Raw genomic sequence first — 144,179 nt, forward strand, 5'->3', positions numbered from 1 at the left:
GGGATTGGGAGCTGTCCAGGACGTGCACCAATTATCATCATGCTACACTACCATAAGAAATCTGTAGGAGGCACTGCTTTCTCAGTAAAAACTGCCAAGCTCTGATACTCACTACCAGCCAGCATTGGAAGTATCCAGGTGCATCTAAACTTCAGAAGACAGTTGAAAACATGGCTATTTCCAAAACAACTACAGCACCACACATCCCGGCAACCTGGAAAGATAGTTTCACCCTCAAGCTAAATCTTTATTTTACAATGCAAAAGATTGGAAACAACCCAACCAGTACACTACTTTTGATAAGCACATACGTTAAGGAGGGCTGACATATACTTCACTGGTGTTCTATATAGGTATGCAAGTTCATACATAACATTTCTGGTCCACTCTAATACTAATACTATAGCACTCAGTGTTTGACAGCCAGTTGTAACTTACGCTTCTTACATTCAATTAAGGCATGTTTGTTATGAAGGTTGTTCATCAGAGTACTGTGCAGTCAATAAATTAGCCGTCACTAAATGAACAGGCATGGAATAACTGAAGAGATCCGCCACACATTTTGGGTCAGTCAGAGAACTTTAATCTAGTCTATGACCAGTGGTGGCTGGTGACATTTGAAAGAAGTGAGACGTAAAAGTCATGGGCAGCGCAATGTGGCGAGCGAGCGTAGCGAGCGAGCTCGACCCTATGAAGGGAGGTTCGGGGGTTCTCGCCCTGTGAAAATTTTGAAAAAAGAGCAAGCAAATGGTACATTTTCAAGCACATTTCAGGAAGCAAGGATGTTAATAAACCATTCTATATAGTCGCACCTTTCATCGTCTCCCTCATTAGCTTTCATTCTTTCTGTCACCACTGCACTTAATCCTACTTACGCTTAATCACATTTCACATCTCTATTTACTCTTAGTCCTACAGTTACTTCTACTTACTCATACTTACACAAATTTGCACCTACTCAGTCCTATTTACACCAAATCATACTTCTAATTAGTCCTTCACTTCTTAATCCTTTTCTTGCTTATTCCTCTTCTACTACTATGCTGACGCTTCACCGCAAATACATAATGTAATAGCAGTGAAGGCTTGCAAATGAAAGGTGGGTCGTCTAACAATTAACAAAGTTCGTAAAATGTACACAGACCAAGAACAACGTTACTTTGCTGTACATTAAAGCCAGGCATATTTTTCCAGGGTGTGGGAGACAAGTGTTAAGTGAAAAAATGTACAAACAAGGGATTGCTCGAAATAATGTTTTTGTGTTGACGTTAAAAGCTAAATAGAGAGTAGGCCCCATAACGCCACTTAAGCAAGGTAACAAATGCTAGACGTCTACACACTGAGAAAAATAAATAAGTAAGCCCCTTACAACAGTAATAATAAAACAGTCTGGAAAAGGTACAGGCAAACACTGATGTATGAAACATGTTACCTTTTTGGTCAGAACATTTCAAGCCCCAGCTTCTACAAATGTTATATAGTTTGACCAACAAGAGGAACGCAATTGAGGCTATGTACCATCGCAGCAGAAAACACAGACTCTCCACATCCCCCAAGCTGTCAACATCCGGTCAGTATCCCACCCAAGTACAGTCACAGCCGGGTGTATAGGCTGCACAGGCGAGGCTTAAGTCTGCTGTTAGTGATGAGGTGTGTAGGAGGGTGGAATGTGTTTGGCTTGGCAGGTGGGTGACAGTGGCGGGTCGGATTGTCATGTTTTCTGGCCATGTATTTGGGGAATGGGCAATTTTGGCACTGGTCCTTATGTGGGCACCTGGCGACAGAAGGGACTTTATTTGAGTGTCTCTGCTTCTGGGTTTTGTGTGGGGTCTGATGGTAGTAGGACTGAATGTAATATTCCATGACCATGGGATCTGATGGTACGGTTATGGAAAATATGGATATTTCTTCGTTTTTATTTGTGATAGCCTGAGGAAACGTAGGGGCAGTGCAATGGGCTGTCTTTTTTTTGGTCTTCGCCTACTGAAGAAAAGAAATATGCACTCTGTCAATGCCGCAACCTAGACAAGCGACAGAAGTTACAGGTGTTTGACATGAAAAAAAGTCACAGCACCACTAAATGTATATCTCGCTCTGCACAAGAAGCATTTTGTGTACTTGTGAATTCCAAAAAGGAATTTGTCCATAAGCAAAATGTGCTGTATGTAGGCCTTATGCTCTGACATCAATGGGTACCAGGAAAGCCCAGTGCTAAGATTATTCTGACAGCAGCAGGACCCATTACCAAACCTATGAGGATCATGGGAGCCAATTCTTACCACTGTTTTATGTATATTGGGCCAGGGGGAAATCGTGGAAATGGTATCTGTGCTCATAATCACAGGACGTCCTCCATGCTCGCTTCCGCTGGGCGCAAATTCCAATTGTGAATGTGGACCTACAGGCTCAGAATATATGCAGCACATTTGCATGGGAACATTTTGGCCCTTGCAAATATATGTCCGAAATGTTGTTAATGAGTCGGATATACGCATAAATTATGTACTTGTAACTGCAACATGTATGTGCTGGAGGGGGCGTTCCCAGGGGAATCGCTACATGTCTATGGACATGCATATTAAATTAGATGAAAACCTGCAAAGAAGTAACATGGATGCTATGGACGTAACTTCTGGCATGCATTTCCTATGCTTATCTGAGCCCCTACCGCGATGTACTCCCAATGAAATACACATTAATCTTATAGAAGACGCAGTACACCCTTCTCAACTGGTTTTGACATACGTGTGTAGGACGTTGCTGAATGTATATAAAATCATTTGGAAGGAAATATTGGCAGTCGCGGCTCGTGGGGAAGGGGGTGACGCGGGGGGTTGGGGGGAGGGGAGGTCACGGGGGGATTGCGGGGGGAAGGTGTCACGGGTGGGGTGAAGCAGAGGGAGAGGTTTAAAATAAATTTAAAATCCTACCTACCTGACGAGGCCCGTGCCGCCTCAGGTCCACTCCACTGGTTGGCGCCTACATTCAGGAACAGCCGCATCACTGCTGGTAAGTGGGCGGCAACCCCCTCTCAGCCAATCCTGGCACTGCCAGCAGCGCCAGGATTGACATAGAGCAGCGTTCCTCTCCACCCGCCTGCCCATTAGGAGACCGAGGTTTGAGCCTTTGCTCAACCCTCGCTCTCCTAATGGGCATGCGCCAGCCACAGGAGACACAAGTGCGCATGACTGGGCACGGCGGAAAAATTTGCCTACCTTCCCCAGTCATGCGCACTTGTGCATTGTGCTGCCGCATGCCCCTGGTGACGGTCTGACAATCATGTCAGTCAACATGATGCCGGACCGCCCACCCCCTTCAGACTCTGTGAAGGGGGTGGGCGGTCCGACGTCATGCTGACTGACATGATTGTCAGTTTTTCCTCGGACTCTCTGAACTTAAGTAAACTCAGAGTTTACTTAAGTTCAGAGACACCGAGGGAGCTGCGGGTGCGGGCCGGGGGGAAACGCCCCAACGCCCCCAATGGACGCACCGCCACTGTCTATGACTGCAGGTACCAAATATCTATACACTATGGCCTCTTTTCTAAATTTCACAATGACTTTCAGTTGTGAGATGATAATAACAATGTACATCCCAATAGATCTCTCCACTTCTTTCTTCCTCTAACAATGTCAGCTCTGGCCTAGAGCTATACAAAAGGGGGCAGATTCACTAGGATTTTGCATCAAGGTTGAGTCACTTTGTGGTGCATCTCAGAAACAAAATCAGTTTTGGTATTTTCAAAGCCATGCAAAGCCACCTTGTTTGGCTTTGCATGGTTTAGTATCAAATCAAATCAAATCAAATCAAGCTTTATTCGGTTAGAAGAAAATGCAACCATAAAAGCATCCTAAGAGTAATTACATCTTCACATTTTATCACAAAAGTCTACAGTAAAGTGCATTTGAATTTTTAAAAATTCCAACAGCGAGCCGGATAAAACCATTGTAAATAATGTGTTGCGTGCAAAATATACAATCAAGAGCAAAACTCAGACCCTGATCGTCAGTTGTCAGTGTGCAACCTATCTTCTTCATATATAAGGGCCTCAAGATGTGAATTATTTTTCCTTATTCTAATTGCCTTCTGAATATAGACCGCCACTGCATTACAGACTCTATTGTTTACTAGATTACAGATATACTCGAAGGCAATTTTATATGTAAAAAGTCTCTCCTTTAAAAATAGCGGCCATAAAATGCTGTACCTTAAATCTCTATAAAAATCACAGAATAAAATAAAATGCAAGGTTGTCTGATCTGATTTTCAATCGCAGGGACACTTCGGGAGATTTTGTTTCCACATGCCCATCATTAGAAAAGCTATTAAAAGGTTGGCTATTCCCATTCTTAGCCTAGTAAGATAAAATCTGTGTCTGGTATTTGTGACCTGAATTAAATAATATTGAATCCCTATCCCCATGGTCCTATCGCAGTATGCCTTAGTCAGCTGTTTCGAGTTTGTCTCGACTTGCCTTAGCCAGCTCCGAGATTCTATGAGGGCAGTTTTTAAGTGCTTTTTATTATACTCAAGTATTCGGAGGGGATTGTTATAATCAATATTTTCAGCACATTCATTTAAAAGATTATTAATATACATCAGCCATGGGATCTTTTTCCCGTGGTCGAGTGCTAGGCAATCCTTAATAATCTCCTGAGTAAATTTTGTACCCTCCCTGCTCCATATTCCATACCAGGCATTTAAAACTTACTATACTAATAAAATCATTAATATAAGAGGCATCCAGCTCTTTGTGCATGCTATATGTGGGGGTAGAATTCGGGACGGCTAGCAATCTCCGTAAAAATATATTTTCTTGAGTCTGGAATGATTTGCCGCTCCCCAAAGCACAGCGCCATAGCAGGTTCCAGTAAGGCGCTTGCTCTTGTATAGTGTCAGAATTTCCCTCATAGGTTTATTACCCATTTTCTTTGAGAATCAAAAAATTGTCTCTATTAGCCAGGTAAATTTAAATTTACAGTGTTCAATGTGGGCTCCCCAATGTCCATTTGCTGTAAATATTAGTCTTAAATATATAAATGAATTTGTTACTGCAATAGGGACCCTATTTACGTGAAGGGTCCTAGACTTTATTTTTCCTCTCCCACACACCATCGTAAAATGTCTTTTTCAAGTTAAGTATCAAATCCTTTTCCTGCATATATTCTGCAAATTTCTCAATTAAGGACTGGAGACCATTTGTAGTTCTAGATAAAAGAACTGCATTGTCCGCATAGAGTAGAGTGGGGATAGCACGTTTACCAACTCTAGGGACATCAGCATTTAACTTTTGCAAAGTTTCGTCTGCTCCATTTATATATAAGAAAAAAAGGATTGGAGCAAGTACACAACCCTGACTGATTCCTAGTAGTACATTCTCCTTCAGTCCCATATCGAACTCTAGTGCTGTCGGCTGTATTTTTGTGAAAGATATGCAATAATGTCATTCAGTGCGCTCATGTGAGTCAAAGTTTGCCATAGCTTCGCATGGTTTACTAAGTCGAAGGCACTAGTGAGGTCAACAAAACAAAGATGTATGTGGCCCTTTTTTACAATTGTATATTTGCTGGTTATGAGGTGCAAATTAATGCACTGTTCAATTGTCCCTATCTCTCTTCTAAAACTATACTGTGATTCAGTAAGGACTTTATTTTCATCTGCCCATATTTGCAACCTCTCCAAAAGAATTCAGCCCATCAGTTTTGAGGTTGTGTCGAGGAGGGAAATGGGGCGATAACATTTAGCATTACTTCTATCGCCCTTTCTAAAAATCGGAACATTAATACTCTCAGTCCACGTTCTTGGAACCAGGCCGCCCGATACGGTGTTGAACACTCTTTGTAAAAATGGTTTAGTAAATACAAAGTAACGCAAGGCAATGCATAGTGATGCCTTGTGTTAACTTGCGTTGAGAAGGTGTGGGTGGAGCATAGGCGTTCCCATGCATGCACCCATGTATTTTGGCACATTCTCAGATTCACTAAAGCTAGTAAACCTTGGAATGTGTCAACATTTTTATGCCTTTCCCAGTGAGGCATAACACAGAAAAATATCTTTATGTACCCTTGTTACTTTCTCTTTCTATGTGTGTTGCATTTTACGCACACCTAAAGGAGGAATGTGCCTCTAAGGGTTGTTTTTGTGCAAGAAGGGACACCTTCCTGCACATAAAGCAATCATGCATAGCGCAGGCATCCTTCACCATGGCACAATGGTCCTGCTTTGGTGCTAGACAGCACACAGTGTCTCAGCGCTAGGAGAAATGAGAAATGTGCTATATCTTTGTAAACATGCACATTTGTATAGCCTCCCTGTCACACAAAGCAGCCAAGTAAGTTCCCTTGCTGCATTGTGTTGTGTGAAATGTAAGTAAATGGGCCCCAGAAATTCTGACTGGAAAACCCTGTGCAGTAACCAGCTAAGCAGAATATATTCATAAGAAATAACATGAAGGGACCTGCAGTGCTGTTTAAAGCTGTCAGCAAACTGAACATTCATAAACTGTATGTCGGTGTGTCTCACACCTCATCATCCAACACACTGCTACATGCTGCATCTCATACCACGATAACCGCACCTGAATGGTCAACTTGCACGATATGGACATACCTACTACATAGGATCATAAAACAAAGACAACACCCTTCCAACCAAGCATCACCCTATACAGCGTAGCTTGCCGTCCATGTAGTCAAGTGCTTCAGTGCCACTCATAGTGTTAGTAAGCACATTACAAATATGCAATACAATACAGTACTGTAAAATATTTGTCATTCGTGCTTCACCAAGATTTATTTTGACCCTACCAAAATCTTTGTTTCTATTACACTTCAGAATGATAACAAAATGTGCTTCATGTGTGCTTTCATAACTGCTGGTATATGTTGAAATATTTGTACAGTTCATTTACAGGTATTTATATTTTTGTGTGAATTAGAAACAAATTGATATCCTATTTTATTTCACCGTCTCTGTATGCAAGGCCGCTGTAATTATGCAATTCTGCGGATGATGCGTTTTCTGCATATTTAGGAATTTGCCCCATGATCCGTTATCTTCTGTATGATCTACAGATTTTAACAAGTCAAAGTTTGTTTCTAGCTCAAACAGACAAAAGTTACTAAAAACGCTACAACATGTGCTGCCGCGCAGTGGAAGGTCCTTTGCAAAGGATGGCTGGTCAACTTTCAGTAACTTATAGCTCTTTTTCAATGTGGAACTGATACTAATGAAGTGAAACCTTTGCACACACAGTACTAACGTGTACCAATTACAAATAAATGAAGTGATACTATCACAAAATATTATGCATTAAGCCATCTAATTGGTTTTTATGCTGCAAAATGTACTCAACATTGTGCATAATTAGGTCTCCCCAGGCACGTAATTTCAGTGGCCCTGTCTGTACTCCTGTGAGATTGTCACATAGTTCGGTTTACAAAATCCTCTCACGTTGTAGTCAAAGAAAGAAAAGTGTTGGAAATGGCCCTTTCTGCATGGTCACCCCCAAACCTTTTTGCTAAATCAGTTTTTGTTGGCTTTAGAACTCTGGGCACTTTGCCACGGCTACCTAGTGCTAACGTGCATGTGCTCTCTTCAATTCGTTTTTCACTGCTACAAGGCCTATATCTCCCAGAGGATAACAGTGGGATTACCTTATTACATTTTATAAATGTAATTTCCAAATGGGAAGATATAATTGCAGCCGCGGCCCGTGGAGAGAGTTCCGTGGGGCGGTAAGGCGGGGCGGGGGAGGTGCAGGGTGGTCGGTTCTAAAAACCGGAATATGGATAATTACAGGTAAGTAAACAATTAAATAAATAAAACGAATTTCGTAGCGCGCGCTGCATCGCATTTTGCGAAGCAGTGCGCGCTACGAAATTCATTTTATTTATTTAATTGTTTACTTACCTGTAATTATCCATATTCCGGTTTTTAGAACCCCCCACCCTGCCCCTCCCCCGCCCCGCCTTACCGCCCCACGGAACTCCCTCCACGGGCCGCGGCTGTATAATTGATTCAAGTTTGGTTTCTCTAGAATCCTATCTTAAGGTGAAGCTGGATTTTAAATTACAATTGTGAAAATGCCACTATTCAAAAGTTGGTATTTTCTGGCTATAGCCATTGGGTGTCTGCAGTCTTTCTCTGGTTACCTGACTGGGTGAAGTTTGCAGTTGGGCTCTGTGCGTTCCTGCTAGACAGCCATACACATTGGGATCTTAGGTGTGACTGAGTGGGCCATCAATGGCAGGATGGGAGGAAGGGGCTTGGCCCAGCCTCATTTACACCTGAATCGGCTGTGTTCTGTCCCCATACAAAGGGCTGCATACCCCCTTTAGTTAGTCTGGAGGCAGGGCATTTATGCACATCAAAGACATGACTCCAGAGGCATCTCCCTTCTTCAAAGGCAGAACTGTGTATAAAAAGACCTCAGACACCAGCACTTCTGTACAGTTCTGGACCTGTGAATACTCTGCCTAGAAAAAGGACTGCTGTGCCGCTGAAGGACTGCCACTCTGATGGACTGCACTCTGCTGGCCTCCAGCTTTGCTGTTCTGATCTATTGCCTTCTGCTGTCATGCCTGGGTGGGAAGGACTAGACCTGTATCTCTTGAATACAGAACCCAGACTGACACCAAGGGCTAGTTGGGTGGCCTCCTGATCTGAAGCCTCAGAGACATAACAGGCTTTCAACCTCCTACACATGGTCTCTGCCAGCTGCCAATTGATAAAAGCAAACACAAGGAGATGATGGACGGAGCGCTGAAACCTTTCAGACACTCACCCCAGTCACCGATCTTGGTTGAATCCATCATCATTCTTTAGCTCACTTCTCCACCTCAGTTCAGACCCAGCTATATACAAATCAGTCTTGACCCTGTGCCTCATTGGAACAGTCCAGCCCGAACTGCCAAGCCAGGTATTTCCTGAACCAGAAAGAAGCATCCTGGGACCGGTTTCTGGGTAACACCCTTCATCAGCCAGGCTAGCTTGAATCCAGTGGCAAAGTGAGCAAGAGACCCATGTCTGGGCATACCCTGCCAACTTAGGGCGAACAAAGCAAACACAAGAAGATGATGGACGGAGCGCTGAAAACTGCCAATTGATGCCACCCGAGTCCTTGGAAGTAGGGCTAAGGTGCTTGCCAGCAGATTTGACTTGTGTTTTCTGCTGAGCGGCGCATCCCAGAGCAGAACCGACACATCTTCTTGGCTGAGTGGTGCATCCCCAATCAGAACCAACATATTGCCGCTGCTGCGTGAATTGAACCCTTCTCATGAGATCTGTATGTCCTCGGAAGTGACACATCACCCCAATGGGGTGGCACATCCACAGACCAGGTCCTCGCATCTCTCATGGATGGCCGCCTTGAGGTTATTGAAGGAGTCCGCATCGCAGTCTCACAGCTCCTCAGAACCGAGGCATTGGCAGCTGCACACCACATCCCCAAAACCAGACTTTGCATCGCAAGCCCTCTCGGCGGGATCCTCTATGACGATGCATCAGGACCTCTCAGCACAGCCTTGCGGCATCTCAGGACAGATGGATTGCTTCCACTGTGTAGCGCATCTTCGACGCAGATCCACGCAAGGTACTCTGTTCAATGGGCCTAAGTGGGTCCCTGTAGCCAGGTCGCACTCCATCGGGTTGGCCTGAACTTGTTACTTTGTCGCCGTCCGGCACGGCAAGATATCCCCAGTAGCGCTTTGTACTTTTATGTGCTATCTTCACTATAGATTTTAAAATTCAATACCTCCAGTTGTACAAATTTTTCGTTTTGGTCTTGTTTTATGAATTAAAATTTGCTCTGTTTTTCTAAACCTATTGTGGTGTATTTACACTGTTTTACTGTTTGAAGTGTTGCACAAATACGTTACATATTGACTTTAAGTTAAGCCTGACTGCTACCAAGGGAGTGAGCACAGATTAATTTGGGGTTTGTTTGTGCCTTACCCTGACAAGGAATGTGGTTGCTGCTTGACTAGGGCTTCCACCCCAGTCAACCAACAACCCAATTTCTTACATTGCCCCTTTCTACCTATTCATCTTAGGGCCATACACCAAATAACCAATTCACTATGTTTCGATAGCAACACCTGATGATCTGTGGTGTAGTATATTGCAGAAGGACTAAAGCTACAGTACCTCCAACATCTGCTTGCTGTCTGAGCCCAGAGGTGGAAGCTGCACTGGCTGCCTCTGTACTAGCCAGGGAGAGAACAGTTTGCATTGTGCTTAGAAACGTACTTGAATCCATGAAGTATGTAAAGTTGTAAAGCTGATTGCAGACACCCTTCTCCCAACATATTTAATAGCTAGGGCAAATGGGAGATAGGCCGGTATTTACTCAGATACACAAGATGAGTGGTCAGTTTCTTCAACACTTGAACCATATTGGCAGTTTTAAATAGAAACTAGATTTTAATGATGTTTTGAGGAAGACATTTATTTTAGTAATAAGAATAGACATAAGATGCTTAAAAATCTTGTTCAAATGTGATCCCTCCAGACCATTGGCCCTGCTAGATGCAACCAACCTTTCAACGTCTTGCTTATTCAATAGCTTAAAATGTTCCAGATTAGTCACTTTGTGGGGGAAATCTCATCTTTCATCAAACTCTAAATGAACCCCTGAGCCTTAATAAAGTGACACTGCTTGAGAATATAAAATGGCTGGACCAGTGAGGCCCTTCAATTAAAGGAAGCCTTCAAACCATTGAGGCTAAAAACAACACTTGTCAATACCAATGAAGTTAGTATTTTCCATGTGAGATGAAAAAGGGCAGCAGGGTCTGGTGGGAAACCAATACGAAGAAAATGAGGTCACAGGGGACACAATACAATTAATTTAACTGTTTTCATTGTGCAACCAACCACAAAGTTATTAGAACACCCTCTACAGAAACAAGAGAGTTACATTAAACAGTGAACAGCAAGTAAATGTACACTGGGACATTGGCAAACAGAGAAAGCTAAATGCAGCTTTAATTAATATGAAGATGGCAGAGGTAGGTTTTTAGAAATATACTCAAGGGAAAATAGGTTTCATTGGGCCCTAAGGGGTAGAAGGAGGGATTCCAGAGGTTGGCCGCGGCACAATTGAAGAATTGTTTGAGAGCTAAGGAACTTTTGAGTTTAGGATTTCCAGATGAAGCAAATATGTAATCTTAAGGCCTCACCACCTGCTGGAGGTGTCCAATTGCTTGGCTAGATTATGTGGATTATACATGTTAAGAGCCTTATTCATTAGGAAACAATTTACATTTGTTCCAGTCCTCTATTGCAAGCCAGAGAAGTGCCCTTACTAGCATCAAAGATACAGCATTGGAGGGAGGCAAAGCAACACCGGCCCAAAACAATAGTTTGCAAAGTAATATAAAAACATCAATGATTTTCATGATTTATGATTTTACATCAATGTTTTTATTTAGAAACCACAAGAGATGTTTTCAAGTTCGTATACTCAAAAACATAAGGGCTGCTTCATCTCACCTGCAATTCAAAATGAGAATAATCTCATCAAGAAACACGTGATTTAGAATCAATATGAAGCCTCATGCCCATAAAGACCCCCATGAACCAACTCAAGAAGAGACTCCTGAAAACTTTTTTTCCACTTCACGGAACAACAGTGCTCCACTGCTCACTGGCTAGGTTTGTGATACCCACATGGCATTGGCATATGGCACATCCATTCTGCGTTGCCAGGAGGGTCAGGAATGCCACAGTGACCTGCGGTATGTTACCAGAATATCATTCTTAGGGTATTGTCTGAAGTGAAATGTGTATCCTAAATTTTGTTTACAAAATATCACCGACTGAAATTAACATTAGAAAATCTAAATATTGAGTGATTACATTTTTGTAAACAATATTTAGGGCACAATATTTATGTCAGACATTACTTTGGAGATGAGATTCCGACATTCAAACGTGACCTCTAGCTTAGGAGATGTCCACTACATTTTTAGACCTGAGTGCCATCTTGCTCTTCGCACCCTAACAGTTTGTTTCCCCACAAGTCCCCCATCGCTCCTCCCACTCATTGTTAACCTCCTTAAAGGACATGATAAACCAGCAACTCAGTCCTCTCCCTCATATCTTGCACAGCTTTTTTAGACACCAGAAGAGGTAGTTACAGAGATGATCACACAGACCTCTACAGGTCCTCGTAGACGCAAAGAGACTTCAGATATTCTAAGCTCACATTGCATGGTGGAGTGGTTTGCACTCTGGGCCTGATGGAAATTGCAGATGACGCTTTAAAACTAGTGTCTCTAGATCAAGTTGGAGCATATTGGTTTTGGGATATTTGGATATTTAGCTGTAAGGTTCTCAATACCAGTAGAAAGTGATCCCTCAGTGGCGCTCTGGATTTATTCCGGAGCTATTGGGCCTGAGTACTGTGCTAAGGGGGCCCCCTGCAACTTGGGCCCCCCCTGCATCGCGGGGGTTGCGGGGGCCTGTGTTACGCCCCTGATCCCATTTTAAGTGCTGTTTCAGCGGCGTTGCCAGACCTTTGGCTGCCCGTGGCGGTCCCTGCGTTTGCCACCCTGTGGCAGCCAAATGTAAGAGGGGAGGTGCTGGCGATTCCTGCATTTCCACGGCGGCCACAGGTACGAGAGGGGAGGGTCCACCCCCAAAACTCGTGTCGCCCCCTCCCCCCCTTGCTACGCCACTGGGCTGTTTGTTCGCTCTCCTTTGTTTGCCGTATAGATGCTCATTAGCTAAAATACGGCAACAAATATTGTAAGCAAACAGTGAGATTTGCACTTTGCACAGCACAAAACTGGGAAACGTGCAGAATTTGCCCGTTATGACCAATTGCAAGTTTCAAAATTATGACTGGTGCTCAAAATTGTGCATTTGCTCATTACCATACCCCATGTTTTCGGTATTTAGCGGACGTAGAAATCGCACCCTTGATGTCGCCCTACATAAATGAGGCTCTAAGCAGAAATGGCAACGGAATTTCTGCAGATTAAATAAAACTACCAATTGAAACCAAAAGTAACAACGAAGTAGTTCCAGTATTATACTGGATTCAACGGAATCTGTTTTTTCGTACCATTTCAACTGTCAAATATCCCATAATGTTAGTTACTGGATACAGTGTAAACCATTTGTAGCTGTGAACTGGAGTTTCCACCAAACAAACTGTTTCTCTCAAGCTAATAGCACATTTATCAAAATAATATCTTTGCCCGAAATATATCCAGGAGGCAGAGCAAACTCACCTATATATTCGTGAGCAGGGTTAAATATGAGCTTTGTCAAATAAATAACCACTTCAATACTTCTAGCTTCTCGTCTGGGAGGAAAGAATGAGAAGGGCCAAGGAGATGATAACAAAGGTAGCCATTTCCAGCTGCACTGCATACTGGCAGCCATCATGGGTTAATTTTCAAGAAAAATGCATGCCAAAACAAAATGGCAGCTTCTGCTTTGGAAAACGACTCATTTTATTTATATCAACAGTCAAGAAAAGCTTGATCAAACAGTTGTAACAACCACAAACGCTCCTGGAGGCCGTGTGGAAGCCTGCTATAAAATGGAAGCAGTGCGGCATGTTAAATCTGCAGGAGTCATCCTACCTTCGGTGTTTGAAGTGAGAGACATGAAAGTAGTTTCTCCAGTTAAAAGCAACTCTTTATTTAAATTCGTGCTGAGTTTATTCTCACACAATGGCTTTATAAAGTAAAGGGATAAACTTTGCCAAAATGCATAGTAAAAAGAAAAGCTCTGTCGTTCATGAAGACAACAAATTATAGCCTTTAGTGGGACAGAAAACCTAGCGAAACTGAGAGACAGCACAGGAAATGAGAGAGTATATACGTGTGAGAGGGCCAGGGAAGTAGGGAGAGGGGGAGAGCGAGAGAGAGCGGGAAAGAAGATGCCGAGAGAAAGAAAGACTAGGAGAGGGCAAAATAAAGAAAATGAAACATTTAAAGACAGGTAAAGAGCATAATGAAGCGGGAAAGAATCAGAGGAAGAGTAAACGGAGGAGATAGACTGAGGGATATGATAGAAAGAGCGAAACCGAGGGGAAAACGGGGCTAATGAGATAACAAGATGGGAAATCTTGGATTAAGGGGCAAATACATCAGTTTAAAGGGCAATACCTGCATCACAAAGGCTCTCCTGACCCCTCTGATGGCCAGTAAGAAGACATGCAATTAGCAATTGTGTCTCGGGTTACCACTACCTGACGCAGAGTTAGGAATCCATTCTATGATCCCTGAAATATATGCTTCCAATCTGAGACTCTCTGTGAAATGTCTTCCCTTGAAAGTGAGGAACCACAGAGAGTGAGAGAGAGAAGGCAGTGGCGGCTTGTCCGCTAAGGCGGAGGAGCATCGCCCCAAACAAAAATTAAAATTATCATTACTGAAGCTATTATCATTCGACTCTAAAGTCCGCATGGCGCTTTGGCCAGCCGTCTCGGGCTCTACAAAGCATCATGCGCACTTTGCATGTTCTCCACCTAGACTGCATTACAGCCTGGGTGGAGAACATGCCAAAGCACGCAGTCCTTGTCTGAGCACCAAACCACGGCACTCAGACCAATCCCAACGCTGCTTACCAATCACAACACTGCATTGCAGCATTGTGATTGCCTGTGGGGAGCCTGGGTGTTTCCTGGAAGAGACACGGCGTGGGAGAGACGCGGTGAGATCAGGTAAGTGATTTATTTTTTCAACTCCCTGCAGCCCCCAGCCACCGTCCCACCACTTCACCCCCACCCCTGCACTGTACCGGCCGCCACTGAGGGACGGAGTGAAAGAGAGAGAAAGATGGAGAGAGAAAAAAAGAGTGAATGTGAGCGAGAGCAACTGACAAAGATATGCTTGTGTGCGTTCAAGAGGAGCCTCATCTGTAAATGTCCTGCCCCTCCCACACCGTGCCTCACCAATAGCAACAGCCACGACCGGCATCTGTGTTTGGATGAAATATTGAGTTGCAGATATGGGAAGTCACAAATATCGTCTAAAAATATTTTGTGACCCAAAACTGTTTTTGTCCAGAATATAATTTTTAGGTAAGTGATATTGTTTTAAAGAAAATTATAGTTTTAATATCGTTTTCAAATATATAGTTGTAAAAAATATTGTTTTTTAAATTAATTTAATTACATTTTATGTGTTGCTATTGTTTGCATAGTCGTTATTAATTTTTGTAAATATATTTTGTAATTTTCAGTGATTTAGAATTTTTAATTTAATTAGTAATAGTGTTGTAGCAGGTGGTTGGGTTGGTAGGGGTATATGGTGGGAAGTTATTTGAGGAATAACTAATTACTAATAAATTAATCATTTTTAAATAGCTATGCTATTGATACAAATTATGTAAATTATGTAACATTGATTTATTTTAGTTATAATTTAGATGCAGGTTGCTTGGTTTGTAAGGGTATAGAGTGGGAAGTTAATCAAGTCATAATTAACAATCAACTATTATTCTAATAATAATTATTGAATTGATTGTCAATTATGTAAATTGTGTAATAATTATATATTTGATTTATGGTTTAGGTGTGGGCTGCTGGGTTTGTAGGAGTTTATGGTGGGAAGTTAATTAAGTAATAATTAATCATACTTATGATACTTCTGGACTTTTCAAGATATAAATATATCAGGTTGAGTTTTGCACCTATAAAAAGCTGTTGTTTAACTTCCCTTAAAATGCACTTTTACTACATGCACTTTCAGCATAGAGCACTTTATTTAATTGACAGTAATGGTTTGAACATATAATCTACAGAAGTGAGACCATTTCATGCATATGTATTAGGTTTTGTGGCCATGGCTGGATGAATAATATTCAAAGTTGCGGCACATATCTGTGGTAAAAATACATTTTGTGGTACTGTTTTCATAAGTTTGTAAGACATATGCGCACATGATAATCAGGAAAAGACATTCAGTTTAGATGAGATCTCCTGTAATCTAATACTGACCTAGGAAAAATTACTAAACTCACTTTGGGCTCGATTGTGACATGTTCTTACTGGGTTTGGCTTCCTTTTGAAGTCATCAATAGCCATTTTGTTTAGAATTTGCAATTTAGAATCTTATATCAAACATAAAAAATAATTGTAACAATATATCTGTTCATATGTGGTACAGTACTTCAAGGATGAGTTATTATTTTTTAAATCAAACATGAGTATTTATTTTCAGTTGCCACTCTGAAACGAAATGGTTCTGAAAAAAACAGTAGTCTTTTGTCACCTACCATTGACAAGGTATGCCGAATCATGTGGGGATAGTATAAAGGAAGTGTTTAATTTCGAAGCACGTATGTGAGCAAGGCCACTGTTGGTGGCGGAAACGCGTCATGGGCATGTGTTAACACATTCAATAAAGAATTTGCACCGGTATAAACTGTGCCGGTTTTGACTGGTGGTTCAGTTCAGGATTTGTCATAAAAAATAATATATAAACAAAAATGTAAATATATACATATATATATATATATTACCTACTGGCGGTCGCCAGTAGGTAGTTATAGTTAGGACCCTGTTTCCATAGGAAATCCGCAACATTCTATTTGGAATAACTTTGGCGCCGGTCGACAAATCCTCGCGAAATTTTCAAAATAGGTGGGGCGCTCCGCTCCGCTCCTACCCTGAAAGTCTCGGGGGGATTCGTCAAGCAGGGGCCGAGAAAAAAGGGGGGTCCCAAAACGCGTTTTCCCCATGCATTTTTCCATAGGACCTTTAGACACAGCTACAGCCCGAACGGCTGAACAGAATTACTTGAAATTTGGCAGAGAGGTAGCCATAAGGTCAAGGAAGTGCCTTTTGCAGGTCTGGTGTAAATCTGTTCAGTATTTCCTGAGAAAATACCATTTAAACGCATATATATATGTGGGCGGAGCCTAACCACACATCTCATCCTGAGATCTGATTGGCTGTCAGCACTTCATCCAAGAAGTGTTGGCAGCCATCTTGGGACCAATATACATGATAGCACCTCATTAAAAAGCATTGCAGTTAATAGAAGGTTTTAAGACTTTAGTTACATTATAAATCATTTGTTGATGGTACCATACTCATTTTAGGAATTGTGGTATGTTCTAAGGTGATTTCACCATGTGAAAAAGCCTTCTGCTGGGATATCATGATTGAGAGAAAAATATTTTCTCATGCTTTTACCACAGAGGTTTGGAAGGTGATCTATAGGCTAAACTGAGAGCTTATTTTCTGTAAATTCACATTATCTTTCTCAGTCATGTGAGAATGAAGTCTGACATTCTCAGTAAAACATGTACATCCAACAAGGGCAGGGACTGTCAGTTGATTCCTTTGTGTTCTACTGCAGCTTCCCAGAGTGTTCCAAAGAACTACTAGAGCGCTAACAGTCCTACTTATGATAAACGTATGGCACACCTGAAGCCATCTTGCTTGGATTAAAGTGGTAACTCTTAAAACATTTAATTTAAAAAGGAACAAAATGAGGGGGTTCATTTTTCCATAAAAAGTATGATTAGTGCTGCAGAAAGAAAAATTAGGGCACATTTTGAGTGACTTCTCAAATCCTCTTCTATTTCATTAAAAAATTCTGACATGCAGACTGAAACATGCACTTTCAATACCAGCAGCAGTTTTCCCTGGTGAGCAGTAGCTTTACTACAGTGATCTAATGAGCAAAAAGAGTGCTAACATTCTGAATTTATGGCAAATGTGTGACACATCTGAATGCCTTCTTGATGGAATCAAAGTAAAAAACTGAAAGTATTTCCTACTGAGGAGACTGCAGTAAATGAGGAAATTAGAAACTTCATAACAAATAAGTCTCCCAAGATGGCCACCAGAGACAAAAGAGCCCAAATGTAGCCCAAATATCACCCAGATGTAGCCCAAGTATAGCCCAATAACAGAATGTCCCAGAATGTTCTTAAAAACAACTAGAGCGCTTACTGTCTTCATTATGACAAAAGTATGGCACACCTGAAGCCATCTTGATTGGAATAAACTGGTAACACTTCAAACATTTAATTTAAAAAGGAACACAATGAGGAGGTTCATTTTGCCATAGAAATTATGATTAATGCTGAAGAAAGAAAATGAGGGCACATTTTGAGTGACTTCTCAAATCCTCTTCTATTTCATTAAAAAATTCTGACATGCAGACTGAAACATGCACTTTTAATACCAGGAGCAGACTTCCATGGTGCAGTAGTTTTACTACAGTGATCTAATGAGCAACTAGAGTGCTAACATTCAGAATTTATGGCAAATGTGTGACATATCTGAATACCTTCATGATGGAATCAAAGTAAAAAACTGAAAGTGTTTCCTACTGAGGAGACTGCAGTACATGAGGAAATTAGGAAACTTCATAACAAATAAATCTCCCAAGATGGCCACCGGAGACAAAAGAGCCCAAATGTAGCCCAAAATCACCCAGATGTAGCCCAAATATAGCCCAATGACAGAAGTGTGCAAAACACTTATTATTTTGTGTTTTTGCAGTGTTATATAGTGCAGACTTGTCAGGTATTGGAGTGCTTTACATGAGCATTGGTTACATCACACAAGAACAAATTCATTTTGGTTGTAGACATGGGGAGACTAAGTGATTTGACCAGAATCACAGAATGTCGAGCTGAAGCAGAAACTTCAACCTGGTTCCCCAGTTGCAAAGTCTGCAGTTCTGGAAGTAACACCACATCCTCTCCCCTAAGTGCAACATTTAATCAAGTGGTCAACTGGATAAAAAAACATAAAGATAACAAATAATTTAAAAGTGCTTTGTCGCTATTTGAAAACTCAGAAAATATGTCCTTATTTTAGTCTTTTAGAGCACTAACCATAATTTTGATGCCAATAAGACCCTCTCAGATATGTAATTTCTAAAGGAAATGCTCTAGGTATTACAGTTTTGATTACATCAAGATGATGTCAGGCGTTCCACACTTTTGTAATAAATATAGAATGTTAGCAATCTAGTTGTTCATTAGGATACTGTTGAGAGGCAGAGGCCAGGGGCACGGACTCTGAAAATTGAAGGCAGGTAGGAGGGTGCAAAGGCAACAATTTAACCACACTGAGCAGGCAGGAAGGGCCGTGGAAGCACAACAGACTATGGAGGGCAGTGGAAAGGGGGGCAGGGGCAACAAACCAACAATACAGGACTTGCAAGAGAGGCTGTTGGAGGGAAGATCTATTACGGGTCAAGGAAGCTAGGGGCGGTCCCCAGATCCCCGGGAGCCACCACAGAACTGAGCAGGAGAGTGAGTCAGGGACAAAAGGGGCACCTTAATTTGAGCCGGGGTGCCTAGGAACGCTTGCTCCAAAAATGAAGAAAACAGACATATGAGACATGGAATTGGAGGCAGAATACAATGGCAGTTTAATGAGAAGATGCAACTTCAAAGAAACCGCAGAATAGAGACATAAAGTACAAAATACAGAATCCAGATAATCATACAGCTGTCATAATATTCTCTGTATCTCAATTAATGTACTGACAGAGAGAGAGAGAAAACACATCTATAAATGCATCATGAGAAACAAGTTACACCAAGGAAAATGTTACCTAGGAACACTCACGTTTACTCTTAGAGCAAGCATTCCTGCAATTACAATACAAAATCTTTTAAATGCAAAAGTAAAGAGAACAATGGTTAAACATAACATGACATTTCATATAGGTAAAATAGAATAAGATACTTCAAGCAAAGCAGAGCAAGACATTTTAAGCAAAGGAAGACAAGAGCTCCCAGCTCTTGGGGAAAACCTGCACTGCCTGTTAACCTACATACAGACGGCGAGGTAGTCCGTCGATATCTGTGGGTGCTCCCTTTTTATATCATTTTGTGGGCTCCTTTGCACGCTACATCTACCTACGTATGCTACCCAAAAGCTTCGTCTGCAGATTTTACCAGACATTTCGTCATTTACCCACTTAATGCTGACAATGGACTGGGTGAAAAGGTCAGTCTCTCAGGCCAATCGCTTATCGTAAGTTCCATAGAGCAAGCAGAAAATAATGGGTATTGTACGGGAATTCAATATATTCATGTATAAAATCTCCTCAGTTCTCCTAACTTGACGCTCTGCGGTTGCCACTTCCTTAAAAGCGGGAAACCTGCCCAGGAAGCAAGTACCAGTCCAGGATGCAGCCTACTGTATGTCGACAGCTTCAGGGGGATGTTGAACTTTGATACCGAGCACGGAGCACTCGGGTAGGGTGGGGGCTACTAGTTTGGATCAGAAGGCCTCGCAGACCTCCCTTCAGACTGCTATACACTAAAATTGCAGAGCTATGGTCAATTTAACAATGAGGCCTACATATTGAACAGAAGGGCCTACACAGGGGTTTTATGCAGGCTGAGTGGTAAGGATGTCTCAGGATAATTATATAGCAACACAGGACCCGCTGGTCAATTTAATACGGCCTACAAATGCAGCTGGCAGGGCAAGGACAAGGGTCTCATACTTCAGGTGTGGACAGAACGGGTCAGGGGCCCCCTGTGATACAAAATCTACCCTCCTTCAAGGCTGTGGCAATGTAATAGACCATTGTGGGCAGAAGGAAGAGGCAATGGTAGTACAACCATACATGCCAACAGACCCGATTCAGCCAGGAAACGTCCAATGTTTTTAAGCTCAAATGGGCTTTATTTGATCTGTCTCCTGTCTACAATATCCTCTTTTTCAATGTAACTCAAAGGGGAAAATCAATACCCCAGTTTTTTTTCAAAATCTCCCTCTTACCAAGTTCAAAATGTTCGCAAGTATGGTACATTGGATCATGGAAGGAAATGGGATAGGGACATGGACTTGGATAACAGAGGACAGGAGGGACATGGAGAGGTGCACCAAACTGACCCTGCAGGGCAGGCATCAGGGTTTGCAGCAGCACAATACACCACACAGGGCATGCAGGACGGGAGTGCAGCACAACAATCCATAGAAAGCAAGAGGGAGGGGACAGGACCATGCACATGGACAACAGAGAACAGAGGGGCAAGAGGCAATGGTAGCTAGCTGACCATAATGGACAGACAGGAGAGAAAGCTGCAGCATAACAGACCATAAAGGGCAGGAGGGACGGATCAGGGGCATTACAATGGAACAGACAAGCCAGGAGGGAGGGAGTAGGGCTGGGGGCAAGGGGGCAGGGCAGGAGCAGCAAGATAGCCATGGAGGTCAGGCAGGATGGGCACTAGAAGCAAGACACACCATGAAGAGCAACAGTGAGACTGTGATGGCATACACACAGACCATGGAGGGAAGGTGGTAGGGGGTCAGGGGCAGCTAACTGACCACACAGGGAAGGTGGGAGGGGCCATGGCAGCACAGAAGACCATGCATGGCAAGTGGGAGGGTTAGTGGCAGCACAATGGCTATGATGGGCAAGAAGGAGGGTGGAGGGGCATGCACAAAGGACGATGGAGGATAGAAGGGAGGGTCAGGACCTGTGCACAGACAAGAAAGTTCAGGGGAAGGGACCTCACAACAGACCACACGGGGCAGGCAGGAGGAGCAGTTGCAGCACAACAGACCAGGGAGGGCAGAAGGGTGTGGCAGTACAATGGACCATGTAGGACAGGAGGAAGAGGATATGGGCATGGCATGTGGACAGGCAGGGTGGAGGTGGCAGGGACAGGTTACAGTCATCTGACAATGCTAGGCAGGTGGGAGGGGAGTGGCAGCTCAACAGAACACTCAGAGTAGATAGGAGAGGCAGGTCCATGGGACATGGTGGGCAAAAAGGATGGAGCAGGGGCATGCACAAAGACATCGGAGGGCAGGGGGAAGGAGAATAGGGGCAGCAAGCTAAGCACAGAGTTTAAGCAGGAGGTCAATGATGGGGCATAGAATTGGGCAATGGAGGGCAGGAGGAGTGGACTGGTACATCATACTAAATTGAGGGCAGTGGCAGCACATCAGACCATGCATGGCAGGAGGGAGGAGGCTAGTCCATGGATTCACACAACAGAGGATAGGGAGGAAGGGGATGGGGCAGCAAGCTAACTGTTCAGAGAAGGCGGGTATTAGGAACTTTATTGTTTTTAAAACATTGTGTCTGTGCGAACTACTTAAAATATGAACAAGTATGCAGCATAATCTCACTTTTATTCAGGAAGAAGAGGACGTTTGTGACTGTGACTCCGGGCTCACTTGGCAGAAACACCCCCTGACCCTCCACCCCCTATCGCAAAATGTAATGCCCGTGAAAAGGGTAGGTGAACACAGTGTTATATAGAACATAGTCCTGAGAGCACGATTGAAAATGAAAACTAGATATAGTGTATGGTATAAACTATGCACCAAAAAGTGTGATATAAGATGAACCGGGCGTGAAATATAATATGCAATACATTGTGCGCAATGACAGATTCATTGGAGAGCGCGAGATAGCACAGGCACTAGCGCGTGCTATGCGATATGCGCCTTGGAGTGTAATATGCACAGGGCAGTGTTGTGTAACCTAACTAGTCTCTAAAGTTGTAATATAAAATATGTGCTGGGGAGTGTAACGTTGCATATGCACTGTGACAAAGATATGGATCCCAGATTGTAATATGTATGGCATAGCACTGTGCGTTATAACATAGGCATCGAGAAAGGCACGTTAGATGGGGCAATATAACCCGTGCGAAGACAAGTGTGGCATGACATATTCACGGGGTGGTGTTACAGTGCACATGGGCTAGAGAGTGTCATAGCATATGCACTAGCTAGTGGAATACAACACAGAGGTGTGTGGCACTCGGCAGGCAATGGTGGGTGTAACACAGCATTGGGCTCTGTCAGGAGCACGCTGTGACTCTCAAGTGATGTTCGTCCCCTTTCCAGAGAGTAAAATAAAAAGTATTACACATCCGGCAGTGGATGTGTGTTTTATTAACCGTGAGGGGGGTTTCTTGCATAGTTTTGGTCGAATTTTTGTCGAATCCCCTTTGAATGGCTTAGTGTGCATGTGTATTAAATGTGCCCGTCAATAGCTACCCATGTTTGTATAAATAAACGACAAGGGTGTCTACCAGGATTAGGCACGGTAGGGCATCAGACATGTCAGAGCTTCACTAGTGGTGTAAATACATTCCACGTGGATTCATTGCATGCATAGTCGCCTTTTAATGAATATCACGCAAATCGTCATGGTGATAGGTACGTACGGTTTGTCCAGCATGTCCTAGGTGTGTCTATAAATATATATTTTTTAAAAATAATAAAAAACAGTGGCCGGCCCTGGGGATTGGGGTCAAAAAAATATAATTAGGAGACTGGCCCTGGGGGATGGGGTCATCAGGGCCAATAAATTAGAATAAGAAGGGGAACCAAACAGCCCCCCTTCTTAAAAAACTAAAATAAATAAAAGACTGGCATCGTGCCGGAGGCCATGCCCCCTCCGTGCAGCACTCTGCAAACGCGCCCCCAACAGGCATCTCCAGTATGCGCCAGGGAGCTGCGCTGCAGCCAGGTGTTCTGAGGCCAAGCCCCTTTTTACACCTCTCTGCAACGCAGCTCTGTGGCGCTTACTGGAGGTACCTAGTGGTCTAGTTTGACCCTAGGGACCCTTAGGATTCAGGGGGACTTAATCTCTCAACTTAGAACAGCCACAGGGCGCGTTTACACAGTGGTGAAGGGAGGGGACGGGGCCTGAGGTGACGTGTGCAAACACGCACTATGGCACGTTTTAAATTGGGGATATAATTTCCCTTCAATACTGAGGGCCCCTGGGGGCTAACTAGCCCACCAAGTGCTTCCAGTAAGCGCCACTGAGCTGCATTGCAGAGAGGTGGTCCAGGCCGTGCCACTTTTTACACCTCTCTGCAACGCATCTCTGTGGCACTTACTGGAGGTACCTAGTGGGCTAGTTGGACCCTAGGGATCCTCAGGATTCAAATGAACTTAATCTCCCAACTAAAAATGGACACAGGGCGTGTTTACACAGTGGTGAAGGGAGGGGACGGGGCCTGAGTTAACGTGTGCAAAAACGCCCTGTGGCCTGTTTTAAGAGGTAGTTTTAATCCCCATGCCCTATTATACACTAGGGGCTTACAGAGGAGGTCATGCTAATCACAGGGGGACCCCAACGCATAATGTTCCCTAGTGTATGTAGGTGTTTTCACTGTATTCTAAGTGTCTTTTAACATAGCACTGGCTCTAGGACTGGTTAGTCAGACTCAGTTACCACCAGTATCCGTCTGAAAAAGTTGAGGGTACAGGATGATTTTGCAACAAGGCTTCTTTCTGCTCTTCTTTTTGTTCTTTCTGCACGTTATCCTTCTTCCTGCACTTATCTTCGTATCTGAGGACTTCTGTTGCTTCTTTCTGCACTTCTTTTGTTTCTTTCTGTGCATTTTTTCTTCTTTCTTCACATGTCCTATCTCTGTAGGCATAGTTAGAAATTAGCATTTAAAAAACCTTTGAAATTCACAGAAAAAACCATAGGTTTCAGGCACGTTATAGTTAGGAATTAGCATTTAAAAAACCTCAGAAATTCACTGAAAAAACCATAGGTTTCAGGGGTGTTATAGTTAGCTGGACTTTTCACTTGTACAAAACCATTGAAATTCCCCCGTTATAGTTAGTTCAGCTAACTATAACTCGCGCGCCCGCAATGCACTGCTGATGACGTCACATATTACATCACTCATGACATGGTCAGTGACATCACTCATGACATCACTGATGACATCTCAAATGACATCACTGATGACATCACTGATGACATCATCCTTGTGATAGAGTGGCAGACCTCCTCTCACCCTAATATAACCTTTGATACACACATTCAAAAATAGAGAATAAAATTTTCAAAACAATGGACATACCAATACCAGTTACAACAACCTCTTCAGTAATTCTAAGATCCACATACACATCCACTCATTCACCAACAGTCCTATACAGTCACTCATACATGTACTCACTCATCATATGTACTCATACACCTATACATCCTGTTACACAATGCCACTCATCCATAGAGTTACTCACACACATAGTCACTCATGCTAATAAAGAATCAAACATACATTTACTTGCATATACAGTTATACACACACCACCATACTTACTTCTACGGAAACTTACACATACTTAGTCTTTTAAACAATCACTTATAGAAACACATACTTATTCATACAGGAACTCTTTCAATCTCTCACTCTCACATATACTCACATATATACACCAATAGTCACATATACTAGTTTAAAACATAGGTAGTTACTCATAAAGACACTATTGAGACAGTCATTCACTCACTAACACACCCATACACACACTCATCCACCCATACAGTCCTGCACACATGCTGTGTTCAACACATACAAACAGTGAGTCACTCATTCATGCACCTATGCACTACGTAATACCCCCCACCGAACCATGCAGACACTCAGACTGATACTCAAAAAACCAACTAATAACCTATATAGACACCCATGTAGCTACTCACCAACCCATGCAGCCACTTATACACAAAGTGAGAGACTGATACAGATATTTACATATTTAAACACTAAGCCATGTATTCACTATGATACACTTAATCAGTCAGTTACACAATCAATTTTTCAAAAACAAATCATCCATTTAGACACTTATATACCCATTTATTCTTCCATCGACCTTGAGATATACATATATAAAACATATTTAATTTTCAGAAAAACACACATTCACTGGATGATGTCATCAGTGATGTCATCAGTGATGTCATTTGAGATGTCATCAGTGATGTCATGAGTGATGTCACTGACCATGTCATGAGTGATGTAATATGTGACGTCATCAGCAGTGCATTGCGGGCGCGCGAGTTATAGTTAGCTGAACTAACTATAACGGGGGAATTTCAATGGTTTTGTACAAGTGAAAAGTCCAGCTAACTATAACACCCCTGAAACCTATGGTTTTTTCAGTGAATTTCTGAGGTTTTTTAAATGCTAATTCCTAACTATAACGTGCCTGAAACCTATGGTTTTTTCTGTGAATATATATATATATATATATATATATATATATAACATTTTGTATTAAGAGTCTATTATTTTTTCCTTTCATGGGGCTACTCATCTATGTAATATGTTTGGAATGAAGTATTTTCACTACTCTCTTAGACTGCAGTAGGAATACTGAAATTAAAGGCTTCACAGTTCAACACTTTCCCTACTTTTACACTGTTGCAATGCTTTCCCTACTGTTGCAGAGACTGGAGTAGGCATAGTAAATGTTATCCCTTTAGAGTCCAACACTTTCCCTACTATTGCACTGTTTGGAGTGGGAATCGTAAAATGTACCCCTCTGAAATCCAATGCTTTCCCAACTGTTGAATTCATTGGAGGGGGAATAGTAAATGTAACACCTCTAAAGTCCAACACTTTCCCTACTGTTATGTAGACTGGACTGGGAATAGTAAATTCCACTACTCCATAATCCAGTACTTTCCAGACTGTTGCTTAGACTGTTGTGGTAATAGTACATTTCACCCATTCGAAGTCCAACACTTTCCCTATTGTTAAACTGACTGGAGTAGGAATAGTAAATGTAACCCCTCTGAAGTCCAACATTTTCCCTGCTGTTGCATAAACTAGATTGAGAATAGTATATTTACTATGCTTAGACTCCAATCATTTTCATAATATTAGTTGAATAGATTTTCTACCATTAACCTTTTAATTTTATTTATATTATTATATTATTTGTTTTTATTTTTACATTTATTTGAATGTTTATAGTTTTTTGGTAAACGTGTTTTCTGGATTTTTCAGTTTGTAATACTTTATTTATTGTCTTTATTAATTGGTATATTTTTTCTCATTCAATTCTGTATATTTGTTATTGCTTTATAGTGGGTTATATTATATATATGTATATATATATTCACTGAAAAAAACATAGGTTTTCTCAGTGAATTTCAAAGGTTTTTTAAATGCTAATTCCTAACTATATCAGGCCTGAAACCTATGGTTTTTTTAGTGAATTTCAAAGGTTTTTTAAATGCTAATTCCTAACTATATCAGGCTTGAAACCTATGGTTTTTTCAGTGAATTTCAAAGGTTTTGTAAATGACAATTTTTAATGTATTAATTGTTATACTGATTTTTTTTATACTGATTTACTACATTGTTTAAACTGTTTATTTTTAGATATTTTATTTTTTTAATTACATTATACATTACAATACAAAATATACTTTCTCAGAATGAATTACTTTAGTTTAAATACTTTGCAAATAGGCAATAGACTTTTAAGTACAGTAGTTACAGTTGTTGCAATGGGCAACACAATTTCAAACACAAAGCAACATTGAGCTCAATGTGAATTTCTAGTCAAATGCAATTAGTTACTTTATGGATTACTTTTCTAACCACAGGACTGGATGCTAGATTCAGTCCTTGGACATCTCCTGTAAACAGTTGAGTAAAAGCGTTTTGGTTACAGTAGTGCTTTTTAAGGATTATTATTGTATTTTGAAAGTTGACACTTCAAAACTTTTTCCCATAGAATCACCAATGTTATCCTATGGCAGAAAATTCACTCAGCAGGTAAGTAGTGTTATTGTTACTTTTTCTTACTTAGTGGTGGATCCTGGATCCAGCACAGGCGAATCTCCTGTAAACAGTTGAAAGAATATGTTTAAGTCATACAGACGATTTTTTAGGAATATTTTTAGTTTGTGAAAATAGACACCTAGAAACTTTTCTACTTAAAAGCAGACAATGGATTCCTATGGAAGGAAATACAAGTTACTGTTAAGTATGCTTACAATTACTTTTCAGGGTCAGTGCTGGGCTAAAAGATGCAGCCCTGGGTTCTCTCCTGATAACAGGTGAGTAAATCGTAATTCGTAGTTCGGTTGATTTTAGAGGAATTTTTGTACGTTTCAAAAATGGACACTGAAACTTTTCTGCTGAAAACCACACAATGGATTCCTATGGAAAGAAATACAAGTGACTGGTAAGTACGCTTAGAATTACTTTTCAGGGTCAGTGCTGGTCTAAAAGATGCAGCACTGGGTTCTCTCCTGATAACAGGTGAGTAAATCGGAATTCGTAGTTCGGCTGATTTTAGAGGAATATTTGTAAGTTTCAAAAATGGACACTTAGAAACTTTTCTGCTGAAAACCACACAATGGATTCCTAAGGAAGGAAATACAAGTTACTGGTAAGTACGCTTAGAATTATTTTTCAGGGTCAGTGCTGGACTAAAAGATGCAGCCCTGGGTTCTCTCCTGATAACAGGTGAGTAAATCGTAATTCGTAGTTCGGCTGATTTTAGAGGAATATTTGTACGTTTCAAAAATGGACATTGAAACTTTTCTGCTGAAAACCACACAATGGATTCCTATGGAAAGAAATACAAGTTACTGGTAAGTACGCTTAGAATTACTTTTCTATGGCCAGGGAATTACTTTTCTACGGACAGGGAGCTGCATTGCAGAGAGGTGTTCAGAGGCCACGCCCCTTTGTACAACACTCTGCAACGCAGCTCCGTGGCGCTTACTGGAGGTACCTGGTGGGCTAGTTGGTCCCCAGGGACCCTCAGGATTGAAGAGGAATGAATTCCCCAACTTAAAACATGCCACAGGGCGTGTTTGCACAGTATCACCTCAGGCCCCACCCCCTACCTTCACCACTGTGCAAACGCGCCCCGCGGCACGTTTTAAGTTGGGAGATTAAATCCCCTTGAATCCTGAGGTCCCCTGGCGGCCAACTAGCCCACCAGGTACCTCCAGTAAGCGCCACGGAGCTGCGTTGCAGAGAGGTGTAGAAAGGGGCGTGAACCCCCAGTATTCAAGGGGAATTAGATCCCCCTCTGCAATATATTGGCCCTGGGGACCCCATCCCCCAGGGCCTGCCCCCAATTATTTGTTTTATAAAAAAAATAAAAATCGGGAAGGGGGCCCCCCTCCCGAGGCCATAATTTGCCCCGGGGACGCCATCCCCCGGGGCATGGCCCTTTTTTTTTCTTTTTTGTTTTTTGTTGGAGGGGGGCTGCTTTGCCCCCCACCTGTGGCCCATTTTGGCCCCGGGGCCGTTTAAAAAAAATTTTTTTTAGGAGAGCCCCCTCCCGGGCCACTACTAGCCCCGGGGCCCGGCCACCACGTTGGGGACCGTGACCCCACGGTCCCAGCCGGCTCCCGCTTCCTGCAGTGTCCCGGAGTGGGCACCCCGGGACACTGCAGGAGCCGGCCCTGGGGGGTGGTGGTCCCCAGGGCCATCATTGGCTCCAGGGGGGGCCCCCTTCCCACTTAATTTAAAGCCCCGGGGGGTGGTCCCCGGGGCTTGGGGGTCCGTAACGGACCCCCTATTTTAAATATTTAGTGCCCCAGGGAGGTGGCGGTCCCCGGAGAGTGTGGGGGTCTCGAGCCCCCCCACACAGGGTTTTTTAATAAAAAAAAAAACAAGCCCCGGGGGGTGGCAGTCCCCGGGGCTGCAGGGGGGCCATGAGCCCCTCGCATACATTGAAATAATGGGGGGATTGGGACCCCCCCACACTTTTTTTTAAAATTATGCACCCGGGATTTGGCCCCCGGGGCAAATTAGAATATTCAGCGTGGGAGCCCGCGCTAAATTTTTTTTGTTTCCGGCCGAAATTCACGCTGGGTGCGCAAATCTCGCTCGACCCCCTGAGCCGGCCCAGGGGATCAGGGTGTTTCTACCGTGCACCCTTGTCGCGTTTTTCACGTTTGTTTTTCAGGTTTCTTGTGCCTCGGTTCAACCGAGGCACAAGATGGCTGCCAACACTTCCTGATCTGGAGTGTTGACAGCCAATTAGAATACAGCTCGTGCACGGCAGGGTGCGCGCTGGGTGCTGGGAGGGTGCGCGGATCCTCCGAGGCCATAGATATATCTATGTTTTTAACTCTAATTTTCTCAGGAACTACTGAACGGATTTACACCATTTAAGCAAAAGGCACGAGTCTGAACTGAGGACTACCTCTTTGCCAAATTTGGTGTAATCCCGTTCAGCAGTTCGGGCTGTAGCTGCGTCAACAGGTCCTATGGGAAAATGCATGGGGGAAAAAGCGTTTTTGGACCCCCCTTTTGTCTCGGCCACCGCTTGACGAATCACCGTGAAATTTTCAGGATAGGAGCGGACCGGAGCTGGCCAAAAATGTTGGAAAATTTTGCAAAGATTCGTCAATCGGCGCCAATGTTATTCCAAATAGAATGTTGCGGATTTCCTATGGAAAATAGGTCCTAACTATATCTACCTACTGGCGACCACCAGTAGGTAATATATATATATATAGGTTGGGGGCCCCCTTTCATGGAGTGTTTTGTTGAAATATGGTGACATATCTATGGGGGCATGACCTGCAGTTTAATTAAATATCGCACCATATATTTGGACTATTATTACAACACTGGTGCATCTTGGGATCTGTAGTAGTGTGACATCAAACCACGTGGGTTAATGGACACAAGCACCTCCCTGTGTTGCAATTCAATTCACCTGTGATCAAGGCTTTATTAAGCTGAAACGCGTAAGGAAATGAGTTTGCAGTCACTTTTCATTATGAAAATAAACGCATGGTTTTTCATCCGGAATCAGGCTCTGCACTTCTTTTGTTGGATTAATGTCACAGGATCTCCATTCCTGTTCGCAGCAGCCGCCCTGCAAGGTTGGGGGCCCCCTTTCATGGAGTGTTTTGTTGAAATATGGTGACATATCTATGGGGGCATGACCTGCTTGCTTTGTGCCAGACCTAAATGGATTTGCCGAGGTATTTCTGGACACAAGGTGAGAAAGGGAGAAGAGAGAGGCAACAAGCTCTCTTGGACAATTTCGGATTTCATCATCATGACCATGTGCTTTTGCCATTTTATCAACATGCACGTGAGCACTTTATTTAAAGCAGACAAGATGCACTGATAACATTACAAACCTAAATATGGTGTTTTGGACGCTATGCAGTTTAATTGAATATCGCACCATATATTTGGACTATTATTACAACACTGGTGCATCTTGGGATCTGTAGTAGTGTGACATCAAACCACGTGGGTTAATGGACACAAGCACCTCCCTGTGTTGCAATTCAACTCACCTGAGATCAAGGCTTTATTAAGCTGAAACGCGTAAGGAAATTAGTTTGCAGTCACTTTTCATTATGAAAATAAACGCATGGTTTTTCATCCGGAATCAGGCTCTGCACTTCTTTTGTTGGATATATCTATATATATAGATATATATATCAATAAAGTCCTTCCAAAATGAAGTGCACTCTCAGGCGTCTAGCTGATCAAGAGATATTTAATTGGCTCCGTAACGCGTTTCAACTGTTTGCACAGTCTTGTTCACACACATTTATATATTCATATACATATATATATATATTGTATATATGTATACATATATATATATATTCACTGAAAAAAACATAGGTTTCAGGCACGTTATAGTTAGGAATTAGCATTTAAAAAACCTTAGAAATTCACTGAAAAAACCATAGGTTTCAGGGGCGTTATAGTTAGCTGGACTTTTCACTCGTACAAAACCATTGAAATTCCCCGTTATAGTTAGTTCAGCTAACTATAACTTGCGCGCCCGCAATGCACTGCTGATGATGTCACATATTACATCACTCATGACATGGTCAGTGACATCACTCATGATATCACTGATGACATCTCAAATGACATCACTGATGACATCATCCAGTGAATGTGTGTTTTTCTGAAAATTACATATGTATATCTCAAGGTCGATGGAAGAACAAATGGGTATATAAGTGTCTAAATGGATGATTTGTTTTTGAAAAATTGATTGTATAACTGACTGATTAAGTGTATCTTAGTGAATACATGACTTAGTGAGTAATGTTTAAATATGTAAATATCTGTATCAGTCTCTCACTTTGTGTATAAGTGGCTGCATGGGTTGGTGAGTAGCTACATGAGTGTCTATATAGGTTATTAGTTGGTTTTATGAGTATCAGTATGAGTGTCAGAGTGTCTGTATGGTTCGGTGGGGGTATTACGTAGTGCATAGGAGCATGAATGAGTGACTTACTATTTGTATGTGTTGAAGACAGCATGTGTGCAGGACTGTATGGGTGGATGAGTGTGTGCATGGGTGTGTTAGTGAGTGAATGACTGTCTCAATAGTGTCTTTATGAGTAACTACATATGTTTTAAACTAGTATATGTGACTATTGGTGTATATAAGTGAGTATATGTGAGAGTGAGAGATTGAAAGAGTTCCTGTATGAATAAGTATGTGTTTCTATAAGTGATTGTTTAAAAGACTAAGTATGTGTTAGTTTCTGTAGAAGTAAGTGTGGTGGTGTGTGTATAACTGTATATGCAAGTAAATGGATGTTTGATTCTTTATTAGCATGAGTGACTATGTGTGTGAGTAACTCTATGGATGAGTGGCGTTGTGTAATGTATGATGTATGAGTACATATGATGAGTGAGTACATGTATGAGTGACTGTACAGGACTGTTGGTGAATGAGTGGATGTGTATGTGGATCTTAGAATTACTGAATAGGTTGTTGTAACTGATATTGGTATGTCCATTGTTTTGAAAATTTTAGTTTCTATTTTTGAATGTGTGTATCAAAGGTAGGGGTGGGCGGAATTCGCGCAATTGCGTTACGCAAATCTCCGCGAAACGGTAAAAAATCTCCGCGAACACGCAGAAATTCCGCGAACATGCGGAATTGCTTGTTCGCGATGCTTTTTTCCTGTTCACAATTGCTGTTTGCGTGCTCGGGGAGAAATATCTCACGAACACGCATTTTGAGAACGCGAACAAGCCAAAATTTCACGAAATCGCGGAAAGCAGACTTTTGAGCAATTTCGCGTTCCCCGCGGAACGCGAAATTACGCGAATTCCGCAAATTCCGCGAGCGGAACGGAATTTACCGCCCAGGCCTAATCAAAGGTTATATTAGGGGGAGAGGAGGTCTGCCACTCTATCACAAGGATGATGTCATGAGTGATGTCATTTGAGATGTCATCAGTGATGTCATGAGTGATGTCACTGACCATGTCATGAGTGATGTAATATGTGACATCATCAGCAGTGCATTGCGGGCGCGCGAGTTATAGTTAGCTGAACTAACTATAATGGGGGAATTTCAATGGTTTTGTACGAGTAAAAAGTCCAGCTCACTATATCGCCCCTGAAACCTATGGTTTTTTCAGTGAATTCCAAAGGTTTTTTAAATGCTAATTTCTAACTATGCCTACAGAGACAGGACATGTGAAGAAAGAAGAAAAAACGCACAGAAAGAAAAAAAAGAAATGCAGAAAGAAGCAACAGAAGTCCTCAAAGACGAAGCAAAGTGCAGGAAGAAGGATAACGTGCAGAAAGAACAAACAGAAGAGCAGAAAGAAATCATCCTGTACCCTCAACTTTTTCAGACGGATACTGGTGGTAACTGAGTCTGACTAACCAGCCCTAGAGCCAGTGCTATGTTAAAAGACACTCAGAATACAGTGAAAACACTTACATACACTAGGGAACACTATGCGTTGGTGTCCCCCTGTGATCAGCATGACCTCCTCTGTAAGCCCCTAGTATATAATAGGGCAGAGGATTAAAACTGTGGCCGTTTTAAGTTGGGAGATTAAGTCCCCTTGAATCCTGAGGGTCCCTAGGGTCGAACGAGACCACTAGGTACCTCCAATAAGCGCCACAGAGCTGCGTTGCAGAGAGATGTAAAAAGGGGCACGGCTTAGACCACTTCTCTGCCACGCAGCGCAGTGGCGCTTACTGGAAGCACCTGGTGGGCTAGTTGGGCCCCAGCGTTCCTCAGGATTGAAGGGGAATTATTTCCCCAACTTAAAACGCGCCATAGGGCGTGTTTGCACACGTCACCTCAGGCCCCGTCACCTCCCTTCCCCACTGTGTAAACACGCCCTGTGGCCGTTTTTTAAGTTGGGAGATTAAGTCCCCTTGAATCCTGAGGATCCCTAGGGGCAAAATAGCCCACTAGGTACGAACAGTAAGCGCCATTGCAGAGAGGTGTAAAAAGGGGCACGGCCTGCACCACCTCTCTAAAACGCAGAGCAGTGGCGCTTACTGGAAGCACCTGGTGGGCTAGTTGGCCCCCAGGGTCCCTCAGGATCGAAAGGGAATTATTTCCCCAACTTAAAATGCGCCACAGGGCGTGTTTGCACACGTCACCTCAGGCCCCGTCCCCTCCCTTCACCACTGTGTAAACGCGCCCTGTGGCCGTTCTAAGTTGAGAGATTAAGTCCCCTTGAATCCTAAGGGTCCCTAGGAACAAACTAGCCCACTAGGTACCTCCAGTAAGCGCCACAGAGCTGCGTTGCATAGAGGTGTAAAAAGGGGCGTGGCCCCAGAACACCTGTCTGCAACGCAGCTCCCTGGCGCATACTGGAGATACCTGTTGGGCTAGTTGGCCCTCAGGGACCCTCAGTATTGAAGGGGAATTAATTCCCCAACTTACAACTGGCCAGGGGGCACGTTTGCAGAGTGCTGCAAGGAGGGGGCGTGGCCTCCGGCGCAATGGCGGTCTTTTATTTATTTAATTTTTTTAAGAAGGAGGGCTGTGTGGCCCCCCTTCTTTTTCTAATTTACTGGCCCTGGGGACCCCATCCCCCAGGGCCTGCACCCTAATTTTTTTTGTTGAAAAAAATAAATGTGGCCCTCCCAAGGCTTTAATCGGCCCCGGGGACCCCAATCCCCGGGTAATGTTTTTTTTTGTTTATTCTTTAGGAGGGGGCTGCGTTGCCCCCCTCCTCAGGCCACTTATGGCCCGGGGACCCCATCCCCCGGGGCCGGCCTTTGTTTTTTATTATTTTTAAAAAATATATATTTATAGAAAAACCTAGGACATGCTGGACAAAACGTATGTACCTATCACCATGAAGATTTGCGTGATATTCATTAAAAGGTGACTATGCATAGAATGAATCCACATGGAATGTATTTACACCGCTAGTGAAGCTCTGACGTGTCTGACGCCCTACCGTGCCTAATCCCGGCGCCCCCGCCGGTGGGTACTCTCCAAGTAGACACCCTTGTCGTTTATTTATACAAACATGGGTAGCTATTGACGAGCACATTTAATATAAATGCACACCAAGCCATTAAAAGGGGATTTGACAAACATTCGACCCAACTATGCAAGAAACCCCCCTCACGGTTAATAAAACACACATCCACCGCCGGATGTTTAATACTTTTTATTTTACTCTCTGGAAAGGAGACTAACCTCACTTGAGAGTCACAGCGTGCTCCTGGCTGAGCCCAATGCTGTGTTACACCCACCAGTGCCCGCCGAGGGCCTCACACCTCTGTGTTGTATTCCACCAGCTAGTGCGTATGCTATGACACTCTCTAGCCCATGTGCACTGTCACACCACCCCGTGAATATGTCATGCCACACTTGCCTTCGCACGGGTTATATTGCCCCATCTAACGTGCCTTCCTCGATGCCTATGTTATAACGCACAGCGCTATGCCATACATATCACAATCTGGGATCCATATCTTTGTCACAGTGCATATGTAACGTTACACTCCCCAGCACATATTTTATATTACAACTTTAGAGACTAGTTAGGTTACACAACACTGCCCTGTGCATATTACACTCCAAGGCGCATATCGCATAGCACGTGCTAGTGCCTGTGCTATCTCGCTCTCTCCAATGAATCTGTCATTGCGCAAAATGTATTGCATATTATATTTCACGCCCGGTTCATCTTATATCACACTTTTTTGTGCATAGTTTATACCATATACTATCTCTAGTTTTCATTTTCAATCGTGCTCTCAGGACTATGTTCTATATAACACTGCGTCCACCTACCCTTTTCACGGGCATTACATTTTGCGATGGGGGGTGGAGGGTCAGGGGGTGTTTCTGCCAAGTGAGCCCGGAGTCACAGTCACAAACGTCCTCTTCTTCCTGAATAAAAGTGAGATTATGCTGCATACTTGTTCATATTTTAAGTAGTTCGCACAGACACACATTTGAAAAACAAGAAAGTTCCTAATACCCACCTTCTCTGAACAGTTAGCTTGCTGCCCCATCCACCTCCTCCCTCTCCTCTGTTGTCTGCATCCATGGACTAGCCTCCTCCCTCCTGCCATGCATGGTCTGATGTGCTGCCACTGCCCTCCATTTAGCATGATGTACCAGTCCACTCCTCCTGCCCTCCATTGCCCAATTCTATGGCCCATCGTTGACCTCCTGCTTAGCCTCTGTGCTTAGCTTGCTGCCCCTATTCTCTTTCCTCCTGCCCTCCGATGTCTTTGTGCATGCCCCTGCTCCATCCTTTTTGCCCACCAGGTTCCATGGACCTGCCACTCCTATCTACTCTGAGTGTTCTGTTGAGCTGCCACTCCCCTCCCACCTGCCTAGCATTGTCAGATGACTGTAACCTGTCCCTGCCACCTCCACCCTGCCTGTCCACATGCCATGCCCCTATCCCTTCCTCCTGTCCTCCATGGTCCATTTTACTGCCACAGCATTCTGCCCTCCCTGGTCTGTTGTGCTGCAACTGCTCCTCCTGCCTGCCCCGCACGGTCTGTTGTGAGGCCCCTTCCCCTGAACTCTCTTGTCTGTGCCCAGGTCCTGACCCTCCCTTCTATCCTCCATGGTCCTTTGTGCATGCCCCTGCACCCTCCTTCTAGCCCATCATAGCCATTGTGCTGTCACTAACCCTCCCGCTTGCCATGCATGGTCTTCTGTGCTGCCATGGCCCCTCCCACCTTCCCTGTGTGGTCAGCTAGCTGCCCCTGACCCCCTCCCACCTTCCCTCCATGGTCTGTGTGTATGCCATCATAGTCTCATTGTTGCGCTCTATGGTGTGTCTTGTTTCTAGTGCCTATCCTGCCTGACCTCCATGGTCATCTTGCTGCTCCTGCCCTGCCCCCTTGCCCCCAGCCCTCTGTTTCCATGTGCAGACCCCTATTCCCTTTCTCCTGGCTTGTCTGTTCCATTATAATGCCTCTGATCCGTCCCTCCTGCCCTTTATGGTCTGTTATGCTGCTGCTTTCTCTCCTGTCTGTCCATTATGGTCAGCTAGCTACCATTGCCTCTTTCCCCTCTGTTCTCTGTTGTCCATGTGCATGGTCCTGTCCCCTCCCTATTGCTTTCTATGGATTGTTGTGCTGCACTCCCATCGCGCATGCGCTGTGTGGTGTATTGTGCTGCTGCAAACCCTGATGCCTGCCCTGTAGGGTCAGTTTGGTGCACCTCTCCATGTCCCTCCTGTCCTCTGTTATATGAGTCCATGTCCCTACCCCAATTCCTCCTGCCTACCATGATCCAATGTACCATACGTGCAACATTTTGAACTTGGTAAGAGGGAGATTTTGAAAAAAAAAACTGGGGTATTGATTTTCCCCTTTGAGTTACATTGAAAAAAAGGAGATTGTAGATAGGAGACAGATCAAATAAAGCCCATTTGAGCTTAAAAACATTGGACGTTTCCTGGCTGAAACGGGTCTGTTGGCATGTATGGTTGTACTACCACTGCCTCTTCCTTCTGCCCACAATGGTCTAATATATTGCCACAGCCTCTCTTGCCAGTCCTGTATTGTTGGTTTGTTGCCCCTGCCCCCTTTCCACTCCCCTCCATAGTCTGTTGTGCTGCCACTGCCCTTCCTGCCTGCCCAGTGTGGTCAGGGCCTTCCTTTCATCCTTGTGCCTATACGTGGTGTGCCTTGCGGTCTCCCTGTGTTGTTGCACTGAGCTGTCTGTGGTTTGAGTTCACTGACTGTGCCAGCCATGTGTGCTTTGATGGTGTGAGGGTGTTGTGCTCTGCTCCTTGTGTTGATGTGATGTACACATGCTTGTTGTGTGTCTCCATGGCCTTCCATTTATGTGCAGTCCACCTTGGTTTCCATATTTGTTGTGCTCCATTGCTGTTGGCATGTGGTGTGTGTATGTGTATGTGTCAGTCTGTGGTATGTATGTGTGACTGTGCAAGCTGTGTGTCCATTTGGATGTTAATTCCTTGTATGTGTTTATTTGTTGCTTGTCCTCATTTATATTTCCCTGAGTGTGGTGTTGTGGTGGTGTGTGTGTTTCCCTGGCCCTGTGCTACTGTGCTGTGTGTTGTGTGTTCCTGTGCAGCCACTCCTTTAGTGTGTGTCTCCATGAGTGTTTGTTGTGTGGTGCAGGGTGTGTATTGACCTGGCTTGTTGTTGTGCATGGGGTGCACAGGAGGGGCACATGGCATGTGCCTTTATGGGGTGTGCTAGTGTGTGGCGGGAGGGGGTGTGGCCCTGTGGTCTTTGTGGCCTGCCCATGCCTGGCACTGGCCCTGCCTTCTGCATTGTGCGCCTGTATGTGCTTGTGTTCGCCTCTGCGGTGACGTGACCGGGACATTGCTGCATGGTGGCGGTAGCTGTGTGTCCAGGATGCAGCGGGGTGACTTTGTGGCAGGTGGGTGATGTGTGGGTGCCCTTTTGGATGTGTCCCTGTCCCCCCTAGGGTGTCTGATGTAGATTTGGACCCTGTGTCATCCTGTGTGTTGTGTTTGTGTTTGTGTTGTTGCGTACCTGCGGCGGAGTCCGCGTTGGTCCATAAGTTCCTGGTGATGTAGCAGGTACTATCAACACAATAAGGTGCTGGAAGAGATCCAGGCACCTAGAGGGTAAGAGAGGTAATTATAACTGGAGTATATCCTCCCTACAAAATATCATAATCACACAAAAAACTCCAATATACCACACAGTGGTCGGTAGTGCTAGTGAACTAGCTGTACCCGAGGTTGGGGACCAAAGAAATGAGGGGAAAGAAAGGGATGGGGACTCTCTAGTGAAAGGTTGTACCTAACCCAACCATGAATGTGGGGAAAAGCCTGTTTTTCTTTTAATTACCCTCACACACCCTACTGGTGTCATGCTTCATCATTGGGTCACCGAGAACCCTAAAAATCAGGGTGGGCTCAACCACAGTGTTGGGAGCTCTTTTGATATATTACAGACGAGGGGGTTTATAAATAAAATACCTCAGGCAGATCCCCGGTTTCCCTTTATTCTTGGATCTGTCTGGGTGATTAAAAAATCTAAAATTGGGTCTTTATTGGAGTGTTATGGTCCTAAGACCCTAGTGGCGACATGTTTCAGTCTGTAGTGGCCGTAAAGGTCCAGGACTTTCTTCAGGGCAAGGCTGTATGTGAGTGAAATAAACAGGGCGGGAGGTCCCTATCCTGTCAGTAAAGTGGGGGCTGAGTAGCTGCTCTCGTGAATTGTTAATAGTGTGTCTCATCTGCCAGACTCCATCCAATTCGGGGAGGTTGACAGTTTCACACAGGACCAGAATGACAATGAGGGCGATCTTCAATTTGAGCAATAACCCAGCATGCAAACCTATTCAGGGACCTGAATAGCAGGTACAGCACCGGAAAGAAGTGTAGCGCCGGGTCCATGGCGGTTGTGACCGGGACTCTGGTTTGGCACTCCGCTGTCGAGCTTCCGCCATCTCTGGTTGGGCGGTGTCTCCGCTGCGGTGCGTCTGCTTGCTTGAGTCATCTGAATTTGTGGAGCGGGGCGGACGTCATGCTGCACGGCGGTGAGTCTCCATTGGCTCCCACCGCCGCGGTGGCGGGCGTACTTTGATGGCACTGCGAGGGGTGTAGAGAGAGAGAGGTAGAGAGAGAGACAGAGAGGTAGAGAGAGAGGTAGAGAGGTAGAGAGAGGTAGGGAGAGAGAGGTAGAGAAAGAGCAGTAGAGAGAGGTAGAGAGAGAGGTAGAGATAGAGGTAGAGAGCCAATAGGTCTTGCCTTTGGGACCTTATAAGTATTTAGGTATGCAGCACAATATCCTTACTGCAACAACATTAACTGTTGCATGTCTAAACACTTATAAGGTCCCAAAGGCGAGACCTATTGGCTATGCCAATGCTTGTTTATAATGTGGTGGCACCTTATAAGCGAGATCCAATAAGAGTGGTTGTTCAATGCAACGCCTCCGACACGAACTCCAGTCAATTCTGTGATGACTGTTGGAAGATGAGCCACGGCAACAACCCATCGAACCACCTGCAGCACCCAGTGCTCGACATGGACGTCATTTAGGGGCCACTAGGGGCCGCTACTGCACCCTTACCATTCCCCTTGTGACCCCTTGCACTGTCTTTGCGACCCCTAGCGTCAGCAGTGGCAAAATCAGTGGCAGGAACAGAAGCAGCTCATCCTTATGGATGTGAGTGGGGGCTTCACTCACCTCGTTTTTTTGTCAATTTCTTATTATATTAGTAGTGAATAACATTACATTATTTGTAAATAGCGGGAATATGACTTTCCCTGGCAGCTGAGGTAAGTAAAAAATAAAATGCTTTTAAATGTATGTATGTTGTGTGCGTGCTTGCCGTTTGAGTGCGTTTATGTAAGACAGAGTGTGTGTATGTGTGTGCATGTGTAGGCAGAGTGTATGTGTATGTGTGAATGTGAGTGTATGTACAAGCATCGTATGTGTGAGTGAAAGTGAAGGTCAAGGGGCATGTGAAATACCTTCCACTACCTCTGGCATTTTGGTGAATTGACGTCCAACGTGGTGGATGCCTGCTGATGACAGGGAAAGCATCATGGTACCCCAAATTTTGGGGGTCACTTCCCTTTGGATTGACGGCAGCTTGTAATCTTTACACACCCCTGGCTGATTCCTTCAATCTGGAGCTCCAACAGATTGCAAAACAATTTACCACTGTAGTAAGAGAATCCTCTTTGAGCACTGGAGTGTGCCCAAAATTCTAACACGGGCTTCCCTTTTCAGATTGTCAATGGATTTAGTTTGCTGTTCTATCTTAACCATGCCCACAACTGCACAGGATAAACAGAGTTTTATCTGACAAGACAAACTTCTCTCAGAGATGTTCAGGGTTCAGCCATGTTTGCTTTGTGACCCATTTGGAGCTTGTTAGTGCGATAGGTTGCAAGCTGCGATGATGTCATAGCTGGTGAGCTGGTACAATCAAAACTAGGCTACTCAATGGCAAAATACAGAGTTTCCTGCCAGTGTATCTTTAAAATGTTCAATGGAAACGTGTGATTGCCCACTTCTTGGACAATCTTTGAATTCAAGAATTTTCCCAGTGCCTCCACAACCTGGCCACGTGTTTGAGCCCAACTAGACAGCAGAAACATGCTGGCATAAACATTAACTCTATCAATGCCCCACTAATGGAGCAAGCTGGCAGCAACTTTAGCCCTGAAACCCTCCTTTTCAACAAGGGTGGCAGAACATGAACATGCCACGCAGATCTTGGGGTCAAACCCCTCAAATAACAAGTGTCATCCTAAAACCCACCGCATTGGCAGCATGCACATCAATAGAAGGCTTCTCTCTAATGCGGACCAAGCAGATAGACCACCCTCCACAGTGCCCCTGCATCTCCCAACACTGAGACGTGCTCCGACCAAACATTGGTGAAGACACTATTTCCATCTGCACTCAGTCCGATGACCTAAGTAGTGCTGTGAAGTGGCATTTTCTGGCACCAGGCTACAATTGAATAAATACTGATAAAGCACCAATGCACCAAATCAGTGATGCAGAGATCTTAAGAAAATGTACTCAGTAACCCGAAGTGTACTGCTGGAGGTCAAAAAATCAGGTTTGGCTAAATGACTCTAGGTTGCAATGTGCCAAAAAACGCGAACAACTGTGTACCCACCTTCTATCCATGTCGCCGTCGGCCTCCATGACAAAACAACGTCTTCAACAAAGAAGAGAAAAACTCGCCCAACTGGATAAAGTGAGTGGGCTCAGACAGTAAATCAGAGTACAAATTGTGTGGTGGGCGCCTTTTATCATTGCACATGTAAATAACGTTTTACCCAAAGTGCTCTCCGTCCATTAATGGAATCTTTCACACCTAATTGCATGCATGAAAGCGGTGCAGACGAGCGGCTGTTTACAAGGAGTGGGCGGGCAGATCATGAGAGGCCGCAGGTGCGTTTTAAGAGGAGTTATGACATGAAAAAAATATGAAAGACTGATGTGGAGAGGAAGACAAAAGGGTTTCTTAGGGCAGGAGGAGGGAAAGGAAAATATTCACAAGCAACACAGGCAAGAGTTGGCAGAAGTGGTGACAGAAGTCCAGGAGATGAGTGGGTTGTTGAAGAGAGAAAGTAATATTTGTATAGAGCACCTTGGACTGCAACACAAAAAATACGGGGGTGGAGTAGAGGAAAAGGCGGAGAAACAGAAGTGGGGGGAGAAAAAGGAGAGACAACAGGGAGAGACAAACAGAAGTGGGGGCAGAAACAGCAAGCGGGAGAGCAACAGAAAGGAGAGAGAAAAACGAGATGGACAGATGCACCTATTACCTTAGTGAGGTAATAGCGGGGAAGAGCAACAGTGTAGGACGAGAGAAACCAGCAGTGAAAGAGACGCAAGGTGAGAGGGAGAAGCAGTAAGGGAAGAGAAGTACGGGGAATGGTAGGAAAGAGAAAACAAGAGCTGACGCTGAAGCCGGAATTAAAGGAAGAACGGTGGGGGAAGAAACGCAAGAGAAGCCCGGGAGTTGTGTGCGAAAGTGATAGCGATCGCGATGCACTTAATGAGGCCAGCAGAGTGACGAGATGAGTGGTGGGGGAGGGAACTGAAGCACGGAGAGAGGCACACAAAGCGTGCGCCCATGCACATGCACTCAAGCTCTAGGCCGGCCATGGCAGCATCTGGGAGCACTTTTTTTACCCCTTTACTAAAAGTCGAACAAGCAGCACATGCGCTGCTCTAGGCTCGACCTAAAAACAGGACTGGCACCGCCAGGATACTGAAACCAATGGAAAGAATTATAGGCACAAAAAGAAGACTTGTGAGAAGGGAGAAAGGATAAACAAGCTACAGAAGTATAAATAGGAATGACACCACCAGGATTCTGAAACCATTGTAAATAAATATAGAATAATTAATTAAATAAGTGAGGTAAGATCAACATTACCATATAATTAATTATATAAATAAATAATTAAGTAAAATTATCGACCACTACCAGAAAATGAATTATATTATTAACTATTTAATTACAATTAACCATCATTCCCAGAATAATTAATTGTATAATTAATTAATTAAATAGTTAGGTACCCTCCATTTCCAGAATAAATAAAACAATTGATAAGCACATTATTAATTAATTATTTAAGGAATGACAATCATCAACAGTATAAACAGAAAGGAGGTCTAATAAATTAAGTGAACACTTAGATCACAAAAAAACAGAGAAGGCTCCTCAAGAGGAGTTATTTGCACCATTTACATTTTGTAAATCTGATTCTCACAGGTAACAAAGCCCGAGCAATAGCCTACCCCTCCAATCTCTCTAAAAATGCTTCCAAAACCTTTAAATACAACCTGCTCAGGAAAAACCCTGAAACACTTATCTTAGACCCCTCCTCTAACTCTAAAAACGGAGTCATTATTAACGATTTAGGGCCATATGTATCATGCAAAATTGCGATCGCAAACGCCGATATACGCAGAATTTCGGCATTTGCAATCGCAATTAGGCTTAATGGTATGTATAAAAGAAAAACTGCCTCGCAAAATTTGTAATTCTTTATTTTGCGAATGCATTTAAGGAATCGCAAATTGCGATTCCTTAAATGGAATGTATGAGGCACCCAAGTTGTGCAAATATGGCATAAGGAATCGCAAATTACCACCAACTACAGGTTGGTGGTAATTTGCGATTTCTTTCAAAAATGCACATTTTGCATTTTTCAAAGTGGCATGTGGCGCACACACATGCCCTTAGGGCATGTATGTGTGCCACATGTGCACCAATGCTCATTTCAGGGGTGCAACATGGTGTCCTTTTGACACTCTGGCACACTTTAAATTGCATTCTCAATTTGCGATTCTCTAATTGAGAATGGCAAATTGAGAATGTCTTCCCATTCATTCCTATAGGCCTCTAGGCCCAAAGGAATGAATGGGGAGGTATTCCTTAATTGCGAATTGCAATTTGCAATTTGCAATTCCCAATTAAGGAATATGTAGGATTCGCAAAATTTATTGCAAATCCTACATACTTAGCGTTTTGCGATTTTCAAATAGCGATTCCCCAAAATTCGCTACTTGAGAATCGCAAAACCTAACATTGATGCATATGGCCCTTAATTTTCTACACTATATCTCTAGCTAAATAGCGCACCGCATCATCGAAATTTCTGAACATCAAAGAATCAAGAAACAACCCTTATGGAACAAAGTTGATTTTAAAACCCTCGAAAAATGTAAAGGCCACACTAAATATGACTTTCTACAAAAATGGCATGGTACTCATCCAAGCAGCTAACAAGGATCTTGAGTTATTTGATGATTACTTTATCACGCTAAAAGATCAGGTCCATAACATCCCTATTTCAGCTCACCTACAAGATGACAGCTTAGACACCTCCATCCATACTCCTCTGAGGGTAATTGAAAAGAGAGACAGCAGAACAGACCAGGAGAGTCGACGCTCTAGATGCCCTAGTACTAGACAATACACAAAGACACACGTTACAGTAAACAACCCAAAAGTATACATGCGCAAAACAATCAGCAATAATCCCACAGAAGCAATCCAAGTAAAATCTAACAAGCCACCCAATCGGAACACATCAGATGCTAATACCTCCACACCCTTACAAATCACTGATCTATCGGACACAGCACCCAACAATCAGTGCCCTGGGACGACAAATCACACGACCGATATTGATACAGGACCTGCCCTTCAGAGCAAACAAATAATACTGGAAGAACGATAGATATAAACAAACTACCAGAAGATAAACCTTCCATCTTAACGATCCACACGGCAGCAGTCCTGTTACAAAAACACCAACTCTCACCATCAGGAAAGGAATTAGAAATGCTCATGGCCCAGACAGATAGGATAGCTACAGACATGCTAAACGCTATTAGGAACATGAAGAATACTCTACTGCTCTCAGAAAGTTATCTCTCCAAAATTATCCAGAGTCAAAAATTGGCACACAATCTCCACAAAAAGCTCAACACAACCCCACTGCCTCTTTCCAATAGGATCTACCACCCACGTATCTTCCTCAGATGTTTGTCGGACATAGAAATCCAAAACCTACTACTTTCTTACGATACAACTTCCAACCTCCCCGTTAATATAAGCGACCAGAAGATTCAGGTGGTCCCAATTAATGTCAACAGAATATCACATACAAACTAAAGAGAACCAAACTCTAATAACCTGAAAGAAATAAGGCTAAGCCCAGAGGGGCCCGACTCCAATTCTGACCTAGAAAACCCTACAAAGAAGATCTCATGCCTACTTATCAACTGCCGCTCAGCAATGAAACATGCCGCTGACATTGCAGACCTAATCATGAATCAAGATACTGACGTGGCTATTCTAACTGAAACATGGCTATCTGAATCATCCTCCCCATGCCTAGACCTGATGGTGCCACCTAACTATAACATTGTAAGGCTCGATAGGCTAAACAAAACGGGAGGAGGGGTGGCCTGTATCCACAGATCAAACATCACCATCTCTAAAGTTCTCTCAGACCCTATCGACTCATGTGAATACCTAGGGCTCACAGCATGATTCACAGACAACCAAGTGTACAAATTACATGCATTCTATCACCCCCCACGCAAAAACCTAACTTTCATAGACCATCTAATGGAAATGATTACAACTAACTCAGAACCTCACTCCAATTATATTTTCCTAGGAGACTTCAATCCTCACTGGAACGACATCCAAGATAATCAGGTCAACATTCTTAAAGAATTCCTAGCCTACCACTCACTAGTACAAGCATGTGCCCTACCAACACACTCCAAAGGAGCCACATTAGATTGGATCATCTCCAAGGAAAATACGACCCAAGCAATCTCAATCGTTCCTTGTGACTGGTCCGATCACCACGTCATTACTTTCCAAATACCTGCCCAAAAAAAAGAGAACAATCTCGCAACCTGTCAAACCCAAACATTGGGTGAGAGACACTAGAGACCTGAACTCAGAGACTCTAACAATGCAAGGCGAGAAAGAACTTTAACCCCCTTCTGAACTAACGGACATCAGCGAGCTTACTGACCACTACAATTGTACGATATCTAAAATAATTGACGACATTGCCCCCCCTAAAACTAAAAGAATACAGATCAAAGATAAAAACCCATGGTTCAACGGATCACTTAATGAAGAAAGACGTAAACTCAGAATAACAGAACAAATTTGGAGACAAACTCCGTCAACCCCCCACTTAACCCCTTCTGTGCTACGCCCTTTCCCCCTCCTGTGCCGGGCGTTTTATTAGTGCGTGGGGTTCATGACGAGATAGTCTCGTCATGGGCACAGCGCGACCGTGCTCCATGACGAGACTATCTCGTCATGGGCACTGAAGAGGTTAAAACAACTAAGAATGACCAAAAAAACCTACAATAAAAGCATACTTAAATCAAAAAAAGAATTTCTTAGAAATTAATTTGAAAACGTAAAGAACAGACCGAGGAAATTCTTCGATCTAATAAAAGAATAATCAAACAAATTAGCCAAATCCTCCCTATTAACATCTAAATCAGATCTGAACTGTGTAGATTTTTCAACATTCTTTACTGATAAAGCCAGCTCATTGGAGAGAGAACTCAAGAATAATGCTTAAAAAGCATCAATCCTAAGAAGTGAACAAGGGAGGAACCCTGCCCTACCGACACAAGTAAAGCCCAAAAATATTGACCATTGGTCAAACTTCAAACTATATGATCAGCGTGACATTACCAAAATATTACTATCTCTGAAACCAAATAATCATTACAATGACCCTCTGCCATCAAAATGTTGGCCCTCCTGCAACCACATGGTCATCCCTTCTGGACTAAGCTAATTAATGAATCGCTTGCCCAAGGATCAATTCCGAACTGCCTAAAAACAGGTCAGGTCATCCCTCTCCTAAAGAAACCTACGGAGAACCCATCAGACCCAAACAACTTTCGTCCAGTAACAACTATTCCCCTACTAGCCAAAGTACTAGAAAAATGTGCGCACAATCAATTAAGTCAACACATTACTGAATTTGAACTACTAAATGACTGCCATTCAGGGTTCAGACCAAACCACTGTATGGAGACAGCAATCCTACACATAGTAGATGACGCTCTGCTAGCCCTCGACCATAATGAAACCTGTCTCCTGATCCTTCTGGACCTATCCACAGTAAACCATCCCAAATTATTAGAACGCCTGGAAAATAGGATGGGCTTATCTGGTACTGTACGGAAATGGTTCTACTCCTTCCTAGAGAACAGATCGCAAAGATTCCTGGTGGACAACAAGCCATCACCACCGTCTCCAATTCAAATTGGGGTTCCACAAGGATCAACCCTATTCCCATCCCTATTTAACCTATACATTGAACCATTAACTGAAGTACTGCAGAAGGCTAACATTTATTTTCACATGTATGCTGACGACACCCAGCTGTATATGAAGATATCATCTCCGGAACAGATCAACACTATGAACCAAGCACTCAAAAAAACAGTTGAATGGCTAGCTGACAATCATCTTAAGCTCAACTCACAAAAAAACAAATTCCTTCTGATCTCCCCTCCTAAAAGTTCAGCCAAGATTTAAGAATGGACCAAGATGATCACAGCACTAAACGATACCCCAACGATACTTGACTCAACCAAATCACTTGGTATCACACTGGATAAAGATCTAAACATGCAAGCATACATCAACACAAAGGCAAAAAACACTTGTTTTCATCTGAATTACCTCAGAATAATTAAGCCACTCAACGATGCCGGGGATCTGAAAATGGCAGTACAGGCATTGGTCATATAAAGAATTGAATGTGGATGCGCAACTCTATCAGAACTCCCTAAGATCTCAACAGCTCCCCTAAAAGCTTGTCTCAATGCAGCAACTAGACTTATAACGGGAACAAAAAAATACGACCACATCACTCCACATCTGAAAGCGCTCAACTGGCTACCATACGAGACAAGAATAGAGCTAAACAATACACCACAAAACTCCACATTACCTAGCCCATACAATTGCGCTGGCTGGAGGCACTAGACCGTCGAGGAGATAGGAGGATTTTCTACTGAAACCAGCATTCTTCCGTAAGAAAAAAACTTACAATAGAGCATTCACGGGAGCTGCACCAAGGATTTGGAATTCGCTCCCACCGAATATCAGAAGATTCACCTATGCTCCACGATTTAAAAAGGAGACTATGTCCTTTTTGATGAGTACATTTCTCCCATAACAAACAATGTGTTGAACATAACAATACTATAAACAGCTTGGATAGAGAAGAACTGAGAAATGGTCTTATCTTAAATTTAAGTACGACACGACAATCTTGATTGTAATCTAATGATTTATATTACTCCTCATTATATTTGTTTTGTGTATGGATAAATGTCAATGTTAGTGGAATACATAGACATGTTCTTGACGTGAAAGAATTGGATATCTGCTGATATTGAAGGTGGTTGAAATGTAAAGCGCTCTGACAACCACACTCTGGTTCTGGTTCGCGCTATAGAAAATATTGAATAAATAAATAAATAAAACCCCATGTTTCATTGCTGGTAATGTATGTATAAAGGTCCTATATGTAATCAAAAGACTGGAAAATTACAAAAATGGCAAGAAGAGAGACACATCCTTATGTAGCAGCCAGGTATCAGTACAGATATTTGCCTTGAATAGACTAAAGACAGGTTTGCAAGTCCTCACTCGAATTAAGCCCATTGGGAGTCTTGCTATCAAGGTTGAGGATATATCTTGTTTAAATTTTTTTGAGGCAGCTTTGCCGTTGCCTCCTCACCTTAAACTAGGTATGGTACCCAGAACATAATATTTAAGATGCTTAAATTATTGTCATGATTTTTTTAGAAATCGGCGGGCACTGAATATGCTGGATCAGAGTTTGTTCTTGCACATATGTGTTGGAGTATCCGTTTGTGTGCTTGTAGCTTCATGCTACCAACATATCGTAGCCTACATGTGCACTCCAACACATAGACTGCACACATAGACTGCATATTCTGTTTTACAGGTGTGGAACTTGTGATTTTATTGGGTCTATCATGAAATGGGGCCAGGAACGATGAGGTGTTAACGCCAAATTGGCAAGCCCAGCATGTGTCGCATTTAAAAAATCCCTTTCTTGATGTGACCCATGTGCCCCCCTCGGAGATTTCTGGACTGCTCTTTACAAGGGCATTGCTCATAGAGGTAGCTCTTCTGAACCTTATAGTGGCTGATTTTGATAGAAAAGGGCCAAAGATGGGATCACTGAGTATTAAGGGCCAATTCTTTCTAATGATGATTCTTAACAGGCGCTCTTGTTTATTGTTAGTCAGAATCAACCTTACCTCACACTATCGCTCTTATTTGTTATCCATCTTGTTTGACCAACTATCACTTTTGCCAAATAGTAGGCTTGCTCTGCCTCAAACCAGTGATTTCCCTATGGCTGAGTCTATAACCTGCACTGAGTAACCCCTCGCCAAGAATCTTGTTCTGCTCTCATTTTGGGCTAGTGTCAAGTCTGAGTCATTTCTACAGATTCTTTTAAGCCTTAACATTTCCCTGTATGGGATACTGCAAATTAAGTGACTAGGATGGAAACTGGTAGCATGGAATGATGAATTCCCAGCTGTTCCTTTACTGTGCATCTTCATTTCAATCCTATTATTGGAAATTAAAACATGCACATCCAAAAAGTTAACTGACTCAGGGCTTAAAAGCTGATGTAAAACTAAGATTGATGTTACTGCTATTGATTACGGACACAAACTTAAGAGCACTTTCTCTTGAGCCTTTCCATTTGACAAATAAATCAATATACAGCAACCATGAGATCACGTGCTTGTCCAATATTTCATTATAGTTTGCCATGAGGACCCTTCCCTCCCACCAGCCCATGTGAAGACATGCATAGCTAGGGAGAATCTGCCCCCCATGGAGACTCCCCAGATCTACTGGAAGATCTCATTGTTAAACATGAATAAGTTGTTTCCCAAACAAAATTGCTTCATATTCAATAGCATCTTGTTATGCTCATATAGCCAGATAGGTCTGCCACAAAAATATTTTTGGATTGCTCCAATACCATCTTTGTGGTTGATACTAGTATACAGAGTTGTAACGTCCAATGTCATTAGCAGATGATCTTGGTGCCATGGGATGCCATAGATTTGTCTGAGAAAGTCTCCCGTGTACTGGACATAGGATGGCATGCCATGAACATATTCCTGCAGGAAGTAGTCGATATAAAAAGATATATTTTCTAAAAGACTGTTTCAAGCTGAGATAATTGGCCTTCCTGGTGGTCTTGTAGGATTTATGTGGATTTTAGGAATTAAATAAATAACTGGCATTACTGGAAAGTCATCCCTTAGAAATATATATTCATCGGAGCTTAGCAGGCCGACACTTTTCCATGCTGAGAGTTTAGAGTAGTACTCATTGTATGTTGCTCTGGTTGCTTGAATACTAGTTCTCTTATAGCAATCTTTGTCATTAAGATGTTTAAACGCTTCTTTTATGTATTCTGATTTGGGCCAAATAACAATGTTGCCACCCTTGACAGCGTTTCAGATCACTATCTGCATGCTGTTTAGTAGTTTCTCAACTAAATCTTAATATTTCCTATCAAAACTGTTGTATTTTATACGTGATCTCTGAATATGATGATTTCATTTTTTTATTTCGGTTGTTAGGTTTTCATTGAAAATATCAATAGAAACACGTGGTATGATTGGTAGGAAAGTGGATTTAGGCTTAAAGGCCATTGGGGCCGTGCCATATGTATTTAATTCCTGTTGCACAATTGTTACTTGTGTAGATAGCTCAGTCCTCGTATCAGGATCATCATTTTGCATTTCTTGTAGTTCCTGAAGAGGATGTAAGTCAGAGGTTTGCAAGTTAATTGAACTGTGAGATGGAACACTGGCAGACGGCAACCTATTGTTTGTACTGTTGCCTCTCAAGAGATGCTACTTCTTTATATATTTATATATATATGTAATATTCCTGGAGTGGTGAAAGGCTTTTGTAATATTTCAGCTCAATGTTGATGGTGTATACCTACTGCTGATCATCCCTCTTCCCCATTAGTAAATGGCCGGGCCCTGGAGGATGGGGTACCCCGGCCAATATCAGCCCTAAGAGGAGGGCCGTACAGCCTCACTCCCCCTTTAGTGATCGGTCTGGCCCTGGGTGATGGGGTCCCCAGTGCTAAAATTGGCCTAGGTTAGGGAATGGTGTGCCCCATCACCACGTGAACTGTGGTTGGACCCCGGGGATGAGGCCTTGGGGCCATAGATGGGCTGGGGAGGAGATTTGCATGCCCTCCTACACCATAATTATAATAATGGGCCCCGAGTTGGGGTCTCCGGAGCCAAAACTGGACCATGGAGCGGGACAAATGCCCCCCTGGAGGATTGGGTGCATTGGGCTAAAAGAGGTCCAGGGTGGGGCCCATGTGTTGGCTGCCTTTGATAGATTAGTCACAGGGACTGCCCACAGGCTGAACACCATGTGCGGTATGGGGTTGACTGCATGTGGGGGGTTGGCTGCAGGGACTGGCCATAGGCAGTTGGTTTAACAGATGGTAATTAAATATTACTTTACGTTTAAAAAAACATAGAAATTCACTGAAAAAAACAAAGGTTGCAGGAACAGTATAGTTAGGAAATAGATATTTTTTTTTAAAAACCTTAGAAATTCACTACCAAAACCAAAGATCACAGGGACATTATAGTTAGGTCCAGATTTCACAGATATAAAACCATAGAAATTCAGCAGATATAGTTTTAGTTATCTGAACTCATGCCCTAAGGTAACCATAACACGTGCCATCGGTATGAACTGCTAATTACCTTACATATTACATCAGTTATGTCATCTTCTATGACAATATCACCGCAACACTTGAAATAAAATTATTGATGGCGAAAGTGCGCATTGCGAGGGTCCAAAATATAGCTACCTTAGGGCACAAGTTATTGTTTCTTTAGATAACTATAACTGCTGAAGTTCTATGGTTTTGTGTGTGTAAAATCGGAACCTAACTATAACGTCCCAATAATCTTTGTTTTTTGTGTGACTATACATATATATACATATATAAATATATATATATACACACACACATATATATATATATATATACACACATATATATTACCTACTGTCGGGCTCCAGAAGGTAGTTATTGTTAGGACCTATTATCCATAGGAAATCCACAACATTCTATTTGGAATAACTTTGGCGCCGGATGACGAATCTTCGCGAAATTTTCAAAACTGGTGGGGTGCTCCGGTCCGCTCCTATCCTGAAATGCAATTTTGCATAGGAACTTTTAATCGTAGCTACAGCCCGAACTGCTGAACGGAATTACACCAAATTTGGCTATATCTGGGCGGAGCCTAACCACACATCTCATCGTGAGATCTGATTGGCTGTCAGTACTTCATCCAAGAAGTGTTGGCAGCCATCTTGGGACCAATATACATGATAGCACCTCATTAAAAAGCATTGCAGTTAATAGAAGGTTTTAAGACTTTAGTTACATTATAAATCATTTGTTGATGGTACCATACTCATTTTAGGAATTGTGGTGTGTTATAAGGTGATTTTACCATGAGAAAATGCCTTCTGCTGGGATATCATAAATCATGTTTGAGAGAAAACTATTTTCTCATGCTTATTTTCTGTAAATTCACATTATCTTTCTCAGTCATGTGAGAATGAAGTCTGACATTCTCAGTAAAACATGTAAAACATGTACATCCAACAAGGGCAGAGACTGTCTGCTGATTCCTCTGTGTTCTACTGCAGCTTCCCAGAGTGTTCTAAAGAAAAACTAGAGCACTGACAATCCTACTTATGACAAACGTATGGCACACCTGAAGCCATCTTGATTGGAATAAAGTGGTAACTCTTAAAAAATTAAGGCATATTTTGAGTGACTTCTCAAATCCTCTTCTATTTCATTAAAAAATTCTTACATGCAGACTGAAACATGCACTTTCAATACCAGCAGCAGACTTCCCTGGTGAGCAGTAGCTTTACTACAGTGATCTAATGAGCAACTAGATTGCTAACATTCTGAATTTATGGCAAATGTGTGACACACCTGAAAGCTTTCTTAATGGAATCAAAGTAAAAAACAGAAAGTATTCCTACTGAGGAGACTGTAGTAAATGAGGAAATTAAGAAACTTCATAACAAATAAGTCTCCCAAGATGGCCACCAGAAACAAAAGAGCCCAAATGTAGCACAAATATCGCCCAGATGTAGCCCAAGTATAGCCCAATGACAGACTGTCCCAGAGTGTTCTAAAGAACAACTAGAGCGCTAACAGTCTTACTTATGACAAAAGTATGGCACACCTGAAGACATCTTTATTGGAATAAAGTGGTATCACTTAAAACATTTAATTTGCAAAGGAACAAAATGAGGGGGTTCATTTTACCATAGAAATTATGATTAGTGCTGTAGAAAGAAAAAATAGGGCACATTTTGACTTCTCAAATCCTCTTCTATTTCATTAAAAAATTCTGACATGCAGACTGAAACATGCACTTTGAATACCAGCAGCAGACTTCCCTGGTGAGCAGTAGCTTTACTACAGTGATCTAATGAGCAACTAGAGTGCTAACATTCAGAATTTATGGCAAATGTGTGACACATCTGAATGCCTTCTTGATGGAACCAAAGTAAACAAGCATTGAAAATGCAATAGGTCTCGCCCTCGTTTAAGTTAAAGTAATTCTGTTTGTAATTAGGTGGCTTTTTAGCTTTGCTTTTATTAGTGTTTTTCAAACTTTCATGTACATAACATGCATATGTATGCATATATGTATATGTATGCATGCATTTATATTTGTATGTATATAGATATGCAGATTATATATTTATGTATATATATATATTCACTGAAAAAACCATAGGTTTCACACATGTTATAGTTAGCGGAAATTTTACTGATAAAAAACCAATGAAATTCCCCCATTATAGTTAGTGCAGGCAACTATAACTCACGCGACCGCAATCCTCTGCTGATGCTAATACTGTATTTAGACACTTATTTGCCCATGTCTTCTTCCATACATTTTTAGCTATACATATATTACAAATATTTTTTTTTCATAAAGACACATATGTCATCAGCAGAAGATTGCGGTCGCGTGAGTTATAGTTGCCTGCACTAACTATAACGGGGGAATTTCATTGGTTTTTTATCAGTAAAATTTCCGCTAACTATAACGTGTGAAACCTATGGTTTTTTCAGTGAATTTGCAAGGTTTTTTAAATGCTAATTCCTAACTATAACGTGTGTGAAACCTATGGTTTTTTCAGTGAATTTGTACGGTTTTTTAAATGCTAAGTTACTTTACGCCATTCGTGGCGCGCGCGCCCACTTAACGCAGTTCGTTCCGTGCGCGCACGGTGCGCTTCGCGCACCGCGCGCCCACTTTACGCAGTTAGTGCCGTGCACGCACGGTGGGCACGCGGTGCGCTACGTGCACCGCGTGCCCACGTTACGCTACATGGGCCATGTACGCACGATGCGCTTCGCGCACCGTGCGCACATGGAGGACATATGATGCCCTTCGTTTTGAAAGGTAATATTTTAATTTTTCGTATATTTTATAAGCCTTGCACAAATGGTGCCCTTCGGGCACCATTTGCACACGGGGTGGAGAAAGTGTGGATAATTTTTTTTTTAATTATTTTTTTTTTTAATATTTTAGTTTATCTCATCTCTATTAAGCCATGCATAATTGGTGCCCTGCGGGCACCTATTGCACACGGGGTGGAGAGAGTGTGGATAATTATTTTTTTATAACATTTTTTGCCGTACTCGTACGGTAAGCGTAATCGGCGAAATTACCGAAAAAATAAAAATTGCGTTTTTGGCCTTGGGGGATCTTTGGTGACTCCCTCACCATGGCTATGTGTGTGGGAGCTGTCTAAACAGCCCCTTTACATGTTTTTGGGATTTATATTTTAAAAATCACTCTCAGTGCGAGAGATAAAATGGCGGCCGCCGCTTCCTGGTTTCGGCCGATTCAAATGTTTACTAAGATCTAAGAGCCAATCAGAATCGCGCTCGCGCACGCCACCGTACGCGTACGGTAAGCGTACCGTAAGCGCACCATAAGCTGGCTCAGATATATATATTGATTTAAAGGCTATTTTCTCAAAATCTACTGAACAGATTTACACCAAACCTACAAAAGGCACTTCCTTGACCTGAGGACTACCTCTCTGCCAAATTTCTAGTAATTCTGTTCAGCCGTTCGGGCTGTAGCCCTGTCTAAAGGTCCTATGGAAAAATGCATGGGAAAAACGCGTTTTGGGACCCCCCTTTTATGTCAGCCCCCGCTTGACGAATCCCCCCGAGACTTTCAGGGTAGGAGCGGAGCATAGCGCCCCACCTATTTTGAAAAATTCGCGAGGATTCGTCGACCGGCGCCAAAGTTATTCAAAATAGAATGTTGCGGATTTCCTATGGAAACGTGGTCCTAACTATAACTACCTACTGGCGACCGCCAGTAGGTAATATACACATATATATAAATGCAGATGCATATATATGCATATATATATATGTGCATATGTGTGCGTGTAGAGAGAGGTAGAGAGAGGTAGAGAGAGGTAGAGAGGTAGAGGTGTAGAGGTAGAGAGGTAGAGGTTGAGAGGTAGAGAGGTAGAGTAGTAGAGAGAGAGGTAGAGAGAGGTAGAGAGGTAGAGAGTAGAGGATGAGTAATAGAGAGTAGAGAGTGAGTAGTAGAGAGAATAGCAGGTAGAGAGTAGTAGAGTGAGTAGTAGAGAGTGAGTAGTAGACAGTAGTAGAGCGTGAGTAGTAGAGAGTGAGTAGTAGAGAGTAGTCGAGAGTGGGTAATAGAGAGTGAGTAGTAGAGAGCAGTAGAGAGCAGTAGAGAGTGAGTAGTAGAGAGTAGTAGAGAGTGAGTAGTAGAGAGTGAGTAGTAGAGAGTGGTAGAGAGTGAGTAGTAGAGAGTGAGTAGTGGAGAGAGAGTAGTAGAGAGTGAGTAGTAGAGTGTGAGTAGTAGAGAGTAGAAGAGAGTGAGTAGTAGAGAGTGAGTAGTAGAGAGTAGTAGAGAGTGAGTAGTAGAGTAGTAGAGAGTAGTCACTCAGTGTCAGTGTCAGTCAATCAGTGTCAGTCAGTGTCAGTCATGTCAGTCAATCAGTGTCTGTCAGTGTCAGTCAGTCAATCAGTGTCAGTCAGTCAGTGTCAGTCAATCAGTGTCAGTCAGTGTCAATCAGTCAGTGTCAGTCAGTCAGTGTCAGCTAGAGCAGCTCTGCTGGCCTGGTTCTCTGGCTCTAAAGCAACTCTGCTGACCTGGTTCTCTCCCTCTAAAGCAGCTCTGCTGATCTGGTTTCTCTGGTATACAGCAGGTCTGCTGACCTGGTTCTCTGGCTCTAGAGCAGCTCTGCTGACCTAGTTCTTAGGCTACAGAGCAGCTCTGCTGACCTGGTTCTCTGGTTCTACAACAGCTCTGCTGACCTGGTTCTCTGGCTCTAAAGCAGCTCTGCTGACCCGGTTCTATGGCTCTAAAGCAGTTCTGCTGACATGGTTCTCTGGCTCTAGAGCAGCTCTGCTGACCTGGTTCTCTCCCTCTAAAGCAGCTCTGCTGACCTGGTTCTCTCCCTCTAAAGCAGCTCTACTGACCTGGTTCCTCTGGCTCTACAGCAGCTCTGCTGACCTGGTTCTCTGGCTCTAAAGCAGCTCTGCTGGCCTGGTTCTCTGGCTCTAAAGCAGCTCTGCTGACCTGGTTCTCTCCCTCTAAAGCAGCTCTGCTGACCTGGTTTCTCTGGCTCTAGAGCAGCTCTGCTGACCTGGTTCTCTCCCTCTAAAGCAGCTCTGCTGACCTGGTTTCTCTGGCTCTAGAGCAGCTCTGCTGACCTAGTTTTTAGGCTCTAGAGCAGCTCTGCTGACCTGGTTCTCTGGCTCTAAACAGCTCTGCCGACCTGGTTCTCTGGCTCTAAAGCAGCTCTGCTGACCCGGTTCTATGGCTCTAAAGCAGTTCTGCTGACCTGGTTCTCTGGCTCTAGGACAGCTCTGCTGACCTGGTCCCTTGGCTCTAAAGCAGCTCTGCTGACCTGGTTCTCGCCCTCTAAAGCAGCTCTGCTGACCTGGTTCTCTCACTCCAAAGCAGTTCTACTGACCTGGTTTCTCTGGCTCTACAGCAGCTCTGCTGACCTGGTTCTCTGGCTCTAAAGCAGCTCTACTGACCTGGTTTTCTCCCTCTAAAGCAGCTCTGCTGACCTGGTTTCTCTGGCTCTAAAGCAGCTCTGCTGACCTGGTTCTCTGGCTCTAAAGCAGCTCTGCTGACCTGGTTCTCTCCCTCTAAAGCATCTCTGCTGACCTGGTTCTCTGCCTCTAGAGCAGCTCTGCTGACCTGGTTCTCTGGCTCTAAAGCAGCTCTGCTGGCCTGGTTCTCTGGCTCTAAAGCAGCTCTGCTGACCTGGTTCTCTCCCTCTAAAGCAGCTCTGCTGACCTGGTTTCTCTGGCTCTAGAGCAGCTCTGCTGACCTGGTTCTCTCCCTCTAAAGCAGCTCTGCTGACCTGGTTTCTCTGGCTCTAGAGCAGCTCTGCTGACCTAGTTTTTAGGCTCTAGAGCAGCTCTGCTGACCTGGTTCTCTGGCTCTAAACAGCTCTGCTGACCTGGTTCTCTGGCTCTAAAGCAGCTCTGCTGACCCGGTTCTATGGCTCTAAAGCAGTTCTGCTGACCTGGTTCTCTGGCTCTAGGACAGCTCTGCTGACCTGGTCCCTTGGCTCTAAAGCAGCTCTGCTGACCTGGTTCTCGCCCTCTAAAGCAGCTCTGCTGACCTGGTTCTCTCACTCCAAAGCAGTTCTACTGACCTGGTTTCTCTGGCTCTACAGCAGCTCTGCTGACCTGGTTCTCTGGCTCTAAAGCAGCTCTACTGACCTGGTTTTCTCCCTCTAAAGCAGCTCTGCTGACCTGGTTTCTCTGGCTCTAAAGCAGCTCTGCTGACCTGGTTCTCTGGCTCTAAAGCAGCTCTGCTGACCTGTTTCTCTCCCTCTAAAGCATCTCTGCTGACCTGGTTCTCTGCCTCTAGAGCAGCTCTGCTGACCTAGTTCTCTGGCTCTAAAGCAGCTCTGCTGACCTGGTTCTCTGGCTCTAAAGCAGCTCTGCTGACCTGGTTCTCTCCCTCTAAAGAGCTCTGCTGACCGGGTTCTCTGGCTCTAAAGCAGTTCTGCTGACTTGGTTCTCTGCCTCTAGAGCAGCTCTACTGACCTGGATCTATGGCTCTAGAGCAGCTCTGCTGACCTGGCTCTAAAGCAGTTCTGCTGACCTGGTTCTCTCCCTCTAAAGCAGCTCTGCTGACCTGGTTTCTCTGGCTCTACAGCAGCTCGTCTGGACTGGTTCTCGGCCTCTAGAGCAGCTCTGCTGACCTGGGTCTCTGGCTCTAGAGCAGCTCTGCTGACCTGGGTCTCTGGTTATAGAGCAGCTCTGCTGACCGGTTTCTTAGGCTCTAGAGCAGCTCTGCTGACCTGGTTCTCTGCACTCATGATGCATGCACCCGACTTCGCGAAAATATATTAAATAATAATATAAGTTTATTATAAATACAAATATATTATCTTTATAATATCTTCGATAATCTCTTGCCCTAATATGTATATTAAAGACACATACATATCATTTTGTAACAGAATTTTCTTTTGCGGGAGTCGCGGGGAGTCACGCACCCACAGCGCCCCAGCACGTATATGACGTCACGCGGGACCCGCCACCGCGCAAGCATCTCGTACTGTAATGTGCATGTGTCACAAATGCACAGGAGCAGGAGTCGCGGAGTGGTCGCATACCAATCGCGCACATCACGTAATATTAAATGTATATGATGTAACTGAAAAACACGCAGCCCTCGCACACCGTACACGGATCCTTCACGACTTTTCTAAAATGTCGGCTAGAATCCGCGCACCCACCATGATGTGTACGCTTTCAGTGCGCGGCTCCGAAAAAAATGTGAACTTTTTTTTTATAAGAAAATAATATAAAATTAAAATAAAAAAATGAAAACAAAAAAGTATCAATATTTCAGTTTGAATTTTGTAAAAAAACAATTTGGGCAATTTTCAGAAAAATATATAATGTTATTTAATGGATAAAATATTTATAAATAAACAGTTAACAACTGTAGAAAATCAGTACAATAAAATAGGTATAACTACTATCACACTTAGAAATTAGCATTTAAAAAACCTTTGAAATTCACTGAAAAAAACATAGGTTTCAGAGACATTATAGTTAGTAATTAGCTTTTAAAAATGCTTTGAAATTCACTGAAAGATCCATAGGTTTCAGAGACGTTATGGTTAGAAATTAGCATTTAAAAAACCTTAGAAATTCACAGAAAAAAACATAGATTTCAGGGGTATTATAATTAGCTGGCCATTTCACTCGTACAAAACCATAGAATTTCCTCCGTTATAGTTAGTTCTGCTAACTATAACTTGCGCGCCCACAATGCACTGCTGATGATGTCACATATTGCATCATTCATGACAAGGTCAGTGACATCACCGATGACAACACTGATGACATCTCAAATGACATCACTGATGACATCATCAACGTGATAATCTGATACACCTCATCGTACACTAGTACAACCTTTCATCACTCACTGTAAAATACAGAGAACCATATTTGAAACCATTGATACACCAATACCAGTTACTACATACCAACTCACTGATTCCTAAGTCTACACACACAACTCCCCATTCAACAACAGAATCATTTATACATGCAGTCACTCATTAATAGAACACTATCAAATGCACTTATACACATATATAGACATTGACACATCAGCAGTCATCTCAGTTGATTATGCAGTCATCCTACTCACTCATGAAAAAAATTAATCACACTTACATGTACTCACTTACACAATTATCCAAGAACACCTCATTTATTCAAACACATAGTAACTCATAGTTAATATGTTAAGAAATCACCATTACAATTATACACTCATTCATACTCTCACAATCACTGACTCTTACACATACTTATTTATAGACACCAACTCTCACATACAATGCCTTTTATTTTTTTACTTTGTTGAAGATGTACAACTAAAACATATATTCGCTCACCAACACACAAATAGATACACTCAGTCACCCAAACAACTGTTTCCACATGCACTCTTAAACCTAGTCAATCAACCATTCACACATCTATGCATAGAGTTACACACACCCCATCCAACCACACACAAACTCAGTGTCCCATACAAATACTCACCCAACGAATCAATAACTAATATGCACACTCATGGAGTTAGTGACCAACTGATGCAGCATGTTATAAAACAACAGAGACAGTGATGCACACATTCACATAGTTTAGTTACTAATCCATGTATTAAGTGAGACACTTTTAATTACTCACTTAAACAGACAGTCAGACAGCTACTAGATCCTCCATCCAGACAGTTATATATCCACTCAATCTTCAATACAGATTGGTATATATATAATACATATTTAAATTTCAAACTAAACCACATTCACTGGATGATGTCATGAGTGATGTCATTTGAGATGTCATCAGTGATGTCATCAGTGATGTCACTGACCATGTCATGAATGATGCAATATGTGACATCATCAGCAGTGCATTGTGGGCTTGCGAGTTATAGTTAGCAGAACTAACTATAACGGAGGAATTTCTATGGTTTTGTACGAGTGAAATGGCCAGCTAACTATAACACCCCTGAAACCTATGTCCTATGTTTTTTTCTGTGAATATATATATATATATTTATCAAACTTTCCAAATCTTCTACCTCAGTTCCATCCTGGAAAGTTTTGGGGTGATCAATCAAGTGGGAGCACAAAAAAATGCGCCCCCCAAAATATGTTTTCCCATTCATTTTTCCTTAGGACAATTTGACCAAAAATGGCTAAACAGAATTACACCACATTGCCTAAAAAACAAGATCTTGGCCCAGAAAGTGTGCATTTTGTGACTTACTGTAATTCTGTTTAGTAGTGGTTGAGTAGTTAAGGTTAAAAGACATATGTATTTTACTCTGCTGCGGATCCGTGATGGATCCATAGATCTACAAGCTTGACCACACACTGTGATTGACTGGTCGCAACCTGAAGGAAAATTTGTGGCTGCCATGTTAGAACTTGAGGACTCGGTCCCAAAGTCCTATAAAGATAAAACAAAATAAGATATAAGTAGGCAGGGTAGGGGCACCCTGACCACCTGGGCCTTGTTAGGAAGTCCCAGAGAGACCCCTTCTAGTGTCAAACGTTTTAAAAAGTTAGATTTTGGGGGATCCAGTAGGTCCTTTAATCTACTGTGACTCCCAGCACATCACTCCTGGGGCTTCTCACTGAATCCTCAAATCTGGAGCGGATCCCTAGAGGATTTGTGCTGGGTGTTATGGAGGGAACCCCCAAAAATATTCAAAAGGGGGTTGTGTTCGCACTGGGAGTTGAGTGCAGGGCCACCGCCACATGTGAAGTGGGGTTGGGCGCAGGGCCTGGCACCACGCCAGGTTCTGCGTTCAAACCCACACCACTTATGGTGATGAACATCTTACTTTACATTAAAAAATATTAGAAATTCACTGAAAAAAACAAAGGTTAAAGGAACGTTATAGTTAGGTGAAAATGCCAATGAAAACATACTATTGTAAATTAATAAAACCACTGAAATTCACCCGTTCTAGTTATCTCAAGTAACTTTAACTCATACCCTAAACTAACTATAGCTCACACCCTCACCACGCAGTGCTAAATTTCTCACATATTACATCACTCATGACATGTTCTGTATCATCATTGATAACATGACTGTAACATCTGAAATTACATCATTCAAGACATCACTTCCTCTGGACAACAATATTTGTCCTTTTGGGTGCTTGACTTTCCTAAGGTATCAATGTTTAACAGTCACAGTTTATTCTCTACAATGGTGTGGCTTAGAATTTCAGGAACCACAGGATTTAATAAAGTGCACACCATCAACTGAATATCCAGTCAGTGCTGTAAAGTAAAAGAATTGACCTTCATTAATAGATACGTAAAGCAGGGCAATTAAATCTAAGTTACATGCATAACATCAGAACCGTTGGGTCTTTCAGTGGTTGAGATGCTCAACCAAACATCAATTAGAGAGTTTACGCGCTCAGCGATAGATTTCTGGCTCATGCCAAGCCTTATAGCCAATGTTATCTTACGGGGCAGTTTGTGAGTGGTTTTATCTATATTCGCACTCTTCGGATTTCGGTGTTTTTAAATATAGTCTTCTCCTTTTGAGATAGAATGCCAGACCCAAGGTTACTTTTCTCACACAATTACTATATGTCTGTTGTACTCTCAGTAGCTTCATCTCTGCATACAAACTGGACAACTTATTCGTTTGAAACTTCAACTGTTGAAATTTGAGTTAAAAGTTTTTTTTTTTTAAATCCTAAATAGACCTGGGGTGGCTGACACACGTTAACTTTGTAAAAGTATTACGATATGTCTGGCCTTCTAGTTCTAGAAAGTCAGCTCAGCAAGCATGATGGACAATTTAGTCAGCTGAAACCCAATTGTAAAGTTACCTGTGAGATATGTTTTCAGGCTGTTCATATGTACATGCAGACTGCTTGTGCCTAGAGCTTCTCCAAGCATATACAAGCAGAAAGAGACATTGCATCCACTTTTTAAAAAAGATGTACAGTACAAAAAGTTAGTCCTTCTCTTGAATACAATATTGCAATAGCAATGCTAAGTGACTGTAAGTGCAACTGACAACTGAAGAAAGTAAAATTCAAACCAATTAAAAAAATATAAAATTAAAAATGTTCACAAATAGCTACAAATGAATTTCTTTAAAAAAAATTACAGATGGAAAGGTGGAAAAGTATTCCTAGGACACAAAAAAGTAACTTTTCCAGTTGGAACGGAGGTAATTATAAAACAAAAATGTCCCAAAGTAAACAACAGAAAATGTCTGTTGTGGTGAAAAATTATCTAGCCACTTACTCTGCAGTTTAAAATAGGAAGAACTGAAAAATGTAGCTTAAAAAATAGTCTCTTATCAAAGAGCTCACTGGAGGTTAGCATCACGTCGTGAATGGTGGACGATAGGTTTCTTAATGCAACCAAATTGTCCACACAAGCTGTTAGAGATGATTTGAAGTCAGTTAGAAGTAAGCTATTTCTCAGTAATAGCATTGCGTCTTTCCTGTATGGATTTTGGCACTAGACCAGTGTTGGACTGGGCACTGCCAGATCGGCCAGTTTGAATAGGCTAGTGTGTAGGCTGCTTTTTTTGGTCCCGCCAAGGTCGGAAAGAAAAAACGACCCACACACTGGACCATTAAAGTTGGCCCATCTGGCAGTGGAAAACTGTCAGTAAGCCAGATCCTTCATTGCACTAGAACTGTGCAACATTGCTACATTTCTTTTTGGGAAATATCATGAAAAGTATGCAAAGTTATAGAAACTTTAGTGAAACAAACATTTTGGGTATCTTGCGTGAAAAGTGAATATAGGGTTATACCTTGTGTTCGAAAGTCATGCAAGAAACTGGCCAGTGTCTTGAGCCAGACGTTTTCTGCTCCTAAAATACATTTCAACCAAGTCTCAGTAGAGTTAAACTGGAAAACATTTGCGGACTCAAAATCATGAGAATTTCATGTATGTTGCAAACTTTCTTTTGCAACCATAAAACACATTTCTCACAGGCCTACTTCACACCTCAGTCTAGGGAGCGAGTAACACTAGATTTTCAAATGAGATTCACTTTCCTCTGACCTCATATGATTGCACTTGTATGCCTAGTCAAATCAGATTTTGGCTAATGTCTGGACGGTGTCCAGCATGTACTTGCTGCTCACTAAGGCCCTACCATGAGTCATTCCTTATCAGGCCCAGACAAAGAGAGCTCGAGGAGGCAAGGCCTAGCTGCTTCAACAGTTATGAGTAAACATCACTGATCAAATTCTATCTCTAGTGGGTAGAGGTTTGGAATCAATCAGTCAGTGAAGAGTGAAACTGATGGGGGAACGCTTCTAAATATGCTGTCAATAGCTGACGGATACAACATTCTCTCAATCCCTCTCTTACTTGAAAAGAGAGAAAACTGCTTAATAGGTTTTGGGGCCTGGGATTCTTCTGTGTTCTATAGCCAGTGGATTGACCAACTGGCTGGTGAGGTTTGTCACTTTGAGTACAGTAAACCTAGGAAATCCGAGGTTAGTAGTTTTTCACAAGATGTTCACTAAAGTATTAAAGAGTTTCTCAGAGTTATTCAACAGGCAATAACAGAACATTCAATCTAAAGTAAGAGCAGGCCACAGCAGCTGAATATGTCCCTATTCTGTTCAAGTGGCACAAGCACAAAGCTGAGATGCGCAGTGATGTCCAGTCATGTTTATGTGGCAATATAATGCACTGAGTTGCATGCATTTTTACAATCCAGTGGTGCCTTGAACAAGGTTAGAGTTTCAGGAGCTTGATAACTAATATGTGGAGACGTGGTTGAATGCCCAGCACCCATTCAAGAAGCAGGCGGGCTCAGTGCAAGTCCAAGGGACGAGAGACATGGGTCTGTAGGAGTACAAAGGAGCTTAGCCACGAGTGCCCCGGTTTCAGATGTCAGGCAGAGAGACAAGTACCAACTAGTTAATCCCTATATATTAAGCTTGGTTGAGTTGCATACCTTGAACGTCTGGGGCTCAAGAAAGGGCTCTCACTGTTTGACTGCTGCAGTTGACTGACAAAGCAGTAATAGTGCGTTCCCCCTAAATGGTAAGGGGCTGCCCATGAAGTCTCCGACACTCCATAATACCAAGAATCAGCCCCACAATTTGTAGTTTGTTCAAACCCCATTGTGTCAGAAACATTTACTTACCATTCATAGCTTCCAAAAATGACACAACCACAAATGACAGATTGCATGTGATCACCCACATACCTGTTTATGAACTTACCTCAGGGACGTTTCTAGGCCCTTGATTTACCCAGATTGCTCTGCTGAAGAGTATGTACAGTCCTGATACCGCACAGGTGCAGTGGGTACCTAGGAAAGTCTTTCACTCCTCCTATCAACAATTGTGACATAGGAACGAAAGGCATAGCCAAGCATCTTCACGTTCAGGAGTATTCTGCCACAGTTTCAAATTTCTCAGCAATTTATTAGGAGTTGGGCCCAGAGGGACTAGTGAGAAATGCGTAATTTCCCCGGTATATGTCTTGCTGTGGGCCACGACTGTAGGCGATGCCCCCCAACACCCTCTGACGGGCATCGTCTGCAGTCAACTTGTCGTTAGAAGGAGTGGGGGCAGGAGAAGATGAGGTGCCCCACATTCAATATGGGCTGTACATGTGGGATTGTTTTCCAAGTTAGATTGTGCACCAATAATAACATATAATATGTCATTTTACACATAATCCTACATGCTTAGCCTGTATTGATATAATTGAAATTAAACAAATTTTATATGATGTATAGAAGCGCAGTTAATAATGTGTTTTAGTTAGGCCACATGCCCGTATAAATCTCCATTTTGAACAAGATGGATGCCACCCCTGTCTTTCACTCTTGCCTCCTCCCCCACACATCTTCTCCCCAGAGGCTTCGCAGAGCACAAAGTTAAGCTAGTGACATAATGGTTTTTTACACAGCAATAGTTGTCTTGCTAGTATTGACCTTGTTATGGTACAAATGTAAGTTTGCAAAAAGTATCTGGTCCTACTTGATCTATCAGCTGCTTTTGACACCATCTCCCACAGGACTCTAGTGCATCGACTCTGGGAGAACAGAATCAGGGGAACTGCCTTAAACTGGCTTAGGAGCTACTTAACTGATCGTACTTTGACGGTACTAATTGGCACCCTCGTCTCTCGTAGCCAGATGGCTGACAAGGGAGTCCCCCCGGGATCCATTCTAAGTCCCATGCTTTTCACTCTTTATGTGGCACCCCTGGCAAAAGTGATTAGATCGCATGAGTTCTACACTAAGTCGTATGCAGACGACACACAATTGATTACTGTTGGCGCAGACCCAACTGACATCAAACTCAGATTCATAAATTGCATGACAGATATCAACGCCTGGATGCAAAACAACCACCTGCAACTCAACGCCAGGAAGATTGAGATTATTTTCTTTGGGAAGGCCAAAGAACTATGGTCCAGTGACTGGTGGCCTCCTAATCTTGGCCCTTGTTCTTCCCCTAAACCTGTGGTCCGTAACCTTGAAGTGAAGATCGATAACAAATTGTCCATGGAATTCCATGTTAACCATATGACTGGCATTTGCTATGGACTATGCGAAGCCTACGCAAGATATTCCAATGGATTCCAGTTGAATCCAGGAAGCTGCTGGTCCAGGGTCTAGTCATCAGTCAACTTGGTTACGGAAACACCCTGAAGGCTTCCATCAATGAAGAGCTTCTTACCAAACTCCAAATGCTTCAGACCACTGCCGCCAGACTTGTATTAAATTCACGGTCCCCGTCGGCACCAAGTCTGGGAGCTCTCCACTGGCTCCCTATCAGGAGAAACAAATCCATTTCAAGATCATCTGTCTGGTACATAAAACCATATACGGGAACGGGCCAAGATATCTCGCCAATAAACTCATCAGGTACCAAACTAGTAGAACCCTTAGGTCCGCAATCAAACATCTTCTCACCCCTCTCAAGATCCGCAACTCCAGGAATGGCGGCAGATCCTTTTCATATCTCACCCCCACTTTGTGGAACTCGCTTCCACTGAAGCTGCGTATGGTTACCAACCATAGTCAGTTTCGGAGAAGGCTAAAAACCTGGCTATTCTGATCATCCTCTTTTGCTGCCACTGTCGTCTTTCCTTCCCTCTTCGGGTTTTGGCTAGCGCTTTGAGTCCCTCGGGTGAAATGTGTGCTTAATAACATCCTATGACTATCTCATTCGGTTTCTTCACTGGGTCCCTTCACTGGGAGAAAGACTTATTGTCTAAATGCTTCATATTAGCTTGAGCAGCTCCGGATGGCATTCGCATAGAGGATGTTGAATAAGCTGTTTAGAATTGGGATGGTGCTTATTTGTTAAGGTAATGACGTGTATTATTCTTGTGTTCTGAGTTTGTTAAAGAACTGATACTTTTTCTCACACTATGATGATTTTGCAGTTTTTCGAATTTGCTATGCAATAAACCCCTCGATTTGGGAGTGAGCCAGAAGACTTTCCCATCCAACTAGGGATGCTGCCTACATTTCTCATGATGTTGCTGCTCATTGAGACTTAGAATAATGTTTGATTTTATATACTCAATTAACGTTGCATCTGAGAGCATTCATGGCATTGACTCTCTACCACTTATTTGAATTTTTATGGTAAAACCCTTAAACTTTTAATTTCTGCAACTCAATTACTGAGTAGGCCCCATTACTTGATAAACTATATAATCAGCTAATTGATGTTCTGGGAGGTGCCTTAATACGGAGACAAATTGCATTATAAAGTTGAGATTTAACCTGTCTCCGATTCAGTATACTGTGGGAGAACTGAATGCGGTAAATATTAGGGTGCACAAATTTTGGGTTAATTTTTTGCTTCCACTCAGTTCAGATCTGGCATATGTCTTGCTGCGGGCCACGTCTGTAGATGATGTCAACCAACATCCTCAGACAGACATTGTCTGCAGTCTACTTGTCAATAGAAGTAGCAGGCAGGAGAAGAGCAGGTGCCCAAATTCAAAATGGACCGTACATGCCCTGCATTTGGTGGTGTTTCTTGCAGTCCACTTTTATTTATTTTATCCTTTGCCAGAGTATTATGCTGTCTGTAAAAGATTTTGGCAGGGAGGAAGGCCAAAATGGGGCACAACCACACACTCCGCTGATATTGTGGATGCTATGAATTTTCTGCTCCGGTACATGGCACCACTGAGAATCCCAAGACCACAGTGGTCCTGGTACATCCTTCCCCACAGACATCAGGAAGGATAAAGGAGTCTTCCTTTCTCTCACTGGTGCGCACCTCAAGTATCTGCTATAATTGGGATTTTTCCCAGCCTCAGTATTTTTTGGGTGATCCTCAGTTGGGTCCACCCTCAAATCTGACCTTGTGCCTCATCGTTCCCAACCTGTTCATACCTCTCTCTCTGCTCGAGCAACTTTGTTAGCAGGTCGACATAGTTAATGGCATGATAAGCCAGCAGGCTCCCCAACTGAGGTCTTCCACTTTACAGTTACCTGCACGCTTGTCATCCTAGTGTCTCTTCTGCAATCTGTTGTTTAAGTGAGGCTTTTCTTTTTATGCTGCCTTGGGGCGGGAGGTGCCTATCATCATACGTTGGTTTTTCTCATTAGGATCTTTGCAGTCAAAAATATTTCTTCCCTGTGGTGCACAGCACAATCTATTGCAGTCAAGACTGGTGAAATTAGAAGATGTTTTCTGTGACATAATATTACCAGAACATAGGGAAGGAAGAAAGTTAGCTGTGCTCACTAATATTGGCTGCAGGCCAGCAGGACTGAATCAGTTTTTTATGGAGGGCTGTCCAGAGCTAGGTGTATTTGTGCTGCGTTCCTACTTCCCTCACTAGAGCTCACTGGTGGTCATTGCCCTGTGATGCAACATGGGTTATTTAAGAGGAAAGGTGGTGAATAATGAGGAGTAGTGTGTTATAAAGCAGTACTGTGTCCAAAATGCTATGCCTGCTGCACGTTACTGGTTGTCGGCTAGGTCTGCTCTGGCCACACGTCACAACTACTGGTGACAAGGACAGGGCCTCACATCCTGCTCACGGAAGAGGTCATCCGTGCTGCCATCAAAGGAGGCAGAGTGTCTTTGTATGGAAAGTCAAGACCACGTGACAGATCAAGAGGGTGCCCACTCAGGCGAGTGCTGCAGGCGTCAAAGGAAGAAGCCACCTGCTCACCTGCTCACTTGTACACCGGTAGGCAGGAGCCAGAAGCATCACCCCCACCAGCAGTTGGAAAAACTCCCAGCACCTGACTCTGCCATCAAGGGAGTAGAGTAACGCAGGCCGAGGTCACATGCTGGCAGTGAGGAGCACAGTGAACCCCGAACAACCACCAGTGGGCGCTCATCAAAGAAGAGGAAGTAACAGAGGCGTAACAAAACTTGAGGGGCGCCCCCTGCAAGGTACGTGGAGGGCCCCCACCGGTCTCAATGTGGAGCTGTCTGGCTAGAGTACTGTGCTGAGGGGGGCTCTGGAGCTTGGGGCCCCCTTTCCGCACCGCAGGGCATAAAAGGACCGAAATAAAGGCAGCTCCCACGTCCTATGGGGGGAACAAATTAACCTCACCACAGTACATTAATCATCATAAGAGACCATCATTGACCAGTGTCCATTGAGCAACTAAAAGTCAGGATGTACATCACATGTTCAAGTACACCATGATTGTCATCAAAGAAGCACACAAGGGAGGAAATATAGTGGAGATGCAGGACAGCGATTACATACAAGAAATAGATAGACAACTTATGGATGGCATAGCCTATATTAAACTTCAGAGCAGTCCTGTCAAAACAATCACCAAACCCAGTGAACAGAAACTGACATTTTGGAGACAACAGGGTCTTATCACAGATGTGGAGTTCAAATACTTATTCACCGCATCACCAAGGGCACCTTGTCTCTGCATACTGCAGAAGATACACAAACCAGGCACCTCTCCACCAGGCAGGCCTATCATTTCAGGCATTGGATCTCCAACAGAACATATATCAGATTTTATAGACGTGTTCTTACAGCCCCTAGTTCACAGCCTCCCTTCCTATCTTAGGGACACAGGTGACCTTCTTAACCAATTGGAAGACATCGATTGGACATTTGTAACATTAGATGTCTGTTCCCTGTATACTAGCAGACCACTAGAGAAAGGACTTCAGGCACTGCAAGAGGTTCTGTCCCAAAGAGACGCAACTCTATTTGAACATACAGAAATAATAATGGACCTTACATACCTAGTTTTGGAAATAACGTTTTCCTCCATCAAGGAGATTGGTACAGACAAGCAATGGGTGTTGCAATGGGTTAAAATTTGTGCCATCCTATGCTAATCTTTACATGGGTAAATTTGAACAGAGACATCTTTGGTCGACCGGTTCACCAGATTTGACTGAATGCATCATTTACCAGGGTCGGTACATTGACAACATTTTCATCATCTGGGGGGGTAATGAAACACAGCTATTACAATTGCTTAAACATCTTAACAACAACACATACAACCTTAAATCCACCCATAAGTTTGACAAATCAGAAGTAGACTTTCTGGACGTAATGATATACATTAAAGACAACAAAATCATGCCACGACTGTACAGGAAACCCACAGTATGCAACTCGATCTTACATGCTACCAGTGCCCATCCTACCACCCAGATAAATGCCATCCCTCTTGGAGAGATGACTAGGATTAGGAGGAACTGTAGTGAGAACTCTGTCTTCCTCGAAGAGCTTGTAAAACTGGAAGAACGTTTCAAGTATAGGGGTTATTCACCATCTATACTCGATCAGTCTAAGAACAGAATACTTAACACATCTAGGAAAATGCTACTTTCCAAAAAAGACAGAACTAGCAAGCGTAAGATGGACAGGAAACTCATGTTTGTCACGGGGTATAATACCCAAAGTCATGTGATTAATAGGATCTTACACAAACACTGGCACTTACTAACGTTGGACACGTCACTTGAGAAACACATTCCCAACAAAACCAAAGTGGTAAACAGAAGGGGCAAAACCTTGAGAGGAATACTGTGCTGTAGCTACGTACCACCAAAAACAACTAGCGCAACTTGGCTACCCGAAAAGCCTATGGGCTTCTATAAATGCACTAAATGTAATGTCTGCTCTTTGGCATATAACAAGTTGACAGAATTCCAATATAACACTGCTGCCACACATTGCATACAGCAATTCATTAATTGCAATACCAACTTTGCTGTCTACTGCATCTGGTGCCAATGTGCACCCATATACATTGACAGCACTATACGACTCCTGAAAGAGAGAATTCAGGAGCACATGAAGGCAATTCGAAATAACAGCACTGAATATCCTCTAGCAGTCGATTTTAACACCGAACACCCCTCTGACGATGACAAACATTAGATTTCATGGCATAATGCATGTACGGTGTGATCCCAGGGGTGGTGATAGAACACTAGCTCTCAGGAGGACAGAAACACAATGGATTCTGAAATTACGAGCTGTAGAGAAGGGTCTGAATATAGACCGGGAGTTACATGTTTTCTTAACGGAGTAATACTCCGACTGTTAAGTGGGGATCTACAACGTGTCTGTCAACATACAATGTATTTGTATTTTTAACCAAAAGAGATGAATCGCCAACTTGCATATGTATGACCATCAGCCATTGTTTTCACGACTGTACTCAGGGGAGACTCACCCTGATTGACATGCACAAAGTTACTTGAAAATGTTCAGTGATGCACAGCTCATGGCCGATAATGTTTTTTTTTGTAAATGTGTATATTTGTTAAAAGATTTTTTATTTTGACATGGTGTCCCAGTCTTTGTGTCAGTCTACTGTGATGTTTTTCAAAATTTGCAGACATATGAGTTCTGTAACCTTACATTTCTGTGACTTTGAATTTGCCTTATTGTACTTTACCCAGTCACACTGTAACACACTGCTTTTCCTCTCATAATCTACCAACATACCACTGTTTTACATCTGCCTATAGTTACACTTGGCCCAGAGCGCTTTTGGTCTTTGAAACACTTTAGTTTTTTAAATACGAATAGCGGGTTTGGGATCTGTTTTATAATGCCCGCCGTCTTTATGAATAGGGGCTTTGAGATTCATCTTTTATTACAGGTCTAGGCAGTAATTAAATGAACCCTGCCTTTCATCTCTATGATACACGCATCATTGCGGGTACTTAACCGGACTGGACACTATCGAGTGCAATGTCTTGCTTCTCTTTTGGACATACCCTGTTCAATATGACACTATTGTGCCCAATACTAGGATTGGGTTTGGAACACATTACAAAATGGCCGCCTTATTTACAATAGGGTTTTTGGGACCTTTCTTCGCTGTTTACTTCCGACCATTGTTAGAGGATCTCACTTCCGGTTCAACACCGCGACATTGTGAGTATTTAATCACACTAAGTCACCTACACTCTGCTCCTTACATGGACCAGAGGGAATTGCGGAATCGATGCACCGAATGACCATGACAGGTTAGTACATTATTGGCATGGGGAGGGAAGATGTTTGTTCTTTAGCATCGCAATTTTATATTACTTTGCTATGGCGGAAGGTTTGGGACTCTCATGGTCTCCCATTCTCTTGTTTGAATAGAATTTTTATTAACTGATCGATTAATTAAAATCATTACATTAAAAAAAGATGCCATTAAAAAAACACAAAAATTGTATTTGTACTTGGCAAGATGCCACCCTCCTTTCCCCGACACCCTCCCATTCCAACGAAAACCTGGCTTTGTAGTTGGTCATGTGCCCTTAAACACATTATGCAGTCCCCAATTTTATTTAAAACTCATTTTGATTAAAAACACCTCATTAGAAATTTTAAAAAGCGCGGTCTTGATAGGACTGGTAAAAAAGGGGGCGCACTCCTCAGTGCCTGTCGGGGACCAGTCGGCTTGCTTCCGCAGGGTTTGGCGTACCAGTCGCCAAAGTTGGATTGCGACGCTTGGTACAGGGACATAACACAGCCCTGAACTTACCCACGCCAGACTTGGAATGTTAAGTAAGTCATTGCAAAAACGGGTTTTCCTCTCTAATCTGCTCCAAAATATATAATCCTTGAGTCGGGATGAACATTATTTGTGTTTGCACCAGTCCCTTTGTCATTGATCATAATTCATAACTTAAATATGGACTAACATAGTATAGACTGTACCGTCAAAAACTACCTACTAAGCGTATTGCTGCTATTACTTGATTCTTCAGCCGCTAACTTCTTTAAAATGTCTCCTCCCATTTCTGTCTAGGGGGCATACTACAGCCCTCAAAAAGATGGGCAGGTTATTTGGCCTAACCGGCAACTGTATGTGACACATGATTCACAACATACACAACTTTCAGGACTAATGTAGATATTAGTGACACATTTTACCTTTTATCTGTGGACCGATTGTTTGAAATGGACTGCTTTATATCCACAGGGACACCTATCTACAAATAAGACAAGCCCACTTCCCAGTCTTTTATCGTGACTGTTTGAAATATTACGCTGTTTCATACCTAGATCTATTTATGTAAGTCATTTATCCATTCTGTTCTTTACATTGAGGCTATCATATATAAGATAACCTACTGAGAATAGTTACCTTGAAACTGTGATCTACATTCTGGTGTTTACATAAAAAAAATATTTTGTATTGCTCTACAATCTCTACTAATAAAACCTCCTTCTACACAGCCAGTCATACACCCTTTCCTGGGACTGGTCGGTTCCGTTAGAAAATCCTCAACAGACATTGCGCTGTAACCTTAGCACTTTTTAGGTACTTTTTAGTACTATTATTTCCCTCAATTTTACATAGGTTGAGTCGTGTCTTTAGTAGACTTGATCATAGCTGTCTGTCTACTAGGACTTCCGGATATTTTCGCCATTCAACACAGCGAAGGGTTCACGCTTATTTCTGAGTCCTCAATATTCATTAATTGTTATAGGACCTACATGTTTACCTCGTTCAAGGTGAGGACTTCTTCCCTATTTCCTTCTTTTTTTTCTGATAAGACTAGGCATGACCTATAGCACAGACTTTCTCTAGTCACCTCCTTCCAATTAGAATGCACATGGTGTGGTCACTACTATAACGTATAAACATCACCTAATGGTCGTCTTCTTTCTCTGTTCTGCATGCATATATGCTATATTCTTCCCTCCAAACTCATGTCGCAGTTCATCATGATTTTTTAATTGCTCTCTCACATCAACTTCAGATTTCTTTTTTGTTTTTTTGGGCCTTCCTTTTCACTTTCGAAATAATTAAAGAACACCCACTTTTATGAAATTGATACTGGACAAAATGTATACCTTGAATAGCTGTTTCACACAGATATACACTTATACATGCAATTACTATTATTTACAGCCTTGAAAAAGTTACGGATGTAACGAAACACCGTTGTCTGTTGTTTATTCTTCATCTCCATGCTGTGCTGTTCCTTCGTGTTCCAATGTTTACAACAAGTCAATAATATGTTTACAACAAATGCACTTATATACAAAGTTGTGTACAAACCATTAAATTAAAGAAAATTGTAGTGCAACAACTGGTGTCTCCCGTGATTTGAGCTACCCGAAATGTATGCACAATTGATGCTTTGAATATAAGTAAGAATGAAGAAATACATTTTGGGAGTGCCGGGGTACAATTGTCAAACTTAGCTTTAGCACGGGAATCTGGCTAGATGTTCACGCACCAACGCCCTAGGTAGTGGGGTGTCTTTTTACATAGATTGGCACCAAGACTTATGTTTCATAGAACCCATAATAACACTATGTTATCCACATTAAATTCTTCCTGTACTGAGGTGTGACTTCCTGTGGCACCACTACCCCTTGTTTATATTGCACACCATGAGTGTGCTCAATACCTACAGATGACTGACAGAATGGTGAGCAACCACAAGGGCCAATGGCGAACATCCCAGCCATAGAGTCATTTGTTTTTGCAGGCCCCCATCAGTGCAAGCTCCCAAATAGAAGTTGTGGGTCAAGTGCCTATACCTATACTTTGTGGCAACTGACATAGACAACAGGAAATGCCCACTACTACTACACCTTGGAGGAGCCAAAATATAAATTGAGGAAGACTCTTGACAAAGTGGAGCCACCACACCCCTATACCATGCAAGTAGCAGCCCTCAACACCTATTTTAAACCACTAGTAAACCCAGACCATGAAAGATTTGTGTTTCGCCAAGAGAACTTGTTCCAACCATGGCGGTTGAAGTTGTTTGCCACTGGTGTGGTTTGTGTCCATCCTCCTATGGGTCTACAAACTGAGCCCAGTACAACCTTTTCCTCACTTGACTCTCAGGGTAGTGAGGGCAAGCAGTCGCATGCTTCCCAGGGAGATAGTGTGGGGCGCACAAGTTCAGAACTCGATAACCAACCATCAGACATAACTTTAATGTCCAGTCCACTACTTGTCTTTAAAAAAGCAGAAAGTACTTTTAATCACACAGTAGTACTAAATACTACACAATCAAACGTGGTACAGAAGTGAGTGATCCTAGTTGTGATTCTCCCTGATGCAAATGCTCCTACTATTCCCACCACAGGGGACCCCTTGATGCCGATTTCCACCCCCAGAAGGTAAAGGGAAAGGCTCAAGTGCAACCTCAAATATCACCACAAATCAAATGCACTCCAGTTCACATTTTCTTTAGTCTTTTATCCATGGTGGTGTAATGGCTAATGAGATAGTCCTCTATGCTCCCCTCAGAGTGGATATAGACTCTTTATAGTTCTTCCCAAAGACGGGATCCCATGGTAAGAAAAGAAAAGTAGGCAAGGCATGCCTCTCCGTATGTGTAATTGCCAGGCTTGATTCCTCAGTGCAGCACTCCTGGTGCAGTTTTAGCTGTTGCAGCTTTCGGATGGCCACAAATTGGGTTCAGCCTGACTGAGCCAACCAGTTGAAGTAGGTGCAGGTCCCATCCAGGTCTCATTAGTCACCAAGGCAGATGCAACCCTGGTTAAGCTGACACAGGAAATTGCAGCCCCCATTGGACCCACAATTTCAATGTGGCAGGTGAAGCCCAGACTGGGTTGGTGTAGGTAGCTGCAGCACCAATCAGGTGAAGCTGTCAACATAGCAGATGGGCCTGTTGTCGTCACACAGCAGGTGTAGCCCAGGCTGGTACAGGCAGTTGCAGCCTCGATCGGGCGGATATCATCAGAAGCAATAATCAGAGAAATCAGAAATCAGAGACAGACTAAATAGCAGGACAATAGAAACTTTCTCACTGTGAACAACAGAAACTGCAACCTGCCCCTCACCCCTACCCAGTGCTTAATTTGAGCCAGTGGTTTCCGGTGCTCTGCACGGCACTTAATTGTCAATATTACACTTATAACAGTCTGCCACATGGTGGCGCTGCTCATCTAATTTAGAGATGAGCAGAACAACGGTTGTTTATGAATACAATATATATTAAAAATAAATAATACCTACCTTCCCAGACATTACTTTAGCTTGGGCACCTGGAATACCTAATCTGAATGGTCGCACTTGCAGGCGAGAGATATAGTTAGTAGTTGTGTTGGTACCATCATAGGCAACGATGACAGGGGCAATGGGTGGTGTAAGCTGTAGTGGCCTCCAGGTCAGGGCCCGGGCACTTATTACTTTACAAAATAGGCACTGCCCCTACCATCCTAAACATGGCCGTGCTCTGGAGAATTTATCAGCAATCCTTTGCTGACAAAGTCCGCTTGAATTTCAACAGGTAATTCTGTTCTCCATCTTCCTCACTTAAGTGCCTGGGTTTCCACCTGCTAACAACAGGAATGCAGGCAATACAGTTCCAATATCTTGGTAATCAGTCCTCTTCCTCCATCTTTTAGCATGCCAAACTAAAAGTGTCCAAAATGGATACCACAGGCCTCAGTGTTCAGGCTCACTCACACACAAAACCCTACTAATGTACATGTGCTACTCTCACACACACACAAACACACACATGTACTCGACATACACACAGGATGCCAGTGTAAGGTTCTGGGAAGGCACATAACTCAAATAAGTTCATTTCAGGAAACTACTTAAGACTAGGCTGTTTAAGTTTTAGATCTTTCACTTATTCATCAGGCACACTGAAACGCCCTTTCTAGGGCAGCCATGTGCAGTATAAATTGGTTTGACATAACATAGCAGTGGAACTTTACATGAGGGGTATAGAGGCAACACTCTCAACAACATTGGTCCACAGGTGTGCTCCAGCAGCGGACCGTGCAGGTAAGAGCGGTGGAGCGTTGAGGCCTGGTGGGGGGGATTTCGACAGATGACGACAAGAGAAAATGAACTATTTATTTAATTTACCCTCATCGTCTGTCGAATCCCCCCCACCTCGGCCCCACCGCTCTTACCTGCACAGGCCGCTGCTGGTCTGCTCACACTAATAATTTCCAAAAACACGGCATGATGTCACCACAGATTTATGTGGTATACCCAGTATGAGTACAATAGTCCTCTCTCCACTATCAGGACATGTTTGGTGCACCCATTAAGGTCCCAGGACAGATCCAGGATGCCTCATAATTAGGCACAGACCTAGGCCTCTGCAACCATGTGTAGATTAGTGCGAGGATAGGACCAAAATAAAAATCAGAATTCCAGATATAAACACAGTTGGGCACTCAGGGCAGGGGAATATGCCTGTATACTATGCATGGGACATTTCCATCCTAACAACATCTTCTCAGAAGCTCTCATACTCTACAGTGTAAGCATGTGAGATCTGTGCCTTTCTTCCTCTTCTACTCATTAACACATCCATGCAGCGCACGGAAGAGCAGTGTTTCCCCATTGATTCCAGAGTGCTTGTTTGACCCCACAATTGAATAAAAGGGAGTTACCTACATGAACTCACAATTCTTTCTCTGGGATACAGTCACAAATCTTTCCTGTGATTTCCTCTTGATTTTCAATCCTACAATCTTCTGGTCCGCCTTTCTGCCTGGCCCCAGTTCCATCTCTTAGCTCCTAAACGTCCTTGCTCCTTCTGTTGGTTTCAGTCCCGCTCTCTTGCTCTAGTTGTGCACCTTCCTTCAGCTTGACCCTCTGTCCGCAGTACCTGCTTCGGTCCTAATGTCTTACTTGTTGTTGAGACTGCCTCCTTTGTTGAATTGGAATCTAACAAGATATTTTGCTTGCTGCATTTTAGAATTCATACCTGAAATCAACATTTTCCCTCATGCGTAAAACTATCAATATTGTCAGGACTATCCTGGGTAACCTTCATCTTTTGACTTTGGGCTATCTCCTGCATTCCTTTGGAGGTGCTCATAGTCTCACAGTGAAGGCTACTGCTTCACATCATTATCAGTATCACAGTTACCATGTCAACACCTCAGGGCTGTTGGTAACCTTCTAGTGTCCCCTCTCTGGCCCAGGAAACTGAGCGGCACCAGCACCTTGCCACAGGCAAACACAGGGAGTGTTGGGGACAGCTATTGTTTACTGGCCCCTAGGAGCTGGGCTCCAACAGACAACATTTTGCTCTCCTGACATGCATGGCACCCACTAATGGCAAAGATAAGCTGGCAGTGAAAACTCTGCTGGCAAGTTGATCACAGTCCTAAGGGCCTCCATCGTCTACTTACTATTATGTCCATGTAACAAAGGCTATGTGGGCGAAACGTCGAGATCTCTTAACACCAGACTCACTGAGCATAGATCAGCAATCAGGAACAAAAAACTGGCTTCTCCTATGGTGTCACATTTTCTTGAAAACAATCACACTGCGGACAATATACGTTGGTACATTTTGGAAAAAATTGTTAACAAAGAAGGTCACTGCTCTGAAAAAATAAGAAAAGAACGTGAAGTATTCTGGATGTTCTATCTTGATACAGTCAATAAAGGTCTTAATTTGGAGATACCTTGGGATCAGGCCATTATCTACATCTTGTCGTTCTATTTATATTTAGGCCTTTACGTTAATGGGACCTATATACATATATTCGGCATATGTTTTTTTTTTTTGTTTTTTTTCTGTTACTTTCCACCATACATTCTCATAGCTATTGATGGCTATGTTACACATTGTATGAAGCTTTGCACATATGTGTTGTGTTATTAAAGATGGTTACAGTACCCTTTCTTTCTTTCTTTAAGAATTTTTATTTTCATTTGTGATTTTATGTTAGATTTTTTGTGGCGCTGCATGCCATTAATCAATGTTATTAGACTATGATAGCTATATATCTTTACTTACATTAAGATCTAACTACTGTCTTGACATCTATTTATAATGTCTCTTTGCATTAAGTATAAATTTCTCCATTCCAAGATGGCGCTGTTCTAGACCGATATATTCTGCAGCATTGACTTTGGCCATCATTAGATATAGGCAATTCCTGTTTCACGAACGTGATGTTTGATCTCTATTTCCGGTCGATATCTTGATTTTAACATCTACCCATTATCCATTGCTTTATATCAGTACTATTTGCAATTTGAATAGTGGCCTAGACAAAACATGCGCCATTGGTTGCTATTTGCCCTAATAAAGCATGCGTTAAAACTTGTTATTTGCCTTCTTGATTGGACTTCGTTGTCCGTCATTTATCTTCATTTTTATTTTTATTTATTTTATTTTATTTTTTATCTTTATCCCAACATTTAAATTTAGCACGCACTGGTTTATTATACTCTAGTCCAATCAGTAGCCTGCTTTGTCAGTTATGATACAATACGCGGCATCTTTCTTTGCTCGTTGGATCTGACTATATTGTCCGTCTTCTAGTTTTATGTTTAGAATGACTCGATGTTGAGTGTCCTATAGCATACATTCTGGTGATATATGAACCTTGGTGGATATATGCACGCACGCACGTACGCAATACTTGACCCTTACTGTCCTCTTTCTATTCTTAATCCGAGACCCTCCCATTGCCGACTGTTGCTCATTAGTCAAATGAAATTTTGCTTAGCGCGCGAACTAGTTGAGCTATATATAGGATGATTTAGAGGTTCCACCTTACAGCGACATATCCTGTCTACATCACGCGGAGCCGCCCATACGAACGTTTAGAGATAGAATCAGGTACGTCTCTATTGGAAACACCCTGGAAAGAATTTCTATTTGAAGTTTGAGCCCTATATCCGTCTATCTGGATATTTGCTACTGTAGTATACATATGTGTACTCTCTCTTTCATTTTAGACCCGGGTGGACCTCTTTTGACGCACCCATATCCTGTTGTGTTGTGTCACGTACCTTTTATCCACATCGAGATACAACTACAGCTTATCTTGATGTAAGTTTGATACTAGGTAACATGGTGGGTGACTGTATTTAGTAATACATTGTTACCGTACGATAGATTAAATCCTATTTTGTTTGCGTTTGTATCTCCGCAGCTATATACAGTGCCTTTGTTATCCGTTTAGGCAGTGTACCGGAATGGTTACCTCAACAAGCGCTACGATTAACCATATATAAATATGGTGGCTACTCAGCACTCTTCAATAGTTTATTTTTTTAATATTGTAAGTATAGACTTTTCGTTAATGTTTCTTCTATTATGCTATAGGTTATTTTATGTATCCTATTTTTAGGATTTTCTTTTGCCTTTTTTCTTTTTTCTTTTTATTTCCGTTACCTGTTGTTTAGCAAGCCTCTATTACATTGGCCTGCTCCACCACCTACGGAGTATTCGTGGTCTTCAACTTACCTTAGAAATCTCCAGTCTAGGATATTTGCATCCATATAGAGTGAGTGTGTAGAGCTTTCCATACATGTCTCTTCTGTAGGTTTCCTTATGCATTTTAATGTTAGTATTTTCTTTTTTCTTTTTTCTTTATTTATCTCTTTTTGTGCTAGGTATAAAGTTTTTGTGGCGCTGTTCTGCCCCATTACGCTTGGAGTATCCTTAACCTTAAGCATACCTTAGGATTTTACAATCTAGGATTTTCGCACCTATATAGAGTAAGTAAGTAGTATTGCGCTATGGACACACTAGTCTGGTCTTTTTAGTTTAGTAATGTTAGACTATATTATTTGAGTCTTATATTATATTTTTTCTAATATTCCATTATCTTTATCTTTTTCCTTTGGGTTTTCGCTTTAATATATGCTACAATCTTCTTTCCTTTTTGTTCCTTTTCCACAATTGGTGTGATTCCAACTCTGTTTTATCTTTTATTTCTATTCTTTTCTTTCTTCTCTGTTAATATTGTGTAAATAATGAGGTTGTATATAATGTATTAATACTGTGTATATAATGAGGTTGTACATAATGTTTATTTAGTTTATTCTCTCTTTTTTATTATATATGTTTAGGTGAAGTATGTAGTATTAGCCGTAGGAATTGTATTAATGTACATATGTAAATATGTATGAGAAAAAAAGAAAAAAAGGAAAAAAAGACTAAATTCTTTAATCTAGGTGTATACATGTTATAATCATGAAATTGTAACCATTATTTTGTATGTGTTTATATTTGATACAGTTTCAAAGCAATAGACGGTCTCCTGACGAAGGCAACATTGCCGAAACGCGCGTAGTTTTCCATCTTCCGCATTGCTTGTATCACTTGTATTTGTATACATTGTTTGTTTGAATGTTAAATGATGATATATATATATATATATATATAAAAAAGAATAATTAACAAAATCAAAATATCCAATGAATGATAAAAAATGACCAAATAAATACCATATATATTTTTCCAATTAATAATTGTGTATGGAAAATATTATTTTTTTATTTAATTTTTGTGATTATGAATGATTGTTTTCATGGTTTACACCTAGTTGTTGATTTGTCACAAATGTATTTACTTGCGATAGCACTTTACATAAATAACAGAGTTCCTTCTGTGTCCAGCAATTTTCAGGCAATAATAAAAATATCAAGAAAACTGGTTCTTAATCTACCTGCTGGAGAGAGATCTAATTTTTGTCCAGTAGCAGTTTGGACTCCTAACAAGGAAGTGCAGGTTGTTGGTATGCCTGCTGCAAATAATGTGTATCATGTAGATCACAGAATTTAACTTTATATAGATAGCTCGATAGGTTATCGCTTTTGTCACAGAGATCATTTTGTTACTTGCCATTCATAAGTTACAATCTTAATATAGTACAGTGACCTATGAACTGTCACCAAAAAGCTGCAGGCAAACTGCAAAGTATAGGTTGGTTTTCCCCTAGTCTTTCATTAGTCGAATGATGCTAAAAAGGATTGGTTTGGGTAGAAATAAATCCTTATCAGTAAAGCAAACTCCTACTCCCTGTGTTATGTTTTACATCTTGAGTTTGTGCTTGTCTAGGCAAAGCATTACTAAAATATACTGCCTATCAGTATGGGTGATATGTGACTCCTACACCCTGTAGTCCTCATTGTCCTATGTAACATTTCCAATAGAATGACTTACACACACATGATTTATTGTCTCTCTATAATGTGTGAGTAATGTAAAGTGCTCTAAAACCCTACACTAGTATTAGTAGATCTATAAAGCAAATGAAATTGTATGAGGGGGCTATGGAGACATGAGGAGCACTGTTGGAGGGCGGTAGTCAGGGAATCCATTGAGAAGGAGGTCATTGGGGGTCAGGCGCGCATCACCCATTGGACTCAAAGGGCTTCAGCCCCGCCCCGTCGTGTGTGGCAGCCCGGGATAAGACAGCTTCCCGGGCACACACACAGCTGCACCCGAGCACTTCACAGGTCTTTAAAAGACCATTTGCATGTTAATGAGGCCTTGCTGTTGTCTCACCCCTTCTAAGAGCCCCTGCAGCTCCACTCTGCCTATTGCTTAAAGATTCAGCGCCCCCCCCCGAAATCAGCTCCACTCTGCCTATTGCTTAAAGATTCAGCCCCCCCCCGAAATCAGCTCCACTCTGCCTATCACTTAAAGATTCAGCCCCCCCCCGAAAAAATTTCTTAGCCCCCCCGAAATTTGGCTTTAGTTACGCCTCTGTTGGGGGTGGTGGCAATAAGGACTGTGGCAACGTGCATGACCAACGCTAAAGCCGGCCATGTTGAGAGTTGTCATAGGCAGTGTGTATCACTGGCGCTTTCTTTCATGAATCTACAAGTCAGTGATGTTGAAATGGAAAACTTTGGCATTGTACAGTCTTTGTTTGCTTTGCAGTTGTACAAGCGAACCAGCAGGTCCATACCCAAGGACAGCCAGAGAGGTCACAGGGAGAAATTGGGACCTGTGTTATTGGCATTCTTATTTATATATTTAATGCAGTTTTATATAGCGCAAACTTTACCCAAATGTGTCAGAGCACTTTACAATAGAGCTAAGTAAGATACAGATTTTCACACTAACAATATCAGGATTATTAAAAAAATTAAAGATGGCAAAATTTAGGTTAATACAGGTATAGAATACATATCAACAAAGTTGAGCTCAAGTAAATGCCAAGTAGCTGTGAGGGTTATGAAATGGGCTGCATTATTCCTGGAAGTGTCTTTGGAAGAGAAGAGTTTTAAGATCTGTTTTTAAAGTCCGGATAAAGGCGGTGGTTAGGAGGATTGGAGGAAGGGAGTTCCAAATTCTAGCCGCATTGCCTGAGAAGAATTGAGCCATATTCCCTTTTGAAAGTACGAGGCTTGAGCAGTAAATTTTCAGCATTGCGTGAAGGTCTAGAGCCGCTTGAGATTTTGAGTTTATTCGCCAGATAGCGAGGAGTGGAAGTGTGCAAGGTTTTGTGGGTGGGACAGGCAGTCTTGTAAACTGACCTAGCTTCGAAGGGAAGCCAGGGAAGAGAAAACACTATGGGTGTGATGTGATCATTTCTTTTGGCCCCATATACGAAACGTGCCGCTGAATGGAGGATCTATTTTAGATGGGAAAGGTGGATTTTGTTTCTTCAAAGAAACAGAACAAATACCCATCTAGATCCTCGTGCCAGGCTTAATACCCTGACATGGCACATGTACAAGACCCAGGCATAAGGTGGCTCAAAATTCCGGAAACCAGAACCAGTTCAGACATATTGAGAAGACTCTTGTCACAATAGGCCAATAGGCTCGTGCCCAAGAAGAATGAGTGGATTCTGGAAAATGAAAATACTGGGCCTACAAGAGCATGACTGGTCCCTCGAAAGGGGCTGGTGCTTCCACCTTTCAGCGATGAACCCACTGGAAAAGGATTTATGTGTTCTACTAAAGGGTGGCAGCTCTGCAAATGTGAATGTTATCTAGCCAGCCACACCTGTCATTATGCATAAACTTAGTAACGATGCTCCTAATTGCCGTTGTCGTTATTAGAATTTTTTGAAAAATTAGCAAATTAGTTTGCAATCTTACGGAAGATTAAAGAAATATATTTAACATGAAAGCTCAGGCCAGACATCGAATATTGCACCAGAGGCCGGTGCGTGTTCCATATTTATTGTATCCAAGAAAAAATGGACAAAAGGAATGGTGAAAAAAGATTGATGACCAATACATTCATCCTTACAACTCTCCCATTTAGGAACATGCGATAAGCCACACTCATTGAATATTTAGGAGCTAGGCACACCCTTTAAAGATCTGTGCAATGAACACATGCCCTAAAATACATATCCCAACACCAGCACTATTAAAAAATGTAAATATGAGCACATAAAAAACATGAAATATTTTGCATTTTCAAGGAGCAAGAAAGGGTAAGGATGACTGTCATGCTTTTTGCTCCAGAGAATAAGAGCTGCAAAGTATGGGGGGCACCAACATTTGTACTAACATTTTAGACCGATCAACCATAGCAAAATGTGATGGTTTGCAATGGTCTTCTAGATAACTGTCCCTTTTACACGTGCTGTGAACAAATCAGTGCCAAAATGAACTGCAGCTTTTACAATCTTGGTAATTCAGCATCTCCTTAGAGTAATTACTTCCCTCACGCTCATTATGGCCACTGTTCCCAGTCCTGGACTTTAGTGTAATAACCTAGTGCATTCTGGGAGTTGTAGTCTGGTTTTGCTTCCATTGAAATAACTAGACGAACACACCTGAAATTAACAGTTTTTAGGTGAAAGGTTATGGACTGGAGAGAGTGTGGGGAGTCAGATGGTCACTCTTTGACAGAGCCCTGAACGAAACAGCCTTGCACGAGCAGCCCAGGGCCAGCTTCAGATCCGTGCGCATCTTCCAGGAGGTGACTTTGAGACTAGTTCCTCGTGTGACTGGAAATCATCCTAAGGCTGATAATAATTCATAGCCACCTTTCCCGGTAATAATAATGTCTATTTAAGGCATCAGCTACATGTCAGTGCTAATAACGTAGAAGGGGCAATCTAATAGAGCTTTATTACCTTTCATCCGATAAATCCATGCTGTAGACTCATAAAAGACCTTTTAAACGGACATCATCGGAGCGGCGCATACTGTACTGCATGTGAATATAGACAGTGATGAGATCAGTGCAAGACTTTCGCCCCTGCTTGCAGTTCATGCTGCGTCAGGACGTCAGACGTCGCTTTCCAATCAAAAGCCAATCAAAATTACAAATGGGCCCCTTGTGTGAAGCGAAAACGTTGGCAGAGGTACCAGAGCGAGGCTGTAAAATTCATTAGATTTTAGCAGTCGTTTAGTGAAGCAAGCATCACTGATCTACTCGATGAACATTACGAGTGGAATGCTTGCCAGAAAATCATACTTTAAGTAGTCTGAATTCCAGCATCAGATATCGGTAAGAGGGTGGGCATTTAATCAAAATGAAGTGCTGCCCCCCTCCCCACCAGACCACATTTGTGATCATTGAGTTGAATGAGTTGAATCAATCTGATGTAAAAAGGTGAAGGGAAGGTCGGGGCCTGGTCAATCCTGAATACCGCATGAGGGTTTTTGTTGATTGTGTGTAAGCTAGTGTTTTTGAGTTAAAATAATGAGTTATTTTATTTTCTGGTAAGTATTACTAGCGAGTTCCTACATCTGTGACATCTGCCTGCACCTTTATATAACGCCTTTGCCAAACTATGGAATATTCCCCGGTGCAGAGGTTCTCAACAGGGGTCTAAGGATGGCAGTTGGTGGGTGAAAATCTAGAGCCAGTTTTTCAGCTATTTTAAACTATTTCCTGGAATAAACTGTCATTAGCCGAAGGGATCCATTTATTGCAGCAGGTTTAATTTTTGCAGTATAATACAATAATACAATAGCATTATAGTGCCACATTTGTATAGTGCTTCAGACCCCAGACGAAGGCATAACGACCTCCTATTTGATCAGCACCCAGGAGCCCTTTCTGAGTGTCTGAACGGAAGGGTGTTGGATGTATATGTCGAATAGAGAACATGTTGGTTAAGGTGCATGATGTTCAGAGGTGTGCTCCAACAGGACGGCAGAAAGGGCGAGGAAAGATGCACAGTTAGGGTCTGATTCGCCTCTCAGGACTGCACCATCACCTGTCATAATTCTCTTCTGTTTTTCAGAAACATAAACCACTGCACTCTTGTTCCACCATCCTTTCCTTTCCAAAAAAACTGCTGCTGTGCTTACTTTATTCTCTCTGACTGGCATAGTGACCCTTGATTCCCATCTTATAACTATCAGTCAGGGAAATGTATACAAGGTTTTTTTAAATGTTAACCTAGTCACCTGCCTTCGAATGCACACCTTTCACTCTTTCTTATGATTAAAATATTTGTCTACCTTGTCTTGCATACCAAAAGCCAGATCAAGACCAGTCTTGCTGGTCAATATCCCACATTCCCTGATCAATTCAGGTTTCAGTTTAGACTTAGTTCTCTGCCCCTCAACAATACACATGAAGAAGCACCAGTAGATCTGTGGGGAGTAATGATAGCAGTCTACACACATCTTGCTACTCAAAGCTGTTCGAATACACTCTTTCAAGAAGCGATTAGCTCTCTCCACTAGTCAGTTGGAAGGAGGATTGTAGAGCAGAACTTTGAGGAGCTTGACATCATGTATTTCAATAAACCGTAGCATATCTATAGAAGTAAAATGTGTGCCATTGTCTTTTTTTTTAAATTAACTTAGGTGCTCGTTCTAATTCAAAAACTGCTTTAAAAAAAATTAGCACACTAATATTGCCTAGCCAATGTGTAGTAGTGGTAACCTACTGCCACAGTCAAATATATTTGTACAGAATTAAGAAGTGGAACAGGTCCTGAAGAATCTACCCCAACCTTCTCCCAAGGGTTACCAGTCCAATGAACTGGCTGAAATAGTTTATTACTAACCCTCCCAAAGTTTGTCAGGCAAAAGGCACTGCATTCATCCACACATTTTCTGACCTGAGTGTCCATTGATGGCCACCAATACGTTTGTTTCAGCCTGCGTAAAGTTGCAAAAATCCCTAGGTGTCCTTCACAAGCTATTTCTACTTATTTATGTCTAATCCTTTCTGGAGGAACAAACCAATCCTGTCTTCGTTTAAACTCCACAGACTATACTGAAGGCACCAGTACAAATTAATGCTATTCTGCAGGAAATCATCTGTTACATGACGAACCACGAGCATCTATTCAGATGGAAAAGCCCATCATTAGAAGAAGTATTAGATATTGCAAAGTTAACTAAGAGGTCAATGATATCATGTAAAGTTTTAGCAGGAGAAACAGGAAGCAACTCTTCACTTTGTCATTTACAAGAAGGCACATCTGTGAAGGTAGTAAAAACAAAACTCAAAAAATGTAAGGAAGAAAATTAAGGGGGCATGGTTCAGGTGTGGCTCAAAGTCACACATGGGTAACAGTACCACATGCTCAGCATTAAGGAAAAGCTGTAACTTTTCGAAAAGAAATATGGTCATATCCAGGCTGTGTATGAATGATGCAGTGAAAGTGAATCTCGTACTCACTTATTTCTGAAAGAAGTGCAAATCTAATGTTAACCACAGACACAACGTTTAGTGTGTGTGCTGTTAAAGGAGCAACTAGGCCCAGGTGTTCTGTGACAAGCAAAGAGAAGTCCACATTTGTTATGGAGGACTCTGGCTTGCCATTACCAGTCTTGCCTGATGCTACATTCAATAGTAAATTGTCTAATATTATATTACTGCCTACTGCTGTTAATCCCATAACTGCAAAGGAGAGTACCGTTAGCATGTTGGGTTCAGAATCCAGAATCATTGCCAAATTGTTTAAATAACCATGTTCCGGGAGATGTGTAAAGACAACATGGACTCAAATCATTGGTAAATGGTAATTTTATCACACGAAGGAACCCTTAGTGCACAGGTGAGCGATGATGTAGAGACTGACTCAACTGTAAAATATGGACCTGTGTGAGTCTTCTGGAACACCAACACTCCCCGCACATCAATGAGGTACATAGGAATGATAAGAATGATAGAACAAATATGAAAATAGACATATAGCAGCAATCCTCCTTTCATCTTTATCACATCCAAAGCCTTTTCAAAACTGTCTAAGAATCTGCCATATCACGTCTACCTTCATTGTAATAGGAGGCAATTAACCACATCTCTGGTATTGTCACATTGTGGGAAGTTCTTGTATACAGACATCTGATTCACAGTCTTAAGATGGCATAAAGTTGGACACTAGATAGATGAGATATGTAGATCAGGTCCTCTTCTCTATCTAGTCAGCACAAAGTCATGTGATGAGATAGATGAGGAGTTTATCTCCGTGAGTGTACGCATTATACAGCAGCAGCTTAAATAGTTGTGGAAATGCGGCTGTTGGATGATATAGCAAGGTAAGGGGGAGTGCTTCTCTGTATGGAGCCCTAACTGACTACGAAGGATATTGGTATTTATAATAGATAGATGTCAAATGCCTGAGCTCCCAATATTGAGGTTTATTGATTGGCCGTTTTGTCCTTTTAGGAGGGATTCCCGACTAATACAAAAGTGGGAAATCTTGATAAGACAATAGGAAAGGAGATCACATTACCACACTCTTACAAAAACAGTGAGACATGACTCCCATAAAAAAATTGACTTTGGGAGCTTTAACTTTTTCAATGCTGGGAATTCTTGACTGATTTTCAGTCTTTTATAGGTGGGAATCCTGATTGGTATGATTGTTAAAAAAAAGGATGAGCAAATTTATCACTGTGAGAATAAAAAGACACGGAAGGGATACATAATATCACATGGGCATATAAAAGAATGAATAATAAGTCACTCCATTCGATCCAAGAAATATTTATGATAACCTGTGTTAATAGACCTGTGAAAGGTAAGAACCACATCAAGTTCAAATTAAAAAAGGAAAAAACTATATATAAGAATATTATAATGATGGCTGTTCACTTCTGCCTCTTTTAGGAAAATCCTACATGATATTCAATAAGAAGTCAGTCCCTGAGTATTGATTGTGACAGATAACAAAGGAGAGAATTGGTTCCAGTTTTACAAATATATTGGTAACTGATTTTGATTGTTCTTTCCCGGATGGAGTGGAGTTTAATCAATCACTAAATAAGTTGATATAATGGTAGATTTAGAAACCTGGTGGGATAGAAATGAAACTTTTGAAAAATATATATTTTAGTGTTTAATGTGCATGTGATAAACTACAAACGTGACAATTAACATCATCTAATCACAATGATGGATGACTTTAGAATTTAGAAACTTTCTGATAATTATTGTTATGATGATGGTATTCTGATTATATAGCTGACATCCGGACACATTGTTTGATTACATTTGAATATAAGAATCAATATTGAACAAGCCTGATGATGATATGAGATATAAGAATCATGATGCTGATGATTTGAGATTTACTGTTAGGTAATCCTAAAGATTTTCCTTTATTTAGAGAATTGTTATCGTCTAGAAAATCATAGCTGGCCCTTTATGTAAAATGAATGTATTTATATGGTTTCATGACTAGTGTGAAATAGTGTATTGCTTCTTGAATGTTTTTTAAGGTTTCTACGTCATTGTTGTTTTGTTCTGAAATTTTTCAATGTCTGTTACACAAAGGCACATTTTCATATTGACTATGAATTTAAAAATAAATACAGTCCTGATGCAGGATACCCGTAAATTAGAAACAGTCCAGAAATGTCAACATTACCTGAGAGAAGCATGCATATGGTCTGTCTGAAAGGTCTAGAAGTGGTTTGTCAAAAATACCACTAGGATAGTACATTGTGTGAGGATATAAACTTGTGTATAATTTCCACCTCTAGTCCTTTAAGTGTGGTGTCCGGCAACAATGTATTAATAGGTTTATTGTTTTTAATTACATGCGCTACAATTGTTTTATAGGGTTTTTGTCCTCCCAAACATATAGAGTAATGCTATTCAAGTTATTAATTGATGAAGTCTATAGATTATATAATGTTAAAGACACACAATAAATAGTTACTTGTGTGTTTGCCAGTGGTGGCTCGCAGAGGGAGTGCTACGGGGTGGCGGGGCGGGGGGAGTGGCAGGGTGGGGGGGTAGTGGAGTTGGACATACGACAGCCCGGAGTAAAGTAAGTAAATAAATAAATAAACTATTTACCTTATGCTCGCTGCTTCGCCGAGTTAGCGATGCAGCGAGCGCAAGGTAAATAGTTTTATTTATTTATATACTTACTTTCCTCTTGGCCGTCGTATGTCCGGCTCCACTACCCCCTCACCCTGCCACTCCCCACCCCACCTCAATGCCCTGCAGCACTCCCTCTGCAAGCTGCCACTGGTGTTTCCCCCCTACTTTCGAACATTACAGAGGCTGGTTGTTAATTCTCCTTATTCAGGCAGGCATAGGGTTCCATAGTGTGGCTGAATGAACTGAGACTGTAATTTGTTTAATGCGTTTACAATCAGTAAAGGGGCAAGCCTACAGCACAATTGTCGGACTTGAAAGTAGGAAGAGAGGGCTAGTTTTGTGGTGCACTAGGTGAGCTACACACATTAATTTAAATACTATTCGTCTGCCCACTAGGAGACAATGTAAACAAATGAGAGCAGGTGTGCATGGGAGGTTAGCAGTTGTCTGGCAGCTAAAGTTTGGATTCTCAGTAGTTTGTGGAATACATACGAATACTGGTGCTCCAAGGTACATACCATTGCCATGGTCAACAGTACTAGCGCAATGGTAGCTTGGATTTTCTGTGGAAACTTAAACTAAGGCGTCTCATCATGTGACAGCAACGTTGAACAACTTGATTTACTTGTGGTGTAATAGACAGGTTAAGTCCATAATCACCCCCAAATTCCTGATTTGGGCTGAATAAGGAGTTGGAGGTCGAAGTTATTGAGCAGACAGGAGAGGTGATGATCCATCCAGTTGCAAAATGCAAGATTCACTGCTTTTGAAGTTTTGAGCTTGAGGTGTTTGGCAAACTTCAAGTGGTGGACTTCAAATGGGCATTTTCTCATGTTGGAGGAGTCAAGATCAGATGAGTTTGCAAGTTTTAGAATGATTTGCCTTTCATTGCAAACCAGTTGATGAGACGATGTCTGGAAGTCAGCCAATGCAGATGTTGGACATACGGGGGCAATGATTGATCCTTGAAATACACCAACTGGGGCTCTGAATGGTTCAGAGGAGAATGGATGTAGTGAAATATTGAGTATGCTGTCTGTAAGGTATGAAGTGATCCATTTCAGGACGACTCCATCAACCACACATTATGAACCTCCATAGAAGTGTAAAAGTCTGAAGATAAACTCAGAAGGAAGAGTGCAACTAATCCGTTAGAGTCTATGTTGCTTTGATATCATCCCCTGTTGCAATTAGTGATGTTCTCAGAGTCACATACAGGACAGAATCCATTTAGATAGTCGTAGTGCAGCTTGTTATCATCTGTGATTGTCAATATTTGTTTGAATGCAGATCTTTTGATCAGTTTCCTTAAAAAAATAACATTGGCTATTAGTCAGGAGTTTTAGGATCAGCTAGATCTAGTTCGCATTTTCTTTGTAATGAGTTAGAAATTTGTTATTTTGTGCTCCGGTTGGTAGGTACCAGTTGTTAACGAGTGATTGATTATTGCCCTGGCCCGAATGGCTGCCGGATATCGAGAAATTTATGGGCTGGGTATGTGTCCACTGGTGATCCAGATGAACCACTTTAATTTATTGTCTTGGTAAATTCTTCCAGAGTAAGAGGGCTGAATTAGAGTTGTGTGGTTCCTTAAGAAAGCATAATTCACTCTGCATCTTATCACACATGTGTCCTAGCTCTTTTTTTAATTGATTTTTGTTAAATTCCATGTAGTATGTTTTTGCAAACAAAACTACTAGCTGTAGTTGAGAAGTTTAATTTTGCACAACAGATTCCACCTATATACTGCACATTTGCAACTATCCTCTTTCCCACGAAGAAACATAAGACCAAGAATATGAACTTTTTGGGAAGCAGGTAAAGCACTGATCATGCATTCTAAGAAATAAAATACCATCTGAAGTATGTTAAAAGCATACTGCAAGTTAGTTGTACCTCGATGACATTATGAAGGCACTTAGTCTTTGGCATTATTCCTCTGTATGGTCACACAATTCTTTGGTAACTTGCAGTACCTTCATAATGTACAGCAAATGGGCGTTTATCCCGTATATTTATATATAAAAATATATTTACAAATAAAATGTTGAATTAAAGGATAATAGTGTACATAGCTTAGAAGGCAGATACAATTAATAATACAAACCAGATTGGGTGGCACAGTATTGTATAATTATGCTGTTTTGCAGAAGGAGTCAGCACATGATAGAAAAAACATTTAGAAAGCTTATAGGTACAATGTCACAAAATACTTATTTTCAGTTTGATATAGTATACATCATCAGTTCTTCTTACATTCCAACACTGCATGAGGTAACACTGGTGGGAAGTTTTAAACTTAGTGAGTGAGGGACATGCTCGGATCTCAAAAGGCAGTGAGTTTCAGTTTTGTGGACCTAGATGGTAGAAAGATCGAAATAGGTATACTGCACATGAATGTTTGGCTGTGACCAACACGTTGTGGATGGTGGGTTGGAAATTCCTTAAGGCCGTATAAAACCTCTGTATGTTGACAAAGTAGCATGGAGAAGCCAAGCATGGCTTTAAATTCAATTGCTTACTTGTAGATGACTGTGTTTGTGGCTGAGAGCCAGACAGCCATGTGGCAAAAGAAAGTTGTGGGAATGTGTGTATGTGAAACAAAATTAATAAAGAGAAAAACTATAAAGTAGTCTGGTGCAATAATATAGTTTACTAAGTAGTAGAGAATTGAATAGTAACTTACCTACATGAAATGGGAGGCATGGGTGTTCTTCTCAGATATCTAGTACTAGGTACCATCTCCCAGTGATGAGGTAGTGATCAGTGATTCCATACGTATTGAAAGGTTGATAATCACTCCACGAATTCTTGCTGAGGAGAAAGTAATGATATCAAAGGGGATGTGGGGACAATTAGGTGACGAAATCGGATCAAAAGTGTAGGGGTTGTGGCCATCCTCAGCTTTAGAGGAGTTCAATGTTTTTTAGTTGACGGCCATCCTTTGTTGATTGGCACTGAGGTGGTCAGGGATGCATGATTTGAGGGAAGGCAATAGAACAGGATATGTTTTGTATGTCATTAGTGTAAAGATGGTGGGATGGTAGAAAGCCCTCCAACATGATTCGGGAGAGGGTTTCACACTCTCGCCTACTTCAGGGCTAGATGCAATTCAAGAAACTATCTTCATTTTGAGGTTTGTCTATGATGGGAAACAACCTTTACAATGCAGTCATTACAATGTAACATCCTTTACATCACATGACATTACAACGCAGCCATTACATCGCATGTCACTACTAAGCATGTCATTACAACGCATGTCAGTACAACGCATGCCATTACAACGAAAAATAAGGTAAGTAATGGGGAATAGTAATTTTTACCCCACACTATCCAACACTTACTCTACTGTTGCCCTAAAAGTAATATGCGTTGTAATGGTATGCGTTGTAATGTATATGTTGTAATGGTATGCATTGTAAATGTAGTTTCTTAAAATGCGTTGTGATGGCATGCGAAGTAAAATCATGCGTTGTAATGGATGTTGTGATGTAAAAACTGCGTTGTAAAGGCATGCATTGTAAATGTTTGCGTTGTTATCGTCATACATACGTCTAGGATTGTTGTCATCCCTATATTGACTTTTGTAACTACCCTTTTGTTTTCCATTTTACATAGATTGGTAGAGGACTTTTTTACACTAGACTCTAATCTATACATTTTATATTTTATATTTCCATTTTCCTCCAGTGGAAACCTCATCTTATGGGCACTGCTATAATAAATCTGCTTGCCTATGCATATTTTGAAAGCAGGTTTTCATTATATCTATCTTGTGTATTGGTTATTGAATATATATTTTTAAAGTGGTTACACTGAAGCGCTTTCCAATAAATCAGTGAAATAGTACAAAATATGTTCAAAATAGACAGTTACTCTGAAAAAGAACAAAAGGATACAAGAACAAAATGAAACCATGGTAACAAGAAAAAAGAACACATGCCATACTTAAGATAATAAAGATCAGGCATAAAATAATGATGAACTCGTTGCCCCTACTCCCACATCTCCACCTGAAATGAATATGGAAGACAAAAGAAAGAATGGCAGAGAGAATCACAAAATGCGAGTGTCTCAGTACCACGGAATACCCGCCTTTGTCAAATCTACATAATTTGCTTCCAGGAAATTATGCAAAATGCTCCAACAAATTACCTGATATTATGTGTGTGTACGTGAAACGCTGGTCCAGCATTTTGTGCTATTTTATATCGTGAAATGCATCATCACATCTATTTTAGATTTGAGGACACAGGTTTTGCTAAAACAAATCACAGCTGCTTGTGTTTTGTTTGTTTCCACCTCAAAAGGACGTTTATCCGAAAGAAATCTTAATTACACGACGTGGCATAATGGCAAGCATTTCTCATAACAAGCATAATGCAAAATGCCAGAAATCACACAAGAAAAAACAATCGTTCGCCAGCTGTTCCTATGTTCTTTTTTTTTTTTTTTTGTAAACATATTTTTATTGGCATTTAACAGAATCACAAATGAGCAGATACAGTCATTACTATGTTTCATTTATCCATTTTGCTGTAGAACATCACACCAGCAGTGTACCCAGTTCCATCCCACCATTGTCAGTCCCATCATCCACTGTACTCGGCTGAGGATAACAACTCACATATTATAAACAGTAATGCTAAACTTTCCTGGTGACTGTACACTGATAAAATTCGGTCTGCTACAGTATATTCTCCAAACTCCATGTCCCTTTAAGTGCCCGATGGTCTGACCCATCTTGAGTAGGAGCTCAAACACGAAGATCTCGCTTATGATGCCTTTTAAACTAACCAATCAACGAACGTATGCAGGGTGGCATGCTATTCTTTCAGGATCTGGGAAAAACCAATCTGGATGTGCGTAAACGCTGGATTGGGGGAACAGTTCAATCATAAGACTACCATCCCGCTCACTCCGAGCACTACTACATGTGGAGAGGCCCCCAAGGGTACCCACCGTCCATGTCCCCCATCTCATTTCTAACCCACCAATCTCGTCCCCAAGTGTCTGTTACTTTCGCCACTTATTATTGTCACGTTTTAAGGGCCGTCTCAGTTGTTCTTATATTCTAACAGTGCATGAAGTAACATGAGTGAAGTTTTAAATTCAATGAGTAAGGGGTAGGCTGGGATCTCAGAAGGAAATGAATTCCTGCAATGGGGACCTATAAGGTAGAAAGATCAAAATCTGGATGCTGCAAATGGTTGTCTTTGTGTGACCATGGAGTTCTGGATGGCAAAGTGTAAATTCCTGATGACCATATAACACTTGAGTATGTTGGCAATGTAGTCCATGAAGATGCCGATGCCACGGAAGACTATAAATAAAATTATTAACTCGTAAATGGCTCTGTTTGCAGCTGGTAGCCAGCCAGTAATGTGGTAAAATGAAATGACGGGAATGGGTATGGGTATGTGTGAATCAAGGATTGTGTTGATAATATAAGGATTTAAGAACTTATTCCTATGGAGAGGGCATGTATTGTGAGAGATACAAAGTAGGTTGGCCCAAGAATCTAGTTTACTAAGTACTAGGGAATTGAATAGTAGCTTAGCTGCATGGAATGTGAGGCATGGGTGATCTTTTCCTATATTTAGTACTTGGTCCCATCTGTCAGTGTTGTGGTAGTGATCGATGATTCCATATGCAATGAAAGGTTGATAGGATTTCTAGCTGAGGAGAAAATAAAGATATCAGGGGGCAGGCTATACCATTAGGCTGACGAATAAGTGCAGGAGACGAGTGGATGAGGAGGACCTCACTTTTAGAGGAGTTCACCATTATATAGCTGCCAGCTATCCTCTGTTGATTGGACCTGTGGGAGTCAGAGAGGCGTGATTGGAGGGAAGACAGTAAGGAGGTAGGACAGGAGGGTATGCTTTGTCTGTCATTGTTGTATAGATGGTAGGATGTCCCCCATCATGATTAAGAAATTGCTTCACATCTGATACTGTTTCTTTTGTTATATCTAATCCAAGACACTCTCTTCAGTTTGAAGTTTATTTATGGGTATTGACATCCCTACTTTAGTTTTTTGTGACTACTCAATTGATGTTCCCTCTTACCTCCTCCTTTTACACTAGACTTTCATCTAACAGAATGAAACCAGGGTAATGAGAAATAAAGAACACATGCCATGTTTAAGATAATGGACATAAGGTATAAAATTATGAAATCATAGTCTCAACGATGGGAGACAACAAAGAATGACAGACAGCGCCATCCAGTAATATGCGAGTATTTCGGTTCCATGGAATAAGTGCAGGCCAAGTCGATCCAGAAAGAAAAGACAAGACAATACGCCTGGGCGAAATCTGCATAATTTAATTTGAGGAAATGATGCTAAATTCGCCCCCAAATTAGGCAAATTTACTCATTATTATGCAAAATCTTGGTCCCGCACTGTGTCCAATTATTTCGCATGAAATACATCACATGTATTTTGGTCATGGGGAGGCATTTTGCTGTAACAAAATAGCGCAAAATTAAACATGACACAAACAGCCACCCACAAATTTGTTCATTTGCTTTGCTCCATTCCTCCCAGACTAGGGTTTTTCCCAAAAGAAATCGTAATTTCGTGACGTGTCACAGTGGTTTAAACTTGGGCATTTTGCATAAAATGCGTAATACGAAATGCCAAAAATATCACAAGATTAGGCCATCATAAACACAGTTTCACCGATGCAAAATTATATTAGACCCAAAGAGTTGTAATGATTCTCCACTATCTCAGAGAGAAGAGAATGCAGACACATTCTCACTTTGCCTCCTACCAGAGGGCCACATAGGACAGTAACTACAGGCTCTCACAGCACATGATGAAATGAGACGGAAGTGAGGTGTAGAATTGGTGGGGTAGGGCGTGCCAGCTTTACTTGTAATAGATAACGCCACAGCAACATAAGAACATAAGATTCGACCAGATGCCTACATCACTCAGTTGCCTGTAACCAAAAACATCTCTGGTTGTACTCACATTGAACGGCTAGAGGCCTTGTGTAGAGAGTGATTAAGTCTGAAGCCACATAGGAAGGAGCAAATAACAGCCTCAGCTCCTTAGCTCCTGTCGAGTCGCCACCCTCACTTTAGTCACGAGAAACTGCCAGGCTTGACCGAGCACACCGCCCCCCCAAGCCCCCCCCCCCCCCCCCCCCCGGCCCGCATTTCATTAAATCACGTCGTTCTCTGAGCCATACATCAATTTTCATTCAGCAGCTCACACGTGCAACACATGCTGGGAACGGGAAAACATGACACACAGCACACTGCCTTTCCTTCCAAAGGAATAGAAAATAAATATGCCATCATAGTGAACCAGGAGCACAACCCTATGAAAGAAGAAATGTATTTTATTTTATTTATTTATTTTATTTAGTGCATTTGTATAAAGCGCGGCCATTACCCAAAGGTGTCAGAGCGCTGTACAATAGAGCTAGTTACGTTACAAGAGAAAAGTGGTAAAAAATAGAACATTTCACAGACTAAAAATGAAGGTTACACAAACACAAAATCCAACACAGCACACAAAGGTGAGGAAAGTACAGGAAAAAATACAAATTTACAACGAAGAGCGAACTTCCAAGAGGGGCCTGAGAATGAAGGTTACACAAACACAAAATCCAACACAGCACGCAGGGGTGAGGAATGCACAGGAAAAAATACAAATTTACAATGAAGAGCGAACTTCCAAGAGGGGCCTGAGTATGAAAGTATTAGTTCTGAAATTGTCTTTGCAAGAGAAGAGATTTGAGTTCAGCTTTGAAGATCCGGGTAGAGGAGGTGGCACGGAGCCATGGGGGAAGTGAGTTCCATATTCTCACCGCATTGCCTGAGAAGGATTGCGCCATTGATCTTTCCCTTTTGAGACGGGGGGCTCAAGCAGAAGCTTTTCCGCATTGCGAGAGGGTTGAGAGCCTCCAGACAATTTCAATTTATTTGCCAGGTAACGAGGGGAGGAGGTGTGCAAGGCTTTGTGTGTGATACAGGCAGTTTTGTAAACAGATCTTGCCTCGATCGGAAGCCATCGAAGAGAGGACAGGATAGGAGTGATGTGGTCGCTTCGTTTAGACCCTGAGATAAAGCAAGCTGCTGAATGGAGGATGGATTTGAGAGGGTAGAGGTGGGATTTAGGTAGGCCCGTCAGAAGAGAATGGCAATAATCCAGTCTTGAGAGAACCAGCGATTGTACCAAGGTTTTTAAGTCTTTCTCCGGGAAGAACCGACGGATCCCCCATAGAAGGCGCAACTGGTACCGTGCATTCTTGACAATAGAGTTGATGTGGGAGATTAAGTTGAGTCTTTTGTCAAGAATGACACCTAGGGATTTAGCGCTGTCGACAATGATGGGTTTGTTGTCCTCGCAGTTTCACACACTACCAGGCCAGTCCACGGGAATCCAAATCACTCTCCATGAACAACCACACAAACTCAACACCACAAACACGAGTCATGGTAGAATTTGGAGAAGGGTCGAGGCCAGACCTCACTCCCTCACTATCTCGATAAGGCTTCCAATAGCCATATGTGAGAACATGAATAAAAAGACAGCTATGACGTAGTGGATTTCAACACCTCAATAGCTCAAGACATACATTTGATATCACCTCAAACACAGGGCGATAATTGCCTCACGTTTGGTCGCATACCATCCGGCCATGATATATTAACGTGTAGTAATTGTCGGTGATAGGGCGGGACCCCCAGGAGTAGGCTTGCACGTAGATAGCACACTGCTTTTATTTAAATAGAGAGGAAAACTCCAACTCACACAAAAACATGTACGCATCGCAACCCAATCTCTTGCCAATAGATGGCACACATCTGCAATCACACTTTAAACACATCACCCTCGAGCACAAGATAGCCCAGCACTCCTCAACATCCAATCATGCTGGATGTCCAAACTGAAACGATTGGTACACAGTCAGGTACTATGAAGTGTCAGCATCAGCACCATACACTCATGTCTACTGACATACACTTAATGGATAATCTTTCATACGTGAAGTTATATCTGTGAACACTCGGACAGACATACCCCACGTGCAAAACTGGAGAACGCTGACAGCACATGACTGCAATGTAAAAAAGAGGCATAATAACCATTTCTCACCCTCCAGTTACATACATGATCACTGCATGCAACAATGACACACTTCAAGGTACACGCTCACCTCAAACGCAAAAAACAAACACTGATGCCTATTGCATATTCACTCACCGACTGTGCTAAAACCATTAACACCAAGGCCCCAGCTAAAGTACCCAAATCTGCCACTCACGCAGAGCGCTCCTAAGAAAGGGTGTAGAGTAGAAGGGTACTGCAGCAGTGAATGTAGTGTACAAGTCACACTCAAATGCATCCACTGTCATCACTGAGAGAAGTGCAGCCAGCAGCGCAGACCCCGCCCTCCAGAAGAAAAGCTTCTTTTAGCAAAAGACGTGCTACTTCTTCTCACGGGGTGAAATTCTGGGCGATCACAGGGACACCAGCATTAGTTGCACCTTTTACAGTGTCCGCATTTGTCCTGGTACTTTTGATTTTGGTACTTTCAGCAATTTAGTTCTGGATTCTGTAGGTGCATTTCTTAAACCTGGAGGTCCCCCGGCTCCATAAAAGTTGAAGAAGCCTTGTGGGGGCCATTGGATCAACCAAGGACATGGCATAAAGATAACCAAGTGGTATACACTACATGGTACTTCCAGTCACCACTTTTCGAAGAAGGCTCATGGGCCATTCAAATTTAGAAATAGGTGAATGGATTTATCCCTTTGCAAGAACTTCCTGAAGCCTTCACGACAGGTCTGGAGTGACCCTATCCAACGGGGCAAGTATTGTTGCGATATTCCATTTCAGGAACGCGGTCCTCAAAGGTTTAGTTCATTCAACAATCAACTTAGGAATCTAGCGGAAACTAGCACTCACAGTTAACTGGAAACATAGGTTAGTTCAGCAGCTTCCTCTGGAATCACAGGACTCTCTCCAAGCAACGTCTGTGTGGAGGAAAAGTCTCTGGCAGTTGAACAGAAAGGGCACAACAGGCACAGGCTTCAATATCTTTGGAGGCCCAGTATACCTGGTAAGGGAATATAGCTCTGAGGCAAGTATTCGCCCATTGAATGCAGATATGGGGCTTGGGCAGCTTCTCAGATAGTTCCTTGGCAGGTCCCAAATGAACTGTGTTCTCCTCTTCAAGGTGTGAAGTACTAGCAAATTGGTTGAGCAGAACTAACTAAAGAGAAATCCAACTGTGTCAATCAAACCTCTCATATAGTATATTCCAAATATAACACCTCCCCTTTTGCAGCAAAATAATAGAACTTATCATTAAAAGATCAGAGAAAATAATGAATTGAAATGTAGTATTTGTAGAAATGGAGGTTCAATTCCTGTTAATTGTTTTCGCAATGGGTCTTTGTACGCAGCACAGAAGAAGGATGTGGTAATTTATTAGTTCAACTCCACAGTAACATAATTGATCACATTGGAAGCTGCATATATCCCAGGAACAATTACCACTGGCTTACATTATGCTAGTTAGAAGTTCTTAATGCACATCTCGGTGACGTGGCTGACTCAGATAAGGCAGTCATATCTGAGTCTTGCTTCAGCACGAAATTACTTATTAGTATGTCATACTGTGTGACTCTGCATAACAACTAACCACTGAAACATCTATGGTGCTGTACTGGAATGTTTTGGTCTTTGATCTGTAAGACAAATAGGAGTTTGGCATCCATCAAAATATTTATTTCTAGTACCTGTGCCCAGGTAAAGAGACGGGAAGGGATAGAAGTTGCTTTCCACATTATACTAATGAATGCCAGTCAAATCTGATATCATTCTACAACCAATTGTTCATTACTGGAGTGAGGTACACGCACACGTTAATACTTCACAAGCAAACTAGAGCAAATTTGATAAACGTTCTTCGCTTAACACAGGGAAGTATAACTCCATGCAGACAGACAGGGCTAATTTCCGACCACAGGATGTCCCAACCACAAATGTTGGGATGTACATGAGAAGGATGGGCTAAGGTTTGGCGACAGGCTGAAGCAATTGTGGAGGATCTGGATCTATAGGGATGGTGCATGAGGGAGCTGGGCTTGGACAAGGGCACTTTACCTAGACGTGAGGGGCTTTCAGGTGCAAGGGGCAGTGTAAGAGGTGGGTGATGTAACAGATACCAGCAGGCAATGAAGCACATTCACTGAGCACCCACAGTTTACCTGCTGCCCCTTGGTTTCTTAATTGGTTGCGGACACTGAAACCCCCCCAAAAATTCACAAAAAATTTGCACACCCCTAACTAAAACCCGTCTTGTGAAAACCACAGACATTTGACCACCTTGCTTGATTGCAGACTTTTATTGCGGCAAGTGCATAAATCAGTTGAAAATATAGCCCATATCCATTTAAAAAAGACTGCATTTTTTTAATTCGATCATCCTGGTCCTCAGGTCTACTCGTTTCAATATGCAACTGTACATTGATCCGTGAACAAGGAAAAGGATCTTCACCTGATCTGCAAGTCATGATCGAGTCACAGATATGTCACACCGGTGAGAGCTGATTCTACTCTTATAGTTGGAATAGAGTATGACCACTAAATTAACTTGGGATCTCACCATGTTAGGTTGCACGGCAAATTCTATGATGAGAGACTTAGGCCAGTGTAGAGTCTTTGGGCTGTCCTCAGTTGATTTATGGCCAGCACAAACTACTCACAGGCACACGCTCAAGCGGATCTTCTTGTACCATGCATCTTTTGCTATATGGACTTTCTATTTCCCTTCTCAACAGATCATGGCGTGATCCAGGATAATATAAGGCACAATCTGACTTATTTACCCCATACACTTACTGTAGTCTATATATTGGCCAGAAAACAGAAAGGAATTAACTTATATGATATGGTCGACTTCCATGCAATGTTGTTTTTTAGAAACCCAATACCAACGAGGTTAAAATAGTGCAAGGGCAATGATAATAACAAGATGACTGCAACCATATTCACGCATGATAATATCAACAACTCTGCTGGCAAATATAATGCTTTAATAAATGGGGGTCTGCAATCTCTGATTAAAAACCTATCTCTAATTTCCTTAGTACCTGGGACTTGTGGCGCCTCTAGTCGCTTGTAATAAAGAGCTGATGTAGGTGCTTAGCTATGACAAATTATTATAGATGAGTCCTGGCATCATAATGCCTGCTGCCAGAGCCAGCAAATAAGATGAATGGCAGATCATACAGCATAATAAAAGCTGCAGTTTAAACATCGAAAATTAAACCTGGCTTTTCTTGCTTCTGATTAACAGTGATCAGCAGAAAGAAGACATGTATGCTAACATGTTTATTTTTTGCATACTTTTGTTAATTATAGGAAAAATAGAATTGCTCTCTGTTTCTACATGGTCTGAGATTTAGGATTTTTTAAAATCTGACTTGTATTAAACTGATTCTAATATATTTTACAATGAATATCTGCTTTTTAGAGAGGTGTGGCTCAGCGGCCAGAGCGGCTTACTCCGGAGCTCGAGGGTCATGGTTCCATCCACAGCGGCATTTCAGCTCAGCATCGTGTGCCTCTGGGTAATAGCTCACTTAATCTCCCTGACAGCCCCCAGTGCTTTGAATCCTTAAGTGGTGATATGTCCGTGATTTAAGTATGGATTATTATTAATATTATCATTATTAGTATCATTATTATTATTATTATTTTGGTGGGTTTATTTTGCGTTATAAATTCTAACTTTATTCGTCATATCTGCAAACATCGTATCGCTTTCATATGAAATTGCACACCAAGGATTTAAGTGCTTTATGGAATGGGTGATGGTGTGACCATTTATTATAAGGAATAAAGTACCCCCTGCCACACATTATAAGGATCATGCAAGTCGCCTTGGAGATCCATAGCCTTATAATTTAACACAGCCTTTAGCTTTGTTTCTCTGTATGGTCATGGAACTGCTTGGTGATTTGCAGTATCTTTATAATGTTCAGCAGGGAATACTTCATCCCATATATCTTTTCCAGTTATCAGTATTATTTCACTGCTTCAGCACTTTCAGCTATTGTCAAACTCTCAAACAGGAATATACACAGGTGCAGTGAGAAATGGGGTTAATTTGGGAGGGAGATGTTGTTAAGTCAAGCACAGTTCTGAGAGAATCTTTGCTCATCCTTTGATAGGTATGGCACAAGCACAGGCAATCAATCCTCATAAAAGTGTGGGCTAAGTTCAAGCAGTACCAACAATTGTAAGTAACGTAAAGAACACAGCAAAATCAAATTCCCAAAGTAATTTAGTAAAATAGAGAAAAATGTAATGAACAAAAAGACACCAATAGCATCAAAACTGGTTAAGGGGATCCGGACATATGAAGTTTAAATTGTTTTATGGCAAATAGTACCTGGAAAAAGTCAAACACTATGGAAAAACAACAGATTGCAGTGGAACGGGACCTAGGCGAAATTTCGGGCTAACCGCAATGCAAAGGAGTTCAGATACACCAAGCGGGATCTCAGAGTTGAAGGTTTTCCCTTCAGACTTAGGGCCTGGTTTAGAGTTTGGCAGAACGGGCACTTTGTCACAAATGCCCCTTCCACCTTATTAGAGGTACCATTAGATATGATGCACTTATAATAAGGCAGACAGGATACCCATCACATTTGTAACACAACCACCTAACTCCAAATCAGGCTTTGAGACTCCAACACTTTCCCTACTGTTGCACTCACTGGAGTAGGAATAGTAAATGTTACCACTCCGCTATCCAACACTTTCCCTACAGTTACACTAATTGGAGTGGGAATATCATTTTTACCTCTCCGCTATCCAACACTTTCCCTACTGTTGCACTCGCTGGAGTGGGAATAGTAATTTTCACCCACCCGCTATCCAACACTTTCCCTACTGTTGTATTTGCTGGAGTGGAAATAATCATTTTTACCCTACGCTATCCAACACTTTCCCTACTGGTGCACTCACTGGAGTGGGAATAGTAATGTTCACCCATCCGCTATCCAACACTTTCCCTACTGTTGGATTTGCTGGGTGGGAATAGTAATTTTTACTCTACGCTATCCAACACTTTCCCTACTGGTGCACTCACTGGAGTGGGAATAGTAATTTTTACCCTACGCTATCCAAAACTTTCCCTACTGTTGCAATTACTGGAGTGGGAATAGTAATTTTAACCCCTCCGCTATCCAACACTTTCCCTACTGTTACACTCCGTGGAGTGTGAATAGTAAATTATTCATTTCCGCTATCCTACACTTTCCCTACTGTTGCACTTGCTGGAATGGGAATAGTAAATTATTCCCCTATGCTATCCAACACTTTCCCTACTGTTGCACTCTCTGGTGTGGGAATAGTAATTTTACCCCCTACTCTATCCAACATTTTCCCTACTGTTATAGTTAATGTAGTGTAAAATATGTTATTACAAATAAATATTAATTTTTAATATTTTTATTTATTATATATATATGTATTATTTGTATATTATATTACAGGTTTATATATATATATATATATATCTATACATATATATATATATATATATATATATATATATATATATATATATATATATATGATTCGATTACCAGAAAAAACGGAATATCAACGCCGTGTTGTTTGGAAAGTTGTTTTAATGTCAGCTGTACAGAGTCAGACGCGTTTCGCCTGCCCAGCAGGCTTGTTCACCAACAACTCCAATAAAGTTTTTGCCACCATTTAAACTAGTGCATACGCTCTGTGTCACATGATTAAACTACAACAATGAAAAGTGAAGACATACTCGGAGTTCTTTGATCATACCATATATCAGTCTCATTTTCGCTATTAAATATGAGGTTCAAGCATTGTTGAATAGTTGGATATACAATTATTAACAACAATAAACAATTTTGGTGACATTAAAATGGCCTATTCAATTGCCATAACCCTAATCAATTATCAACATCAATGTCGTCAGTGAGACTAATCACTGCCCTCACGGCATAGGATCCAAATCAATGTTGGCTTACGGGCCACATACACCTATGTTCTTTGCAATGCGATATCATGCCCAAGTGGGCCTTCATCTAATGTGTCAAAATCCATTCCTATTCTTTTGTTACATCTTGTATATTACCTCGCATGTGCGCAAAAACCTCTATCATACTTGTTACATTATCCTGGATATATGCTCTTAGTTATCATATTTCATCACACCGGGTTGTCCTCATTTTTCTAAGTGCAAGTGAAAATTAATTAACCAAAACACAGAAAAAATAATTTAAATGATTAAAAAAGGGTGTATTCGGATCATGAGGATAATTCATAAATATGTATACAGATCTTCTTCCATATTTAACCCCATGGGGGTTTTCGTATTAAGCCTGATAATGTAGCTTGATTCTAGTCTCCATAGGGTTTTCTGACGATCACCCACTCTAATGTTGACTGGTACAGCATCTATGACAAAATATGTCAAGCCATTGACATCTTTGTTATGTGTCTGGTTAAAATGACGGGCAACCGAATATGATTGAACCGCATTCTTTATGGCTCGCAGGTGTTGCAGCACCCGTTTGTGCACTTGTAGGATTGTGCTGCCTACGTATCTCAGGCTACAAGGGCACTGAAGCACGTAGACAGCATACTCCGTTTTGCATGAGAACTGTCCTTTGATTTTGTACTCCTTATTTGTAAAGCCAGGCACATAACTGTTGGTATTTTTGCCAAAAGTACAGGCCTTACATTTCGTGCATTTAATAAACCCATCTTTCCTGGTTAGCCATGTTTTATTAACCTTGGATGTTCTATCAGTTGGTAGCATGTTGCTCACCAATGCTTGCTTTAACGAACGTGCCCTTCTAAAAGTGATGACAGGTTTTCTTTGAACACACTGTTTTAGAATTGGATCACTTCAGATGATGTGCCAATGTGTTTGCAGAATGAGACGTAATTCTTTATGCTGGTTGTTAAACGTGGTAATCATTCTGCACTGGGAATTCTCCATTTTATTCTTACCCTCCTTCTTGTTTGAATTGAAGAGTAATTCTTCTCTTGACTGTTTTTTTGCTCTATACACAGATGTTACAATGCATTCCTCTGAGTAACCTCTGGCAGAAAACCTGTCCTTAAGACAATCAATTTCTGCCTCTAGATCAAGAGGTGGGCAAGGGTGGGAATGTGGTGCTATGGGGAAAGATAAATATTTGATTGAGGCCAATAAACAATTGGGTAACAGAAACAACTATGTTAAAACTCAAAGGGCCATATGTAGAAAGCAAAATTGCGATCGCAAACGCCGAAATTCGCCGAATTTCGGCGTTTGCGATCGCAATTTTGCTAAGTGGGATGTAGGAAGGAAAATCTGCATGCAAAATAAGGAATCGCAAAATTTGCGATTCCTTATTTTGCAAATGCATTTAAGGAATCCCAAATAGCGATTCCTTAAATGCAATGTAGAAAGCACCCAAGTTGTGCTATTTTGGCTTAAGGAATCACAAATTACCACCAACTTCAGGTTGATGGTAATTTGCGATTTCTTTCAATAATGCAGTTTTTTTGCATTATTCAAAGTGCCATGTGGCACACATACCTGCCCTTTGGGCATGTATGTGCGCCACATGTGCACCCATGCTCTTTACAGGGGTGCAAAAGGGTGTCATGTTGACACCCTTGCACCCTTGGAATTGCATTCTCAATTTGCGATTCTCTAATTGAGAATCGCAAATTGAGAATGTCTTCCGATTCATTCCTATGGGCCTTTTAGCCCATAGGAATGAATGGCAAGGTATTCCTTATTTGCGATTCTCAATTAGAGAATCGCAAATAAGGAATAGTTGGGATTCGCAAACAAAATTGCTAATCCTACCTACACAGCGTTTTGCTATTCTCTAATTGCGATTCCCTAAAAATTGCAATTAGAGAATCGCAAAACACAGCCTACCTACATATGGCCCAAAATGCTTTAATTCAGGACAGTTTTGATACTTACAACACCCAACTGCTTGAGTGGCATAGACAAGGCTTAAGTAACAAGGATGAGCATGCTTATTTGAAAATATCCAATACAACTACATCAGTATTTTATCTAATCCCCAAGGTACACAAAGATTTAACAAACCCCCCAGGCCGACCTATTATTTCAGCTATTAACAGTGCTTTGGAACATACATCTAAATTTGTTGATTCTTTCCTAAATCCATTAGTCACCAGGCTCCCTTCCTACATCCAAGACACAGGAGATTTTTTGCGTAGGATTTATGATGTACCTTGGGAACCTGATTTTCTTCTCATGACAATAGATGTGACGACTTTATATACGAGCATACGTCACAACGACGGGTTGAATGCAGTAAGATACTTCTTAGGAGACAGACCTGCAAAACTCTGGCACCACACATAGATGTTGCTATCCATGGTCACCACATGTCTACAAAATAACTTTTTTCTTTTTGGTGAAGATCTCTATCACCAAAAATGCGGTACAGCGATGGGCACCTGCTTCACCCCCAGTTATGCTAATTTGCATATGGGCTGGTGGGAGGAGTAGGTGGTCCAATCGCAGTTTGCTCAAGAATGGCAAGACAACGTGATTCAGTGGAGTCGCTATATTGATGATTTGTTTATTATATGGAAGGGAGATGTCATCAGTGCCCAAGAATTTGTAAGGAAACTACAAACTAATCAATTGAATTAAAAATTCACTAGTGTCATCCGTAGTGTAGAAGTAAACTTTCTAGATCTGACAGTTTACATCCATCAAGAAAAGCTACACACCAAATTATTTCGAAAACCCACTGATGGCAACACGTTGCTACATGCAACGAGTTTCCACCCAGCTAATTTGGTGAGAAGCATTCCCTATGGAGAGTGTCTTCGAGCCATGAGGAATTGTAGCACCAAGACAGATCTAGAGGCAGAAATTGATTGTCCTAAGGATAGGTTTTCTGCCAGAGGTTACTCAGAGGAATGCATTGCAACATCTGTGTATAGAGCGAAAAAACAGTCAAGAGAAGAATTACTCTTCAATTCAAACAAGAAGGAGGGTAAGAATAAAATGGAGAATTCCCAGTGCAGAATGATTACCACGTTTAACAACCAGCATAAAGAATTACGTCTCATTCTGCAAAAACATTGGCACATCATCCGAAGTGATCCAATTCTAAAACAGTGTGTTCAAAGAAAACCTGTCATCACTTTTAGAAGGGCACGTTCGTTAAAGCAAGCATTGGTGAGCAACATGCTACCAACTGATAGAACATCCAAGGTTAATAAAACATGGCTAACCAGGAAAGATGGGTTTATTAAATGCACGAAATGTAAGGCCTGTACTTTTGGCAAAAATACCAACAGTTATGTGCCTGGCTTTACAAATAAGGAGTACAAAATCAAAGGACAGTTCTCATGCAAAACGGAGTATGCTGTCTACGTGCTTCAGTGCCCTTGTGGCCTGAGATACGTAGGCAGCACAATCCTACAAGTGCACAAATGGGTGCTGCAACACCTGCGAGCCATAAAGAATGCAGATCAATCATATTCGGTTGCCTGTCATTTTAACCAGACACATAACAAAGATGTCAGTGGCTTGACATATTTTGTCATAGATGCTGTACCAGTCAACATTAGAGGGGGTGATCGTCAGAAAACCCTATGGAGACTAGAATCAAGCTACATCATCAGGCTTAATACGAAAACCCCCATGGGGTTAAATATGGAAGAAGATCTGTATACATATTTATGAATTATCCTCATGATCCGAATACACCCTTTTTTAATCATTTAAATTATTTTTTCTGTGTTTTGGTTAATTAATTTGAACTTGCACTTAGAAAAATGAGGACAACCCGGTGTGATGAAATATGATAACTAAGAGAATATATCCAGGATAATGTAACAAGTATGATAGAGGTTTTTGCGCACATGCGTGGTTATATACAAGATGTAACAAAAGAATCGGAATGGATTTTGACACATTAGATGAAGGCCCACTTGGGCATGATATCGCATTGCAAAGAACATAGGTGTATGTGGCCCGTAAGCCAACATTGATTTGGATCCTATGCCGTGAGGGCAGTGATTAGTCTCACTGACGACATTGATGTTGATAATTGATTAGGGTTATGGCAATTGAATAGGCCATTTTAATGTCACCAAAATTGTTTATTGTTGTTAATAATTGTATATCCAACTATTCAACAATGCTTGAACCTCATATTTAATAGCGAAAATGAGACTGATATATGGTATGATCAAAGAACTCCGAGTATGTCTTCAGTTTTCATTGTTGTAGTTTAATCATGTGACACAGAGCGTATGCACTAGTTTAAATGGTGGCAAAAACTTTATTGGAGTTGTTGGTGAACAAGCCTGCTGGGCAGGCGAAACGCGTCTGACTCTGTACAGCTGACATTAAAACAACTTTCCAAACGACGCGGCGTCGACATTCCGTTTTTTCTGGAAATCGAATCAGATTGTTGGACCGGGCTTCGGAGGTCCGTTAGCGCCGACGCGCCTTGCGCTCAGGAGGTGGTGGGTTGCAGAAGCAAGTTTGAAACCGATATATATATATATATATATATATATGTATATATATCCACACCAAACTCCTTCGCTGTCTGCAAGAAGCTGAGCACACACGGGGATTTCAGAAACAGCGCTTTAATTAGAACACTCGGCATGACGCGTTTCGTTCTGGCGAACTTCCTCAGATGCCGTAGTATAGTGAACTGTTTGCCGCCCTCAGTTTAAAAACACAGTGATCCCTTGCAATTGGTGGGATACACTACGGGCACTGCTGCAGGGAAAATGTGGTCCGGACCCAACTGTGTGTTTCCGTGTGTAGCAGGCATCAGGCGTAGGTACTGGCCCAAGTGGACGGTGTCTGCTACTTTTCCCCGCTTACCAAAGATCTTCTGGGGCGTGATGTTTATACCGGCTGCAGTTTCTCTGGCCCCTCACCTCACCGCTAAAGTCCCGGAACAGGATCGAAAGGCACCACCTAAGTAAGCGATCACCTCCTGCGAAGTCGCAGTCCATTGGTTTATGGCAACATTCACTGTTCCAGGTAAGCAGGGATCCAGCGCGTTCAAAACGTTTTTGATACACCAAGTTGCCACAAAATCCGCTGGTTCACTTGTAAGGTTGGCGCTCACTGGGTGCTAGTGGCTGCACCCAAAACATCCACACCAAACTCCTTCGCTGTCTGCAAGAAGCTGAGCACACACGGGGATTTCAGAAACAGCGCTTTAATTAGAACACTCGGCATGACGCGTTTCGTTCTGGCGAACTTCCTCAGATGCCGTAGTATAGTGAACTGTTTGCCGCCCTCAGTTTAAAAACACAGTGATCCCTTGCGATTGGTGGGATACACTACGGGCACTGCTGCAGGGAAAATGTGGTCCAGACCCAACTGTGTGTTTCCGTGTGTAGCAGGCATCAGGCGTAGGTACTGGCCCAAGTGGACGGTGTCTGCTACTTTTCCCCGCTTACCAAAGATCTTCTGGGGCGTGATGTTTATACCGGCTGCAGTTTCTCTGGCCCCTCACCTCACCGCTAAAGTCCCGGAACAGGATCGAAAGGCACCACCTAAGTAAGCGATCACCTCCTGCGAAGTCGCAGTCCATTGGTTTATGGCAACATTCACTGTTCCAGGTAAGCGGGGATCCAGCGCGTTCAAAAAGTTTTTGATACACCAAGTTGCCACAAAATCCGCTGGTTCACTTGTAAGGTTGGCGCTCACTGGGTGCTAGTGGCTGCACCCAAAACATCCACACCAAACTCCTTCGCTGTCTGCAAGAAGCTGAGCACACACGGGGATTGCAGAAACAGCGCTTTAATTAGAACACTCGGCATGACGCGTTTCGTTCTGGCGAACTTCCTCAGATGCCGTAGTATAGTGAACTGTTTGCCGCCCTCAGTTTAAAAACACAGTGATCCCTTGCGATTGGTGGGATACACTACGGGCACTGCTGCAGGGAAAATGTGGTCCGGACCCAACTGTGTGTTTCCGTGTGTAGCAGGCATCAGGCGTAGGTACTGGCCCAAGTGGACGGTGTCTGCTACTTTTCCCCGCTTACCAAAGATCTTCTGGGGCGTGATGTTTATACCGGCTGCAGTTTCTCTGGCCCCTCACCTCACCGCTAAAGTCCCGGAACAGGATCGAAAGGCACCACCTAAATAAGCGATCACCTCCTGCGAAGTCGCAGTCCATTGGTTTATGGCAACATTCACTGTTCCAGGTAAGCGGGGATCCAGCGCGTTCAAAAAGTTTTTGATACACCAAGTTGCCACAAAATCCGCTGGTTCACTTGTAAGGTTGGCGCTCACTGGGTGCTAGTGGCTGCACCCAAAACATCCACACCAAACTCCTTCGCTGTCTGCAAGAAGCTGAGCACACACGGGGATTTCAGAAACAGCGCTTTAATTAGAACACTCGGCATGACGCGTTTCGTTCTGGCGAACTTCCTCAGATGCCGTAGTATAGTGAACTGTTTGCCGCCCTCAGTTTAAAAACACAGTGATCCCTTGCGATTGGTGGGATACACTACGGGCACTGCTGCAGGGAAAATGTGGTCCGGACCCAACTGTGTGTTTCCGTGTGTAGCAGGCATCAGGCGTAGGTACTGGCCCAAGTGGACGGTGTCTGCTACTTTTCCCCGCTTACCAAAGATCTTCTGGAGCGTGATGTTTATACCGGCTGCAGTTTCTCTGGCCCCTCACCTCACCGCTAAAGTCCCGGAACAGGATCGAAAGGCACCACCTAAGTAAGCGATCACCTCCTGCGAAGTCGCAGTCCATTGGTTTATGGCAACATTCACTGTTCCAGGTAAGCGGGGATCCAGCGCGTTCAAAAAGTTTTTGATACACCAAGTTTCCACAAAATCCGCTGGTTCACTTGTAAGGTTGGCGCTCACTGGGTGCTAGTGGCTGCACCCAAATCATCCACACCAAACTCCTTCGCTGTCTGCAAGAAGCTGAGCACACACAGGGATTTCAGAAACAGCGCTTTAATTAGAACACTCGGCATGACGCATTTCGTTCTGGCGAACTTCCTCAGATGCCGTAGTATAGTGAACTGTTTGCCGCCCTCAGTTTAAAAACACAGTGATCCCTTGCGATTGGTGGGATACACTACGGGCACTGCTGCAGGGAAAATGTGGTCCGGACCCAACTGTGTGTTTCCGTGTGTAGCAGGCATCAGGCGTAGGTACTGGCCCAAGTGGACGGTGTCTGCTACTTTTCCCCGCTTACCAAAGATCTTCTGGGGCGTGATGTTTATACCGGCTGCAGTTTCTCTGGCCCCTCACCTCACCGCTAAAGTCCCGGAACAGGATCGAAAGGCACCACCTAAGTAAGCGATCACCTCCTGCGAAGTCGCAGTCCATTGGTTTATGGCAACATTCACTGTTCCAGGTAAGCGGGGAGCCAGCGCGTTCAAAAAGTTTTTGATACACCAAGTTGCCACAAAATCCGCTGGTTCACTTGTAAGGTTGGCGCTCACTGGGTGCTAGTGGCTGCACCCAAAACATCCACACCAAACTCCTTCGCTGTCTGCAAGAAGCTGAGCACACACGGGGATTTCAGAAACAGCGCTTTAATTAGAACACTCGGCATGACGCGTTTCGTTCTGGCGAACTTCCTCAGATGCCGTAGTATAGTGAACTGTTTGCCGCCCTCAGTTTAAAAACACAGTGATCCCTTGCGATTGGTGGGATACACTACGGGCACTGCTGCAGGGAAAATGTGGTCCGGACCCAACTGTGTGTTTCCGTGTGTAGCAGGCATCAGGCGTAGGTACTGGCCCAAGTGGACGGTGTCTGCTACTTTTCCCCGCTTACCAAAGATCTTCTGGGGCGTGATGTTTATACCGGCTGCAGTTTCTCTGGCCCCTCACCTCACCGCTAAAGTCCCGGAACAGGATTGAAAGGCACCACCTAAATAAGCGATCACCTCCTGCGAAGTCGCAGTCCATTGGTTTATGGCAACATTCACTGTTCCAGGTAAGCGGGGATCCAGCGCGTTCAAAAAGTTTTTGATACACCAAGTTGCCACAAAATCCGCTGGTTCACTTGTAAGGTTGGCGCTCACTGGGTGCTAGTGGCTATATATATATCTGTGTTTATAATTTTTATTATGTTTCTAACATTTTATTGTTAAATAAAATAATTATTTATTAATATTTTTAAGTTAATATAAATATATATTTTTTAAATATGTATGTTTACTTTTTTTATGTATTGCATTTATTATTTATCATTTTAACTTTTTAAAATAATTCTAAATATGTTTTTATTAATTATATTTATTATTTAAGACATTTAAAAAAACAATATTTTAAACAACAATATTTTTGTTTCGATATTTTTGTACTTACCTTTGTAGAGATAGGATGTCGATATTCTGTCCATCAATATTCTGTACTCGATATTCTTGTAGGTCAATATTCGGTCCGTCGATATTCTGTCAGTGATCGGATGTGGCATGCAGGGCTGTTGCATGGGCATGTGATGGTAGTTACATCTGAGTGTACATTGTATGCAGAAAATGTCATACTGACCGTTTTGTGAATGCAATAATGTCAGATTATCAGAGACGAATGGTGCACACTATCTACAATCTGTGCCTGACATGAGAGATTTAAACTGGGAAAAGGTCCTATGTGGATTTAGCATACAGTGCCACAGTATGAAAATTTGGACATATGATCATGGTGACATGAGCATTCTTCATAAAGCTACAACTAATTATTTTTCATGGCAAACTGACTGTGTGTCAATTTATGATATAGCTGCAGTTAATACATGAATTTTGGAAACACTGAGATATGCAGACAATATTTATATTGACAAAGTGCTCTCAATTACCACTTTTAGATGACAACATGGAATACCGTTGATAGAGGCATGCAAAGCCACATTAAACCAGAGATGTGACACAACAACACTTGGAATCTACAGATTAAGAAATACACTTCTGTACAGAATGACTTACCTCTGAGCTACTGCTCATGGGCCTCCTGAGGAGCCTCCTATGCAGTGGAGCACCACAAATGGGGCTGAGAGAATAACCCAGCACATCCTGTGCTTTCAGACATTCCCAGTATCTTAGGCTTCGCAGCACTTGAGGAACTCCCTGGCTTGACCTTGTGAACACTCAATGTACAGCAGCATTTGGTGATTCCGGCCCAGATTTCTATGTAAGCTGAATTGAGAAGCTAGGTGTCAGTCCCCCATACAGCTGAGGAAATGTTTGGAGACCTCTTCCCCCAAGACATCTAATTTCGTTTCTGCTCCTTCGCCCACATTGAAGAGTTCTAGAGTGGAGGAGGATTGAAATTTGGTTCTAGGATGCAACTTCCTGTTTTTTGAGATGTGTCTATAAAGCCCTCGAACTCCATTCCTTAGTTTCCTAGCTTTTTTAACAGACACATAGGTGTAGAGCTCCAGCTCAGCAGTGTGGTTCTGTGTAAAAGTTATATGGAAATATGTAAAGTAGGTTTTGTGTCGGTGAGCCTGACGAAGTCATGACTATTGATTCCCACATCCCCATGCAATATGAGATGTGTTGCATGGGAGCATAGAATAGTAGCCATGTGTGTTTTCTACCTACTTAATACTGGTTGCTTGCATGAGCTTTATTTTTTATAATATAATATATTGACAATTACATTTTTAAAAATGTTCATTTTTTATTCATAGATTTTTTTAAATAAAATTGTTTTTCTATTTTATCTATGTCCTAGTAGTGTCATCCCTTGTATCTATTGATCTATTGATTTCTATGTCATTCCTTATCAGTATCTGTGGGTGGCCATGTGTGTGGCTTACTCCAAAACTTGGCTTTTGTACGCTATAGTAGATATGGGTGCACAATTGGTGAATAGCAACTCTTACTCATTTGTAGGTGTGTATTGTATTTGCATTTCCCCATTGCCCCTCCTTGATTTTCTGGGAGTTATAGATCTTCCGTAAGACTTTGCGTAATACTTCTTCAAACTACAGGTATTTTACTATCGTCATAAGATATACCCAGTTGACCCGAATGAAGGCCTTGGCTGCATCTAAAGTATAACTAGCTAGAGGAAGAGAATGCACAGTTGTTAAGTCAATAGTGCCAATCAGACTATGCGCTAATTCCCTCAGTTACTCTCCAGGTAGAAGCTCCTTCAGGTGCTGCTGTATCATGCTCCCTGCTGCTTTACTCATCCAGATGGCTAGAATTCTTGTAAAAATCTTTTAATCACAAATTAATAAAGAGATAGGACTGTATGACTGGTTTGCACAAGGATTTTTACCTTGCTTCAAAATCAGGGAAATAGTTGCCTCACTCCAGGATGGTGGTAGTGGAGAGCCCCTGTCAGTATTGAGTTAAACAGTCTCACTTCAGGATGGTGGTAGTGGAGAGCCCCCTGTCAGTATTGAGTTAAACAGTGTTGGACGTCCGAACCTATATGTAGCATACTGCTTTACAGTATCCACCCCAAGACAACGTGCACTCTATGAGGTTATCTCAGGACTCACGTACTACCTCAATACTGCTCAGCACACGCGGACTTTCCGAACCCATATGTAGAACAGAAGCGCAACTAGAGCCAAATTTCGGGGGGGGGGGGCTAAGAAAAGATTTCGGGGGGGGGCTGAATCTTTTAAGCCATAGGCAGAGTGGAACTGCAGGGGCTCTTAGAAGGGGTGAAACAACAGCGAGGCCTCATTAACATGCAAATGGTCTTTTAAAGACCTGTGAAGTGCTCGGGTGCGGCTGTGTGTGCGCCGGGAAGTTGTCTCATCCCGGGCGCCACACACGAAGGGGGGGGGGGCTGAAGCCCTTTGAGTCCAATGGGTGTTGCACGCCTGATGTAGAATATGGCTTTATTGTATGAATCTTGCTCAAAAACTGCTGTGAAGCGCTCCAATACCCTCGGGTCAGGCTAGCGCTATATAAAACTCCTTAATAAATAAAATAAATAAATAAAATAAGTTAGCCAAAAAAGGATCACACTAGCAGCTATATATGGCATGTATTTCATTCGGGGTCTCAGCTGGCTCTACCACTTTCCCTTTCTTTGATTTCTTAATTACCTGCTTCCGAACCACTTATTTCCTGATTTAACAACATCTGCTGCTCCGAGGAAAGAGAGGGCAACCCCTCATCCTCTAGCCTATTTTCTAATTGTGCTATATCTAGGGTAGATGTTTCTGTATATAATTTTTGAAAGCGCACAACTGCTTCTTCAGTACCCCCATTGTCCTCAATTAGTGTCTTCAATATCCCATTGATTACACCTTTGATATAATTCCTGATTCTATCTGTTTTTATCTGCCAGGCTAATAGTTTCGGCATCTTTCTCCATACTCAAAATTCTTAATTTTGCTCATTTCCCACTGCTGTCTTGTCTTCCATCTTTTCCCAGAATTCTATATGTCTTTGACCAATTGCTTATTCAACCTCACTTCTATCCTTTTCCTCTCTTGTTGCAGACTTTAACACTGCCTCCAACTCAACAATCACTTGTTTCAACCTGACCATCTCCTGCCTCTCTCTTCTGTTAGTGAAACCCACTAAATTCCCTAATGTCCCTCTCAGGTGGGCCTTATACACATCCCACACCAATTCAAATTGGGCACTTCCTATGTTCCACTTAAAATACTTTATAGTACTCCTCTGAATTTCCAGAATCCTGGTGTTTTAGCCTTCAAACTCTACCCATCTCCCCATTTTCTAAGAGAAAATAGTCAAATCTGGAATAATGGTCATATTTCTTACTAAAGAACATATAGTATTTGCATATCCCCTTCCTTTTTCGCCGAGCATCACATAAATTTAGATCCTTCATCATAGATAGGTTCTCATCTTCAGTGAGATGACTTGGCATCGCACTGATGAACTATCCAAGCTGTTATTCAATATTATAATAAAATCCCCACCTATCAAAACAAAGGATTGAAATTCCAGCAAGGCTAAAAATAGTTGCACTATAGGTGCGTCATCATCAATATTTGGTCCTTAGTGACTCATTATAGTTTACAAAAAAATCTCATTGCACCTTATTCTCAGCAATCACCCAGTGCCCACAACTGTCTATCTTGGTCCTCACTATCTCAAAACCTATGTTTACCCTAACAATAATTGCTACCCCTTTGGTACAATGCACTTGATCAGTTGCAATAAAATGATCAACCCATCTCTGTCTTAACATCAACTCTCTGCACTCCTTCCTTAACAGGTGAGTCTTTTGCAGCAAAATAATATGTGTACCAGTTTCCTTGAAATTTTCAGAATCTGGTGTTGCTTACTTCAACCCCTAAGACCATTAACGTTCCAACATAATACGTGCAGAACTAGCCCAGACTGCTTCCCTAATCCCTCACCTAACCCCATCATAATAGTCCAGACCTTAAGCCAGTCCTAGGAACTCTGTGCAAATTACAGACTTTGATAGAGAACTTAAATTTTTCATGAATTTCCTCCCTTTTCTCCCCACCTCGTGCACTCCCCCTTCACCTACCTGAGGAAATGCCATTTGACATCTAGACATAAACTATGCCTCTATTCTAAGCTCCCCCTCTAGGCAGTCCTTTCTGTAAATTATTAAACTGCAGTTTCCTCTCCACCCACTTTAATACGAATATGTGTTCTTACTTCTCAAACCATTAGTGCGCATACTGTTAGTACGCAATTTTTAGTTCGCATATGTCGTTAATACGCATTTTTATACTTCGCATGCTTTTACTTCGCATCTGCTTCTGCTTCTCAATAAGAATTTTTTTTTTTTAAATGATTATGTTCCCATTACTCCAAAACGATAATTTTTTTATTGATTATTAATTTTTTATCACTACACTAACACAAGTACGACCCTACACAGCCCCACTTACCTCTTTCCATGCGTGGTTCCCTTCTTCTCTCCCTTCCAGCTTACTCCGTTGTTGCAACTCTGGATATAAACCTGTTTGTGCAAATGGCCGGCGTTCGTACGCATGCGATGTAACAGCAGGCGTACTAAAGGCAGTGCGTTGCTACATCGCATGCGTAGTAACGCTTGCGAAGTAATGGAATGCGTACAAACAGCCGCGCACTAATGGCTGTTTACCCTTTAATACATATATAAAAATGTATCAACCTTTTCTGGGATTGTGAAGTTGTACATTTTATGAATAGGCCACGTTATACCGCATGCGTTTAGAACGCATGCCATTACAATGAGGCCATTACAACGACTGCGTTGTTACATCGCATAGCATTACAAAAGCAAGTCATTACAACAACTTGCTGTAGGGGGGCACTGGATGTTGAAATAGTATAATTTCCAATTCCAACTCCAGTGTGTGCAACAGTAGGGAAGGTGTTGGATTTAAAATCCAACACCTTCTGCCCTCTACAGCAAGTGGTTGTAACGGCTTGCGTTGTAATGGCATGCGGTGTAACAACGCGGTCGTTTTAATGACCGTGTTGTAATGGCATGCGTTGTTTTGCATGCGGGGTAAATTATATTTCTCACATTTTATTATCTTGCATAACTTTCAAATGTGCTGGGAATCTAAGTTGCACACTAGCTTCACACTTTTTCAACTCCTTCATCAGTTTACCTAGTTCCCACTGTCTATCTTCAGTGGAGCGAGAAATGTCTGATCTAATAGTGCATGTGATGTCCCAGGCCATGAGATTTTTCTCTTTAAGGCAGACTCCAAGATCCTCTTCTTCACACCAAATGACAAGAATTTTACATGGTTTCCTCCTCCCTGGCCTTAATTTAAAAGGATCCCTGTGTACCCTCTGAATTTAATTCATGAGATCTATTACGTCAGTGGCCTGTGGATGTGTGCCTTTTAAGAGGTTTCCACGAAGAGCTTTTAAGTAACCCCTACACACTTTCTGATACATTCAGAATTGTAATGTTGTTTCTTCTAGAATTGTTTTCCAACCTCTTACTTTATCATTGATATCTCCCCGTTTCTGTTTTAGCCATTGAATTTCCTTGGTGTTAATGCTTGCTTTTAAGCTGTTCCTGTAACGCCTTCTCGTGATGGTGTATGCTGAGCTAATCCAGCAATTTTCTCTTCCAGTTTAGTGCAAGACTCCCGAATCTCCCTTTGGTTTGTTTCAGAAATGGAAATGCAATCCTTAATTTCTGCTGATAAACTGGCTATCATCTTCTGAACTGTCTGCAGGCCTTCAGTTCCTCCACTCCTTTTTTTACTGGCCTCTGCTGGACCCACTTCTAGGTCCACGGGGTTCCCCTGGTTACCTATACCTATGCCCCTTCCTGCCCTACTCATGAAACAGGGGCCCTTAGGATCCAGTCCTTGCAATTCGTCTGAATCTTGTTCCATAAGGGGAGAATATTGGTTCCCTGAGAGCACACACAGATTAGCGTTCCCCTCTCCCCCTTTCCCTGTTATTATATTTGTTGGGTTCTGTGTCACAACCTCTACCTTTTGCGCCTGTCTCCTCCATCTCAATAATGCCTCTCTTAAGCTGACCCAAGCCCAGGGGCTGCATTTCCTCACTCTGCTTCATTTTAAAGAAAGACCTTAGAAAAGGCACAACTTTAATGCTCTTGGCTGTTTTGTTTAATAGTAATTTCACTGGCTTTTACTGGCACACACCCCTTCTTCAGTGTCTCTCTTATTGCAGTTCTTAGAGTGCTAGATACCAGCTTCACTGTCGACACATTACTCCCCCTCAACAGTCCCTTATTCTCACCATTTACTGATCTTATTAGTGAAAGGTTTGCTGACCTAAGGGTGTATCTTTTCCCAAGATTTTCTTCTACAGTCTGATTTAGGCCAGTGCAGCAAGATATCGTGAGCTTAATTACTCTGGAGGATACCTCCACCAGTCTTGTTCTCATAGTCAGTCCCTGAGTGGCCCCCCTTAGTTCCATCAAGTGATCCCCAGATTTCATCCCGCTGCTCCACACCTCAACTCTCCGAACCCTTCCTAACCACTGACCTTGTGAGGGGACAACCTGCAGCCAATGCTCCTCCACCTCTCACTTGTGTCTCTCCTCCACTGCCTTCTTGCAAATTTTCTGCACTGACTCAGCCTTCTCAGGCAGTGCAAGACTCATGCTGACCCTGCCTGTGGCGCACCGGAGTAAAACGCACAATGCTGCCTGATCTCCCCTGCCCAGCCCTTCTGCCACACAAGACCAGCTCAGCATAGATTGCACAGCCGGCCCATCCATCGAGGTAACAAGACCACTTACTTCCTCGATCTCATCTGGAAAATTCATCGGACTAGCAGCTCCAATGACCCGTGAAGAGGTATGCTGATGTGCAAATGCATGGGCGAGGCATAGTAGCTGCTTGGGGTCGGAAGCTTACAACCAGTTACTCCTGACCAGCCACCATGTTTCTCCCCTTGCAATCATTGAGCCTGATCATAGCGTGCATTTTAATAAGTTAAATCGATTTAGTAGAACCAAAGATATTGACTTTTGAAATTGTACGTAAAATTGCGCCCCAAAGCAAAAATGCAAACTGTGGGTTTCTGGTTGCGCTGAACCAGTGCAAAGTCACAAGTTCAGGCTGACCATGATGGAGCGCAGGCTGGACACAGGGCCAAGTTCTGTCCACTAGGGGTTGTACCTTATGTCATTGATGTGAGGTCTGTGCAGAGTTACTTAGCAAGGAGTTGAATCGCTCTGAGTGTTTTTCGATGAAGCTATCAGCTGGGCGGAGAGTCTTTGCGGGGCTTTGCAGTGCCCAGTGCCGGATCCGGTGGAACCTTTGGTTAGGCAAGTAGGAGTGCTCTTTGATGCCTGCTTAGAGTTCAGGACTTGGGGGGCACATCTTGAGGATCAGAACTCACTCCTGCAGAGTCCACTAGCAGGGCTCAGGAAGATCCAGGCAGGACTAGTTGCAGCTGGGCAGTTGCAGGGAGGTCTCTGAAGCTTGTTGAGTCCCTGTAGCTCACAGAGGAGGCCCCCTACTGACCCTTGGAGAGGCTCTCATTAACATAGAATGGAAGAAACCAGGTCCAATCTTCCTTCCCAGACAGCAAGTCAGTCCTTCAAACAGCAGGGCAATCCTCTGGCAGCAGAGAAATCCTTCTTCTGTGAGTTCCACAAATCCAGTAGTCTTCCAAAGAGAGGCTCTGGAGGTCCAATATTTATATCTGGTGCAAGCCTTTATGTGAGGGGTGACTCCCTTCCCCACCGCCAAAAAGCGGTTCTGGAGAGCTCCTCCACTTAACCATGCTCAAGAGTCCAAGCCGTCCCAAGTGACAAAAGGCAGAACAGGCTTGGTGTCTGGTGCCTATGTGTGTGCTGTAGGCAAAGCCCTATGAAGTGTAAGTGTGGCTGGGTATAGCCACCCTGCCAGGATGGTGCCCATCATGCCCACATCTAAGCCCTATTTGTGTTACTGTCTGGAAGCAATGTGCAAACCCTAACAGCAGAGCTATTTGCAGTCATGTAGCCCAGGACACTGAGTATAAACAGTATATTTGTATCTGCTACCAATGGTTTGGTGCAGCAAGTGCTTAATAATCTCCCTAAACGACCTCTGGTTGGCCGAACCCTATATCAGGAAATTTTTGGCATCAAGATGTATGTTCCCGGCCTTGACGGTCAAGACATTGTAGCAGAAGCCACGCCCTTTGACGTAAATGATTGTTGTGCTGTCTTACAGGATCTACAAACCTTCTGTGACACCCATTCCAAAGACCAGTTGAAGACATTAGCCTCTGCAGAAATCAAGGAGAAACTAGAACCTTTCAGCTGGATTCCAAACATTAGGGATCTCGTGTAAGAGAAGGTAGTGGTAAAAACAGAGTTTGGCCCATCATACCAAGCACCGGTACCGGTCCTTGGTACAAGAACTGTAATATGGCCACCACTTCCTGGTTCTAAAGACAATCGATTTGTCTCTATTGATCACATCAAGTTGCATCATGTGGCTGATTCTAAACAGTAGGCCATAAGGAGTCTTTGGTAGTTCTCTAACTCCTCTCGCCACCATACAAGAAATTCCTTTACCGCTAGTGAGTACCACCAAATCTGTTTCTCCCCAGCTTTAGAATGGGGAGGAGAATGCACTACAGTTAATTCCTGCATCCAACTATCAGCAACATGACTGAAGTAAGTACTATTTTTACTACTGCGTCTTCTACAGCTGATGTCGTATATACAGATCCTCCTTTTTTTGGATACACCTCTTCTAGATTTTTCTGGTCCTGTTGCGGTACCTGAGGCACAACTTCTCCAACAAACTGCTTCAGGGTATTATGTGGGTCAAGAAAATGTTTCTTCAGATTCTTTGGTTGATGATTCTTCTATTTTAGATATTCCTTCTGCACTGATCTTTGTTTTCATTTAATGGCTGAAATGCACTTATCTGGTCCCACCTTGGATATATGTTTGGATAACACTTTCCCTGCTCTTCCTATTCCTGCGGATTTGTGACTTTTTTTTCTAGCTGATTAATGACCACTGTCTTACAGAATACTCTGCCACATAACTAGTTGACGGGATGTTGGCCCCTCACTCATATTCACATAAGCTAATAAAAGACTTGTCCCTTGTGAAATTGCAGCTGTTCCACTAACTGAAGGAATTGTTTGAGATAAAGTTATCTTCGATATATTTGGTCCTATGGAGATTCTGCAGATACCATATGTATTTAGCGTTTCTTTGGGTGATGTAATTGTGCCTGTGTTACATTCTGATGATTGGAATGTTGAAACTCTAAATTCCATGATCTTGGAGCTGGAATACTATGCTGTTTTCAAATCTGAGGATCTGCACTTAAATACTGCTAATTACGGTGAAATGTTCTGTTATCACCATTATGGACATCATTATTTACACTGATCTAGTATTCAATTATTTATTCTTAGTTACACACATTGGGAACATTGCCCCACTCCCCCACAAAAGAGATCAAAATCATATAAGGATAAATTCACATATTTTGATAATTATTATTTCTAATTTGTTCCTACATTACCATGAAATATATGATTACACAAACTAAGCTAATATACATGGACTCGTCCCGTCGAAAACCTTTCTTTCGACACTAGGCCATAAAAAACAAATAAAACAGACACAATTAAAACATTTTGAAAAGATGATAAAATTGCGCAAACATAATGCCCCCCGGACATACACAGTCAAGTTAGATGCATTGACACGACCATACTTGAATTAATACATTCATGATTCAAGGGCTATACATAGTGAACAATCTCTGCACTGTAAATGTTAAATTAGAATAATGAACTATAAAACTAGTACATTATTCCCTTTAAATTTAATGCAGAAAATGTTAGGATTTTTAGCTGTTTGAGTTGTGAATGTACAGAGCTCTACAAATGTGCCTCTATTCCTGAGATGTCATGGATATCACATGCCTTGTTCTCAATCTCCACATTCCCAGCAAGTATTAAGTTACTGAATACACCAGTGAATCACTTGTGTCTGACTTCAAAATCCTGAGTTCCATTTAGTAATCCCTGACACACAGGCTATTTACATATCAGGATTAACCATTGTTTCCTGGTTGATCTATAAATCGGCAAAAGAACAGCGCATGATCAATGGTCTTAGTATGGGCACCGCAAGTCGGCACCTATTATCATCACTCGGTGCACATAGCCTTTTAACAGTGAACTGGTGAAGGGAAAGAGATCCATACTGAAATTAAAGTAAAGACGTTTGGCCAATAGTGACTCAATCCTGTGAAGGAAATCCTCCTTCTCGTTGGAGTCCTTGGCCAGAAGGAAGAAATCTGATAATATACCATGGCTTACCAGCGAGTTAAATAGGGAGTTCCTGTATAACCAGTAGGCAGTTTTAATATCAGCTTTAGAAATGGACCCTGCTGCCCCTAGTACTGCCCACAAACCAGGCAGTCTGATCTCCTGGAGAGAATCCTTCACATGTTTTAGCCATGGAATATCACTAGAACCTGGGAGGAAAATTACCTCCTCAATTCCTTGCTAGTAAGATTCCAGTTTTGGAGTTGCCCAGAAACGTCTCCAATAAAGCAAGGGACGTAATCCCGCACCGTCATTGATTGGTTGTAGCCCACAATCCAGCCTAATGGCTACCGGGGTTTACTTACAGAACCTCTGACCAACTGTCACAAGAACCTGTTTTCTACTGCGACTAGTGATGGTATACTCTAGTGCCCCCCCAGCTCTGCAACATAGATGGCGCTGCTTAAGGCCTGTAGCTTGTATATTTGCAAAGCCAGCTTGGATGAGTGAAACTGGGATCTCATCAGTGTTTTAATAATTCCTCCCATGCTTTGTTCCATCGTTAGCCTGCGCTGTACAATAATATGTGTTTGCCATTCCATTTGTTTCCTAAGAGTAAGGCCTAGATATGTGAAGGTGAGCAAGCGTTCGAGGGGACCACAGATAGAGTGGGAATTGCCCTTCGAGCACGCCCTGGATTCAAAACCATATACTTGGTCTTGCTCACATCAATTTCAAGACTTAGTTTACAGTAGTGCTCAAAGCACTCCAACAGGTTTTGCAGCCCCATAGGGAATTTAGAAAGGAGGAGGAAGTAATCTGCTGCAAACATAAGAGCTGGAGCCTTCATGTTTGCTAGTTTGAGTGCATCATTATCATAAAGTCCCAGTAATTGTACAAGACCATTTATATATAAAGTGAAGAGCGTAGGGGCAAGTACACACTCCTGCCTTACTCCTCTGGTGACTGGGAATGCATGTCATTGCTCCTGCTTTGCCACACCTGACCCTGGAATACTTTTTATTATGCAGCCTAACAAGCATATCTATCAGGAAGCTGGGTACCCCCATCTCGGCGAGCACCTACCAGAGAGTCGTTCTGGGAACTAGGTCAAAAGCTGATCACAAATCAACGAAAACTACATTGTGGCAACATATGCCCAGAGCTACTCTCTTCCAAAAAACATCTGTAATCTAAATACCTGTTCTATAGTGCTGATTGCCTCTCTAAATCCCACCTGTAGAGGGCTAAGTATATCATTAGCTATGATCCGGTCTTGGAGTCTGGTCAGGATGGTTCTACCAAATAGCTTTTGGGAACGATATATCAGATTAATAGTTCTGTAGTTTAGAGGGGATTCATGTAAATCTTTTTTGAAAAGAGGAATGATTTCAGCCCCAGCTCATGTCGAGGGGATTGGTGCTCATTTTGGTATGGCCGTGAAAACTACTGAAAATAATGTTCTCCAAATTCCTATTTCATCTACAGACATATCACTTGGAATATCCACTGACTCATTTATCACCCAATTTGCTGTGAAAGGCTATGAGTATTGAAAAGATTCAATCAACATGAAGTCCATTCGTGTGCCAGATCTTGGCAAGTTCAGGGGCCGGACCCTTGTTCCAAGCTTGTTTAATTCCAACAATAATGATTTTTCTAAATCACACCATTCAACAGACCACGTGTCTAGTATTGGCAAAAATTAAATACATAAATACACCAAACAGTCCTTCAATAGCCCGTTTTGATAATTGAAAACATTTAACAAATTACACTGAAGAACTGCTCAATAGCATTTTGCAGAATGATGCATTTAATTCCACATTTTCAAATCCTCATGGGTGGGTATTGTGGATGGTGGACACAAATGGTTGTCATGCTCGTTTTCTAAATACCACACCGAGATTTAAGGCAAGCAGACTTGACCCCCGATATTCCCACTCACCACATTTTAGTTCAGCGCATGAAACATTTCCTTGCCGGCAGATATGAACCCCTAGGAGACAGCTCCCTTCATGAGTTATGGTCCCTCCCATTTATATATTACTGTGAACGTGCCAAAAAGGACGTCATTCCTTACTGGAAAGGAATGTGACTCTTCTGTCAGAAATTTTGACCATGTTATTTAAAAAGAACGCCTGCCCCTCCGATACTCCCACTAATTACAGTCCTTTCAAATGGAACTTATTTAATGTTAAGCGATCAGGACTGATGTGGAATGAAAGCTGGGATCCCATACATTTTATCGCTTCCCAGATAGTGATCTGCTGCAACAATGTCCTTTTCCCTCCCATGCAAGGGGGTATGGATAGCTCATTGTGGCATTCCCCTCCATTCCAACTTTGAAGGCAGATTTCAACAAGCTAAGCAGACTCAAAGCACTATTGGTTCAAAAGGAAGTAGCACTAATATCAGCTTGAGAAACGTTTGAATTACTAGTTGCAAGGACATCCTGTGAGATACAGTTCTTTTTAAACTCCAACCTCCCATTACATTTCAGTGAATTAGTTCACCATGGGCCAGATGTACGATGGAATGTTGCATGCGCAAATGGGTTTTAGACACGTTTGCACATGCAAAAAACCTGTGGGCCATGTACTAAACCTATTTTGCAAGTCGCAAATAATTTGCAACTCGCAAAATAGTGTTTAGTGACTCACTATTAGGAAGGGGCGTTCCCTTCCTAATAGCGACCCCAACAGCTATGTAAGAATGTTTAGCGACTGCAATTGCGATCACAAAATACTTGCAGTTTACCACCCTTCTCAGAAGGGTGGTAAAGCACTCACAAATGGGAAGGGATCCTAAGGGGACCTCTTCCCCTTTGGGAATGCATGCACAAACATTTCTAAAGGTCAGGGGACCACTGCCTGGCCTTAAAAAATGAAAAGTTTTTTTTTTTTTTTAAATGCATCCCATTTTCCTTTAAGGAAAACAGGCTGCATTTTTTTTAGCTGCTTTATTTAAAACCAGTCCCAGCAATGGAGGTCTGCTGACCCCAGCAGGCCACCATATCTGGGAGTGCCAGCCATTCCCAATGTGGTCACAATTGCGACAGCTTCATTAATATTCATGAGGCATGCAATTTGCGACCCCATTGGTAATCGCAAACAGTGTCTCAGACACTGTTGTAGATTGACTTTTGCGATTCGTAATTTGCGACTCACAATTTGTCGCAATTTGCAAGTCGCAAAAGTCATTGGTCGTACATCTGGCCCCATATTTTTACTGCTTCGAATACTGCCAGCCTTGCCCACTTTTTTTAAAGTTAGCAGTTCTGGCTTAGTCAGTTCTTTCCAGAAATCTTTGGAGTAATGCCAGCTTTTATTCATTCCCTCTTTTCCAGTGTGTTCGGGGGCTTCCCCCTGCTGTTGTTCCTCATTTGATGTATTTTGGTACTGTTTTTGCTCCTCCACAATAGATGTTCCATTTGCAAGCTCATTGGAACTATCACAGCTCCAGCTGTGTCATGAGCGCATGCTTCGATTCTTAGAAATCCTCTTGCTCCAGGAATTGGACCTTGATTGGTCATTGTCATTCCGACCTGCCTAGTTTACCTGCTTGCAACCTGTGTTTCACTACCTCTGTTGCCCCTTTAAACGGGCAATAAATATTTGCCTGGCTCTGCTGAGGCTGGCTCCTGTGAACATAGACCTGATGATGAGTCCTTTAGTGACCCATTTTCAAAGTTGTCCCTTGGGTCGGCAGCTTCTTCCGGATGTAAGCTATGAGCTACTTCCTTCAGCAGAAACTAGTGGTTTTCAGCACATGGATCACTAGCTGCTGGCTCTAATAACATGGTTTCGGGTAACCCAGTTACTTTCTCAGCATCGGCTGAGACAAAGGATCATGTTTGTTCTCTAGAGTTAGTAGACTGAGCTGTCAAACAATCATCGTCTGCGGAGAAGGAATCCATTCTGGATTCACTGGCTTTTGAACTTGCAAGAGACATCATGGATACCTCCGACATACTTTCATTTGGCTACCTTTCCAAAATTGATATGTTATGTTTTTTTCTTATAATTATAACCTTTTTTATAACATGCTTATTAGCAATGCTTTGAATTTGCTTATCTTGTACCTTAACCTTTTATTATTTAGTCATTACGTTATTGTCCCAACCAAAGGGGGGGGGGGGTCATGAGTTTCCTCTAGGACCCACTGTAGTTCTCTCCTATGTTAGCCTAGATGTCTTTCGTAGGCCTCTTCTGCTTTGCACACATTATGAAGTTACATGTTTGTTTTTGTGCCACATTATAATTTTAGAAATAGGCTGCACAAGTTTTTCGTTATTCAGCTCTTCTTCTGGGATTCAGTCTGAACATTTTGTACAAGGTCAAACAACACTGTGCCCTGTTTTTCTCTGTGGTCATTCACTAATACTATCAACACATATACATAACAAAGAGACCTAGTTGCTTTTTTCTAGCATGGCATTACTTATCATATAAGCCAAGACTTGCAGTTTTGAAAATAGAGAGGAGAAATTCTTGCAGAGAAAAGACCCCGGGACAAGCACGCCAGCCTTGTGCAATCTGAGATGCAGACCATCTAATGGCAAATGCCAGGAATGGGGCCCGGCTCTAATCCCAGAGATCCATTGTGCTCACGTAGTGAGGTTAGGCTTACGCAAATATATTGTGTGCAATGGTAGAGCTTTCCATTGTGTACAGTCTACTGATAATGCTAATCACACTACTAAGTTGCATATGTTTTCTAATTGCAGCACAATTGTTTCATGATAGAGCACAATAGTTTCAATAAATATTGTAAACTTTCCTCGTGTCTTTCCGGTGTATGTAATGGACATGTATGAGTGAAAGAACGAAAGGTGATGAACTGTTACTGTGGTTCTCTGAGGGGACTAGCGTGTTGGGGTCTGGTGTGGCAACTTACCTGTAACTCTGGGAAGGTTAGAAGGGCAGGTAAGGTACTATCAGCTAGATGCAGAGTAATCCCCCTTTACCCGGTTCTCTTGCTGCATCAATTGAGATGTCAGTGTTCTCCTGCTGCTTGTTGGTTAAACCAGCAGGCAACCTGCATAAATCATTCCTCATCACTGGCTCCCATTTGGAAGATCTACAAGTTAGCCCATCACCAGCTCTAAATAAACTGGCTACGAAATGTTCTCCAAATAATAATGTGTACTGCTTTTTTATTTTATTGGGTTCTTGATTGTCATAGTTCAGTTTAATGTTGTGTTGGTTTCAAAGAAACTGGTTTGGAAGTGTGGCTGTTGGATATCTGTGCTATGTGACTTGCAAGGGAGTGTCAGACTTTAGTGACGTGATTTGTGAATATATTTCTCGTACATATTGAACTGCGTGATGCACACTACAAACATCTAGAAGAGAATATAAGTAGTGAAGCTGCTGTTGGGATTTGCAGCATCTGCTTTGGAGAGTATGTGTCTATTTGGGAAAATTAGAGATTGAGTCAGGGGTGTACCCTGGTCAGTAAGATTGGCGGGGTTGTGAGCTTCAGATTTTCCAACAATCGCGCTGGCATATGATATAATGTTAAAATATATTATATGACAAGTAGGCGGCATGAGAAGGGCTAAAGAGGCAGTGGAAAGGGAGAGAAATGTGAATTGGTAGGGGTACTAAGTGAGAGAAAACGCAATATTTTGTAAAATAACTAACATTTTGGAAGACTTTCAAAAGAGAGAGGGAGAACGTGTGTGCATTGTTGTCTGTGTGTATGTAAAAATTCCTGGTGAAATCCAACAGCGCACTAGTCTTTTCCTCTCCTAGGGCTATACAACAGGCACCCTTGAACAACAGGAAGTGAAGAACAAACACCCTCGAGCAACAGGAAGTGAGGAACAAACACATTCAGCCGGAGGTGCCATTCTAGGTCACCATCTTGGATTTTCTGACGGACCATTGTTTGTACCAATTAGTGCAGTTTTTTGGCGGCAAAACTACCAATTATGCTCAGTATTTAAGGACACTGCCCACACTGGCCCAATGTTCCATGGAGCCGTGGCGAGGCAGTGTCCTGGTGAGGAGGTAACCTTGATATTGTAAGTACGACACAGCCGATTTGCAACAGTGAAACGCTGCTCAATTAGGAAGGATCTCAAAACCAACAGTTTTTCTTTTTCTTTTTTTAATTTCTTTTAACAGTGTGTTGCTATAGGTACCCCTTCCCTCCTGTTTTGAAGGCTCATGGGGCATTATCTGGGCGATATAAGAGTATGTGAACAGCCTAAACTTTGAAGGCTTCTTTATCCATCACTAAACTGTTTTTTGAAGGAGAGATATATTTAACAGATACTCTCAGTTATACTTATCATATGGATACGCACACCACGCGGTCCTTAAATATAGAGTGTGTGTTTTATATTTTGTGTGTGTATGTTTTTGTATTGTCCCATCTCGCCGGCATAACACAGCACTGATTACCAATTATAACAGATAAAGATAAGAAAAATATATCACAGGTCAACACCACATATGGTGCAGTTTGGATGTGTTATGTTATTTTAACTCTGTGTTTATTCTTCCAGAACCCATTCAGCAATGTACCTACTGGGGTACAGTATACTGTGCATGTAGAATTTATGTGCGCCACTTAATTAGGATTATATGTAAATACACAGTTGTTTTGATTCGAGTGTAGAAGGGATCTCCTCTAGGTCCTGATGAGAAGCCAGGGGAGGGCTTTGAAACATGTCGACACAGGAGACACTGCTTATTAAAGCATAGTATCTCCATCTCATTCCCCACTTTTAACGATACCAACTCAAAGGACATTAAAATTTATTTTTTCCACTGAGCCAGGTATTTTTAAATTTTTCACCATTCACCATTCACTCACTTCTGACTCTTCCACCCACACTCCTACACCACACATAGTATTGTTTTTCATAACCAGTGCTCTCACGTAGTCGTAGGTCGCAGCACGCCCCGTCCTGCAGCAGGTGGGAATACCCCGATGAAGAAGCATGCCACCAAGGGTCCTTTTGGTGGGTGAGGGGTATTTAAACAAAGCTGTGTGCTTTCCACCATTGTAGGAGGCACACATAGTCTGGAGGAACACTTCTATACTTTCCCATAAGGATTGATCCCTTTGTTTTTTGACGAAATCCAACAGACACCTCACCATACCCCACAGAAAGCACCTCAACCTAACTATTTACCAGAAAATACATTTATTAGGGGTGTGTAACACCCCAAACACCCCCTGAAGCTACGCCCCATTAAGAGTCCGAGTTTCAAGTCAGTAAATATACAACTTTTCCATAGCCTTGCATACAACGGCAATCATTTTGGCGCTTTAACATTGCCATTCTTTACTACTAATTTTGTACCTTGGTAGCATTGCTTTGTGGATTATGAACAGTGCCCCTGCAATTATGCCATTTTGAGGCCTCTGCGTTTTCTGCATAATTATTGATTTGTCCCATTTGCTACACAATCCATAATCTGCGACATAATCTACAGATTTTATCAAATAAGAAATGTTTTTAGTGCAAAGCAATCAAACGTTACTAAAAACACGGTGACACGTGTTGTAGTGTTGTAGAATGAAGCAAAACTAAAGGGGATGATGGACGGAGTCTTGAACATTGCAAGCACTCACCCCCAGTCAACTAATCTGGGTTTAATCCATCATCATTCTTTAGCTCACTCCTGCCACCCCAGTTCAGACATGGCCATATGCAAATCAGTCTGACCCTGTGCCTCATGGGAACAGTACAGCCCAAACTGCCAAGCCATGTCTTCCCTGGACCGGAAACAAGCATCCTGGGACCGGTTTCTGGCTAATCAGCCGTCATCAGCCAGGCTAGCTTAAATCCAGTGGCAAAGATAGCAAGGGACCCACATCTGGGCATACCCTGCCAATTTAGGGCAAACAAAGCAAAACCAAAGGGGATGATGGACGGAGTGTTGAACATTGCACGCACTCACCCCCAGTCAACTGATCTGGGTTTAATCCATCATCATTCTTTAGCTCACTCTGCCACCCCAGTTCAGACATGGCCATATGCAAATCAGTCTGACCCTGTGCCTCATGGGAACAGTCCAGCCCGAACTGCCAAGCCATGTCTTCCTTGGACCGGAAACAAGCATCCTGGGACCAGTTTCGGGTTCATAACCCTCATCAGCCAGGTTATCTTGAAAGTGAGCAAGGGACCCACGTCTGGGAATACCACGCCAATTTAGGGCGAACAAAGCAAAATCAAAGGGGATGGTGGACGGAGTGTTGAACATCGCAAACACTCACCCCCAGTCAACTGATCTGGGTTTAATCCATCATCATTCTTTAGCTCACTCCGCCACGTCTGAACTGGGGTGGCGGAGTGAGCTAAAGAATGATGATGGATTAAACCCAGATCAGTTGACTGGGGGTGAGTGCGTGCAATGTTCAACACTCCGTCCATCATCCCCTTTGGTTTTGCGTAGTGTTGTAGAATGCCATTTGAAAAAGATGTCTGGTCCCCTTTATGTTGCTTAATGTGTATTTAGTTGTTAAACTTGACTAATGATGTGAAACCTTTGCCCATTGTTAACCTGTGTAAAAATGCGCCGTATTTTGCTGCATAATTTGTTTTTTCTTGCTACGTAATGTACTCCACCCTGCCGCATAATTTGGGTCTCCCCTGCTACATAAGTCCAATGGCCATGATTATGAGTGATAGCATTCCATTTACAATTTGTGTAAATCGTGTGACTCCAGTTCAGACTTAAGTAAAATCATCGAATTCTTCAAAAACTCAACATACAAACCCGAAACTACCAATAAGTGAGCACCAGAACTGCGCACAGACATTTCACATGGAATTGAGATCTAAAATAGATCGCATTCGCAAAACATTACATTTGGGATGTAAAGGAACAAGTCGTTGGTATGAAAGTGGGTGCAAGCGAGGCCCGGCTCGCTATTTATTTTTCATCTGCAAATGTGTTTTCATTGCATTTTTCACTTCAGGAGTAACGTAGACAGTAGACTCTTCCGGACAGCTACATTATCTTTCTAAATAGTAAATTACGTATGCCTGGGAGTCAAGTAACACAAGACGCATGCCTGGGGAAGGTGGGATTGCAAGGGCGTGTGAGTCGAATACCAAAAAAAAGGGTCGCGCCATCATTCCTTGGAGAGATTAGGTTGTACAGCGCTTTGATTTATTTTCAGAACCGAATACTTAAATCCCGGCACGCAACACCCATTGGACTCAAAGGGCTTCAGCCCCCCCCCCCCCCCCCCCTCGTGTGTGGCAGCCCGGGATGAGACAGCTTCCCGGGTACACACACAGCCGCATCCGAGCTCTTCACAGGTCTTTAAAGACCATTTGCATGTTAATGAGGCCTCGCTGTTGTTTCAGCCCTTCTAAGAGCCCCTGCAGCTCCACTCTGCCTATTGCTTAAAGATTCAGCCCCCTTGATGTTCTGTGAGGGATGGTGGGCGGCGGGGTGGGGGGGGGGTCATGAAGGAGGAGCTTATTCCCCAACCTTTTTGGATGAGGTTCCTGTTAATTACAATGCTTGTTTTAATTGCCACTCTGAAGCGTATCCTATGTTCTGCGTTCATGAGGACCCCTGAAATGTCACACTAGCGGTACTGTAGACATTTCAACGCCGCTCCTACAATGAGCAAGAAACGCACAGACTTCCTGAGCGGTAAAACCAGGATTTCAACGCAGAAGCGCCGAGTTTCAGCTCTGGGCGACTGAACATGGATTCCTGATCCCTGAGACAGATCTGCAGGGCTCGAGTCGGGGTACCACGCGGGTGGACGGCGTCCCCCCACTTATTTTACCAAGTTTTTCCGGGTGGACGCCGTCCCCCCTGCCCAAAAGCTGGACAGCATTGTGTGAGCAGAGAGCCCGGGTGGAAGGGAAGTTTCCCGTAAATTACCAAAGATATGCTAATATTTGTAATTGGAGACTTTAAGAGGCACCGGTGGTGTGTGCAGGCTGGAGTGATTGGGAGGCGGAGCGAGCAGGCGTTGGCGGTTAACGCTTGGAATGTGTGTCCTTCTGTATCTTGTGCACTTTTGAGCACTTCGTTGTGCAACTGGGGCACCCCCTCGGGGGAGTGGGGGGGAGGGGGGGTTGCAAAGGACATCAAGGAACAGACCAGGGGTAGCAGTGCTGTGAAATGCCCCGTCATCTAAAGGCATATGAATACTCATGAGATTCCTGTTGTGACGTCACTTCCGGTGACAGCGTCCCCCCACTTCTTTTCATGAGATTCCAGTTGTGACGTCACTTCCGGTGACAGCGTCCCCCCACTTCTTTTTTTAGGACTTGTGCCCTGCAGATCTGTGCCATTTTTAGTCAGTGATTTATGCTTTTACGCCTTCTGGGTAAATGTACAGTGAGCTTTTTATGAGAAACGTTAATTTGGGCCAAAGACGCATGCAGCTCTTTCTCCTTTGCGCATATAAAGCCTTCTCATTGGGCCCAAAGGCTGCTCTGCAGTCTTCCCATGATTAGCAGAGGCAAACAGCACTGCCCTTGTTGAAGGAGAGCTACAGGGCAAAGAAACTTTTATTTTGTAACATAGAAGTTGGAAGGGATGAGACATTTTATAATCGTAATTCTACTAGTTATGTCATTTACTTACTTCAGGGGCATATTCACAAGGAACAGGGAAAATGAACGCTAAGGGCGCATAGCGTTAATATTTTTAACGCCCGCTATCGCTGGATAATATCGCCTGGTTATCGCGTTATTAACAACGCTAACCGCCTAGGCGATAAAAAATCCAGCGATAGCGGCATTTTGGGAGGTTATCGCTGGTAATGCAGCGATAAAACTACAAGGATAAGGATATCCTTGTTGATAGCCCATGGTGGATTCAGCCATGTAATCCACCTCCCACTGGATTACATGGCTAAAACTGAAAATTAGCAGACATAAAAAAGCAGCATTAACCGTGGTTAGCACTGCCTTTTTTGTCTCTAACAGGGTTAGCGTGAAGCTTGATAATAGGAGAAATGTCGCTTAGCGACATTTCTCCTATTATTTTGCTCTGGAACGCCCACTTTGCATCTCATTAGAGATGCAAAGGGAAGCGTGGTGAAAAAGGGTGCTAACATGCGATTTTGCATGTCAGCACCCTGTTGCTGATAGGGCGATATTTTTATCTCCGCTTCTTTGGCTTTTAAAGCCAAAAAAGCGGAGATAAAGCCCTTGTTAATATGCCCCTCAATGACTAATTCATGTCGCAAATCCTGCGTTTTAATCCACAAAACAACTAACGGGCATATTAACAAGGGCTTTATCTCTACTTTTTTGGCTTTAAAAGCCAAAAAAGCGGAGATAAAACAATCGCCCTATTTACAAGAGGGTGCTAACATGCATATTCGCATGTTAGCACCCTTTTTCCCGACGCCTCCCTTTGCATCTCTAATGAGATGCAAAGTGGGTGTCACTGGGCAGTACAGCCTTGCAAATATCGCTGATGTGCACATCGCGATATTTACAAGGCTGCCCCAGCATTTTAGCAGACGTTAGTTTTTGGAGAAAACCGCTGTTTTCTCCAAAAACTAACGTCTGCTAAAATCCTGACTTACCCATCCCTAACATAGGGGGTGGTTTATGCTGCTACGACCACAGGGTCGTATCAGCAAGGTTATCGCCCTTTTGCACGGAACATCGCTGGAAAACCAGCGATGTTCCCTGTAAAATGGCGATTTCCCCCGCTATCTCTGGAATTTCTACCGCCCTGGAGCAACGCGTTGTTGATAAAGCGCTACCAGGGCGATAAATTCAAGAGATAGACGGCGATGAATAACAAAGCACTAAGCGCGCTTTGCGTTATTCATCGCCGTTCCTTGCTGATATGCCCCTAAGACCCTGAACATTCACAGTGCTGCAAATCAGGAGTTGCAAGGGTTCAGGGGTAAATATCTTTTCCCAATTTGGTACAGATTTGCCAAATAAAAACATAACAAAAAGCGGCCAAACAATTTTCGGAGTGGGTGTGCTGCCATCAATTTCTACTAGTGAAGTCATAGGGATTATGAAAACTCCAAGTGCCACCCAAAAAAACTCAAGTTTAGCAAATAAGCCACGCCCATTTGGTTGGAGAGCGATAATGGGGTGGTTTGTAGCCTGTGGTGCTTTTTGGAGAACACTGTTGCAATATATTACTACAGCGTGGAGTGGTAGCACACTGTCATGTACAGGGAGCATATTTTCCATTGACATGGGCATTACTTTTGCAGCGGCATGCAGTTTTACTGAAAAACTATCTAGCGTAGAAAAGATAATACGTGGACATCGGGTTTCAGGGAAAAGTAGCCATTTGTGCATCACCAAGTAAAGTGCTTCAATTGTGCTTTCCTAACTGCTGATACATTTGGACATTTTTTTACATTTTGTTGACAGGAATTTAAGTTTTATTGTGTTTTAATAAAAAAATGACATCCTACAACCTTTCCTTTCACCCTCCCTGTGGCTCCAATAAGATTGTCAGATACATCACATTGCAAAATCCTTTCACTTTGCAATAAGACAAAGAAAAGTAAACACTAAATTCCAGGTTAAAAGAATAAGCAGCAGTCAGAATACATAGCCTTACATTTGACCTCTGTGTTTGAACGCACATCAAATGTGAAATGATAAAAACTAAATACAAAGGCATCTTCATTTCCCATTCACCTTCTGAACTCCATTATGGGTATTTTGGGGGTGCTGCAGCGGCCCTACTTCCACTGCTTTACACTAATCATGAGTGGCAATACATGACAGGTTGTGAAGACTTCCAAATTGACACAGCAAATTACTTTACAGAAAAAAAACCGGTTATTATTATCTATGCCCCAGTAATCATGATATTACTCAAACAGAAAACATTCTCTGGGCTTTGTTGGGGTCCATAAGACCCAGATACGAAGGCATGCAAACACAACAGTGCTGCTAGGCCATACTAAGGTCAACACAGAGCTACAACAATCTCTCTTCTATCATAACAAGATGTCGGTTACATTTATCACTTGAAAAGAATTACCTTGGAATTTAAAGAAAGTTAAGTCAGCAGTTCGGGGTTCGAAGAGGTGTAGCCCACAAAATGGCCAAGTCCACTTATTTCCCATAGGCCCCTCTCTTGAGATGTGGTGGCGCCGTGAAGGGGCATATGTCCTTTCCACTTGAGCCAATGGCATGATGTGCTGGGTCTACTATTATCAGTAAGGATGTGTCCCTGACAAGAGACAGAGAGGTGTTCTTTCACATACATACATTGGGAGCCACACCTTGCTGTAATATTGTAGGATGAGCTAAGCAAAGTATACAGGGGAGTTTGCAAACCAACCATCAGCATTGCAGACAATAATTAAAATGCTGCCCGCTGGCACGACAAGTAATGGGGTACGGTTGCAATTGTGTAGGGCATATTCCCCTCAAACCCTGAGAGAATAATCCCCCTGATGGAATACCTAATGTGTGATCACTACCTTTTCATGACTGGAATTACTGCACCAATGGATTTCCTTGACAGGTGTACTTGGGAGACAGAGTTCGGAAACATTTGAATGCAACCCCCTCACCATGTGTGAAAAAGTAGGCTTTTATTCAAGAGCCACAAACCACCAAATATGGTCTTTGGGCACTCTAAAATTGTTAGCCAGGCCTTCAGGCACTCTAAAATTGATAGCCAATGGGAGGAGTAAAGGTAGCCATATTCAGGCGTTTCCCAGGAAGGCTGTAAGGTTGGTGCCGGTTTCGCAGCAGTGGGGGCTGGTTTTGTTACTGGGGGCCGGTTTCACAGTGTTGCTGCAATATCGGCCCAGAGTAACAAAAGCAGCAGTGCCTCACATTTGCATCCCCCCTCCCCCCGGGGGCTGGTCCAACAAAATGGCCAGGGCTGCTTTGGGTTCCCAGTCTGGCCCTGCCCACATTAGTGAGCTTCCATTAGGCTTCGAGCTCCAAAGTCCTGTTGCACTAATTAAGTCTCTATAGTGTCAAAGCCTGCTGTGAAGAGGTCTAGAGTCCAGGTGTCAGTAGCAAGCAAATGTAAGGCATCCTTCTAGAGACTGGAATAGCGCTTTCATACACTGATTCTTGGGCAGAGGTCTTATCTAAATGCCACTGTGAAAAGGTATGTTTTCAAGGGTTTCCTAAATTTGAAATAGCACTTGTAAAAATTCAAATGACTAGGTAGTGAGTGGAAGAGGGAGGTGCCCTGATGGAGAAGGGTACAGCCATCATATGTCTGCATCTGATTCAATGTGGGTGACAGTAAGCCATTTTTTCTAACCTTGGTCCGCTGGTAGTCTGATAAGGAATGAATAGTCTAGGAATCTGCTCTGGATTACTGTGAAACAAGGCCTTGTGAACAATGCGAACACTTCATGGTTTTCCAGAAACAACCAATTAGAGACTGGTAAACATGTGAAGGACTACGTACCCCAGCGGCAAACAGCAGAGAAGCCACTTAAATGGTTATGCCAAAAGAGACTGTAGCCTGCTGGAAGTGGGATCACACTGACCCCAGTCTATGCTTAGTATAGGTTACAAAATACTGGGGAAAGTAGTAATGGATAGATTAGTGGCAGTCCTCAATTGTCTGGTATATCAAGATCAGAGCAGTTTTATAATGGGCAGGAATGCTACCTCAAACGTCAAGGGACTCTTTCGTGTCATGAAAAGCATACCCCAGAGATGCAATGGATATGGAAAAAGCCTTCAATCTCCGTGAACTGGGACCACTTGTGAGTGTTAATACGTCACATGCTCTTTGGGCACAAAATAATGGAGGGGGTATGGCTATTGTACACTAATGCCACTCCACATGTTAAAACAGCGGGGTTGTATCAGAAGTTTGGAGAGTGGAGAGGGGCATGAGGCAGGGCTGTCCCCTTTCACACATGCTCTTTGTCCTGGCTTTGGAGCAACTCGTACAGGCTGGCTGGTCAAGAATTATGCAGGATTTCCTTCAAAGGACTCCACCACACCTCGTCATATTCCATGGTGTACTGCTTTACGTATATGATGTGCATAGGTGACTGCCGCAAATGCTCCATGCGCGTCACAAATTTGGGAGTGTGTTTGGCATTCATCTCAACAAGCCCAAGTCCTGTGTATTTCCACTGGCTGTAGAGGAACCTATTAGAGGTGGGCACAGAATTCCACTCCACAGGGGGAGTTCACAGAGGTTTGCCCACTCTGCAGGAAGTTCTGCAAAACTCTGCGAAGTGACGTGGAGCAAAGTTTTTTCTCTCAAGTGGCTTGGCAACATTAAGTTGGTGAGCACAAGTTTGAAAAATCAGATGCTAGATCGCCTCCCGAGATTTCTCAATGTGGGCGATCACAGCAGGTCATGAACACTCGCGTCGAGAAAGCTGCCGCTTGCACTGAGGAAGCTGCTGCTCGAGTAGAATATCTACTAGAGTGGCTGAAAGAAGCCGCGCCCACTGGCACAACACTTAGTGCTGTTCATGGTGCTTTTGCAGCACAGGAAAAACGTCCCACACTAATAATCAGTGTAAGCTGCGCAACTTACTACACTCCGCCTCTTGCGGAACTCTGTGACGTGCGGCGGTGTTTATTCGGCACTTCGCAGAGTTCCACAGAGCAGAACTCCGCAAACTCCACCCAGGCCTAGAACCTTAAACATCAGCACTGAAATGACACAGGAGATAATATTGGAGAGAGACACATTTAAGGACCAAGGTGTAAAAATATATAGGGACCCAGAAGATGTTATCCTCAAGAATTTGGGGAACAAGATAGCTTCAGCCACAGCATCAGTGGACTTTTTGGACAAAACTGCCACGGTCTGTGATAGCACAATTAGCAGTCTGGGGTGCTACTCCCAAGTTTATTATATTACTTAGCAAATATCCCTCTAAAATTAAGAGCCCTCCTTCAAGGAAACAACCACCCTATTGACTGAGCTAATTTAGGCACGGAAAGGAAGGTGAAGAGTGATGCTAGATAAACTGTGCCCACTTATAGAGGAAGTATGTATTAGTGCCCCAGATTTTGAATCCTACAATTTGGCAGTACCTCTCCGATGTCTGCCCCAATGGTTTGAAATGTGCAATGAACCAGAGTTGTCTTGATTGAAGGCAGAGCTAGCCCTGGTGACAGCAGCAGAGTACATATTTTACCGACATGTGCGTGTGCGGACTAAGGGCCTGATTACGATCTTGGCAGATGGGATTCTCCATCACAAATGTGAAGGATATCCAGTGTGCTGCATTACAAGTTCCATAGGATGTAATGGAATTGTAATTTAACAGGCAGACGGGATATCCATCACGTTTATGACAGAGTAACCATGGTCGCCAAGATCGTAATCAGACCCTTATGTCTATTCTCCTCCACGCACCACAATACAACTGGTTGTGCTATATCAAGCACCTAGGGGGAAGGACACCATACACTCCTGTTATACCGCCATGGGGTCTACAAATGATTAGTCCGATAGTGGATGTAGAATATAGGGGGACCCGGACACACGCCCAGATCATTATGGTAAAATAGACTTATTGACCCGTTAAATAAAATTGAAAACTGATCCTGGCAATGAATTAACAGACAACAAATGGGCAGTGATGCTGAGACATGTACAAGGAGTGTCACGGAAAGCGAGCTTTAAATAATTGCAATTTAACTATTTGCACCATACCTACTTGACTCCTGTACGCATTCATGCCGCACACCCAAACGCTTTCCACACTTGTCCTAGATGTTGGGTAGACATTGCAGACTTCAAGAATATGATCTTGTCATGGATGTGATATTATTCTGAGCTGCTGGAACAGAATCACCACCCACCTGTCAGAATGGACAAGCCAAAGAACCATTTAAAACTCAAAACAAATGCCTGCACAGATTGATAACCTAGCCAAATTCTGAAAAAAAATGTAAATTGGTGGACTTGGCTCTTGTACAACCAAGGTGGGCCATAGCCATGAACTGGCATTCTCCCTAAGTCGAGATGATTAAGAAATGGCACAATAATTTTCTTACCTATAAACATGCCAAGATGAATGCTAATAGTCACAGTGCTGTATCCTTGAGTAGGCCTACAGTGAAGATCAACTTGAAGCCTTTTGTTACAAAAAGATTTCCGGTGTAAGGACAATGTGTGGAGTGGCACTTGTAGCTGTTGGCCAGAGTGCGATTCAATGTACCAGACCTGTGTCACCGCTGTTTATCTGTCACCACCCAGCAGGCTCGTGGTTATTTCACTTCCCCCTCTAAGCATCTGCTGCTTTTATCCCATCTAAATTATGTGGTGTATTATGTTTTTGTTTTTTACTGTCTGATGTTTACTTTACACTTGATTTCTTGCTGATTACAAATTCCACCCTACTAGGGACCACACGTAACTTAAAAGCACAATATCAAGTGTTTTGTTTGAGATGAAATGTTGCTTTCATATGGCATGTTTGCAACACATAAAATGTGTAAAACGTGCTACAATGTCTGAAAAACGAATACAGATGATTATAAAAATACAAGAGCTTTAAACAAGTTCCTTTGTGTCAGGGGAGCCAGTGGAGAGTCTTTAAAGCAGGGGTAACATTGTTATTACTTTTAAAGGTAAACGCAAGATGAGCAGTGTAGTTTTGTACTCGTTAGAGCTTGGTGAGGGATGTTTGGAGGATTTGTTCTCGTTGGAGATATGCCACTGTACATGGTATTGGTGGTCTGCTATCCTCCCTTCTCATGCTTGACAGGAGGGGCGGGAGAGGAAGTTTGCTTTTACTCCAGTATATACCTTTACAATGATGTCTTCGTAGTTTATAAATGCCAATAAAGATAATTGAAAAAAAGGGATGTTTGGAGGAGGCCTGTGTAGAGGGCATTACAGCAGTACAAGTGGGACACCAACACAACCAGGATCAAAGTATTTTCTTAGAGCAGTGTAACAGCATCAGGGACATTGGCGTGAGACCAATAGTTACAAGTACTTAAGCAGCCCAGGTGAGACTCATCTTAGGTCTGCCGTGGGCTAGGATAGCAGGGTCCACTGTGGTTGTCTTTATAATTGGTGCACTGATGGTATGTTTCAAGGGATGAGGGATTTTCCCACTTTCTAGAGAACTATTTATTATGTTAGGAATGGTCACTAATCAGTATTAATGCTAGGAGGCCATGATTGATGACTTTGGAGTTGGCAATGTCCCAAGATAGAGAGTTCCATGGCCAGCAATTCCAATCTATATAGGTTTGCACTGGAGACAAACAGGAGATGGATAACAAAGCGTTGAGGAGTGTTCACTGGTATCAGTGACTTGGGCTCCAGAGAGTCAATTTTGATGTTGAAGAATGACATGATCAGGACGAGTATGCCCAGACGTGGGTCCCGTGCTCTCCATGCCACTGGAGTCAAGCTATCCTGGCTGATGAGGGCTGAAAGCCCAAAACCGGTCCTAGGATGCTTGTTTCCAGTCCAGGGAGGACCTTGCCTGGCAGTTTGGACTGGACTGTTCCCATGAGGCACAGGGTCAAGACTGATTTGCATATGGCTGGGTTCAAACTGGAATGGCATGGTGAGCAAAAAAACGATGGATTTAGGCCCAGATCTCTGCACTGGGCTGAATTTATGACATTGTTCTGCATTTTGTCCATCAATTGTTATTTTTGCATTTGTCACCCCGAGTGGGACGGGAATGCCGAGACGTTGGTCCCGTGCTCTCCATCCCAGTGGAGTCAAATTATCCTGGCTAATGAGGACTGAAAGCCTGAAACCGGTCCTAGGATGCTTGATTCCAGTCCAGGGAGTGGCCTGGCAGTTCGGACTGGACTGTCCCCATGAGGCACAGGGTCAAGACTGATTTGCATATGGCTGGGTTCAAACTGGAATGGCATGGTGAGCAAAAAAACGATGGACTTGGGCCCAGACCTCTGTACTGGGGTGAATGTATGACATTGTTCTGCATTCTGTCCATCAATTGTTGTTTTTGCATTTGTCACCCCGAGTGGGACGGGTATGCCCAGATGTGGGTCCCGTGCTCTCCATGCCACTGGAGTCAAGCTTTCCTGGCTGATGAGGGAGGAAAGCCCGAAACCGGTCCTAGGATGCTTCTTTCCAGTCCATGAAGGACCTGACTTGGGAGTTCGGACTGGACTGTTCCCATGAGGCATAGGGTCAAGACTGATTTGCATATGGCTGGGTTCAAACTGGAATGGCGAGCACAAAAACAATGGATTTAGGCCCAGATCTCTGTACTGGGGTGAATGTATGACATTGTTCTGCATTCTGTCCATCAATTGTTGTTTTTGGATTTGTCACCTTGAGTGGGACGGGTATGCCCAGACGTGGGTCCCGTGTTCTCCATGCCACTGGAGTCGAGCAATCCTGGCTGATGAGGGCTGAAAGCCCGAAACCGGTCCTAGGATGCTTGTTTCCAGTCCAGGGAGGACCTGGCCTGTCAGTTCGTACTGGAGTGTTCCCATGAGGAACAGGGTCAAGACTGATTTGCATATGGCTGGGATCCAACTGGAATGGCATGGTGAGCAAAAAAACGATGGATTTAGGCCCAGATCTCTGTACTGGGGTGAATGTATGACATTGTTCTGCATTCTGTTCATCAATTGTTGTTTTTGCATTTGTCACCCCGAGTGGGACGGGTATGCCCAGACGTGGGTCCCGTGCTCTCCATGCCACTGGAGTCAAGCTATCCTGGCTGATGAGGGCTGAAAGCCCAAAACCGGTCCTAGGATGCTTGTTTCCAGTCCAGGGAATGGCCTGGCAGTTCGGACTGGACTGTTCCCATGAGGCACAGGGTCAAGACTGATTTGCATATGGCTGGGTTCAAACTGGAATGGCATGGTAAGCAAAAAAATGATGGATTTAGGCCCATATCTCTATACTAGGGTGAATGTATGACATTGTTCTGCATTCTGTCCATCTATTTTTGCTTTTGCAGCAAAGGAAGCAGGCAGGTTTTTTTGGGATGCTGGCTGATATCTGCAAATGCGTTCATTTGGCAGAAGTTGTCTATATACCAGTTACTCGATTTTGCTGGACAGCGGTTACTTACTGAGGAGGGAGCAAATGCGTTGAAGGTCTTTTAACTTTGAAATCAAATGGTTATCGAGATCTACAGGGTTAAAGGGAGAAGAGTCAGGGATGTAGTTTACAACCTGGAAGGTGGCGTTCAGTAGTAGTTTGTTCAAGTTGCACCAAGGAGAGGGAAGGCCTATTTTACAATAGGTCTGTCAGAATTTCTATAGAGAATTTGATAAGATAGTTGTCTGACCCTGATATCAGAGAGATGTAAGGAGTTATGATACTGGTGTGAGCAAGAAGTCAAAGTAGTAGCCTCTGTCATTGATTAGCTTGTTGACCATTTGTCAAAAGCGAAGTGTCTTCATATC

This window comes from Triturus cristatus, chromosome 2_1 (genome assembly GCF_964204655.1).
Source record: "Triturus cristatus chromosome 2_1, aTriCri1.1, whole genome shotgun sequence".
In the NCBI taxonomy this organism is placed as follows: Eukaryota; Metazoa; Chordata; class Amphibia; order Caudata; family Salamandridae; genus Triturus; species Triturus cristatus.